Genomic DNA, 144,179 nt, shown 5'->3' on the forward strand with positions numbered 1-144,179 from the left:
TGCACTGTAAGCCACACAGTTGCCACATGATATTTAATTGAGGGCAAAATTAGTACCCTTATGTTGTGGTCTTAGGCCACAGAGGTGCATGGAGTGGGGTGTCAGAGGTGTGAAACCTGCTTCTTCATTGCAGAGTTGTGGGGGAGTAGGATCTCCAAAACTGGCTGGTGGGTGATATGAACTGCTGGCAATCCTTGGAGACAGAGAGAATGTGGAAATTTGAAAGGAAGGTGAAGAAGGGATAGTGTCTCATCTTCCAAAGGAGGCTCACGAGAGACAGCTTTAACAGAGGAATTACTGTGAGCTGCAAATTCAGCATTTCATCTTTAAGAAGATTTAATCAATGAATTGTCTGGGGCAACTGGACAGAGACAAACTCTGTGAGACGAGGATTAATGGGATGTCTGGAGTGGCATGGGAAGGGACTAGACATACATCATGAAAAAGAGGAGTCTGTGCAGTTTGGTCAGTGTATGTTTGACAGACATGCTCAAAATTGACTCCTAATACCCACCAGAAGTAGGGAGCAAAACATTCAGTTTCTAATTATGGTTTTATATCAGGACTAGAGAAAAATAATAAAATATTAAGAGAATTAGTGCACAGATGGAGTCAAATCTCCCTCCTTTGCTTCATTCCTAATCTTCTCATTGATGAAATCAGCGACCCAGAACTTCAGAGAGTGTAAAACTGTGGAGCAGCTAGAAGTTAACAGAGTGGTCTCAGATTTTGCAGTCTGGCACCTAAACTTGTAAAGTCTATTTTTAGTTTTCTTTCCTAGCCATTAGTAAATAGTACTGGAAGAAAATTTCCTTCTGTGCCATTAGTTGCTGTTAATGGCTTTGCTGGCCATCAGCCAAGAAGCAATGCTGCAGATGCCTGTATAAAATATGTTCCAAAATATAAAGTTGTACATTTTGGTTTTTTTCATAGTTATTTCTTACTTGTGGACAAAAAAGTTTTCCTGAAAGAAGAACATTATTTATGTTTTAAATAGTAATAACTACAGCAATATCTTATTACAAGTAATTTAATCAATGTCTATAGGCCTTCAGGCCTCACCATAAAGAAAACTGAAATGGTTTAGGGCATGAATTTAAATCCACTGTGTGTGGATATTCTTAAACTCTTTAACCTCAGCCACATCCAGGAATATTGTGCTGATAATTTACAAAGGTAAGTTAATTCAAGACCTCTTTTTTTTTTTAGGCTGGTACAGTGTTATTTACTCAGGAATTTAAATTCCACACTTATTTAAGGTGAACTGGCACAGGAAACTCAAACGCAGTAGGTGAAGAATGTTATTCAAAATCCAGAGAGGAAATAGGAGCTCAGAAAATTAAGACTATTTCCTTGGGCAGGAGGATAGAGCAGGACAGGTGAGTTTCAGGAAGGAACAATAATGAATAGCCTTTACCTTTCACAGTAGAGAAAATAGGAGATACACTATGTTGTGGTTTAACCCCAGCTTCCAACTCAGACCCATGCAGACACTCATTCACTCCCCTGCAGTGGGATGGGGGAGAGAACTGGAAGAAAACCCTGTGGGTTGAGATAAAACCACTTTAATAAGTAAAGCAAAAGTCACACACACATGCAAAACAAAACAAGAAATTAATTCACCACTTCCTATGGACCGGCAGGGGTTCAGACATCTCCAGGAAAACCAGGCTCCCATACCCATAACAGGGACTTGTGAAGGCAAACACCATCACTCTGAGTGTGCCCCGGCTTCCTTCCTATTTCCCCAACTTCTACTGCTGAGCATGACACCATATAGTGAGGGATATCTCTTTGGTCAGTTGGTCAGCTGTCCTGTCTTGTGCACCCCCCGGCCTGTTCACTGGTGGGGTGGGGTGGGGTGAGGGGCAGAACAGGTCTTGACTCTGTGTAAGCACTGCTCAATAATAACAAAAACATCCTGTTATAAACACTGTTTCCTGCACAAATCCAAAATACAGCCCCATATGAGCTACTATGAAGAAAATTAACTCTATCCCAGCCTAAACCAGCTCATACCTGAACTTGCTAATCAATGAGAAAAATTAGACAATAGTAAGAACAGTCATAATGAGAAAATATTTTAGTAGTAAAAGAAATAATGGTGAAACAGAATATTGCAGAAAAAGGGAGGGATTTATCGAGGTCAGTAATATGCTGTGAGCAGCTGGCAATACTTTCATATTTATTGCACGATGTAATTAACTCTTAGATCTCATTCCTCTTGTTGTAGCTATTGCTTTTCAACTAATATCCCTAGTGAGTAAGAATGTGTAGCAAAAGGACAACCTCTTCCTGAGAGAGCTCAGCAAGAAGGATGCAGCAGCAAGGGGAGTGCCAGCAATCAGTACATGATAGCAGCTTGTGCAGGGAGCATCTTTGCTGTGACCTCCAGAAATACCAATTAACAGGGTGCACTGGAAGAAAGCATTACTATGATCCCTCTTCAAGGGGCAATGGTGGGTGCCCACCCGTGTGCAGTCAGGGCTGCTGCCAGCTGTAAAGCACCCATGGGAAAAGAATGCTGGATACAGGATAATGCCAGCAAGCAGGATAGGGAAGGACACTGTGAAAGGCCCAAAAGCAGTTTCTGAGTCTCACTAGGGGAAGACATTGGTGAAGGATGCAGAACCAGGGACTGGGGGAGGTAACTCCCCTTGTAGCATGGCTCAAAACCCCAGTGAATGGAGCAGGCATGTGTCTATCAAAGCCAGAGGGAAGAAGCTGCAACAGATGGAAAAGAGCAAATGTCCCGGCAGGGGTTCCAGGTGGACTATTCAGTGCTCTGTGTGTGTGCCAAGGAAATACACTGGCTTAAACTACAAAAGTTCAGGTGTGTTCAGAGCAGCAAAGGAAGGCTGTATGAGATTCAGAAAAGTAGGTCAGCATTTCAGGCTGGAAAGGCTGATAGATATCATTTTTAATGTGAGAAGAATAGAATCCATATTTACAAGAGAGGTAGTCAGAGAAAGAGGACCAATGATATCTGCATGGGAAATCACCAAATTGCTGTGGATGAAAAACACAATATATAAGTAACAAAAGATAAAAAAAATTGTGAAATTTTCCTTATTTTCTTTCTGTTGTGTTAGTTTTGAGAACTGACACTTTCAAGCTTTTTTCCCTGCAGCCATTAGATCCTGAAAACTCATTTAATTGTCATATATGAGTGGAAACTACTATTTAAAAGCCTGTGGGAGACTGGAAAATAGCAACAAATATTTTCAAGCTTCCTTTTTTCATACATACTCTTTTAAAATTTTTCAATTTACATATATGTAAAATACAAACACTGAGAGTGGAAAGGGAGATTACTTTATCTTTATATTTTGTTTGCTTTTTAGGTAGGACAATTACACTTATTGTTTTGCCAAACTCACTATACTTGAGAACCTTAAAATTAGAGGTGTTAGGTTATATGAGTAATATCCTGAACCAGTGAAAAGGCCTGGAAGTCTATTGAGCTAAGTTGCTTAGTTAATTTCATTTTGAGAACCTGTCTCAGTGTTAATCATAAGTGAACCTCTTTTTTCCTTTCCTTCTTTGGTTTCACAGGTATTAAATTTCAAAAATTAATATTAATTCTTGTTTATTTCTAGTCCACCCATCCTCATGGAAAATTTTGAGTACCTTTCAATCATAAGAAAAGAGACATAGACTGAAGAAAAGAATGCCAACTTCTGATTTTCAGAATTTTCTTTGGCAGGGCAGATTGATGCCACACCAACAGCGAACAGCTGGTCAGGAGTAGACATCCAAACTGAACATCATACCTTACTTATTTTTCTACTGTCCTTGTGGGAGAAAGTTAGAAAAAAACAAGTATCTGTCAAGAATAGCCACAGTGAGCTGTGGGCACAGGTATTAATCATCTGCAACTTGCCTTTTACATGTGCAAACACCAGTCAGATCATTAGATATCTCCTCAGCTTTCTCACCAGTAAACTATTCTGCTAAATACAAAATTATCATAAAAGGTGCTTGAAGTTAAACTGCTGTCACCTGTGCCAGGTGTTAATTTAGACTCATTATTTGGTACTAAGCCTAGCTCCTTTTGCTCCTTGCTCTAATGTATCATCAGCAGTGTTAAGGGGTGAAAATAATGAGTTATGCACAAATGTCAAAATAAAAGGGATCTTACTTTTTTAGGATATCTTGGAATAAACCCTATAACCCTTTAGATAGCTATAATCATGACTTTACCTATGGGTAAATTTCCCATCACAGAAGGTTGGACAGGGTGAGAAAACAACATAAAAATGAAAGTCAACTACCCAAATATATTCAGCTTCATACGACATGATGATGAATATTGATAATATTTGCTGTGGTGCACAGTGTCTTCCAGGTGCTGTGTGAAGGCAAAGCACAGACAATTCAGTGTCAGGGCATCCTGAGATTTATGCCAGTGCTAAAATCCTATGTGTAAAGTGGAGAAACTTGCACAAAAAAAATGAGCAGTGTGTACACATAACACAGGAACAGTGCCAGGAACAAGAGACACTGCTTCCTTGACCCCGAGTCTACCTTTACTTCCCTTTGGCTTTCAGGTGACTGAAAACTATGGACAGGAACAAAAGAACAGGCTGAAACCTTTCATTCATCTTGCACCACAAAAAAAGGAAACAATTCACACAGAAATTGTTTGTGCGCTGCTTCAAACCAGGCATCAGGACTTGCTGCTTACAAACACCCAGTGTCCTAAGATATGACATAAGATTTTACCATACTTAAGATACATGTAAAAAATATATGTAATGTGAAAAAAAACCTTTTTTTTTCACTCATTTTTTCCCTTGTACATTCACTGTTGTTTATATATGTTCTGCATGTTTTACATAGTTCCAAAAACTGGTGATATTGTAGGAAGTGAATATACTGTGGCAAACACATTTTTCTTTTGGAAAATGGAACAGAAACTCTTGGAAGCTGCTCCTCTTCCATTTAGGTCTGATGGGGATGGGAAGCTGCAGATGTGTAGCACAGGTGTTAGAACTAGGAGAAGTCTCTTAGGGCTGAAGACACTCAAGGCTAAGTCATACACAGATGCCACAAGCCATCTGAGTTGATAGGCTGGCAGAGGAACCACAGGAGCTCTTTGCTCCCTGGATCAGCAGCCAGAGGTTAAAGAGGCCCTTTGGGCCACCTTTAGGGCAGCTGGACAGAACCCCTGAGGCTGAAATTGGTGGGGATCTGCTCGAGGCAGCCAATGGCACTAAGGGCATAAATCGATTGAACATGTGGATGGCTACCTTGCAGTGACCTGATAAAGAGTTCAGCCTCTGCTGACTCCAGGGGCTGCTCAGACACCTTCTCCATGCGTAGACACCTTAGTGGTGAACATATGCAGCTTATTGTGCCTGGAGTAGTATTCCACTGACCTCATCCTTTTGGCACTTATGAAAGAAAAGCTAGCTTTTGTCATGACTGCTTTATCTTTGAGACAAATCTTCTTTTCCTCCTCTGCAAGCTAAGCTATTTCTACATGTACACATTAAGCACATATACACATATATAAGCATCTCTCTATCTATCTATCTATCTGTCTTTAACAGTGTCTCACTGTGTACAACTCCCACATTCTCCTCATTTCTAAAAGACTCTCTAAGTGTATTTGGCTCTGTCAGCTGTAATGGCTTTAGCAATACAAAATTACAAGGCTCACATTACTGCTGCCTCAGATGGACCCTTTGGCTTGAATTCCACTTAATGATAAATATTCCAAAATTGTTCCTCATCATTTTCATAAATATGCAAACATAGATTCAAACGAAAGTGATGACTGCTGTCAAAAGTCTCAACAATTTGAAGGAGCCTTTTCAGGAGCTTTTTCCTTGTTTTTCCATTGTGTAAAAATGCCTGATACTGATTTACCAAGAACTGCAGAGCAGATAGAACAGCTGGTGCCAAGATCAGATTTACATGTCTTGTTCCTAGGTAACGTAAAGAAAGGCAGATGTAGTGATCAAGCTCAAAACTTCATATAAACAAGTTTGCATGAATTAGGTTAAGTTCCCAAGCTCAAATGAGCTCACTTTAATATTATTGTTGTTATTATTGTTATTGGTGGGGTTTTGTTTCAGCTTGTCTTGGTTTGTTGGGTTTTTTTACCCAGCCTTCCATTATGTGCAAATTTTCCTGTACTATTTTTTCTGTTTCTAATGGATAAACTTCTGCTAGATGACAGCATTAATTCTGCTTTATCTGCTGGAAGAGGAATGCTTTCACCGAAGAGGAAAGGAGCTACAGTGACCTCTGTTGATGGAATTAAGCAATGTATTTAAAGAGCCAATAAGGAAAGGCGACGCATTCAAATCCTCTGCTGTAAACCAATAGAACCAAAAGTAAGCTGTGCTAAGAAGAAATAAGTTTCGGGCTGAATATGAAAAAGAATGACACCCACACTTAACACTCATTGAAGTCAGAACCCTTATCAGAGTAGTTGCCTTTTAAAAACTATCTTTAGGAAATTTTTTCTTTTTTTTCTTTTTTTTTTTTTTTGGTGTAGGATTAAAAACCATTAGCATAAAGAAGACAGAGGACATAACACAGAAGGGAGATGTGGGTTTTTTGAAGTTCTATACTCCATTCCAAAAGTTTATATCACCAAAAGAAAATATCATGCCTCTATGTATTACATGATCTGAATTTAGTGACCAGCTCCCAGTGCCAGACTGACACACGATATTCTTGAAGTTTTGAGGCAAAGAAGCTTTCCAGTTGGCAGGCTGCCTGTGGAGAAAGAAGTATCTAGGAACTGTCATGCCTTTATGACCAAGAATTTGGAACGTGTCTTTATGGGCTAGCTCTGATACAGGAAAATAATTAAACACGTAAATACCCACAAGGATCTGGACCTTAATGCTTAACTTGAAGGTTGGAAGCAGTCTCATAAAAGGCAAGCATTTAAGGGTTGATCCCATATGAATAAAGTTATTGAAATCAATAAGAAATCTTCCATTAAGAGCTAAATATCTTGTGGAAATGACAGTAGTATGTCTTTATTTTTTTCAGACTTGGGCCTTTGCTAAGGACTACTCAGTATTAAACAAAGGCATAAATGAAGGACAGGGCTTTGTGCTCTTAAAGTTATTTTATGTTTCCAAACTGCCCAGTAAACAATTGGTGTCCCCACTGTTTGTCTTTTCCAGGAACCACAGTGATACAAATTGGTATTGTTTTCCTTTAGTGTCAGGTGTTATGGTAGGTCTGACCACGATAACCATGATAGAATTTTCAGGTATTTCAGTTTGATAATGCCTCCACCAAAGCCTGAGAAGATTTATTTTTAGTATACTTTACAGAGCCACTGCTGTCCCTAAAACATCCTTCTCACAAGAGACAAATGGGTATTGCTAATGACATCTTATTAGTATCTACTATGGTATTCTCATTCAGGGTTTGTACAGAATGATTTCTGCAAGTGTAAGGAGGGAAAAATACCAAGTTCATTCTGGTTTTAATAAAAAATACTAAAAAATGTACATAAAGAGATATTTTGATAGAGATAAATGTAAACCCCAAAATAATAGATCAGTGCACTATGATATCATTAACTAGATATTAATAGTGTACTTGTTGTGTCAGTCTAAGAACATCAAGATACACAAAGAGTAAAGAATTAAAACCAGTCTGAGTCTGCATATGTTATAGATGCCATAGGTATTATGGTGTCTTTATACAAATTTCACAGTAAAGCCAGATATTTATAGCTGCCTCTTTGAGAACTGCCAGGTTCTAGATATAGATGCTGCCAGGCAGGAAGGAAGTATTGATGTATCTTCTGTATATAATTAATTATCCTGGTGAAGATCTTCATTGACTGCTGGGAAATTATGTCTGGATATTCTCTCTGCATGAGTCTGACAAATTTTTGTGCACAGTGGTCAGGATATGAGGTATAGCTGGGTGGTAGCTTAGATCAAAGATTTCTTTTCCTCAATACATTATCATCCTACACAGACCTCTACATGTTAAAGGACATCAAATACCCACTCACCATGCTAAATATAAACCAAAAGAAGACTGTTCCCAGAAGAGTTTACATATTAAGTAAATTAATTATATGTTAGAATAGCACATAGAACCATTCTATATAAAGAATAATTTTTTTCTGCTAATTGTTATCCTACCGTGTGGTAAGAAATATTTTAAGTTGCTTGACATAATTATAAAAGGAACCTTTGTAATTTTTTACATAGCTACAACTTTTGCAACGAGGCTGAAATCACCTATGCTCTGACATCTGAGCTAAAAATGAGCTCCAATTCCACATGTATTATCTCTGTGACCTCAGGTAGCATTTTAGGAAGCAGGTTGTGACTTGAAAGGAATCAAAATATCTTATTGCTGCTTTCTACTGTGCATTCTTATTACCCAGCATTCACAATTTATAATTTAGTTCTTTTCCAGTTTAATCTTATAGTGCATTTATGAACGAGTTCCTGAGTTGTTATTTATGTACCAGTCTTTAGAGGTCATCTCTTTTGGCTTATCTTATAGAAGAGAAAGGAAAAAGTCAGCAGTCATCTTTTTTTATGTCTGCAAAAGTATCTTTTTCATACAATTATAACTGTTTGACAGGAATTTGCTCAAAGTTAATGAATATCTTTGGATAGAGATTAAAAACAGAAAATTACATCTTCAGAGATGTACTTTTCTTTAAATTACTAGTATGTGAAAACTGTTTTGGAACTTTAATTGCTGCTACAGGCTTACTACAAAATAAACTTTGCAATAAACCCTGGCTGATCCTTATCTATAACCAAAAAATCTCCACACTGGCAATAGTATAATGTAGGGTGAAATCATATTTGGATTTGGAATTTTTTGCAACTGAGTTCAACAAAGCAGGATTTTCTCTTCAAATAGACCCAAACTTCTCCTCTCTGTATGTGGAGATTATCTGGATCCTGCAGTAATTGCTGGTTTGGTCAACTGCTTGATTTTCTACACTGAGGAGACTTACATATTTTCTGGTTTTGGCCTTACACAGAAGCATTTGGGTATCATTTCTCAGGGTAAACTGCACAGTTCAAACCCAGAATTTGAGTGACCTCCTGAGTTGGAAGCCAACTTCTCAGCTCAGTGCCAGCTCTGAATCATAACAATTATGCTTGTTTCTGAAAACTGCATTTGAACCTGCCGTTCTTTTGACCCATGTGATTTTGGAAATTTGTATCTATCTATTCATCCTATTTTAGCATGATACAGGTGAGAGAATCCTGAGTCTCAATCCCAGGAGAGAGGGCTTCATCAAATGCTCCCAGGGAGGAAACCACTAGAAAGTTGGTAGGTAAAATCTCTGCTCATCACAGAATCACAGAATGGTTCAGAAGGGACCTCCGGAGGTCATCTACTCCAAACCCTCATCCATGACTCCTGTCCAGTGAGTAATCAATTAAAAAATACCTGGAGAATGCACACACCTACAAGTTTCTCAGCAAGGGTCAGAATTCATATTCCATCCCAGCACTGTAAGAACAAAATTCAGGAAAAGAGATAAAAGCAGTGAGCCATGGAGGAGGAGGCACCTTTCCTAGGCTGGCCTGTGATATTTTAATAGTAGCTGTGGGAAAATGTAGGATTTGAATCCACCACATTTGGCTTCAGATGTGTGCCCAGCTTATTAAGGCGGGGCGTCTTTTGTGCTCAGCTCTAAGAGGCAGAATCTACAGGCAGTGATTGATGGACCTTTTCAAAGTGCCTGCTGCTTTCCAGGAGCCCTAAATAGATCCCAGCGTGCCATTGCTACAGGACAGATGAGGCACCCTAAAAATAAAATTATGACTACATTTTACTGGGGAGTTGAAGGAGGTTTGAGAGATTTTGGTCTTTTTTAGAGCAGCATCTGAACACATTTTATGTGATGCTAGGGCTGATCTTGTGAGCAGTTGTTAAAATCATGCTGATACTTTTTACAGTTGTTCTGTACCAAGATACTTGCATGAACCCTAAAAAAGCAATTTCCAGAATCAGAGCAGCTGTATCATCATCTGTATCATGAGCCCCATGCCCATGTTCATTTAAGAAGCTCATCTATTTTGTCTTACAAATGCATCTTCTCACATGTGTGTGGTACTGATCTAGTCTGGGAATCCTAGGACTGCTAGGACTGGACTGCATGTAGGATCAAAAATTTGTTGGCTCTTCACTACTGGACTTCTTACAGCTTCGAGTTTCAAGGTATTTGACTTCTGCAATAGAAAACACAGGTCAGACAGATTCCTCTTTCCTCTCTAAGGTTTTTTTTTTGTTAAACAACTGCTCTGGTTTATTTCAAACATGGAGGGATGGTGTTTGCTACAATTACAGGACTGGCACCAACATGCTGGTCAAGCTGAGATGAGAACCAAACTGCTTATGTGACAAATTCACTTCACCACAAGACAAGCAGAGGTTAATTGCACAGGACAGACATACAGCCTCTGCTCCTCTCCTCAGAAGTGGAGTTTCCCAAGGCACCTGCAAATGGAGAAGGGGATTTACTTATTTTATACACCAAGAGGTGACAATTTCTAACAAATTATGTTAGAAATTTTGCTAATTCTTTATTTTGGTAGTGTGTTCCTTCCTCAGAAAGTATAGACGGAGTGCCATGCAGGAGGAGTTAAAAAAAATGCTGGTAGTTAATGACTGTGAATATAACTGCTCCACCTTTTTTTTCCATGATGCAATGTTCCAAGAGAGACTGTTGCATAAGAAAGCAATCAGAGGCAGGTTAAATTACAAGGAAATGGATACAATCTTCTCAATAAAGTAATGCTATCTACCATGGCTTCTACGAGTAGGTTTGTTTGTTGTAGGCATTGGAACACACTTTACCATTCATCTGCACTTTTCAGCTTTGGTACTTAGGATGGTTTTCTTCAGGGTGTAGTTTTTCATTTGTTGGGTTTGTTTGTTTGTTTTCCCTAGGGTTTTTTTGTTTGTTTGTTTGTTGGTTTTTTGTCCTGTGCAGCCTTTTCCCTGATCAAAATTATGCTCACATTTTGATGCCCATATATAATTGCAGGATCAAATCCTACTGCTTTTTCTTGACTTTTAAATGCTTGCAATTAAGTTGAGAAGTCTAACATTTAAGTATCTATGCCCAGCTGAAATGGTTTATAAATGAGCAGATTGTATATGCATACATGAAGAAAGGGAAAAGTAATTTAGAATGTAGGACTGTTTATTAGAGCTAATTAAATGGAAGATATAAAAAAATCAATAAAATTATACTCATATATATATATGTGCATATATGTGTGCATGTGTGTTTGTGTGTAAATTAATTGATATAGATATTAAATATATCTATAAAAGGAAGAGGCTGTCTGCTAGTCATTGAAGAAGCAATAAATTTGCTCTCTACTAAACTATTAGCATTTCAGTATAATCAAAACCAGATAGATGAAGAGGGTATAGGAGCCAAAGTGATACTGTGATTACCAAAGCATTGTCAGTACTAAAAAAGCTCATCAGATCTTTTCAGTGGTATGTTACACAAATCTTGCATTTAAAAAGTTTATCAAACGCTGAGAAAATTAACTGAAGTAATTTCACTGAGGCAGAGAAAATCTGACATCTTCCTCATTATGCCAGTGTGTCCAGTTTGTTTCTATAGCAGTGAGCAACCATTAGCTTGTTAACAAAAGCTTCCACTCTTTTCAAAGCTTTCCAAGGAAGTGTCCACATTTTCCGTTCCTGAAAGCTCCTGTATGCATCTTCCCAGTTTAAAATGTCATATAAATTCTTTGAGAAGTTTTATAATATCAGCAATTTTTGTTATTACTGTTCATTTTTTCTTTTGAAAAACTGTGATAATGAGAATGTTGTACCTTTTTCTTGATACTCTTTTGGAACGTTAAATGAGGCATAGGGTTCAATAGTATCTTTTTTGAAATCATGAGAAAGCTCTTCCTAGGAAAAAAAAATAAGGATTTTGATGCCTGGCTTCTGCCTGCTCTAAGGACTGCAGCTTTGCTCTCTTAACCCCATACACTGATGCTATTCCACTTTGGAAGTGCTAAAATCCAGGCCGTAGGCTGGAGAGGTTTCCTTGTGCAGCTGAATGTCATACTCTTTATTTCTGGAGCGCAGAGGCAGAATTTAATAGCTGTAGTCCTTTTAAATCTAAATTTATGGTGTCTTCAAATCAGAGGCATTCTTCCAACTCTCACAGCCTTGCTGACTGTATTCTACCAAATACACTTCCTCTTTAAGAAGCAAAGGGAAGGGTGGACTTTCCCATTATATGTCTTCTTGAATGAATGAATGATCTTCTTTAAGTTCTTACCTGATTGTTTTGTGCTAACTTTCCCAAGGACAGGATTATGTGAAGAGGTGAAGAAGATTTATTTTTACACATGAATCATAGGAACAATGAGCTGGATTATTTATTGGAAACAAGCCACACATAACATTCTGTGTAAAATTTAAAGCCAAACTCCACCAAGTCAAGTGGAAAACCTATTTTCACACCAGCTATCTATTGGTTGTAGAGCCAAACAGCTGAGGTAAGCACTTAAAGATTCTGCAAGGGTTTTTTAACATTCTGCAGTGAAAATATAGTCACATAAGTGATCCAAGCAATGGCTAATTGACTTCAGTGGTTAGGCTGGATAAAGAGAAATAAGTAATGGAAAACTGAGTAGAGACAAACAAAACACAAGCCAGTGGAAAGAATAATTAATCAACTCTTGAAACACATCTTTCTGAATCCTAACAGAAAATTATACGTAGTCTATAAAAATTACCACCTATTCTGGTTTAATTGTTTTTCTAGATAACATACGCTCACAATTTAAGTCTGACATACACAGTATTAGTGTACAGACACTTAATTCTCTGTCTGACCACTGCATCAATTCACAAACTACCTTTCAGTGCAATTCAAATTGCAAAACACCTTCTTTGTATTGGGGCTACTTCTGCTTCAGCTGCCAGGAACACTTCCCTGCCTTCAGTGAGATACATATAGCATGTATCCCACTCTCTCAAGAGAGAGTCAGCTTCGAGGATTGTAGAGAATCTAAGGTAGTGTTTATGCATTTGCTAAAGGATGGTTCCTCGGAGCTAGTGATGACCTGAGGAAGCACTGGGTGCATTTATTTGTATTTTGCAGGTGGGTTTTTGGGATAAAGAGGAGAAACAAGAGGGTGTCAGAAACAAGGTACAGATGAGAAAGGGGCCATGGGATGAACAGCTCCCTATATCATGTATTAATGCTGTTCCAGCTACTGTTATAAACTGACCTTCACCGCTGCTACGTGATGGCATTCTGTAAGGCAACCCAGTAGACATTTCTAGACTCTTGCTTAAGATCTGAGTCCTCTTAGAAAAGCTCTTATCAAGGGCCGAATTGTGACCTGCTATACCTGTTCAAACCAGGTCATGTCGGTGAAAGGGGAAGCAGAGTTTAGGCTGTGCTTGACTGAGAATAGGGTGGTAGTTGATTTCCTTCAAGACAGAGCACAGTCTGGGCACATTTTTTGCTTGCTTCAGAACTGCTTGAGAAACATTGTAACATTTATTTTTTAAATGAAACTTCTTCAGGGAAAAAATCCACAACCCCCCCGGCATTTTTGAAAGCAACACTTCTTCCACACACTTGTGCCACTAATCGAGTGGCAAAGAGTGAGTCGGAAATGTAGCTTAGCAGGATTGGGTCAGTCTTTACCTTGCCCTTTGCAAACAGAGGTTACATCTCTATGCTCCAAAGGTTGTCAGAGTTGTAAATATGGGCTACAGCACTAAAGGAATCACTTCAGTCTCCAATTTCAACACTTAAACTCATGGGAAAGGGTTAAGAAATATGTTTATCATGTCTACCATAATCTATCAAACTCTGCTTTCAAAGGAAAATTCTCATTTTTGTTGATGGTATTGCAAGGCTAAAACTGGAGGCATTCTTTTAGTCATTAACTTTTTTTGCCCCCGAAGTTAAACATTTAAATTAGTATTTCTGTATTCATGGCAGTGACAGGTGCTAAGCTTGAGAACAGTGGCTACTTTTGACAGCCAGAATGGGGACACAGCCTCAGAAATCATTCAATGACTAAGTGTCCTGGTGCAGAGTGAGCTAAAGAGGGGATTTACTGTTTAAACATTAAACATGTTGCTTAGCTATTAAACAATTAGATTGTTCTAAGCCTTAAGCAAAGGAGACCAGTCTGTCATCTCGAATTCTAGGTTTCCAGTAAATGTGCCCAACAATGTAATTTTTCAGTGATACCCAGATCACCTGAAACACAAGTAATAAAAGGAAAAACAGTACAACCACTCTGTGGGCACTTCCTCTTGATTTTGCATGTCTTATAAACAGAAGGACACTTTACTTTGAAGTAAAAGCAGAAATTAACTTCATGGGTTATTAGTCTTCCTGGGTTATATATGTCCCCCTGGCTCCAGAAACATCACTTAGTCCACATAAACAGTAGTTTATGGCAGGTCCCTTTTTCTGTTCTTGGGAATGATATTGAATTCTGATGCCCTGTGGTGCTGCTAAAACCTCTCTGTTATTTGCTGTGAGGCACAAAATGCTCTCTCAGAGCTTCCTGTCTGAATCTGCTAGAGATGCTTACTCATGGTGAGCAGAGTGCAGTGTACACACCTGCTGGCTGGGGAAAGCCTTAGGAAAAGTCTTTCAGAGAGTGTTCACATGGGTGCAATTACTCTGATACCCAGATTAGCCCTGGCTTTCAGGAGGTGGTTGCCTGTAATCCACAGAGGCAGCAACACATTGCTCCCCCAGGGCTTCACGCTGGAATAACTGTCACTGGTGCTGTGACTGATGCTGAGTATGGCCCAAGGAAACCCCAGAAAAGCAGAGTTCATCACTCTCAATTCAGCACTTCATTTACAGGGCTGCTTTTGAAGATTTAAAAAACTGGTATGCTCCTTCCCTCATGTTCTGTGTCTATAGCCAGGCAACCTGCTGCTTCTACCACTCCTGGAATCCTGGAATATTAAAAGACTGCCGGTACCTATCCTCTTTCTCAACTCTTTCCAATGTAAAAAAAACAAGTTGTGCAGACACAACAGCTAACATAGTAAGGGCCTTAAAATGGCTAACCAAAGTTCAGACCTGCACAGCTAAATTGCTGCCATTAAAGTGCCCATATAAGCAAGGTATCATGCTTCTGGTGGACCCGGTTTACAGGGACGGTTGCTAAGCAGTCCTGGAAAGGGCTGTAGAAAAACACATCCTCAATGGACTATTGATTTCAGATAATAAATCACTTGATAGCTGAGATATTCATTCACTAATTAATGGATTTAGAGACAGAGTTATTCAGCCAAGGCCCTGATGACACAGTACTTATAAAAAGAGTCTAACCCCTAATGGAACAGACTTTGAAAAATGATTGTTAACATCATATAGGTGAGTGACCAGCCCCCCTCCCAGAAAACCACTCTCAGTCAAGCATGTTTGTATTTTATAATTCTTAAATCTTCATTAAGGCTACTTCTAAATAAGTAAAAAAAACCTCTATGTCCCCTCTTTGGTGTCTGTTTTCACTTAACTCTTGGAACATCATGGCTGCATGTACTACAAGGCACAATAACCTTGTGTTATTGTGATTCCTATACAGCTGCAGATGTCAAGATGAACCATCTCTTTGCCTGATATAGCCCAGAAACTCCCTTCCTTTTTCTAATGGAAAACCAGATTTTTAAACAAATTTATTCTAGTAACGCACTAATATATTTCAGCAAAGTGGTCTGCCTTTAAGTCTCCTGTGCTTTAGGGGAAAACACTTTTGGGGAAAACTGGAAAAAGTCTTCAGTTGTTTTGGAGAACTTATTAGGAACAATGGTGAAACTTATGCTTTTCTACTGAACCAGGAACACAGATTTTACAATATTTCTATATGGGCTGTGTCAGGAAACATTTAAGATGCATGAGACAGTGAGCTTCTCTGCACAGGGCTAATTTCCATTAAAATAAAACATCAGCAATAGAATATAACTTTTTTTTTTGCTTAAAATGTCTGTCAAACTAGAACAGCAATGAAAATGATGGACAAATATTTATTAATATATTTATGGTTTTCCCCCCAACCATTTTGGTTTTTGATTATATTTTCTAGAGAACACCTATAAAATTTCTTGTAGGAGATCCAGTTACTGAAATAGTCACAGTGACATTTTCCAGAAATGCTTTCTTGACGACAAAGACAGGTCAGAAAATCAAGTATGAAATTACGACTCGATGATTTTTAGGGAATCCCTAAAATATGGAGCTAAATTTATGATACAGTGAAAATTCTCATCTTTTTCAAATTACCTCTTTTTTCCTTTTGACTGTGAAAGCAAAGTTTTGTTAATAGCAATAGATTTATCTTTCCTACTATAAAGATAAAGCTGGATTAATAATCACAGACAGTGTACACCCACGTAACTCAAAGCCATGCTTACAATAAGAAAGTCCCAGTGCCTACTCCAACAAAAGTAAAACTGAACTGTCCAAACACCTGTATGAGCCACTCAAGCTACTGCAAACTTGTGTGGTGTGTCTGCAAATGCCTCCCTTTCCCAAACAACACTCTGTGGGTACCCTGGGCAGTCCCTTGCTCTGGTAGTAATTTCCAGTAGTAATCAATAAATGGATTAAAAGGTAAACAAACTGAGCCATGTGAATTAGCATCTTGATGTATGAAATAACATGCACTTTGTCACGTGAAGTGCTGTTAGCACTGTATCTGGTAAAACAGACAATGCCTGGGAGCAGAATTAAAGAGATGAAAGTACACCGGGCGCAGATGGCACGGCGCTGCGTGGGCAGTGAGGCAGCGGTGGGGGCACTGCGGGAAGGTCCTCTATGGATCAGCTGGAATCAGGCAAGTGCGGCGTACGTGCTTTCTGTTTGTGCTATCACTGAAATGGTGCGGAGCGACCCGACAGAAAATTGTTCTGAAGTGGAAGCAGATGCATTGAGCTGTCAGGCGCAGAGCCATGACGAGACACCACGGCGCCAGGAACACACCTTCACGTCTCCTCTATAGCTCTCCCTGACCCCCTGCCTTCCCTTCTTGGGCAGCATTGAAGCTCAGGGATATTTTTCTCTGTATGGTGAGGTCCCCAGTCATGGTTTCAGGAGAAGCTGCTTCTTGCACAGATACCCACAGGGCTGGACACAGTGTGAGGGGTACTGGAGGGGGGTGAAGCTGCTGCTGCTGTCTCATACAACCTATCTGGGTGAAGCTGAGATAACAGGAATATCATACCCAATTCTGCTGTCTCAGGCAAAGCTCTGCCTGGATGCAAAGTCCTTCCAGCCTGGTGAAACTCTCAGCATCTGTGGGACCATGGCTGGTGGCAATGAAAAGTGGCATGTGTCAAAATAGTGACAGAATCTTCACAATCACTTCAGTACCTTATACCATGCTGAGCTTCACTGTATCTATTTCAGCTAGATCCAAAGACAAATAGGACCCAGTCCCCTGCTGCATCATTCTATCCTGTAAAGGCAATTCCTATTCAAATGGTGGATATTCTTATCTATACAATCCATCCATAAAATACATTATTTTGGTGTAGTAATAGACTATCAACTCTAATAATTAATTTCAATTCCCATTTTCTCTTTTATCCCAGTGTTTTGGGATCTGTGTCAATGCGCTATTTCCCTTTTTATTACTGGCATGTAAGTCTCCAGCCTCAGGATTAATGACATCTTTCCCTCATTTTTTTTTATTCCCATTTACCAGCTTCTCATTTGCTTAATACAAAAAGAAAGTTAGCCTATTAACCAGACCCACAACAGTGTCAGAGCTAGAAGGATTTCTGTTGTGTGTGCCCTTTTATTTTTGGAGTGGAGGAAAATAAGAGGTCAAATATTGGCAAATATCTGGATGGTGCCCCAAGGAAGGGTTCGTTTTCCCGTGTGTGGGCGAAACTTTGTGACTAAAAGCACATGACCTGGGTGCTAAAGCATCGTTCTGTCTCTGCCAGGACGCAGCAGCCGTGTTCTGTCATCCCTCACTGCCTGTAATGAACAGGGCAGCAATGAGGAACGTTTTCCATGAGAATGGATCTTCTTCCACTTTTGTATGACTCAGTCTTTTCCCATTTAAAGTCCTCCTTCCCCTCTTATGGCAAAGGGAAATTCCTCAGCCAGTTCACAAATTTCTACATATTGGTCTTGCAGCTGGTGGACCTGCAGGGCTATTGCACAGTGGCTCATTTCCCTGCTCTACAGTGCATTTTGGCTGTGTTATTGAATGGGGGTATGACTTCCAGCATAGACCAGAATTATGAGGTGATATGAGAGAAAAGGGTCGATGGGATAGCTTGCTCTTGCCAATGCTTCTCACTGACACTACTGAAGATGAGTCTCAGTTCAGTGCAGCATCCTGCAGGTAGATAACTAGAAGGGATCCTAGAGAGCATGTATTGACGTTTTCATAACTGCATTTTTCAGAAAGGTTTTCTTCATCTGCAGAAAAGGTCATAAAATGAGACATGCAAGTACCATTACAGATCTTATAATTTTAGACGGAATTAAATTTATTATTTATAATAAATAAAGGTATCTCCTTCACCTGAGGGTTAGACTTTTCTTATGGATGGTCTGACTGGGACAAGGAGATTCAAAAATTAAAGACCATTTTCTTTTCGTATTCCTTTTCCATATAAAGCAAATGTCCTCAGTATCGGCAATATTTCTGTTTCCCCTATTTCAGAGAATGTAATAAAACAAATAAGATATGACGATACTGCATTGTGCTAGAGAGTTAGATGGTGAATATACTGGTTTGATATTAAAACATGTATTCCTGACTGAATTGTAGATAAATAATGAACATTTCTTTATAAATATTATGTCTTAAAATTTGTCATTGAAACCACAGGCTTAGTGCCCTTTATTCAGATTCTGAAGGTAAATGACAACTACAGGTATTCAGCTAATTGATTCTGAACTTTAACACCCTACAGAAACAGCAGCCACTGATAAACTTGTGAAAAAGTAACTTCTACTTCCTGCTTTAGTTTTATTGGAAGTCAAGAAAGACATGCTTTGCTATAGAGGCATGCACAATGGTGTGCTCTAAAGATTTTATGAGTTTGAGCTTTGGAATACTGTCTTACTCATATGTGGTGAAGTCATGAGTAAATCATGGGTGAGATTCCATTCTTTTAGGAAATACAGAAACGTGGTCCTCAGCAGTATCTGACGGAATCAGCTCCCAGTGCCTTCAGAAACAGGATTTTGCAAATCACATGGTCAGTATTTGCAACACACACTCGCATGTACAGAAATATACTATCAGTCATATATGAGAATACATGAATGAGCAATCATATATGCTTATACAGTGTGCACTTTTAACTGCCTGAAATAATAGAATGTATATCTCTTAATTAACAGAAATGGGATTGTTCCTATCACCTGCTTGAGAGGTGGAAACATATAGACAATATACTATATATTATATTATGTATTAAATATATAATATACTATATAACTACATATAGAATATAAAATGTCTATATTCTAGAACATGGATATACATATATATGAATCTACATACATATATGTATACAGTGCGTGGTCTTTTAACTCTCCAAATTAAGAGAGTTTTAATTAGTGTGAACAGAATGCTGTCTTTCATATACGTGGTAGAAACACCTTTTCTGTATTTGGTAATGGCAAAATACATATGTTCATACACACATATTCATATGTAAAAAATACTTTATTACTATATACATATACATATAAGCATTCATATGCGCATATATATATATATTTACATGTCTGTGTATAGATGTACATACATACATATAAAGTCCATAAATTGCTTTTAGATATACGTATGTAGAGACTGTATATGTATCTACAGGCGTATCCATATAGAGCGTGTTGACACTTTAGTTTATATAAATATATATGTATGTATTTGTATGACTGCATAGGTATCTCTCTTAGAGTAATCTGCAGTTAAAGGAACACTCCCCGGCGCTGCCTACACCTGTGCAGCCCCGTTCATCCTCGCAGGTGCTGAGGGGCAGGAGCTGGTCCCGGGGTGCCCGAGCTCCCGCTCACACCGCAGCACCTGGCGGCGGCCGGGACCTGGACGCAGGACCAGGGTCCCTTCCGGGCGCTGCCGCGGAGGCTGCCGGCGGCCGGCCGGAGCCGGGGGCGGCGGGGGCGGCGGGGGCGGTGGCCGGGAGGCTGCGGCGGGGCTACCCCGCGGCTTGGCCCCGCGGGGGCGGCCCCGGGGGCGGCCCGGGGGGGAGCGGAGCGCTGCGGGCGGCCGGCGGCGCCGGGCCGGGACTCGCCCAGTCACCGGGGAGGAGGCGGGGCCGGCGGGGCCGCGGCGGCGGCAGGTGCCCGCGGCGGCGGGGATGGTGGCGGCGGCCGGCGCGGGGCTGTAGGGCGGCGGAGCGGGGACGCCATGGGCAGCCGCCGCGGTCCCCCGCGCCCCGCCGCGCCTCTGCTGCCGGTGCCCGCGCTGCTGCCGGTGCTGCCGGTGCTGGCGGCGCTGGCGGCCGGCGCGGCGGAGGCGCGGGCCACCTCGGAAGGGCAGCTGCCCGGCGCCGCGGCGATGGGCACCGGCACCCCTCCGAGCCCCAGCGGCACCGCTTTCGAGGAGACGCGGCTTCACGTCTTCACCCTGGACTACCCCCACGTGCAAATCCCGTTCGAGATCACCCTCTGGATCCTGCTGGCCTCCCTCGCCAAGATCGGTGAGCGGGGCCGTGCGGCGACCCTCCCTCCCTGCCCGTACCTGGCCGGCCGCCGCTGCCGGGGCCGCCGCGCACAGCCGGGCTGGGGCGGTCCGCGCCCGCCGCGGGGGGCGCGGGGCGGGCGGACGGGGGCTGATGCTCCTCCGCGGAGCGGGATGTCCGGGCGGGATTTGGCTGGCAGGAGTCGGGGTTCTCTCAGTTAGGAAAGGTGCGGAGAAGAAAATAGACGGGTCAGCCCCGGACTACGAGGACTGTAAAACCCGGAGTTCACCCGATGCATGACTGACTTTTTCTTGATCTCTCTGCTGTCATTTGAGCACGGTCTTCTTTTTCTTAAAATAACGCCGGGTATAATGACAGTCTCAAAACAGAACAACGGATCGATGAAAAGAAAATATTTATGAGGGTAGAGTATGCCTCCTTCTTACTCTGATTTTCCACCATTCACTTATGTCCCGAGAAAGATATAAAAGACAGCACTCTTACGAGTAAGGAAGGCCACCTCTTCCCTCATGTGGAAAACATTTGCATTGCATAGTTTCAATGAGTTTCGTGCAGCTTATACATCATGTTTTTAGTTAACTTCTACGTCCCAAACAGAGAAAGGTGTACATCATAATAGTCTAAAAAATGTCAGGTAATAGTGTGCTAGACAGCTATTTAAATTCCAGTAAATCTCTATGAGTTATGAACTTTATGTCTTCTTACCTAGAGGACAATATAAGGAATAAAGCTCTGGGACCAAATAAGTAAGTTTACCCACACTACAGTTGTTCCATTCAGAACTCTGACTTTGCAGCACAGATTACCTTAAAAAATACCATCATGCTCGTTCTGACAAAATATTTTTATCAAAGTTAAAAATTTTAACCTCTGCTTGTGAAATTTACATAGACTGTGTCACAATTTCGTCAGTGATCATGTAATTAGGATTCTGAAAACCCAAAAATTTGTACTCACCTCCTGCCATGGCTAACATTGTGGTTGGCGGCCTGATCCTTGACCCAAGTAACTTGGTCTGCCATCATTATTTCCTGCAGAAGTACTGTGTGTTGCAGCCATTAAGCAGGCATGTATCCTGATGCATATATCTTAATGCATTAAAGGTGCATGCTTAGTCTTAAGTATGCACTTAGGTGTTTGCAGAATCAGAACAGAGTTCAAATATGATACACTCAAATATAATATGAACTGTAATAACCAGAAAACAGGGAGTCTGGTAGAGAACTTAGCCCGGTGAGTACTGAAAATTGCTCTGGCTTCTGAGTTTAGATAAAGCAAAAACTCTTGAATAAGCTAAAACTATTGAAAAAGTTTCTGTTTTATTAAAGGTTTTTATTAAAAGGTAAGCCATTTGAAACATGTAAATACACGTACAGACACAATAATACATAATTTCTGTAAGATTATACATTCTATCATGATATTTTGCCAGTGCATAGGCATCTAAAGAGTTAAAACAAAAAAAATGTTGCCTAACTACTTTAATTTTCCAGTGTGACTCTAGTAAAGTAAGCAAGCAAACAGCACAGCTGAAGAAAAATGCATATAATTTTAAAAACCTTTCAGTTACACCAAATGAAAGCAAGTGTGGCTAATCTAGGACATGCTGTTGTCAGTGCGTTTGCGCGGAGCAATGAGGGCCAGATCCAGGAGCGGCCCTAGGTGTGGCAGTTCTCAGCTTCACCACACCTATCTGCAGGCGCCCTGACTCCGGGACTGGAATTAGGAACATCCAGTTCTTGCTCCTGGAGCTCTGTCTGTGCTTCCTTATCCAGTGAGTGCATCAGGTAAACCTTCCCAGGTCAGGCTCCCATTGCTCCAAAGTCACATTCCATGTCAAATTTTCACTGGTTTGTGCCGTCTTTTTTATTGAGGGTAGCGCAGATAGGCAGTTTTGAACTGCCTAGATACCTAAACGCTGCTCTGCCATGTCCTACTGTTTACTACACGTGTCTCAATTCAAAAGGATGAATATGGGTTTCCCAGCCCATGTCACTGCCTGTAGCCCCAAGAGCGGCCCTCTGAGAGAGGAGCCTCTCTGATGCATTCCTCTCCTCATCATTTCCTGCTGGGCAGCACAGGCATCTTGCCCCTGACATGCCAGGCAGCGTGAAATCCACCTCGAGACTCCTGCACTGCCCAGGAAACTTCGGTGCTTAATCTGGCATCACAAATTCCTTTCTGGGGCTAGGCACTGAATGCTTACGCTTGGCACTGCCGAGTATCAAACCTTCATGAACAGATCCCTAAGGTCTTTTCAGCTGTGAGGAGCTCAGAAGATAGGGTCCTGTGTAATAACAGCTCTCTCACTGTGTGAAAGATCCCAGAGAAAACTCAACTGCAGCACCCAGTTATGAATCTTTTAGCAAATATCTTTTCACAGAAGTGCAGTTTCACCAGAGCTGAAATGTTCCAGTATTTGCTAATTTTTATAGGGAATTTACCTGAAAGGTTTGTCTGATCCTGCCTGTGATCATGTCACTGTAGGCTTGGTTTAGAGGGAGCAAGAAAGCGTAAAAAAGGAAAACCTGAGGCTGTCAAGCAGAACTTGAACATTTTGACAAGATACATTTTCACGAAGACATTAAGAACGTGGTGCTTTTTATTCCAGTATAGGACACGAGCACAATTTAAAATCTAATAAACTGCCTTGAATGGAATTATTTTATAACTACCTCTACTTATTTCTTCTTTTGTGTGTTGATACCAGAGGTGTGTTACTCACGTGCTGATGGACTCCATGAGTATATTAGATGGGACCATTGCACCTGAATATGCTGGAGTCTCTTAAGTAGTAAGACTAGTATACTTAATGCCCAGTTTTACTTAATTTTTATGCTACTAAACCTACAGAATGTTGTGTAACTGATCCAGATTCCCATTACTTTTATGTTTAATCACAAATGCATGAGAGGTGTTTCTTCTGACAATTGAGCTGATACCCTTCCAACCCTGCTCTCCTGAAAGAAGGTTTAAGCTGTTCAGAGGTACTCATTTAGTGGCATTTCCAGCATCAGAAAGCACTGGAATTCACCCCCCCAAAAAAGGAAACTGGGATTCTAAGGACTTTTAACTTGAAACATACCAAACTTGCACTTTAGGCAAGTGTCCTACTGCCATTTTTGCCATGATACATGGAGGATGTTTACTCAATAAGCATCTTCCATGCTGTTGAAGCTGAGTCACTGCATAATCTGAAGCCCAAGAATAGGGTCAGAGGAGAAGAAAGCAGCTGTAGTCCTGCATTCAGCGTGAAAGTCTGAGTATTTCTGTACTGCAGGGGATCCGCTCCCGCGGCGCTCCTGACCCTGTGGCTGTGAATCCAGCAGAGAAGGGAAGATGTCCCTCATCCTGCAGGGCATCTGCTACGACTTGATGTGCACTGGATTCTAAATCCTAGCTCTCTGTCTTCAAATCAGGAACCATAGCCTGTCCCTAATCACCCTTGGATACTTTTCACGTAGGCAGGAAGTCTTCCAAGAATTTTGATGCTGTTTACATGAATCAAAAGCATGTTTAGCTTAGTGGGAGTCTTTCCATTACCTTTAAGAATGAGGTGGAATCCCAAATCTCTGACAGGCTATGAACTTTCCAGAGTGATTTGTAAAGAAGAAAAGAAAAGATTTTAATTTTTTTACTCACAGTAGACATTTCATTGCATTACAAGCGGTTGGGACTATTTTTATTTTCATCAAAAGCTGCATTTACAAAATTTCCCTCCTCTTGAATTTTTATTGAGGAAATGATTTAAAATTTACTTTTGAAGGGTTTAAAAAAACTTTTGGCAAAACCTACTTACTGAGGGGAAACTTCCTGACCATTGAATAGGAATTCTATTTCTGTCACTGCAGAAACTAAGATAAATCATAAAATGTCTATATGGAAGAGGCTGAAAGGTGAAGAGTCAAGTCTTCCACTGCAAATTCTTGATTTTTCCAGGATCTTTACCTGTTCTGCCAAAATAGGACATTGGTGATTCTGGTTTTGAAGAATGGCAATGAATTTGGCAGTCCTTCTAATGAGTCACATAGGCTGTGTTTCTAATTATTGAAAGCAGTCTGTGTTCATTCAAAAAGGAAAAAAAAATGCAACTTGAGCTGCTTGCTTTTAAAAATAGTTTTAATAGTTACAGAATATATAAGTAAAAAGTCTGTAGATTAAAACAGCTTTCCTCTTGCTCCTTAACAATTTGTTTTTCCTAATTATAAGTTCAGGCTTTCTTTTAACTGGAAAAAAAATCTATGGTGAAAGGAGAATTAACAAAATAGGTGTTACAAGATACATAACCCCAAAACTGGGAAACTGGATGTAAACTATATGAAGACTGCAGTAGTTTAACTGTTTCGACTACAGGTGGGATTTTTACTGAAATAGTTTTACTGAAATAGACGCCCGTTATTACCACACCCAGTGTTTCCGTGCAGCTCTCATTTAAAATAATTTAAATGCTTTTTAGTCAGGCAGGGATTGTGGGATCTCGTGGGTGTGGATCAATTTCTATATAATTATGTGGGCCAAATATAGATAAGGAGGAGTCTGGAAAAGATTGGCATCGCTGGGACCTGGAATGTGACCTTGGTGCATAAGGTTGATCATTCCATTAGATTGGCCAGAGTAAGCTCCTTCAAAACTTTTCCCATTCATTACCAGAATTATCCTTACAACAGCCAACTTCTATAAGTAACTAGAATCTTTAAATCAAAACTGCATGGCTTTGAGAGTTTTAGAAGGCTAAGTAACATTCAACCTCTAAGTCTGCATTTGTAACCTTTTAAAATTCATTTCTTCAGTACTTTGCACAGATTTTTATGAGAGAATCCTGACTCTACCACAATTCATATGATACAGAAGAATGAATATAATAATACAGGCTACAACTTACTGTCACTTTATGGAAAACGTTGATTCTTGTGAAATTAATTTGGCAGCTTCACTAAAAATAATAATTGTATCTGTAAATGCTTCTTCCTTGTTGTAGGGGAAGTGATCATGGGTGACTAGGTGCAGGTCACATGTACTAGTTCCCCTCACTAGCTTTGAGACTCTAAAAGTAAAAATGAAATTAATGTACTCTTTAAACTCTTTTGTGAAGCTGTCCAGAGAGGAAGAAGTGGTTAGTATGATTTTTTTTTCTCTATCTAAATGTAATTTGCCCTAGAGAAGCATTTGGATTGTGTTTCTGGAGGATTCTACATTTAAATAATTACCCCACAGTTTCACAGAGAACCCTTGCACACAGTTGCTCCATCCAGCCTAGCTCTTAAGTGGAATGTCTACCTATTAATTTGTCTCTCCACCAAATCAACTGAATTAACTGTGCTAGCCAACATATTTGCCTTGACCCATTATGGATGTCCAGTTCAGTCTTTGCAACGAAAATGAAATTGCTCTGCAATCACTGTTTGTTTAGTATAGAAATGAAGACAACAGAATCCAGAATAATCTTACGGATTCGGTACAAGTAATCATTTCCCTTTCTTGTGTTTGAATTTCCTTTGAAGGCTTTCATCTCTATCACAAGTTGCCCTCAATAGTACCTGAAAGCTGTCTCCTTATTCTGGTTGGATTGCTTCTTGGTGGGATTATTTTTGGAGCAGAGGAGAAGTCCCCACCTGTAATGAACAGTGACGTGTTTTTCTTGTATCTGTTACCACCCATTGTACTCGACGCTGGATATTTTATGCCAACTCGTCTGTTCTTTGAGAACTTTGGTACCATATTCTGGTATGCTGTGGTGGGTACACTCTGGAATGCCATCGGCATTGGAATTTCCCTTTATGGAATTTGCCAGATCAGTGCATTTGGTTTGACTGATATCACTTTGCTGCAGAATTTGCTCTTTGGCAGCCTCATTTCAGCTGTGGATCCCGTGGCGGTGTTAGCCGTCTTTGAAAATATCCATGTCAATGAGCAGCTTTATATCCTGGTGTTTGGAGAGTCTTTGCTGAATGATGCTATAACTGTGGTAAGTTACTTGATAAATGATTAATTGATAAAAATGATGAATGATTGTTTGCATGCCACTCCATTGTATCTCTTTGTATCTGCTTATTACAGTTTGCTAATAGATAGAAGTCAAGGAGTGCTAATGTGACTATCTAATTCTTTAGATTTAGAAACCACAGTGGTCTTACTACGTGAGAGTAATGGTAGCATATTTACTGTAGGGATTTTACTACCTGATCACTCCAGTTTCTGTATCTTTGTAATTCTGTTACTTCTGTAATTTGAAACTCTCTGTTTTCCTCACCTGCAGAAATGTTGGGCAGGAAAGGGAACGGGCCAGTGTGGGTGTCACAGTGTGTTAATGGGGAGGATGGCAAATCACGGAGATAGCACAGGACCTGGCTGAGGTTAACGTTTTGCATATGCCCATCCACTTGGAACTGCCCTGAAACCACCAATACATATATCCCAGGCTACAGATAAGACAGCCACCTGGAGGCAGTAATTTCTAATCATTAACTAGCTGAACTAGGGTTGTGGTGCTGACCTGAGGACAGCAATCTGCAAATTCCATTATCCCCTGCAGTGTCCCTCATTTGTACCTGATGACACTGTGTCTAGGGCATTACTCCCATTTATCCATGCCTTGAAATCCTGACCATGCCAACCATGTCCTAGCATGCTTTCTGTTTTGTGAGGCATAGAGGCCCTGTTTTTCATATGCTGGAAGGATCAGAAAGATTGGTGAATTGGGTCTGCACTTTCCTGTCTCTGTCCCTGGCTTCTCCTTCCTGTCCCATTCTATGCACAATTGTCCTTCTGTTTTCCCCTTTTCTTGGACTTCGCCTCACCAGTTTTTCCCTTTTCTTGGACTTTTCCTCACCTCCTTAACACATGTATATGTCATCATTTATTCTGAGCCTTGGTATTGATAAAATCTTGTGTGTCTGTGGGAATACTATATTATTTTTTCACTTACACTGCACGCTTTACCTGAATCTGTTGCTATCCAGTCAGCTGAATTGCATCTCCTCTTATGGGCTTGCCTTAAAGCCTAGCTTTTCTCATTAGCTTATAGTTGGAACTGCCTGCCAATGCTAAAATGACACTTAAGCCAGTCCTGTAAATAAATAGGTGTACATACTGAGTTTCAAAAGGCTTAGCAGTTCAGCCATAGCAGGGTCTGTCTCTAGTCACTCTTAATGGCCACTTGTGCGATGTCTCTTCATACAAGATTTTTTTCTGGGGGGAAAGGCTCTAGTTATTTAAAACTTGTTGTTTGGTGGATTTTTTCCAAACAAAATCACTTTTTTCAATCACAAAGTCAGCCACTGGAGCAGCAATTAGTACTGCATGATTTGCTAGGAAAACCCTTCATCCTGATATTCATATTCATATTCATATGTGCTATTTCCCAAAGGCAAATTTCTCTAAACCACCATTTTTATAGGGGCTGGCATGGCAATTTAATGTGTAGCTTTCCTGTAGGCATCATTATTGCCTTCTCTGGAGGTTTCCTTATGGCCTACCTCCCCAGATGCCCTAACAGAGGGAAGATAACCTGAGGAGTCTGTAGGGACAGTCCAGTAATGCACTGGCCTTACATATATTTATGAAGGAGAGAAAGGAATGTAAAGTACCTTTGGTCTTACTTCCTATCGCTTGAAGGTAGCACTTGGACAGAGATCAAGTTGTTTCCACATGCACAGAATTGGTCTGCTAATGGTTCCTTGTTATGTTTTCGCACACCTGCAATCATGTGATTATACCTAAAATGTGACCCGGGCCGTCACACAGATTCCTGGGGCTGCCCTTAGAGGACCTTGCCTTCCCTTCCCATAGCAGGTGCTGCTGGAGCAGCCCTTGATGGGCTCTCAGCCATGTGCTCTGAGGAGGTGATGTTATGTACTCTCCCTTCCTCTGCCCCTGTTTCACAGGGGGAGCTGATAAAACCCACGACCAGCAGAGCTCAGAACCTTTCAGCTTTCATCTGCTGGAGCCCTTGAGTCCTACCTGCCCTGGCAGGACCTGAAGTGGGATGTGGGGATGAAGTAGGATGGGAGTTGAATGTATGTTGGCCTTCCATGGAAGCCGCCTAACTCCTGTGGCCACTGCAGTATCAAAAACCTGGGGTTATGCAGATAGGCAGTGCAAAACAGGGTGGCTTTACTGAAGGTGCTTTTATTAGAATAGCAGTGTCACCTATGCTTTCCTTTTCAGGGAAGATGCTACTACACCTTCATCTTGTATAGAAAGAAAGGTGTGTTTTCTCAAGAATATCAGTTCTGCTGCATTTTTCAGATGGTCTTTCATACCTAATAGTTTTTGCAATATGTCTGTGCATTTGAATGTTCCATTTTCCCCACTGGTGGGATTTTGGAGCTTGAATTTGGCAGAGGACAATGTTTGACAATTGGATTCTTGATCAGAGTTGGTACTTTACCAAAAAACTGTCAGACATAACTAGCAAGGTGATATTAAATGGTAAGATCACAGCTCAGTGTCAGCAGTTCAAACTCCAATTCTGGGCTTAAAATCAGAAAGAAGGAGCCAGCATCATTATAATAATATTATTCCCATGTTAGAAAACATTACAGAAATACTCTGTATTCTGCCTCTGCTGACAACATTATTTTAGAGTGCTTTAAAGTAATTTTAGAATTAAAAACTTAATAACTGAGAACTGAGGAAAATAAGCAATTAGTGTTTCAGAGATACTCTGAGACAAGATTAAAAAGTGATCAGTGACTAATATTGCTTGGTGTGACCTTCAGTGAGTTCAGCTGAAGGCTATTGAGTTAATGGAAATCTTGAACGTCAAAAAATTCCCTTATTCTCATACCAAATGCATTAAAAATGTCACCGGAGTTGGTGTTTAATGCACTTGGAAGTTTAGAGAAAGCTCAGTAAAACTGAACTGCTGTAGAATGAATGGGAAACGAATCTGATTTTGATCTCATGTGCAACAGTGTAAATAAACAACTATGAGAATGAGGTTAAAATCATGTTCATTGCATTCCATAGTCATAGCTGCTGCTTCTACCATGGCTGAGGTGCAAAGGAGAAAATTGCTTTTCTTCTTTCAAATAACTTATGGCGTTAGACTTGTTATTTATGAAGATGTCTCCATGTGGAGCAACAGGCTCCATTCTATTTGCAGGGGGAATACTTTGCTGTGAAGATAAGGTGACGTTATGGAAAGCCTTGGATAGATAAAATTCTCTGCTTCTTTACAAGAACCTTGCAGTTCTCTTACTTTAGAGGCTAGCCTTGTATATATTTATATAGTTATTTTTTAAAATGTAAAAAATGCTATTTAAAACTCAAATTAAAGAAAATAGTCAGCTTCTGTAATATGTACCAAGAGAGTATTCTGCCAGGTCAAATTCTGCAGGTGTCTTAGAGAAAAACACAACTCTGGGATCGTCCCAAGTTTCAACAAGTGACTCAGGGAAACTCCTTGCACACAAGTCAACAGTATTCTTTGGTCTGTGATTCAAGGAGTCCTGGGAGTCTGTGGAACAAGAGGATCTTGTAAAGTGACCAGCAAAGGCACTCCTACTGTCAGTAGGTTTAATTCTGGTATACTTCTCTCCATGCAAATCCATAAGGTCCACAAATCAAAACAGGTGGAAAAACTGTGGAGCCTATGACATTGTTTTCTTGTCCTGCACAGTACACAGTAACATGGAATGGGTCAAAAAGGCTGGGAGTCTGCCTCAGAGCAACAGGGGGTTTGTCCAGATGAAAAAGGAGACTTCTCCCAAGTGGACTCATCCTGAGAGATCACTGTTATCAAATAAATAGAATCATAATCCTGCTATTGTATTTGCTGCTTTGTAATGAAAATTACTGGTAACTATTCTAGGTTTCATTTAACCTTCTATTTTCATGCTTGCTCTGGAATATATTTTTTCTTTCCTGTTTCAGTTCTTTCACTTAGCCCAAACGACCCATAATAAGCCATGTCTTTGCATTAAACTCTTAGTTCTGTAAGACTTATCCAGTTTTGACTAAGAAGTGCTGAACAGCTTATGTTCTGTCCTGTGAGAGAGAACTAAGACTACAAACATGAGAAATCCTTCCACAGCCACTACTCAAACACCTACTTTGTTAGCACAATGAAAGTACTGATAAAACATTGTTCTCTCAAATAGCATTCCTGATAGAGAAACCTGTTTGGTTTACTGAGAAGTCCAGAAAGAAAGCAGAGGTTTAACTCCTGCAAGCTGTCTAAGATGACTGGTCTTCACTGGCTTAGCCTGTGAACCCACTGTGGTGGGAATAGGTGCCTGTGACCAAAGTTAGCTCTGTACAAGGGGACGGTGTAGCCATCCTGGTACTGCAGGGCTGGGAGCATACATGCAGCACCAGGGAAGGGTTGAACCTCCCAGGTGAGTCTGCAGATGGGGCAACCCTGTAAGGTTTCTTTATGAGTAACTGATTCCACTGTTTTCTGTTTTGGAGAAACTAAAATACCGGATACTAGAGAAATGTGGACTTTAGGTTGTACTGTTTCCTGTATAAAACAAAAAGGGTCTCTGGCTAAGAAAACGTGATAATCCCATTGACCTAGTTTGTTTTGGAGGATGGTTATAAACACTTTGAAAATTAAACTGGGCAAACACCTGGAAACAGTTTTTTTAATGGCAATGAAATCCAAATCTCTAGAAACATTGGATTCCTAGTGGTTGATAATTTTGAGCAAGAGAGATGGCTTCATAAATACCATGTTTCTTTTACTCCTTGAGGTGCTTACTGTCTGTTCCCAGCCCCCCCCTACACCCTCTCCTATCCCACCAGTTTAGATGAATCTGTGGTCTAGTTCAGTACTCTACCTCTCAGTGTCATGTAGCTCAAACAGATTTGAAAATAACCTGATTTTTCACTGGTTATGAAACTGGTGGGTTTTTTTTCTCCTTCTGTTTTATTTCTTTTAATCTGGGGAAAATCTGAAATGGACATTTGTGGAGAAATTAGAAGCTCTGTAAATAAATGAAGAATTAAAGAAGAATTAGATAGATTTATGCTCCTGGCCCCCAGAGTGGCACAGGTTAAGAAATCTGTCCCATTTGCAAAAATGGGAGTAGTTATATTTATCTGTCTTTGTCTATCTCCCCAGTATATATGGATGACAAATAATATGCCAGAGATAAATAACAGCATATCTAAAAAGTGAATTCAAGGTAGATAGAGAAATTCAAGTTCAGCTTTTAAGCAGAGGAACATAATGGCATGAAGGGAAATTGAGAATAGTTCAAAAAGATAATGTGCTTTCTTTTTCCTCATAGGTCCTGTACAATTTGTTCAAGTCTTTCTGCCAGATGCGCACAATTAAGGTTATTGACATATTCGCTGGGATTGCTAACTTCTTTATAGTGGGGATCGGTGGAGTATTGATTGGAATCCTTTTGGGATTTGTAGCAGCCTTTACCACCCGTTTCACCCATAAAATCCGAGTGATTGAGCCACTCTTTGTCTTCCTGTACAGTTACTTGTCATACATAACAGCTGAAATGTTTCATCTCTCGGGCATCATGGCGTAAGTACCCCAAACTTCAGTAATCATAGCATCCAAGTAAGAATGCCAAAGGAAATTGGAGAGAGGATCAGATTTTGCAAACCTTGCCATGTGGCATTGTTCCACAGTGCATGGCAGAGTTACTGGCTTGAGGATTTCCGGCCTCTTCCCTCCCGCTTCCACCCCATTCTCTCAGCTTGCCACCACACCAGCTGTGTCACTAAAACTGCTCATGGCATCACATCATAAGCCATATCCTTGAAATGTTCCAAGTTAAAAATATTCACTTGTATTTTCAGTGGGCTTATTTTTAACCCAGGTCACTTTGGTGACCTGTGTCCTCATGTGACCTTTCAACTAGTCATAATGGCATGGGTGAGGGGTGGCCCATGGTGCTGTAGGGGCAGTGGTGGCAGGGAGGGTGTGGGAGTGGTAGCAGGGAACTTCATGAGCTGGCTTCACTTTTGATGCCGATATATTGTGAACCTATCTTTAAAAGTTAGTCATGTGAGCAGCCAGTAAGTACCATTCAATGAAGACAATGTATATATCATTAAGGCAAACTCCTGCTGGATTACAGGCACAATAAAGATTGGGTGAATGTAAAATTTTCAGTCCTATGGTGATATAATCCGATAGTTTAGTATCTTGATACGTGTGCCTGTGTGTTACAATGTTCTTTGTATGCATCATTATGTATAAAATAATATTTTTCTTCCCACTTCCAACAGATAGAAATATTTTCACTTCTGTTTTTCCACTCTTGGTCTTCAGTAAAAAAAGAGCACAGCCTCTCTCTTCATTCTGTTTATACTGTAACAACTTCAACATTAGAAAGAGTCTTTATGACATTTGATATGCTTAAATGTTTTGCTCTGGTTCCAAGTAATATTTTTAAAGCCAACTTTCTTTAATGAATTTGTATTGTTCTAGTGGCAAATATGAGTCATTCAGGCATTAGGAGCAGAGCTTTTTCTGCAAGCTCAGATGTTACTGCTGAGTATCACTAATACTTGATAATACCTCACCTGATTATTATCTTTTAGGCAAGTGAAGATAGGTTTAATATCATAGTCATGCCAGTATAAGGTTTTCAGGAGCTGGGAGGCGATTTACAAGGAAACTTACAGGTGATGATTATACTTATACTGATTTCAGTAGTATAAAAATAGGAATATGCCATGAAACAACAGGGGTTGGAACTTTAATGTAAGTAAAGAGCTAAAGATTGCCTGGGTTTCTTCCTCTGATATGAGCCTAAATAAAGCACCATATGCATCCACTTTGACCGAGTTCATAAATGTGCCATCTCTTTTCATAGCTTCTATTCATAGCATTTGTGTGGTTTCCAGTTTCCTCCACCTCTTAAGCCAAATGTCCTTGACATCCTATGATCAAATACTTAAAGGGTTTCTGAACCAAAAACGTGTGGCTAAACTGTACATGGAAAGAGTTGTGGCAGTGTTTATGAAAATACTGATTTGGACCTGCTGCATCCAGGACACAAAGGAAAGGGCATGGTGGGTCTGCTGGAGGGTCAGTGGACCCCCCACGTGCCAGTGCCTGCCACCAGCAGACCAGTGCTTCCCACAGCACTAACAGCCTATTCATTTTCATTTGTGCAGTGGCCCCTGAGTGGGTGCAGAACAGAAGAGGAAACACAAAGTATTTTTGCCCTCAAACAGCACGATAGAAAATGAGTTATCTTTAAAATGTTCTGTCCATTTTTGACTCTAAGCATACTTTGTAATTGCTGACAGAATTGTGTACAGCAGTAACATCCCGGCTGAGCCAGAAGGGCTCTCTGCTGCCATGTAGGGTCTCAGCTGCTGTAAGCCATAAAGCCTGTCCCATCCCAGCAGTGCTGCTGAGAACCTTGGAGCTCCTGCAATCTCTGCATCCCCTTGGAGTAAATCTACCCTGTTCTTTTCACATTTCATGGGCCTTTGAACTACAGAGAGTAATTTGCTCTGTGTCACAGTGCAAAAACACACACCAGTGTTGAGTTCCCTGTCGTTTTCTGCAGCGACTGACTCATGTAAGGATTGCTTGGGTCTGACTTAAAAGTCAGCCCTCCTTTGAGAAGGTAGTTGGAGCAAATGACCTTGGAATGTCCTTTACAAACAAGATTATTTATTACTTGCTTCTCTGGCCATTTACAGTTCAGCCTATGAGGAATAATTGCCTGGTCTCCCCTTTTTCACCCATATCCACGAGTCTGTTAAATTACTGATTCGCAGGTTTATAAAGATACTCAGTGAGACCTTGTGGTTACATGCTGTACCATACTTTAGGGGAAGGACATGAACAGGAACGTACAGTGTTACCAAATAAATAAGATACTTACATGGATTGCCTCATTCCTGGGCAAGTAGGAATTCACTAGCAGAGGAATAGAAGGGAATGAAAAGCACTTGTCCCTCTTCTGATAAGTCTGTGTACTCATTCTAAGGACAAACGATTCTTGAAATGTCTGTATATAACCCCTGCACTAGGTTACTTGGCTGAAATACTGAAGGGACTGAACCATGTCCCTGCAAGCAGCAGTGAGAAAATCTTCAGAAGGAGAGGAAAGAGTTTCTACTGTAACTAGAGCTGGGTGTGAATGAGGATCTCAGGTGTAAAACATACAGATGTGAATCTGAGCTTTATTCGCTTGCTTCCATTTCTAATTATAGTGCTGCATTTTCTGCTTACTAATTTCTCATAAAGGCTGTGAAGCAGCAGAACTTTTAATATAGGTTTGGTTTTTTTTTTTGCAACAATAAATTAGCAGGCAGAAAGGAGCAAACATTGAAACTACTGTAAGTTTAGTAGGTCAAGGAAACTTGAGGATTGAATCCAGTGGCCTAGTTTATTGCAGTCCTAACAGAAACTGTACTGTTTATACAGTGAGACTTTTATTCTTCAGAAGTACAGAATGTTGCAGGTTAATTGCAATGAAGTGCTTTTCCCTTCCCCTTCTTGACCAAGGCAACTACTCAGGTCACAGAACTGGAAGCCAGAATTAATGTATGTGGATGAGAAATGTAAAATAAAACACATCTAAGCTTTGGCTTTGATTATTGTGACAGTAAAAATTTGGTTTTTGAAGAACTTATTATAATAATGTACATAAAATCTTGCATAAAGACATTGGTTTTATATTAAATTCTAACACTATGTCCCCATACAATTTTCAAATGAAAGAGACTTCAACTTCTTTTTCTAATGTAAAAAAATACTCTAAAGAAATATCTGATTCAAAGTGAGCAGTGATTAGCTGTGGAATATTACTTACCTGAAGAGTAACAATTAATGTACTGCTATATTTGTTATAGCATTGAACAACTCCTCAGTTGCTTGACACTAATTGAATGAATGCAAAATGTGCCTGAAAATAAGAGTGTTGTCCCTTTAAGTTCTAGTGGTTAAGCAAGGTAGGTGTTTTAAGTTACAGCTTGCAGGGATTCTGATGAATATGGTGACAGATTCTTATCAGACATCTATTTACAGTGTCTCCATTACCTCAGGTTCCAAAAACAAACCATGTCCAGAGAATGCTTCCCCACTGCCCATGCTGCAGGGCTTTCCTACATTACTATAATCATGAAAACGTTTTATTTTAGGAAGGTAATAAATAGTACTGCGTGTTTTGTTGTACCTTTGATGCAGACCTGACAGTCCTAATGCTTCAGGGCACTAAGCTGCTGCTTTGGGACTCTGAAATGGCTGTGGCCCTAGAAATGGCTGTTTTGCAGCCCACCCACTGCCTTCTTGCTCTTTTGCATTTTCTGCCCCTGCAGTTGCCAGGTCCACTGAGTGTGCCATCGGCTGGAGCAGCCAGGCTGCATCAGACTTGTTACACTTGTGCAGATAAGCAGTGTACACACAGGGGAGCTGTCATGACCCATAGCATAGCCTGAGATGTTTGTAGGTGTGTCAGTGCAGCCTATGGCTTGTGAAGAACTGGTTTGCCACTGAGTATGAGACTTTTGGAGGGTCAAAGTGTTAAGTAGATTTGAGAAGATTTGCATATGTACTTTTGTGGTTGATCATCAGAACTATGTGCAAACTGAGGAACCTGGGAGTATTGACAGCTTCTGGGCTTGAGTGCATGTCCTGCTTCTTGTCAGGACAAAATCCGTGCATGGCCCAGGTCCTCTCCCGCTTTCTTCCTCAGGCACATAAATTTGTGGGATTTGTTGTAAGTCCCCAGTCTGGGCAACTGAAGATTGCAACAAAGAGGACAGCTGGGAAAAACATCAGTTTGTCAGTATTGGCAAAATTTCAGGACTTTGTTGTCCCAACTACATGCTCAAACTGGAAAAGTTACCTTAACTACTTAGAGTATCAGGGAGAAAGCTTGCGTGCTTATGAAATCGACATTGTATCTTCCGCAGTGGACCCTGTGTAACCAGGATGAGCTCTGCTTCCCCGGCAGTGTGCTACCTGTGGACCACAGTGGATCTTTCTGTTTAGGACCTTGGTGAAATCAGCTGGCAATGAGGAGAGGGCTGACAATTTTATCAGTCCTAAATATAGATGGGGGTCTGGGACAGTCTCAGTGAGGCTTTCTTCCTTCTTAGACTTGAGTTTGCTTAGTGTTGGAGCTAGTCTTTGCATGGCAATGGACATTTTATTTTGTGCTGACTAGATCCGCTTCTCTATCACCAAGTATAGGTGGACAAAAATGCAGAGTGAAGGCCAGGTCAGGTGCATTATTCTGCCTGTATTTGTAAGCCACTATCTGCCCCATCAGACTGCATCTGTCCCCATATCACATCCTCTTCCTTGGGTTTTATTCACTCTGATGTACATTCAGGGCCTCTTCTGCTTGGGAGAGGTCAGCAGAGTACACTGTGTTTGCTCCCAGTGTCCACATGTCCTCCCAGGCTTGTCCCTCAGAAGTATTGTTGCTCAGGCACTTTGGGGATGTAGATGTGGCTCCATGTAAGAGAAGGAAACTTCTGGACAAAACTAGCTTTAATTAATCAGGAGAAATGTGTTCAGAGTCTGGCAGTGACTACAACCTGAGCTGCTGCTATGGGCTCCCTCTTGCAAAATGCTAAGGAAATTCACTGTATGAAGGTCCTTTTGAAGTTACTGCTGCTTCTGGGATTCCTGCTGTTCTGCCATTAAAACAAACAAAAAAAATCCTTATTTTGAAGAAAGAGCCCAGGCATGTGTGTTCATAAATGTCAATGAGGTTTTTCTGAGCTCTGCCCCAGTCTGCCTGTCCATTTCCATTCACATTCAGGGGTGTTTGATTCAGAGTGGTTCAGAGATGGGGCTCTTGGCTTAGAAACAGGACATGCTCAACGGAAGAATTTCTGCAGTGAGGTCTTCACAAAACTTGGGAGATTTCAAGAGAAATTTTCAGGGATGCTAGCAAACCTGCCCTCCTCCCCCATGAGAGAGAGAAGTGTAGAGATTTCAGCATGAAGAAATATCCCCTATGTTAGCAAATAATTATAAACTGAAAACCTGGTGTAACTGGAATACATAAGCGTGGACAAGTTGGCTGTATTCAGAGAGACAGTGTAAATACATCTCTGTTTCTCTGTTTAGATTTAGTGTGCATAGTTTGACTGAGAACCCATACATAGATATGTATAATGTTCTTAAGTGGGAATCAAAGCAGATGTTGTTGCCCTAGACAGTAGAATGACAGCTGTTTCACAATGTACCTTGCCTTAGTTGTCCACCCTGATAATTACTAGTCAACTCAGACTGTGCTTCCCTATACTGAGACACCACCTTGAGGTTATCCTCCAGCCAGCTCTGCTAATTACCCTTGAACTGGTAAATGTGTAGCTGAGTGGTCCTCAGCCATCCCTGTACCATGGGCAGCCGTATTCAGCAAATGATGTACAACCAGTAATGTCATTCTTTGCTTTTCCTGAGGATTAACAAACTCTGTTTGCTAACACAGAAAATGGACTTACAGATGTATTTACAGTAAGCCCTTTCTTTCCTCTCATGTATCAGCTGAGATGCCCATTTCATTCATTTGTAGATGCTTTAAAAGTGCAGCAGCACCTGTGTGATTTCTGGTGGTGTTTTTCTCTTATTCAGCCCTGTGTGCAGGCAGAGCAGGCCTAAACTGGTGAAGGATGACAAATTGTCTGTAGCCTTGCTGCTTACTTTGCTTGGAAGAGGAGCTGACTACTGTCACTGCCACTGAGGCGGGACAACTCCTGGTATGGAAGGAGGGAAGTCCTGGCCTGCCCCAGGATGTGCAGTTTCCACCCTTTCTAATGTGCCTCAGCAGCAAAAGATGCAGCAAATCCTGTTTGCCAAGGCTGTCCCTATCTCTCCTCATTTCTGCCTCTTTCAAAACAGAGTTGAAATGACCCCTGCACAGATATGTGCATTTAGTATGTGAAAAAACCCTCCATACACTGATGTCTTCTCAGAAAACTTCCCATTGCAGAAAAAAAATCGTGCCCAAAATTGTAGGTTCACCAAGCCTGTAAATTTGAGATTGGTTATTGAATAAGTTACGCTTTGCATTTTAAAGAGAGCTATGGAAAATGAATAATATTATGTATATATGAGAGAGGTTAAAAAAAACATAAAGCCAATGAAATATGGGATAATGTTTGCCTTTTAGGATTACAGCTTGTGCCATGACCATGAATAAATACGTGGAGGAAAATGTTTCTCAGAAATCCTACACAACAATAAAATATTTCATGAAGATGCTGAGCAGTGTTAGTGAGACTTTGATCTTCATCTTCATGGGTGTGTCTACAGTTGGGAAGAACCATGAGTGGAACTGGGCCTTTGTTAGCTTCACCCTCCTCTTCTGTTTAATCTGGAGGGCACTGGGTAAGCAAGTCTCAGACTATGGGTCGGTATTCTTTGCAAGTGAAATGTTTTACCTCTTGTCAAGTAGAAAATGCCAAAACTTAGACAGAGACCCATCAGTTTGTAGAGTGGTTTTTGTATTAGTAACATGCAAGGTGAACTTCCACCTTTCCCCAAAATGGAACCTAAAAATCAGTTTTGTCCTGATCCTGCCCATCTAAAGGGAGAGGCAGTCTGCTTGTTAATCACAATACATGTATTTAAGTAAACATTTATTTACAAATAAGCAAATTTTGGTGGAAAGAACTAGCAGTCATACAACAATTAAAAAGTTTGTGGGGTTTTTTGTGGTGCTATTTTGTGGGGTTTTGTGGTTTTGTTTTTGTTTGATTTTTTTCTTTGTTTTTGGTTTTGTTTTGTTTTGAATTTATGTTTACTAGCTTTGGGATTTCCCCAGTCATTGACATAAATAGTATCAAACCAGGAAATGCTGTAATTGAAGTGTTCAGGTATATATTGCAAAGACAAACCTCCTGTAAGAAACTGTTCAATCCCTCCTGAATTTGCAGAACTAGCTCTTTTTCTTTTATCTAGAGAACTAAGTGTAGGGTAGGCTGGTAGGTCTTAAACCTGCTCCTCTGCCCAGCTTCATTTGAAATGATTCAGTCCCTCAGTGTACAAAGGTGGGTCATGCTCTAATCTGCAATCCTACATTCAGCTCCCAATTCTCTTTACAGAGCAGAAATTTGGACTATACTTCTACTGCACCTGCAACCCCAGAATTAATATTTTATGCTGAAAAGCAGCCAAACAGCCCGGTTGCCACCCAGCTCTTGCCTGCCCCATGCTTGGTCCCTTCACCTGCCTGCACTGGTGTCTTCTCCCCCATCCCCAGTCCTGCATCCTTCCTGTCTGTGTTAGTAAAATTGAGTGAATAGGAGTTTTCAGGATTCTAAGCACAGATTGATGGAAGGGACAAGCCAGTTTTTAAAATCACCTCAAATCCTATTAAAAAGCAATTAGGAGTCTTGGTCTATACTGACAGAGAATTATTGCTGTTCTAGAGGTGCAGTCTAGTAGATAGCTGTCTCGTGGAGATCTATTAGCTGCTTCAGGTCCTAAATCCAGCTGACCTGAGGTGTTTAGCTCACTAAATATGTTTAAGATGATGTCCCTAAGGCTGTTTTATTTAGTATTATGGTATTTTCAGGCTGCTAAGTAATGTTTCATTTCTTCAGTAATATATATTGAAGAAGCAAATAAAAGTTAAGGAGCAAATAGAAGTGTTTCTAAACAAATATTAGCATCATGGGCTACTTCTGTGTAATTTAAGTTCCCTTTTTCCCCCCTCCTCTTTATATTTCTGTTTTTTTCCCTCAGGTGTTTTTGTTCTGACTCAGATCATTAATGTATTCCGGACAATACCTCTCACTTTTAAGGACCAATTTATTATCGCCTACGGAGGTCTTCGAGGAGCAATTTGTTTTTCGCTTGTATTTCTGCTTCCTCCTGCTGTGTTTCCCAGGAAGAAATTGTTCATCACTGCTGTTATCGTGGTGATATTCTTTACTGTTTTCATTCAGGTAGTACCTTTCTTCTCCTGGACTTCTTCTTTCTCAGACAGGTTGTAAATAAGCCATGGGTAGAAAAAAAAATGTGCTAACTTACTGTAAGGAACATACTTGAAGGTACTCACCATAGTCATAGTAGAAAAAATGCTATGCATACCACAGGCAGGTAGCAAAAGTATGCCAGATATTAAGTACTTATGCTAACATATAAGTAGTATTAAGTATTTAAGACTAGTGAGGTTGGAGTAGAGATAAAAGATAATCTGGGTACAGCTCCAGCACTAATTCTTTTTTTAGAATATTTAAATGTGTGTGGGTACTCAGGAGTTCAGTGTTGGAAACAATGCACAGTGAGTAGGGAAAGACACTAAGGGCCCAGACAGGTGAATTAGAGTCTGGGTGTTAGGAAGTGATGCTGCAAACCAGCTGGACATCCCTGAAAAAGCACCAAGTGTGTGAAAGGACATGAAGAACTTGTCTTTGGTGACCACCTGGCCATGGAAGCCTGGTCAAGGGCGACCAAGAGACTGAAACCTGCAAAATGTAGAGGAGGCCAAGCCTGTCAAATAAACATATCAGACTAATCATTATCCAGAGCAGTGAGAGACATGTGAGTGGCTACTAATGAAATTTCAGATCTGTGGGAAAAAATGTAGAATTTTGTTACTCTGCATTTTACATGGAAAAAGGTGCTGTGGGAAGAAAGTATCTGTGCTCCTGCTTGGGAAAAGGGGCAAGGTGGAGGTCAGTGAGTTGATTTATGAAAACTGATTTTGAAGGACAGAATAATTTAAAATATGGAGATAAATGGAATGTGCTATGAGATGCAGCATGATTTATCAAAGAAAAACCTGGTATCATTCTTTCATAAGGCAATTTATTTTCTAGAGTAAACTCATTTAACTGGACTATTGTAAAATCTTTGGGGAGGGGGCTACAGAGGAGATTGTTGATGTAACTACTCATTAAACTGAGGTTTAGATTTACATTAGGATGACTGTAAAATGAATGAGGAAGGAGCTGACGGTTTCTCCTTTAAATGGAAATAGAAGCAGATTGTCCTTTGGGTCAGAAAGGATCTCTGGGGGTCTCTAGTCCAACCCTGGGCTCAAAGCAAGGCCACCTTTAAGTTAGATGATGTTAATCAGGGCCATTTCAAGCTGAGTTCAGAGTATCTTGATGGATGGAGATAACCCAGCCTCTCTGGGCACCTTCTTGAGTGTTCAGCCACCCTGGCCTGATAATAGCCTAACGAGATATTATTAAAGGAATTCCTCAAGGATAAGTTAATACTCTTGTTAATTGACGATGGCACATAAAGGTAGGAGGTTTTGTTGCTGATGTTTCTTGATGACAGATTTTGAAAAGTGTTCTCAGTGTAACAGTGAGATAGAGTATCCTGTAGAAAGAACTGAGGGCCAATATGAAAGGAGCAGAATGATATTGAACAGTAATATGTGGAAATGTGTTCTAGCTAGGACTTTCTTACTAGGAATTTCTCTTGTGAAATGGGAACCTTGCATTTGGAAAAAAATAGAAAGGGAAAAAGATACAGGTGTACTAGTTGGTAATGGGGTAGATTTTAAGTCAACAATGTAGTGGGGACAGAAGAAAGGCAAATCTGATCTTAGGGCATACTGAGACAGGTATTTCCATTAGGGCATAGTGGCACGTTCTGGAGTGATCACGGGACTGGTGAGCCTGTCATGTGAAAGGAGACCAGGATGCCTTGGCCTTAGCAAGATGAAGGAGAAGAGGGACTATAATTACTGTTTATATGAGGGAGTGAACACTGTTTAAACTAAAAGGACAAATGTTGGCACAAGAACAAAGTGGTACACAGTGACCATGATGCAATTAAGAAGCAGCTTTCTAATTGTCAGAACAATAAGGTTCAAGATGAGTGTTCCATTATGAGCAATGGGGCAAAGAAACCTAACTACTTTTAAGATAAAGCTTGATTCATTTACGAAAAGAAATGTGACCACGTTGTCTGGGATAATAGGGACTGATCTCAACACCACAGGAGGTTCATTCCTCTCCCCTATGCCTGTGTGTCTATACAAGTAAACGAATTATCTTAATTCTTCCACAAATAATTGTTCAAAACCATTATATCATTCAGGGATAGCCAAAATGTTTTGTTCTTTCTCCGAGAATGGTCAGGCAAGGACACATACTTACAAAAAACCTTAGTGTCATGATCTTAAATATCAATAATAGTACTGTTTACATATCTTTGAATACCTATTTTGGAAGTAATCACTTAAAAAGAGGACTTTACATGTTCACTTTGAAATTATAGGGAGTCAGTTTATTAGTTCATGTTTTTCTAGCACATAACAAAACTGAAAAAAAAAAGTTTATAATTACTATGGATGGGATAGGTGATGTATTCCTGATAGGTTCAGTTAGGTTGACCATCTTGGATCCCTCAGTTCTAGGGTGCCCCTTTCTTCCTTCTGTTGCATTAGTGGAGTCTGAGCTGACAAGGGCTTCATAGCTAAGTGCAAAACCTACTAATCAAAAGAGTGAATTAATTTTTATAATTAGTGTGTTCTTTTTGTCTTCACAGGGAATAACAATTCGCCCACTAGTGGAGTTTCTTGATGTCAAAAGGTCAAATAAAAAGCAGCCTGCTGTCAGTGAAGAAATTTATAACAGGGTATGTTGCAGCCTCAGTATTGTAGGTGAAACTCTTGCAGAGATGAAATTCCTAGTCATGTTCGGAAAGACAACTATTCGTCATACAGTACTATGGAGGGGTTGTACTAGATTTCTTTTTGATAGCTGTTACAAGCACAATAATTGTAAAGCTTATATTTAACTTTTGGCAATTACCAGAATTATTGTTACATATCATTATTTTGGAATCTCTCACTTTCTTAATTGTTCAGATCTTGAAGTAAATTAACTTTCTGTAGTCTATTTCACACATGAGATACATGTTATTTTATAATTTGGCTACATCAGGAAAACTTTGGCTTTATTTAATTACATTATACTGCATTTGAGTTAATCTAATTAAACAAATGCAAACTTCCCTTTAACACACTGTTAAACTTACCTAAGTCTTACATCATCAACCTTTTTATGGATGTATGTTTGGTACACGTGTGTCTCCAATTGCTGCGGATTATTAGCCATGCATCTTCTTGAATGTATTTCTCCTTTCAGCATACCTGAGGCAAGTGGCTTGAAATTTCAAAAGTGAGGAATAGTAAGGCCCACATTCAGGACAGAAGCCAATCTAGGCATCTAAAAGTCTGTCCTTTTAGAGCTTATCCTTTGGACATATCTACTAGGGATTTTCTGTGAGACTGAGAGACCCCTACTGTAGTTCCTGAATTAAAAGCAAAAGTGTTGCCTCTGTGATCAAGTGAGACCTTAGCTGAACCTATTCAGTTTTTCATAATTCATAATAGAATCATAATAATTCATAATAGGAATAGTGTGTTTCTAATATTAGGTGAACAGGGTGCTTTAAAATGAGGCTAGACCACAAATTCCTAAAATAGGAGCTCAGGACCTAATGCTGGCTCTCAGTTCTGTCTCTGCATCCTGAGGGCTAGTGCTGATGGAGGGAGCTTCTGTCCACTGAGATTCTCTTCTCCACAAAGTCATACTTGCCTCACTGTCAGGCCTGGGGAAGTTCCAGGCATATCACTGAGTGGTTAGGGAATTTCAAATAAGTGAAATTACGGGAAAAAAACTTACTTTCAGGCAGGAGCTGAGCAAGATTGACATTGAGGAAATTAGCAACTAACTTCTGTCCTTTTGGGGCTGTGAACTAAGGAAGATCCAGGGGGAAAGAAACAGATTCTGTTTTTGAGCTTGGTTTGGACTGCATTTTGTAAGACTGGAGCATTGTTCTGAGCTGTGACTAAATGTTTCTGTTTTAAAGTAAGTTGGAAACTAAAAAGGTCTAAAGACAAGCCAAGTGATGTCTATAAGTTTATGTAATGAACCAATGTTTTCCTTTAGTTCTTTGACCACGTGAAGACTGGAATTGAAGATGTGTGTGGACACTGGGGTCACAACTTTTGGAGAGATAAGTAAGAGTGGCGTTTGAAACTCTTTGTTTTACAGGAGAAGTTGAAATGGCTCAGCAGCAACAAAAAAAGGCTGTTGGGCATCATATTTCATTTTCAGCATTTATTCTTGAAAGTGGATGGTTGTTTTTAGAACATGTGGGTTTCAAAGGGAAAGTAGCAAAACAATGTCTTTTACTAAACCACAGGCAAGTAGAACAGAATAGCCAGCTGTGAAGAAAGGCAGCCTTCTGATCCCAGGGTGAAGTATGGTACCTTCTGAGGGTGCATGTTTCTGACTGTTGCAGAGCATTTCCTGTATGTCTGCTGAGCCTTTCATCCTTCCCAGCTGTCTTCCTGCAAACTGTATTTCTTAGGGGAGTTAAGTGACAGGTTAGTTTCCTATTTGATGGCAAACATACAAAAGCTTTTGGATTTCCTCTAGAAAGATCAATGCAGCAGCTGGCATGAGGTACATGCGACATCCTAATGGCAGGCAGCTCCACAGTTCTTGACGCTTTTATGTAAGACAGTATCAGTTAAGAAGATTACCTGAATAATTCATATTTTTACTTTATCTGCTGAATCATCATCTTCATTAGGTTGGATCTAATTCCTTTTACACCCAAGTTCTTTAGACCCAAAGCATGGGCACTGCTCAACAGCCTCTAGTTGCTGCTCCAAGAAGAATTTAAGTGTTTTATATAAAGAGAGAATAGCACCAGCAGGAATGGCTGAGGAGAGCTCTCTCCAAATGACTTTGGGGCAACACAGTGAAGACACTTTCCCGACATGGGTACAACTTTTGTGACATGGGTACAACTTTTCTTTAGTCAGCCTGGTTCTCCTCCAGTCTGTGTGAGATCTTTAAAGAAAAGGTTACAGAGCAAAGGAGAGTCCCAACTCTTCATGAACTTTACACCCAAATTCAAGAATAATTTCAGAATGTCTGTAGGGCAAAATATTTTCTGACAAACAAAATCAACACCAGCTGTAATCAATATTTTTTCAATAAACATCCAAGAGGGTGCAGTTGCTTTAGAGAAAGGAAGAACTTCTAAAGTTTTAAAAAAGCAGGCTAGAATTTCAAAGAAAAAGCAGTTGATACAAATTTTGGCCTTTTATTTGTTATTACAGTAAATATTTAATGTTCTCTTTGTCTTGATGAAAACAGAGAATTAAAAATAATATTTTCTAATAACACAGAATACCTGAAAGTTTAAAGTTGCTTCTAGGGAGACTGTCCATTAACATATGAACCAAAACACAGGTTAAGACTATCTATCTGAAGTGAAGTTGACATTGACCCTTTCTTAGGTTACTCAGCATTAGGTTGTTAACATGAACAGACACATTCCCAGAGAGTAAAGTCCTTTAAAATTTCATTAACTACAATATATTGGCTTTCCTTAACTATGCACAGTAAAAATTAACTGGTTGGGCTGGTTTGCCTCATGTACAGGTTTAAAAAGTTCGACAATAAATACCTGCGAAGACTTCTAATCCGTGAGAACCAGCCCAAATCCAGCATTGTTTCTTTATACAAGAAGCTAGAAATCAAGCATGCCATTGAGATGGCAGAGAGTGGAATGATAAGCAAGGTCCCATCATCAGTGTCTCTCAGGTAAGCAAGCGATGCCAGCATGGCCAAGCATCTCAGCTGGGTCTCATAATTTATTTCACAGCCCGGGCTGTAGGCAGGATAGTCACTTTGACTTGGGATACTTTGTGTCCTAATGTCACCAGAACAGTAAGAGGATGTGAAACAAGAGCCTTTCGCCTGTAGCTTCACATGAAGTGCTGTGTTCTTCCCGGGTATGTAGTTTTATTGGGACAGCTGCTCACTGGAACACTGATCTGCTGTGTAGAGTGGAGGTGGACTTGAACATGTGCCTGCCTGCCTGCTGAGAATAGCTACAAGGGAAGCCCGAGGGGCATTTTGAAAAGTACCTAAATAAAATTTACAAATTATTGTAATTTATGTCACATTTTGGAGATTGAGTTTTGTGTCTTATCACTGAATCAAATGAAATCAAGATTTCATTTCTACATGTTACATTTTCATATATTAGTTGATTGTTTTGAAATGTTGTTTCCAGCTCTAACAAAGGAAATAATTCCAGTGTCATTCCTGACCATAAAAATAAAAACATTCTTGTCTCTCTCCATCCCTCTCTCTTTCTTCCCTATTTTCCTTTTTTTTTTCATTCTGTCACAGTGACTATCATGAAGGAAAGATAAAGCCACTTTCTCCCACTGAAATGGAAAACATGCGAGAAATACTGACAAAGAATCTCTACCAAATACGACATCGAGTAAGGATGAACTTTTGCCTATTTAAATATCCTACTGCTCTTTGAATATACTGATTATCTTCCTAACACATCTTTGAGCTAGTACATCTGCTCTATCATATAATAAAAATAATGATCTTATTTACTTCTGTTGCCTTGAATCCATATTCTGTCATATATACAGTAGCATATTCACAATCCTTTGTATAAATATTTACTTGATCTTATACTATTGGTAAGGCTTAATATTTTTGTCTTATTACCTCCAATACACCTACAGTATTAGAGCAGGATCATAGGTGCCAATTCAAGCCAACATTGTCTCCTTGTATCAGTATATTGGTCACTTCATGATATGGGGTTAGATTTCCTATTTGCCTCCAGTTGTAAAATTGTTTGTATTTAGAGTAGAGATGGTGAGCTGGAAAAATAGTGAAATAAAAGCAAAAGGACATTTCACATTTATCCTCCTGTGGCTAAGTAGTTTGAATGCCCGAGCCCTTGGAAAACATTCAAAAACTGAGCAAGCTTCAGCTTGCTGGAGGTAAAAATGACTTCCCTCTAGGGGACTCATCACTTTCAAATATGTGTCCTCTACTGACATACTGACCAAGCTACTACAGTGGGGGGGTAAACACGGTATTAAGCCAGCTTCTTCATTTTTCTCTTTCATTATAAATATCAGCAGGTTAAAAAAAATGAAACAAAACCAACAAAAGAAACAAGTGGTTGTGAAGGACATGAATAAAACATTCTCAGTATAATTATTCTGCTTGTTCTTAATCATCTGCAATACAGTCTTGTTCACAAGGATTTATGATGCTTATTAAAGCAAAAAGCCTGTTTTTCCCTGTTCATATAGTCTGACACATTTGACATCATGCTTTCCAGGCTGTGATCACTGCTTTTATATTTCAGACAATGTCCTACAACCGACATAGCCTGGCTGCAGATGCAAACGAAAAGCAGGCCAAAGAAATTCTGATCCGTCGCCGGCACAGCCTTAGGGAAAGCCTGAGAAAAACAAACAGCCTGTCAAGGGAAAGACCGGTACTTGCATTTTGTGGTGTTTTTTGGTTTCTTTTTTTTGTCTGTGTGTTTTTTTAATTTTAATTTTTATTGAAAGCAGCTCTTTGTAGCTAATTTTCATGCAGAAAAAACAATCTTCTGACATGCGGGAAAAAATCCTGAACTTGGAAGACTACTGCACATATAATGCCACACACCTTGAGTTGCACACATGAGCCCCTTAATTTGTGTTGACACCTTCAGCAAAGCTTCAGTCTTGTAGAATGTGATATGGGAGTGGGATCTGCTGCCATAATTTTACCTCAGAGAAGCTGGACAGGCTCTGTACACAATGTGGGGATGATCGGTATTCTCTATCAGTATTTTGATGAAGGTTGATGTTTTGATGATGGTTGAGATTAAAAATGACTTTGAGATAGAAAAGCTACTTACAATATGGGAGAGGAGTGTCGACCACATCAGTTAGAGCAGCTCTTCACCTGAAAAATGTTGTATGCTCTTTAGTACTCATAAAATGTAGTCAGGCCTTCAGATTTTGACACTGGTTGGGAAAACTTCTGTTTACAAGGATTGCTGTGGCATGATAATATTTGGGTCTCTGAGGCAATCCTGCAGTTGTAAACTTCCAACCATATTGGAATGGAACACACTAATTAAGCAGGGAAACTGATCCTCTGAATCATATCAGGTATCAAGGAAATTAGCCATCCTATAAATATCTGCTTTCATGTTGCAGGAATACTTAGTGACTGTTGTCTTCATTGATACAGTTGTCCTTCAGCAGCTGAGGCTGGAATAATATCTCTAAAAGGGCGGTATCTTATAGGTGATCATTACGAAAACTACTGTGGTGTTAATTATCACAATAAGACTGTTCCTGAATGATTTTTTCTTCTCTCAAACACAGTTACATATGTTGTCTTTTTCATACAATTGAATTATTTACTGTGTGGGATAGTGAGGAGACTCAGCAGGACTTTTGGGACAGGGAGAAAAAGGATGTCTAATAACTTTTTAAAACACACAGACTATAGTTTTAAGAATAATTATCCTTGGATAAATCCTCCACAGAGGGAAGAGGAGAAAGAGGAAAAGAATAAAACTCCAAAGAGAGAAAATCTCTAAGAGAAAAAAAATTTCCTTTCAGGTTCCCTTTCGTTCTGCCACAAGGAATGGTATGAGCAGAGGAGAGCTGGTAGACTGTAAAAATTTTAAAAATCTTTGTAGCAAATGTAAGAAAGGATGTCCTTGAGAAACTTTTGAGTTCAAAAAAAGCAACTTGTCCTGGAAAGTACCTCTCATGTTCCAGGAAGTATGAAGTGTGGTCTGCACCCAGAGCCTTTAAAGCTAAGTCTGGGGAAAACAAGGATCTTATGCCCTGAACTGGTAAATGATCATGCTGGTGCCTAACTTCCTCATCAATTTCAGTGTGACTGGTCAACTGCATAAAGTCATTTATATGTATAAAGCACTTGCAGGATCAGAATACAGATTAGTTCTTGAGCCCAAGATTCAGTCTTAACCAAACTTTTGCAGCTGACTGATAAAAAGTTTCAAACCAATTTTAAACATGGAGCTACATGAAGTGCCATGCTTGCAGCATTTGCCTGCCTTGGGGAAACCTGTGCAGGCAAGGTTGAGGTTCGAGACCATACATTTATTAACTCTGATCTCAGAGGGCATATCACTAAGCTTTCATTTGATTAAACTGCTTGAGATTATTCAGTCTTTATCTTAGTTAGCACAGACTTCAGCCAGCAATCAGCACTGAGTATGCAGTAAAACATCACATATTAGCTAATCCCAAACTACTCTCCAGCCCTTTGGCTGCATAAACCTGTTCAAGCCTCAGTTGTATATCTGAACATACATTATGCAGGTACTCTACTCTGCAGTGACTTAAAGTGTTCTGTTTCCTTTGCATGCAGGCTGCAGCAAATACAAAAAGATTCCTTTCACTTCCTAAGAACACTAAACTCCCAGAGAAACTACGAGTGCGAAATAAAACATCTTCCAGAGGTAATGAAATTTTTCTGCTTTTCTGTTACTGTGCTGCAATCATTTTGCTTACATAAAAGGAAAGTTTTTCCAGGGATGATGTAGAGAAATCAGCATGTTAGAGCATTTAAAGCAGTGGGTCCTAAAGCAGAAATTTGAGTGTAGAGATATGCCCTGGACAGCAGGGTTTTGTGGGGCTTTCTTACTTCCTATTCCACACTGGCATAGTCCTCCCAGCACATCTTCTCATCTCCTCCTGCAAGCAGCAGCCTGCAACTCTTTTGCACCAGGAACACTGCCATGGCTCATTCTCCTCATCTTTATTCCATAATGTCCAGATATTCCTCTTGGATTATGAGCCTATTTGGTTCTTTTTTCTCTGGAATCAGGGTAGAGGACACTGCTCTGAGAACCAAAGCAGAGAGGGCAATGAGGACATTTGGTCTAGTTTATTGTTGTCATGAAGAACTCAAAAATGCTGTGGTTTACAACCAAATTGTTATTTTTTTCCCCTGCCTAAACTCACAAATGTTTTGTATTGGAGTTCTGGAATTCTAACCAAAAGAAAATTTTAAAAATCTGTAGGAGCACAACTATTTGATGTGAAAACTTTGCCCAATTCTATATATTACTTCTGATTGTTACTGGTTTCATTACCATGCTTATACCATACTCGGGAGCATTTTCTTTCATGACAAGCTGTCATCAAGATCTCTTACTGGGAGAAGATATATCTGCAAAGTTGTTAAAATTTCCTGATCTCCATCCCAATTAGTTTTCCACTATTCCAAGTTAATTTAACAATAGACTGTGTTTTTGTCTGTTACTAATTATATCTTTGCTCTCCTGAGTGCAGGATGCCTTTTATTCTGTAGTTAGTCTGCAGAGGTCACCTACTGTCACCTAGAATTAAAGAGAAAATGTGCCTCCAGATTATTCAATTGTCAAAAAATATATTATTTGACATATTTAGAAGGGAAAAAGCCTGAAAACACAGTCTGATGAAGACCTTCCTTGAAATATAATTATCTGGGTGAATGGACAATTACATGGTGATATATTTTGTTGACCCCTTCCTCACCTTTTTAAAAGAAATAACACGAAGGCTACTAATCTAAGTTGTTCTTATGACAGTTGCACAATACACAGTTGTTTACTTTGATATATTTAAAACATCATATCTGATTAAAGTCAAAGAACAAATCTGAGGCATTCATAAACTCCTGTTGAAATTATTATCAAATGACTCAAGCGTGCAAGTTTTGATGAAGTTGTTAGTTCATTTTAAAGAAGTCTGCTGGGGAAAAATATATGGGACATGTGCACATCCAGGCAATCTCCATCTTGGTTTACCTGGCAGTGATCATTTAGGAGCATTCCCTAAACAATGATGCCAGCTTTCCCTAGAGCATATTCTATCTACTGTGCTGTGAGTGGGAGGAAGAGTCTGCAGCACTTGCCACCTATAAGATTTGCTCTGTTGATTCTGTTTCATGTTTTACATTCAGGCTTATTAAGGATGGGATATTTCCACCCATCTGTACACTGACCTTGAGAGATCCTTTGCCTGGTAGAGTATTGATGCTCCTTTTCCAAAGTTAGGTTTCTAGAGCCCCTGTACATGTTGTGCTCTGGAAATGCCTTTCAGTTTAGAATTCATGAGATGTGAGGGCAAGAAATCTAATTTTGGTATCCTGCTTGGATATAAAATGGGACTAGACCCCAAGCTCAAAGAGAGACAGATTTTTCTGTCCAGAGAACGGGAAATTTCAGAGAACTGGGGAAATGTCACCTCAATCAAGGGGGCACTTGGCAATCAAGGAGCAGCTGAGTGAGGCCTTCATAAAAATCATACTTTTGAGGGGAGGGATATTTTAAAGTCAAATCTATCCTCTATTTTGGCAGAGTTAGGGGGCTGTTACTGGGTCTAATCAGAAAGTACTGAATATAGAAAACATGGGGAAACTTTACTGTGCGGCTGCAAGGGCTCGGTGTGCTGTTACTCAAATATTCCTGAAACAGTTATCTTCTGCACCTAAAATTATAATTTTGTTTTCAATTAACAGTGGGTGACAGCAGTGACTCAGAGTTGGATGCTGCTACCACAGTGCTCAATCTAAGACCTAGAGCAGGGAAAATCTTGAGAGACCAGAGACTGAGACAACAGAGGCCACTCCCTGAGTTTAGGGTGGAGTGGAAGAATGAAGTTGACGGGAGCCAGGACGGACGAGGAGAGCAGCAGGACCCAAGCACCTTGCCTCAGCCGTCCATTGGGTTCAGGCAGCCACTGCTGACAAGACCAAGATTTGGCACTCTGAGCAGGGAAGATTTGACTGCAGACCATGGGTCAGCAAGACCTATGCCACCACCACGGTTAGTTAGGCAGGCATCACAAGGGGAAAGGCAGAGAACTAAGCCTGATAACCAGCCATACTGAACATAGCCAAAGAAGAACTATTGATAATAAACCATGGACATACTGAATTGGGATTCTAAACTATCTGATCAGACTATGGGATCCATTAAAATTAAGCCTCACTCTGGGTCTAACCACTTCCATTTGAGTTAAGTCAACTCCATTAACTAAGTGAAAGGAATACTGGATCAATTGCAAAGTTAAAGACAAAATATATATATATATATCTCTTTTATAAATAACTTATTTCAATACTTTAATTTAATTACATTATTTTCACTGTTAAGATAGTATGGAAATGTGCCTTATCAAACATCAACTCTTGAGGAACCAAGTAATGAAGGGTCAATACACAGTTTTCCATTGAAATCATTGTTGAAAGTCCAGTGATGAATGGATTCTTAAAAAATGCCCCCAAACTTGTGTGTCATTTCAGATTTTATTTATAATCAATAATACCTATTTTAACCAGAGCTTTAATATGAATTACACTGAAAACTGCACAATGCACCTATCATATAGACTTCTAAGAAGAATAAATATATTCCTGAAGCCTAGCTTGCTCAAAGACCTCTGACACAGAAAAAGAGGAAGAAGAGAAGAAACAAGCTGTAGGGGCAGAATTGCAAATACAGCTTATAAAAAGGACTTGAAACAGACACAAGACCTGAATAGCTTGAATTTTTACTTTCTGAATTTTTGGCAATATGTTACCTTTGAAAGGTACTAAGGATCACCAAAGAAAAACTGAATTGCTTTGGCTTTCACTTATGTCAGCAAGAACGGAGAGCACTTAGCAGGACACCAGAAGGCCTAAGAAGAGAAAACTTCAAGTGGATAAATAATGTTCTGAATCAAAATTGCTTTTTTGCACCTTAGTTACTTGCAAACACGGCAGTAGAATAGTTGCAGAACACTGCGCGTAGACAAAGCGAGCAGTCTCCTGTTTGAGTCAGGGACCACTGAGACTCAAGAAAGCTCATTCACTCAAGCTTGTGACCCTGGTTAATTTGTTTTACTTTTTGTTTCCTCATCTGTAAAAGGGGAAAGATAATCTTTTCTTTGTCTGAGCTATGCACTCCAAGGAACAAAAATGTTCCATCTAATTTGTTTTTACAGAAAAGTAGCACAGTGGGGCCCTGGAATCAGTTGAAGTCACTGTGCACCTTAGTAACATGGACTTCTTGATGCTAGCGTCAATGGCTGCCATTTGAGGGCTTATGGGAAGGGAGGGTGCATTGAAATAAATGATACTTAACTGTAGCTCTCAGGAATTTGCACTTTCTGTCCCACTTAATCTAAGTACTGAGCTTGCTTTAGCACAAATACACATTTCAGTACAATGCAGAAATAATTTTCATTCTACTTGTTACAAGATTGATAACTTTCATTGAAGAATGTACACTGTGAAATCATAACTTTTCTCTTTCATTAGCACATTTCTAAATCTGTGGGCAATAAGATTAATTTTTTTTTTTAATTTAAGCTTGTTTTGAAAGAACTATTAAAAATCAGAGTTTCCTTTTAAGATCACAAGGTAGATTTCTTTCAAATGTTCATGGGTGGGGGGTTGATAAATGGGAATGTAAGACTTTCCTTCTTCCAACAGCATCTCCAAAACATTTATTTCATGTATGTATTTGAGATATCAAACCTTCCTAAACTCTTTCCTTAGCACAGGTCCTTTGATCTTTTTCCTCTGTTCCAGCTATGGAAGTTTCTGCTGTGTGGCAAATGCAAAGTCTAAGCTGCAGAGGAATGGCTTTGTGAACCCTATAAACCTCAGTCAAATGTTCATGGTTATTCTCAAAAAATGATTTTTGTGGAAATCAACACTTCGCTGTCCTTTAATGATCATCTCCTGTTTGGAAATAAAATTGGGTTCAATTTTAAAAACAAATTTAAATTTGTCTTTCAACAGGAAAGTATTTTCATCGGTAAGATTGTCAGGGAATGCCCTGTCACTGCATTATTTTTGACTAAGAAAAAAGCCTCGAGTTTTGATTTCAGTTTTGAGGCAACATCCTTCTTACAGATCAGACTGCTTAGATTAGCTGTTTTATATTAGGCCCATCTGAAATATGACCAAATAAATAAATGTGAAATGTTGCACATCAACATTTAGTTTACTCTCTGTGGAATTTTCTTGTTCATGTGCTGGTAATGACCAAGCACTTGGCTTCTATCTGGGGAGAGCTGCCTTTCATTTTTTTTCAAACAGTTGTTATTTTTTATGGTACAATTTTAAATAATGAATGCAGGTTTCAGGAACCTTACTGCTGTGCTGGTTGCCCATTAATGCAGGGCATGCTCACATTATTTGTGCTTAAAGTGGTGCCCCATAGTACAAGCATATCAAATTGAAGGTCGTTTTTATGAAATATGGTCTTAAGCTCTTGGTGCTCCAAAACATGATAGCATGTTGTTACCTTTCCAAAGAACTTTGAAATCCACAGAATACAAGCATCAAGGCACATCTCCAGCATGGTCACACTGTGAAGCAGAATCACAAATCTCCTGGGACTTTGTGTCCTTGAGAGTCCTCTCTGCCTTCCTCACTTCTGCTCTTCCCACCCTTTTCAGGCTCTTTTCCACTATTGCTGAATCAGCTGCTTGTCATGTCTGGGAACTGATTTCCTGGATACTCTCCTTTTCAGTAGCAATGACAGCAGCAGGTGAAATGGGCACCGTCCTAGGTAGCCGTTCCCATTCAACTCTTACTCTGGTTTGGGTCAGAGTTTTGCCTTTTTCTTCTTCTTTTTTTTTTTTTTTTTTTTTCTTTCCTGCAAAGTAAAACAAGTTAGCAGTTTTTTGAGCCTTCAGAGGAGATACATCCTTCATGTTTTATCAGATTGCTGGAGAATGAAATGCCCAATAAATCTGTCCTCGAGCACCACCTGATGGGGAAAGTCATGTATTGACTGAAGGCAATGTTGCTCGCTTTTTCGAGTAAACCAGATCTTCAGCAGTGACTGGGAAACTTGCCAAAGCCACATACAAATATTTTGTTTCCAGATAGACTCCCCAGCACACTCTGTAGTATAGATATTTTAATGAATTTTTGATGAAGAAAGTCCAGTTTTAGGGATAGCAGGAAAATTCAGTTCCACTCTGAATTAGGGTTTTCTGAGGATTTCCCCTTCAGCTCCTGAGAGGCCTATGAATTGAAAGTAAATAGGATAAGAAAGTAAGTATTGCAAGGCCTAGAGGAGATAGACACACAGTTACCTTTTTTAGGCAGATACTTGAAAAAAACCCCAAGAATAATTTGCCAAAAGAGGCAAAATTTTAAGGGCTGTCCTACTTGGTACTAAAGTAGAATGCAAATTCCACTAAAACCAGTTCAACAAAAGAAAACCATGCTGCATAACAATTAAAAACTTTAGAATATCCTTCTGCACTAAAGCCACATAGAAATCACACGGAAAAACAAATTTAATTTTTTTGCCAAAATAACATGCCTGCTGTTATGAAGAGTATCTTGGGCTCTCTGGGAGAAAACACATGGCACCCTGCACCAACTTTTTCAAGAGCTGCCAAGTCCACCAATTCCAGACATCAGCTGACACTCCAAGAAATACTTTAGCTGGTCACCATTTCCAAAATTGTCCTAGTTCTGGCAACATCCCCCATCCCCTGAAGGAGAGATGAAGGATTTTGAAATTGGATGTTGGGATGCTTTTTGTACCACAAGAGCTCTGATCCTATAAAAATATCCTTGTAAGTGTGCATAAACATAGCACCCTAGTTGTCACAGTTTTTGTTTCAAAAAGTAATTTTTTGCCACAAAAAGGAAAAGAAATTTTAAATACTTCAGCTCACTTAATTTTTCTTCTCTGAGACCTCCTATTTATTAGATATTTGGCAGAATGGAAGACTGGTTCCTATTGTGTAGCACATCTCAAAAAAGAGTTCCTTGGTGCTGAGATTTAAAATAATTAAAAATTTGAATTAATTTCTCTTTGTAAATTAACACAGAAGTTTGTCAGGACTTCCCTTTAAAATAAACTGTATACTCTTTCATTTCTAAAAGCAGTCTGACCTCCACTCACTATCATTTGATTCTCAAAGTTCAGACTCCAATACACACTTACAAGATTCATGATCAGCTCTTTGTGAATGAGTCTTCAATATTATAGCAATAACAGCACAGGCAAGTTTTGGGTTTTCAGATGCCAAAGTGCCAAGCTATAAAGGATCATTTACCCGGTGTCCTGTAGCACCCATAACCAAATGGGGACTGGCAGCACCCACAGAGGTTCCCGGCAGCAGGAATGAAATGGCACTACAGAGAGGCTGAAGCAACAAGCAAGCCAGATCATAAACAGCACTTGTCCTGTTTTGTTGCTGCATTATCTGCTCAATAGTCAACTTGTTCTCAGAAGATGAGAATGGTACTGACCTCTGTGATGATTTACGCAGTGAGTGAATTCAGAACAAATTAAAATGGACAAGAAATGGAAGTCTGCAGAACTGGTGTATTGGGTTTGGATGGCAAGGTTTTGGTAATGGGGGATATAGAGGTGGCTTCTCTGAGAAGCTGCCAGAAGCTTTCCCTTTGCCTGACAGAGCCAATGCCAGCTGGCTCCAAGATGGACCCACTGCTGTCCAAGGGCAAGATAATCAGTGGCTAATAATATATAAAAGAAGGAAAAAAGAAGTTATGGCATAGAAGCAGTTGTGGCCAGAGAAGAGAGGAGTGAGAGAAACAACCCTGCAGACACCAAGGTCAGTGCAGAAGGAGGGGAGGAGGTGCTCCAGGCCTTGGAACAGATTCCCCTGTAGCCTGTGCTGAAGACAATGGTGAAGCAGCTTTCCCCTGTAGAACATGGAGGACCACAGGGGTACAGAGATCCACCTGCAGCCTCTGAAGGACCCCATGTCACAGCAGGTGGATGCCTGAAGGAGGCTGTGACCCCATGGGAAGCTCACATGAGAGCAGGCTCCTGGTAGGACCTGTAGACCTATGGAGAGAGGAGCCCACAGTGGAGCAGGTTTGGTGGCAGGACCTGTGACCCTGCAGGGGACCCACACTAGAGCAGTCTGTTCCTGAAGGACTGCACCCTGTGGAAAAGGGACCCACGCTGGGGTGGTTAGTGAAGAACCATAGCCTGCGTGAAGGACTCACATTGCAGAAATCCATGGAGGACTGTCTCCTGTGGGAGGGACTCCACGCTGCACCAAGGGAAGGACTTTTCTCTAAGCAGCAGCAGAAACAACGTGTGATGAACTGACAATCTCACTCCCCGTCTCCCAGTGCTGCAGCAGGGGAGGAGGTCGAGGCCGGGAAGGAGGGAGGGGTGGCAGGAAGGTGTTTTTAAGATTTATTTTACTTCTCATTATCCTGCTCTGATTTTAATTGGTAATAAATTCAATTATCTCCCCAAGTTGAGTCTGTTTTTCTCATGACAGTAGTCAGCAAGTGATCTCTCCCTGTCCTTATCTCAACTCATGAGCCTTTTGTTATATTTTCTCACTGCTGTCCAGTTCCAGAGGGGAATGGCTTTGGTGGGTACCTGGTGTCTAGCCATGGTCAACTCCCCACAGTTGGTATGTTTATAAAGGATCTCTTCAAAACTACACAGCCTGCCCCAACAGGAAAAAAGATCTTACATTTGTTCATCATTTTAAAAGCAACAAAATCAGTACATATCATATGATACCAGCTCTTCTGCAGAAATAAATTACTATTTTGTGTACACAGCCTCTTCAACAAGAGCTGATCAAAATGGTCAAAAAAGTCACTATTACCAAAGGGAAAATTTTGAAGGGCAAAGAGCAAAAAAACCCAACAAACCAAACCAAAACCCAACCCTTCCTATAGGCCCAAGAAACCAACCCAAAATAAAGTAACAGCAAGCAAGAGAAAAATCTTAATTTGCGGTGGTTTGCTGGCAGAGACTGTTTTCCTTTAGTCCATAATCAGATCTAGTTTGTTACAGTCTTCTACAGATACTACAACTGGATTCAAGAAAGTGCTGAGTAATTCAGTAGTTTGCCCACTAGACTGTAGCCAAAATTAGCTGCAACTGCTCCTCCCTCAAATTAAAAAGCGGAATGACATCTCTGTATCTGCAGGAATATCATTGAATCTTCACTCTCTGAACTTGAATGGTTATGGCAACTAAGAGGCAACACAAGAGGTGCAAATGCGGCCTCCAGGAACTAGGGATAGTAGCTTTAAGGAATTCATCTCAAAATTTCTGAGTCCTCCATTTTATTTTTTCCTTTTTCATTCACTGCCAAGACACTTCTTGGTTGAATCCTTGGTTCCTGTGCCCTTTGTAGAGAGATTCAAATGATTTTAACCATAGCTTGAGGAAAAAAAAAAGTATCTGCACTTCATATTGACTTGAACACTTCTATTTTGTGCTGTAGCTTCAGCAGAGGAAGATGGGAAAAAAAACCACAGTGACAAAATGATACATGTGGAATGTCACTTCATTTTATTTCTAGTCCTTAAAAAAAAAAAAGTGCAATTTTTCTGTACCTGTACAGAAAAGAAATGTTTCTGTGGCACTTCAGAAATCATTTTGGTCTACAAGTAAAAAACTTCTGTAAAATGTGTTGCAACATGTCCCCAAGACCACATGCTTCCACAGATTTCTCAACTGGGAGGTTTCTACAACCAATAGGATATGTACTAGGATAGATGCTTACAGAAGTCAGATTAAATCAGTGCAGCAATTTAGAAGGGTAAATGCTATGTAACGTCATATAATCAATGGGTATTGGAAAACATACTAAATCATTTTTATATATTAATTTGCTTTCAACCTTTTTCCTTAACCCCTTGCTAGAGATGCAAAACAAAAGCCCCTTACTAACAGAAGGGTGGTTTTAGGTAAAGAAAAAAAAAAAAGATGGAAAGAAAGAAAATAGGAAATTTAGAGCAATAATGTTTTGGGCATCTACCAAGAAAGGCAAGATGAGATAAGGGACTTGAAAATGCCTCAAGCTCCTAGGGAGAAGTGAAACACAGATTATTGTAATAAAGAATTCTGAGGATATGTACTGAAATCACAGTAGTAATAATACACTGATTATGCCAAAAAATAAATTCAGAATTCTATATATTAATTCCTATGGTGCTGCCACTGGAATCACTAAGGTTTCAACAAATATTTGAATGCTAGTAGGCAGTGGAAAAAGTAAAGAAGAAAATGAAAATGAAAAATGCAGAACACCATCCATGACTCATCTGAAGCAGTAAGAGTGTTTGCACTGACGTGTTCAAGGAGATAACTAAGTTGCACAAACCACCCCCAACCAAACACTTATACATAGTTGACTTTGTACTTTCATCAAGTAATGTAACGAAGCTGATATGGAACATTATCAGCGCAAAATACATTTTTTCCATGTTTCATATGAAATACAAACAGTGGTGACTGGCAAGTAATGAGCTTGAACAGTAAATAGCACAGGAGTGCCACAACTCTGTACAGCTCTGAGAGTAACCTCTCTACAGTTAAGCCATGCACACAAATGAAGACTAAAATACCAACAGCACCATTTTTCTCCTGTCACTGAAATGTCACTTATGCCTGAGATGAGACAGGATGCATTAATCCAGATCCATGAACTACGGCTAGTTGCTCCAGCACACCTTTACAGTCATTTGAGAGAATTAAAAAGGAGATTTAGTCTTAAAATGAAGGTAGAAAAATGGCACAGGAAATATAAACAAATAATTTATGACAAAGTTGCTCAGTAGAAGTTATTACTAAACAGAAGCCACCAGTTCAAATTTCAATAAAACTTAAATTCAGCCTCAGTTTCAGTATGAATGGCCTTGTATTACTCTAAAATTAGGTCTTCTAGTACATGAAGTTAGCATATACCCAATTCTGTTACTTGGGAAAGACCAGGAATCAGCAGAGGTTGCCTGATTACCCCAAAGTGCCTAATCTTGGTCTGCAGAAAGCTTTGTGGACAAAATATGCTACACAAAAATCACATAAGCAAACACCCTGTTATATAGGCTACTGTCACAACAGACAAAGGGAAACAGACCACAGCATAAGAAATTAAGGCCAAACATATTGCAAAATCTCCTGATTAAATAACAAAAATTCACCTTTGATTCACCTTTTTTTAACAATCTTTCAATCTAAACACTGTTTCAAAAATGAGTCACAAGCAGGATTTGTGCGTTTACTGACATTCTTTTTTTCCCTTCCAAAACGGTTAAAAATCCATTTAAAAAAATCACAACCACTACAATATAGCAACATCTGCCCCTCTTAGAAATGTCCCAGTGGTACCAGTTAGAATAATGTTTGTCTAGAGTTAACATCCCTGCAGCAGAAATATGCGTATGTACTTGCTTCCATGTGAACACAATGTGTTCCCTTTAAAAATCATGCAATTACTGTACAAGCCTGGCAGGTGAAGATACATCTGTGCAATCCAGTATTGGGACTACTGATTTTTTAACTTCACACTTCCATGACTACAGTATTTTTGTTTGTTTGCATTCATTATCACAATAGCAACTAATGCTAGTCCCACGGCTAGACTCGGAGGGCCACAAGGACTGAACTCCTGAGCAATTCCAGAAAGAAGTGGGGCAATAATTCGTCCCACCGATGTCACAGACTGTCCAACACCTAGGAGTGTACCACTGGCCTCGTTCCCACCAACAGTCAGTTCCAGATCAATGATACAGGTACGGCCTATAGTAGTGGAGAAGGCCAAGAACGTGGAGGACAAAATGACCATCCATATGCTCAGCGCTGATGCATACAGGAGAATCAGCACACAGGTGAAAGTGCTGGAGTGCAACAGAAGTCTGTAAGTGTTGTGCCCATAGAGTTTTGTTATTGGTCCGAGCAGACAACCAGCCAGGACTCCAAGCACACTGCTATAGCTCATTAGGTACCCAGCAAACAAGGGTTTCACCCCAAATCTCTCCTCCAAGGCCAGAGTAAAATTACTATAGTACAGCAGAATAGCAACAGACATCAGGAACCGCACTAAAAATATATCCCACAAATTAGAGCACGCAATTCCTTTGATCTTCTTCAGCACTGTTGCAACTTGGATCCATGGAGACTGGAAAAAACTACTGTTTGTCACAGCTCTACTAGTTGCTGATTTCAAGTGCAGGTCATGATTTGATTTTGCTGAGAAACTGTTTGTTCCTTTGTCTTGGTAATGCTCCCTACTGCCAGTGTTTTCTTCACTCCAGGGTAACATCCAGACAAGACCTACACAGATCAAGAAATTAGTTGATTTCATTCAATTGCATCAACTTTACATGGAAGATCTCAGTTTGACTGTAACAATATAAAAAATATTCAACAATACTTGTCCTTTAAAAATTTGCAAATATTAAGTCTAGTGTTATTCACAGTATCAGTTCAATTTTAAATGCAGTGAAAGCAAGAAAGGAAAGCACTAAGATGCCATTCACACCATATAAACAAATCTAATAATAAAAGCCAAAATTCTGATTTCTAGTCTTCATCTTTGGGTACATCAAAAATTCCCATTTGTGTCTGAATGTAAACGGGATATAGGCAAAACAAAGGAGAAGCACCTGGAGGATAACTGTTTTGAAATTCCCACCCTTCCATACAAGTTCAAATTCAAAGAGTAGTATTGGCACACAATATGCCATAGATGATAAACACACTATGAAAGCAAGGTATTACAGATGGCATAAAGACACAAAAGTGAGGAATGAAGGGACCCAAGATGCAAAACATGGCATACAACTTACCACCATTCAGAAGGAAGATAGAGGCACAGATGAAGGACGTTTGGTAAAAGCCACCTTCGAACTCTGCAAGGTAGCCACCAACAACAGGTCCCAGAATGAAGCCCACGCTGGAGGCTGCATTGAAGCGCCCCATTACTAAAGGGCGATCTCTCTCCAACACCAGGTCAGACAGCAGGGCTTTAGAGATGGAAAGTGTGTGTTTGAAAATACCTGCAACAAAATATAAATCAATTCATAAACATGTATTTCTCAGTAAAAAAAAAAAAAAAAAAAAAAAAAAGACAGAAGGTATCTCAAAAAACAATGGTCCAAGTCTGTATGATTCATATTTTAAAAATTCCATTAATCACAAATTTTTCAGTGCTAGAGTAAGCAGCTTTGTGAGGTTTAGCTGTCTGGTGGGTAAAGCTTCAACATTTCAAATTATATGCAGGAAAAAATAATGAGAATTCCTGATTTGTAGAGACTTTTCCAATACTAAGGTTCAGTTGGTACTGTTGGGTGATTATGCTTATACAGCCATCCACCTACCATGATTTCTCCCGCAGTAATTCTCAAGCTGAGACTACAGGGAATTTAAACTGCAAAATGCCAAGTGTTTACTCACCTACAGGGACTCTAGAAATGGCGAACAAGAACACTGTGGTGGATGCTCCAAGAAGGAAGTAACCCAGTGCACTGAGAAGAATACAAGCAAGCAGGGAATACCGTTTTCCTACTATATCACTCCAGCAGCCCTTTCACAAAGTAGGAAAGAAAGATTAGCTTTTTGTAGCACTAAGTTATGTGCAGTGATCAATCAGTACTTCTAAATTAAATTGAGAAAAGAGATCAAAGGACTGCCAATGAAAGCCTAATAAGCTTATTACACAGCATTCCTAAGTGCTCAAAATCTTCAAGTCACAAGCAGAGTTCTGGCCTGCTGGCAGGGTACCTGCCAAAACTACGATTCCATTTAGTGTTACCATATAGAGCTTTTATTTTTTAAAAAAATCTCCCTTTTAAAAAGACAGTCCTGCAGTAAGTATCACAAAATATTACCAGTAAGAGCCTTCTGAAAATCTTACCATAACCAACCACAAATATTTGTTTGCATCACTGGCTGCTACGTATTAGACACTTGTTGGAACATCCTAACAGCAATGATCTTGGCTATGAGGAGTTTGTCATCTGAGCGTAGACACGTAAGAAGCAGCTATGCAGACGGCAAACAGAAAACTTGCATTTATCATGCTTATAAATCAGCTGGATTCCTAAGAGGAAATAGTTTTTAAGAAAGTAGACAATGGTCTTGCAATTCAAACAAAATGCCACAAAATTATAGCAGGAAATTATCCCAGGTGGCCTGCATAACAAAGCCTGAAACAGTTTTTTTATGAGACGTTCTCATAATCTGTCCTCTTCAAAACTAGAAAACTAGTACCAGGGTAATATTAGGATATAAAAAAATGAATAACTAATAGAAAAAAAACCCCAAAGAAATAGCAAAGATGCATGATTAATTTCAGACCATACAGTGAATTATAAGTCATTGCTCATTAAGCAGGGAAGGCAAACTAGATCACAGGCTATGAAGAGCTGACTCATGAGACTGCTTTTTGGACAGGCTACTGCATAGAAGGAAACTGCTTTACTAGCACCAACACGAGAGACTATAACCCTGTGTAACTGCAACCTGCTCAGTAATGTGTCTGAGCCAAAATCTGTATTCTAGTTTTTGTCTAGAAACTGTGTTCTGTTTGGGTCTGGAAAACCTGGCAATTCCTTATAAACGAAGCCGACATTTTTCATGCAAACTGACAATTGGTCCCTCCAACCAAAATGTTTATATGAACAGTTTATGCATTTTCAAAATGTCAAGAAATGCTATTATTAACCCCACCCTTTTTCCTCCTACAATCCATTGAAATACCAATATGCTCTGGAATGCAGTGTTAGAACTCACCACAAATGTGCTGGAAAATAGCTGCATTACACCATAGAGAGATCCTAAAACAAACAAAATACCAATGTTAAAAATTAAGCTTTTTTTCAAAAATGAAAATTGCACAAAATTTTAAATGATGAAAAAATGTGGAATTCTGGGAATAGTTAACTAGAAAAATGGGAAAAGGGAGCAAGGCAAACCAAGGGTGGACTTTAGCATTTAATCAAGGAAATAATTTCAGGGAATGACAAAATAAAAAAGAAAAAAGTGCTGAAAAGTCAAAAAACAATGTAAGTTAAAATGATGTTGCTTTGTATGGTGTATTAAACAAAACAGATCTTGGCATTTGTAATTGCTTTCTCAGAATCAGGAGAGAATTTCACTACTGAAAGGGACTTCCCACTTGGTGCTTCAGTCTACTGCAAGGCACCACAGAAGCCCTGAAGAAAACACAGACCCTACTTTCTCATTTTGGAGGCTAGGACTTTAGCAGCACTTAGTGACAGAAGAGAAGGAACAAAGAGAAGCAGAGACAAACATCTGCCAGACTCTTTCATTTATAAGAATACACCTCAAACCCCAGTTTTTTCTCAAGTTAAAAATCAAAGCAGACTGTTGAAATGAAAACATATTTCTGATTAATTGCTGCTTGAAATAATACTGTCAACTCAGTGTAGAGGCAGAATTATTTCATACAACATGTTAAATAAAAAAGCAAAATAATAAAACTGAATAACAGCTCCCATAAAGTCAACCACATAAAGAATATACTGTATCACTCGACACCATAAACAATGCCATAAAAGGCACTTTAAAGCCACAGAATTTACCTTATCACTAAATACTTTAAGAAAAAATTTCAAATGTTCAGAATTTATTTGTAAACACTCCTGAAAGTGAATAAATATTTTGCCAAGATGGCTGTAAGGATTTTAATCAAACTGGGAGCAATCACGGGCATTGGAAAGCTTTGGAGAACCAGCTGCAGAAGTACCATTTGCAAAGTGTAAATAGCAGTAAAACTACAAGCAACACCTCTGGCTCCCTAAATTGCTAAGTTGTGAATTCTTGGATGCTGGAAAAGGAGCCGTACAAATGCTACTGCAAGACTTCCTTGTTCTTTCCAAGTGTGCTCTTTCCAAAGCACATGCTTTTGGCTACTGTCAGTGCATGAGTTTGGACAGGTCTCTAGATCTAACAGAGTACAGCTGCCCTTACAGTTTTACTTGGAAATTGTCTTCACTTTTTATTATGCTATTAGCAAGGAAGCATTATGCTACAATGTCCAATTTGCAGTAAGGCATAATCCAGGCCATTTTGTAAATCAAGTACTGCAACTTACCTATGATTCCAGCAACTGTATGACTTGCTCCTAGAGATTTGATATGAAGATTCATTAAAGGAACAACCATGCTCACCCCAAATAAGTCCTGAAAAAAAGTCAAGAAAAGTTTTAGTAACTTTCACAAAGATAATAGCAACCTGGCTTAATAACAGCTAACATTAAAAAAAAAAAAAAAAAAAGTAAATTATCTCCATATCAACACAAGGTCAAAAGAAAATTTTTCATATTACAAAACATATAAACCGAAATATAAAGGACTGCCTCACAGAGGAGTTACACCTATGAAAACATCAATCCTCTCCCCCCACTGCAGATACAATCCTTCTGAAGGTATATATTTAAACATTAAATAGTCCTTTAATACACATTAAACTTTACCTGTTTAACAAGAAAAGTACTTCATAACCAGAGTTTTAAATTCAAAGTGGTCTAATTTCGATCACCTAAAAATACTTGCTATTTGTGCAAAGAATGTGTATTTTGAAAAGCAGTATTTTAATCCTACTACAATGGGGAATAAGCTACAGTAGATTTAAACCTACTTACATACTGCCTTTGTGTATAGCTTAAGAAATGTAGTGAAAAGACATTTCATGAAAAAGAAAAAAAGAAAGAAAGGCAAAGCATAATTGAAAAACATTTTCTAAGAGGAGGGTAAAGGACACTGCCCATCCTGAGCAGTACAAGGATCTCCTATACTCATTCCTTTTGCTTTATTACCTTTTGTTAAGCTCACCACATTGACCCAGTAGTTCTTTCAGTACTACTACAACCTGGCACAGCATTCAGAGTCCCTTGGAGAAGATCTATTGGAGCAAGATCACCTTTCATCACTGACTGCTTGAACTGAACTTAGACTACCTCAAAGCCTGATTAACTGTTAACAGTGTATATCACTAAGTGAATTCTTACAGTCTGTCATCAATTATTTTTTGAGGGTTGAAATTGAGGCTTACAAGGTTAGAATCATTAAATACATTAGCATGAACAAACAGAGCACACCACTTACAAACATCTTCCATAACAATCTCAGGTGTCATCTGCAAACCTGAAGAGAGGTTCAGTGACCTTGTCCAGGTTGTCAACAGAGACATTAAAAAGTACAAGACTCAGACTATACCCTGGCAGTACTGGACTGTCACAGGCATGCAGGTAGAGCAAGACCCGTTAAACACTATCCTCTGAGGGGTAGTTACTTCTAATTTCACATCTAACTCCTCATGTGGAATGACAGATACGCCGTATTTATTTGTCTGGCTACAGGAAGTTTGCATCACCACACCCTCTAAAAGGACACTCGGTTGGTTTTCTTGTGTGCCCCAGCTCAGTATCAACAAGCTATTACAGGGCTGGAGAACCACAGCATTTAAAAGCCAGTTAAAAGAAGCAAAGCTTGTTCTAATGCACCTTTCACTGGGGTATTTGCTCCAGGACACAAACCAACTGGGTTGTTTATATTGCTCAATCTAAAAGTAGGTGAGACAGTATCTTGACATTTCACAGTGCAAACTTGTACTCATTTTGTATTCATTTTCCAAGCCATCGCTTTTAATTTCAAATTAATTGACACTTTCCTGAGGCTCGGGAATTGCTGCAGAATATGAACCTTCTTTAAAGTCTGTGTTCTTTCAATAACGGACTTTTTTTTTTTTTTCTTCTAGAAAGAACATATTTTTAGTTTTTTTTGTCTTTTTTTTTTTTTGGTAGGTTTACAGGAACAACGGGTATTTCAAGGAAACGGGGAACAGCTCTCTTATAAGCACAAGGCAAGACTCAGCTTTTAGGGTGCTGCGCTATTCCATGACATTCACAGGCTAAAAATCCGGCCTGTGTGTCAAACTGCGGGGCTGTTTGTACGGGTAAAACAGCACAGCCGCTACCCACCACCAGCACTACGAACACTGGCATCCCCAGGAGCAGCTGCAGCGATGCACCCCGGAACCCAGCAGCCTTGGACTGGAAAGGAGAAGATTGCCGCTCCCGGGCGCGGCCGCCCGCCGCAGGCCCCGCGGGGCGGGCCCCATGGCCGCCGCCGCCCGCTTACCAGGAATCCCACCGCGTAGAGGCACCGCACGAAGCGGGCGGACGCGGCCGGGCTCCCCGCGGCCCTCCGGCCTCCGCTATCCTCATCCTCCTCCTCCTCCATGCGAGCGGCGGCGCCGGGCCTGCGCAGTGCCCGCGGCGCGGCGGAAACGTGGAGGCGGCGGGGCCGGCGGCGGGGCAGAGCCGCGGGGGTTGTTTCGTTCGGCACGGTATCCCTCGTGTGTCCTCTTTTTCGGGCGAAGACGAGGAAGAGTAAGGGTCCCTGGCAGCCTCGGGACCCCTGCCTCCACCCTCCCACAGACACCTCTGTAGGACTTTGCCCTTCGGCCCCTTGCGTGTTTGTACGGGGAGAATTTTGCAACCCCTCCCCTCGGGGCCTGAGGGTGGACGGCAGGAAGAGCCAGGTGGAGCCGAGAGGCTTTGGAAACAGATATGCCATAGGAGCATGGGAATGGATCCCCGGCACCGCTCTCTCGGTTGCTGTAGAAAGATGGGTTTTGGGCCCGTGCACCTCCGATCCTGCCTATCCATGTGGAAAGCGGCCGTGTCCCAGCGCTGCCGTTCCTCGGCCATCTCTCGGGCTCAGCCCGGTGCCTGCGCCAAGTGTTTCTGGCAGCAGTGCTTTCTTATTCACTGCTGTGCTGTGTTTTTGTTAAAAGTCAGGGATAGCTGGAATTGTTGATGACTACAATGTTGAAATGCTTTTGCATCCAAAGCAAAGAGAGATTGATAAATCTCTCAGATGCACTGGTGGAAACGACTGTGCTATGCAAAATGTGACCATCTAACTTTATGTTGGAGTCAGAGGTGCTCTTTTATATAGTTGCTTGTCCAGGTATCAGTGAAAGTGCTGCAATTTTAAATACTTTTAAAAATGCACAAGTAAACAGGAGATGCTTTAACTTGTTTTTATTTATCAGTAAGAAGAAACTTTTGAAAATGTTGATGACACATGCTTTATAAAGCTAGCACCAGTTACAAAGTTTGAGAATGATCATTCAATAACTGACAATAGCATAACTTCGGTTCTATTTGCATGTTTTCAGAAGAAATAAATATCACACGGTTGAGGATCTTTTACAGATTTAGGTCACAAAAAAAAAAAAGGAGAGGGGAATGTGGTTTTCCTTACGGTTATTAAAATCTAAATTTAAAAAAACCCAAACCACCAAAACAAGACATATTTCTAGATATGCAGCTTATTTATAAGATACCAAGGCAAAACTTAACTTAGTATATGCATAGGGACAAAGATGTTGTCAGAGTCCAGACAAGAATAACTCAGTTGTTTAATATCCCACTGGCTGTTACGTTTTAGTGTTGGGTTAACCAATATATCCTATTAATTTATCTCTTTGAGGCCACTTTGAATAACAAATTCTCTCAGTGAGGTTTTTAAAATTCTGGATACAACACTAATGGAGATCAGTTGCATACAATTCCTCTGAAATCGACAAAATGGTGACAAGATACTGAAATATTAGAGCATCCTGGGAATTGCTGCTACATTGTCTTCTCAATACTACACTAATTTTACCCTTGGTCATTTTAACTGATAGAAGAAATAGAAAATGCCTGAAAATTTATCAGAAGAAACTATTAAAGAAGTGGATGATTAAAAGATGTTGCGAGGGTTTAGGTACTTTTCCTGGGGTCTAAGGGATATTGACTTCTGTGGAAACACTGAGCCCAACTGAAATTTTTAAGGTTTTGTGTGTTAGTCTCTGCCATAAGTCTCTGAAACCAGTTAGCTATTTTGCATTCTTCTTAGGTTCTGAGGATGAGAATGATCAAATGTGATGGGGACAAAATATTGCAGGCAGGAATATTGAATTCCCTGCCAATGAAAACCCTTAGTTTTGTATGTTATTTCAAGCTGTCTCTATGCAGAATGATTGTAAAGCAGAGAATAACCAAACTTTATGACATCAATGCAAACTGTTCATGGAAAAAACCAAGCGTTTAGAGAACATATAGGTGTCTCTTCCTTTAACTGATCTCTTACTGCTTTTGTCCTGGTGAACTTGATCATATTGCTAAAGAATTGTGCACATTACATGCTTACATAATTTACATAATATATAAGAAAAAGGTATTAATATATAGTAAATGTGACAAATATCTCTGTTGCCTTTGAACTGAGGGCAGATGATTTCAGCCGCCTCAAGGTTCCCATTCATGTTGTGTCATTGTAATTACAAAATTTAAGATAAAGGCTCCCAAATAAAGAAATCTTAATATAAATGTTCTCAAATAAAGTGATTTTATGGCTGATAAGGGAATTGACTAGCAATTAAAGGAATGAAATACAATGAAGGCCATTTATCAGAGTCTTATGGGAAATAGAGCTAGTCTAATATCTTTGGGGGCAGAATTACATAGTTGGTTGATTAAAATGATATTATCCATATAGTACACTTACATTACTTTAAGGTGTTTGACTCGTTACAGGATGATTCTTAAAAATGGGAATGCAATAGATACTCAGAAAGGCAAGCTGCAGCCTGTGTATCCAGAATTATATGGATGATCCTGTTATTTCTATCTTTTTTATCCATGACCTGGTAGTAGCAATTGAATGAACGTTATTGATTTCATGGATAAGACTAGAACCAGGAAGAATATGCAGACTACTGTCACTACACAATCAGAGTACTCTGTTTCCATTATATGTAAGTAATGCAAGTGTGAAGTGTATCATGCTAGAAACAAAGCAAGAGGAGGAGCACCTCTCTGTTGTGACAGTGATTATGAGATGAACTTGGTAGGCATAGTACTCAGCCAGCAACCATAAGTTTTTATTGCTATTTTGTGGCCCCCTGGAAAAGCACCCGTCTTTTGATAAGAAATAGAGGACCCAGAAGTGAAAAAGCAGGAAGACTTTATTACATCTGTATCAGTTTCTCAGTTTGTATACTAATGCAACATTGTGTCTAGGTCTGCTGTCCTAACTGAAGATCAATTTTGAATAAACAGGGTTTAAAAAAAAAAAAAGAGAGACATTTTAATGGCAGAAGGAACATTTCATACAGTGTTGGGCTGCTGGAGATCAGATTATCCACAGCCTTGATGGGGTATTCTTGCCTTAGATTATAAATGGGAGGAGAACTAGTCTGTGCGAGAATGTCTGAGATTCAGTTTGGTAGTGAGGGGAAGGGATGAGGAATCTTCAGCCTTTTAGTGAAAACATCTACTGTAAATGTTTGGTGTCACCTGCTAAGTGAGGGCTTGATGCAGTCTGCAGCTGCCCTTCCTCAGCCAGCTCTGAGGCTGTGTGTGCTCCAAGCCCTGACATAGTGAAGTACTGATGGAAGTCATCTGAAATCCAATAAATTTTTTTTCATAAAAGATCCTTACATTTCTTCAGTAGGGGAGAAAATTTTAAACCTCATAAATTCTTAAATAAAATTTTTAAATTACTTCTGTGAAAAAGATCTAAGACAACTACACTGATTTATTCCAGTAAATGTAATATATTATTGAATTCCTGCATTACAAATAGGTAAGGTCAAGACCCCCAAATGTGCAATTTGTCTTCCAATTTAGTGAATCTAACAATGACTTATTTCATTCTGGTTTACTGCTTCAGATCATTAGGGTAACTTCAACAGTCGTTTCAACTTTTCATATACAAATTGAGCCAAGTAGAAAAAGTTACAATCCAGTGGTCCAGAACTTTTTAGGAGGTACTTGTAAATGAATTTGAGTTTGGAATCTGCTGTTAATCTTAAAGACATTTAAAGTGTAATCTGTCTGAAAAGATCTGCAGATTTAAGGAATGTGGAAAGAAACCTTTTAATTGATTCCACCCTCAAAGCTGTAAATTAATCAGGTGGGTATGTCAGAGAGACTTAGAAAGCATTTATAAAACAGCTTGTTAAAGGAAGGAATTATTTCAGGCATTGGGCCTACTTCTTCCCTTCTGGAGTTTTTCATGGCAGTGTAACTAAGGCCACATATCTTTCTGTGTTTCTCTCAATTAATGTTTAACAGATAAAATAAATACATGGGGAATGGTTTAGATATTATTGGAGCAGAAGGTAGCTGGGGTGACTCCTGTTAACTTCAGTCTCTTTTCTATCATGTTACAGTACCCTTACATCACACACATCTCCCCCTTACACATCCCTCACCCAGTCTATGATTTTATTTATTTAATTATTCATTTCAAGGTCAGTGGCTCTGTAGAAGCTGGAGAGGTACAGAAAGAACTAAAGGCTAGTTCCTCAAGCTTCCTGAATAAATCCAAAAATATTTATCTTAAAAAGTGTCTATGCAGTAAATGGAAGGTGTTACAGCGTCAGAGCGAGATTCATAATAGCATCCTCCTGTGGAAGGACCCATGTAGGGCAGCAATAAAAATGGTGAAGAAGAAGCCAGCTTTTAATTTCTGACTATGTATGCATAACTGCTTTCATAGGAAACTGTCTGGAATACCTCCTAGAATTAGGCAACTCATTCATTTCTGATTACACGTGTGATGTGTCATGACTTTGAAGTATTGTAGGAAAAATTAATGGCATTGGCCTGGCTTTCCTATAATAGTATAAAAAATTTAGAGCACTCACAATGGTGATGTGATAAGGGAACTCACATACTTTCTTGTATGTACTTTCTTGTACCTCTCATGATTCTAGTTATCTTCCCCAACATGCAAGGACATGGATTCATCACACCTTGAATCAGTGTAATGACACAATTAAAAAAGAAATTGTGCTTTGCCATATTTTTATCTGTTTTATCTAAAGTAGATTTAATGCAAGATATAATATAGAATGGGATATATGAAACAGAGTGATCCACTCAGTCATACTGAAGTTTTGTCTTCCTTTCTGTGGCTGAATAAATTTATGATGCTTTTTAGAGTGTCAAAGTCCTGAGCACAGAGAGGGTGTAAGGCAGTGTCCAAACGGGTTGTACACCCTACAGCTTTGTTTGTCAGGGTGACTGCAAGTCTATTGTGTGTTCCTGCGGGTGTCTAACAGTGGTTCCTGGGTACATGGAGATGTGTAGAAGTAATGCCTCATAAAGAAGATTTTTCTTGTTGGTTTATTAGAATTCCTGTTGAAGCTTTTGATGACGTAAAGGCTGCTTATGTCCCTTTTGTTCTTACCATCATTATCTGTGTGATCTCAGTATAGCTTATGCCGAATGAATGACTCAGTGATAGCTGTGTTCAGAATGGCTTTATTTCCTCCATTTGTAGAGGACTTCAGCACATTTCTACAACCTCCAGTCAGGTTTTACCTGACCCAGCCATATACCCTCACTGCAAGGAAGGTGGATGGTATCCTGGTCTGCATTAGGCAAAGCATTGCCAGCAAGTTGAGGGAGGTGTTCCTTCCTCTCTACTGAGCACCGGTAAGGCCATACTTGGAGTGCTGTGTCAGTTCTGGGCTTCGCACTACAAGAGACATGTGAACGCTCTGGAGGGAGTCAAATGATGGACAAATAAGGTGATGGAGGGACTGGAGCATGTCTCCTATGAGGAAAAGCTGAGAAAACTGGGACTGCTCTGCCTGGAGAAGAGAAGGCTCAGGAAGGGTTTTATATAAATATCTGAAAGGAAAGTAGAAAGAGGATGGAACCAGGCTCTTTTCAGTTATGCCCATTGACAGGACCAGAGACGGTGGGCACAAACTGAAACACAGGAGGGTTGCTTTGAACATCAGGAAACACTTTTTACTGTGAAGTGTGTCAAACACTGGCACGTGTCGCACAAGGAGGTTCTGGAGTACCCAGCCTTGGAGATATTCAAAAGCAACCTGGACATGGTCCTGGGCAATTAGTCCCGGGTAGTCCTGCCTGAGCAGGGAAGCTGGACAAGATGACCTCTAGAGGTTCCTTCCAAGCTCAATCATTCTGTGATTGTGTGACTTGTACTGTAGTATTAAGAAAATTTACTGTAGTATTAAGAAAAAAGTGGTCATATCTCAAACTAGTTATTCCAGACTCTCTCTTAGTCAGTGAAAAAACTAAACCAACCAACCAACCAAAGTAATTGTACTTTTAGGGCACAATTCTTTGCACATTGAGGTGGTCATCCAAAAATGGGTCAGATGGACTATGCCATAAAAGTGATGTATGACTGTAGAGGAAACCTGAAGTGACCAGCTTAGTTGCAGAGCTCCAGCCAGACATTTAATGGACAAGATGTGTGCAGGTATGCTGTGTAAAGTGTGTGGCTGTATGTCTGCCTAGTACTCTTCTGACAAGTGATCATGTAGGCACAATAGGTACCATCCTGCCCAGCTGGGGAAGATGGACAGGATAAGGATTGGAATCAGTGGGTGAGATACTCCCAATACTGTTCAGAACAGTAAATGAGCACTGAGGTCTCAGAGGGACTCAGCTCTGCGGCAGTTGCTGAAATTGTTTCTTGGTATACAGTGAGACTTGCAGCCAGTTCTAAAAGTCTGTTTTTAGATCATGAACATATCTGCCAGCACAGATAAGGAGCTGCCTGCCAATTCCAAACATACGCACCCGACACTTACTCGGGTAATCACACACAAACATAAACAAGCAAATAAACAACCTCCCCTTCCCATAAATATCATTTTTCCCTTTCAGATGGAAAAGGAAAAAAGAAACAGCCTGCTATTGTTTTTTAATTTTTTTTTTCTATTTTTAAATACAAGGAGGGGCTCAGATACTATATTGAAACTGGAGCTATTATATACATAAATAAAATATGCAGATTCAGGACTTAGTTTAGCCCTATCTATCTGGTGAAAGAGCAGAAATAAAACCACAAAACTTTTGCCAGCTTTGTTAAATGAGATTGGAATCCATCCATTATGTGGGGCCTTCAACCTTCACACTACAAGTCAACAAAATCAATGAATGTTGGGCTTAATTGGCCAAATTGATTGAATATTAAAACTGATTTAATTACTTCATTGTGTAGGGATAAATTTGGCAAAGTCATTTTGGTTTAAATTGACAGTATTTCTGCAGAAATTAGGAGTTTTGAAAGGAGTTGGGGAATGACTTTGTTTAAGATTCAGAATAATGATTGTTTTGGCTTAATAAGCCTGGCCTTGTTTTCTCTGCCTTGAAACTTTCTTCTATTGAGGTACCTTCAGAATTTAATTTAATTAAAGAAAAAGTGCCCTGAGACTTTCTTTGAGTATTCAAGTGGTGGATAACATGAATTTTTAAGCTGACATAACAAGTCCTTACGTGGCTTCTGATTCATTCTTGACATAGACGGGCGTAATGCTGGCAATGTTAGAGTATTTGGAAGATAACACTGCCAAAGAATGTGCCATAAATATAAAAGAGAATAATTAAATTAGATCCTCTCAGGATGAACACGCTAAACTGAGACCCGAGTGCATGTACAGTATATTAAAAATAAATACTTGCACTGCACAGGCATTAATTCAGCTGTCATTTGAATTCAGTGAAACTTTTCATGCAAAGTGATTTCAGTGAAGCTACTCACAACAGTAAATTGCTCTCATGCAGAAATGGGCTCACAGAGTCACTGACATATTTCTGTCTTGAAGCCAGGTAGGTGCAATGTGACTGGAGCTAGCCATTTGGTATTTTCTGGTTGGTTGTTTTATTAATTGTAGTTCAGTGGCTAAGACAGGGGTGTGGAGTTCTCTTTTTTCTTCTGATTTAATGTTGGAAAAGTTCACTGTTGTGAAGTTATGACCTCTCATTATTTAGGATGAGCTAAGTGATAAACAGTGCATCAGAATTAATATTTTAATGGATATTGTGAAAAACTTTATATCATGGGTTTTGTTTATGTTGTGACTATCTATATCTTTGATTTTCTCTGAATGAAATTCTTGAACTTTGAGCTGATGCTTTCTAAGGCCACCCATACACCAGCAAAATGGTTGGGAAGTCCAATTCACTGTGTGGGATTCAGTTGCAGATTAAGACTTTTGCTTTCAGACATCTCCATGTGAAACATGGATCTTTCCTGCCCAGAGTTGATTGAGGTCTGGCTAAAACACTCAGCGGTGCGTCCAGGATGGCCTGACGAAGTAATGGAGCCTGGATTCAGCCATCTTAACAGAGGTAGCGTGGATCACTTTCAGGTGGTGTGGACCTGGCCTGTAGCTGTCACTCAAGAAAGGTGTAGGCCTCCTCTAAATCCCTTGTTATACCTGCTTGCCAAATGTAGATGTCTTAGACATCCTGGAGCACCTGATTGCAGGAGATGGCAGTAAGGCAACCGTACACCTCTTTTCAGACATGTTTCAGTCACCATCATGCAGGGTCCTAGTGTCATCCAAGGTGAGAGGGGGTATGTAAGACCCCGTGTGGGGCTAGCAGATATTTTAAAACAGAGAGGGAAATAATGCCCTTCTGGAGTGGCAGCTGACAGCCAGCAGGATACTCTGGCTACAGCTAGGTGTCTGCCCGAGTGACTGAGCTGAGCCCTCTGAGACTAATCTAGGTTGTGATGAACTGCTCTCTGGCTCCATTGAGCCAGATCACTATTGATTGTGATGGAAAGACATATAGCTTATATGAAATTGTCTAAATTTGGGCATGTCAGTGCTGAACTGAATCCTACTTTTTTTTTTTTTTTAAGACACATTAGAATAGCATTGAACAGAACAGAATAGAATATTTCAGTTGGAGGGGACCTACAACAATTATCTAATCCACCTACCTGACTACTTCAGGGCTGATCAAAAGTTAAAGAATTATTCCAAACCTGAAGTAATAATTTTTACAGCACATTCTATGTGTTCTTCTTTTTCCTGTTTTTTTTTGTTTTGTTTTGTTTTTGTTTTTGTGGGTTTTTTTGTTTTCTTTAATAATGAACCATAAAACATCACTTTCCAAAATTAGGTTTTCTAGAACCTCTTTCTGCTGTATCAAAATGAACTGCATCAGTGGTGTCAGGAAAAGCAAATATGACAGAAAGTCTGTTTGAATATTCATTTGCTGCTCTGCATACACTGAAACTCTGAAGTGCAAAAAGGCCACAAAATATTAGATGTGCTTGTGTATGAAATTAGTATAGTATCAGGTTTGAAAAAAATACGATTCGTAACAAATGTGAATATGATTTTGGGCAGATAGTGTAGTGTTATAAAACCACTGAGGGCACATCACCAGTTCATCTGTGTAGAAATGGAGGTGGTAGAAACAGTGTTTTCCTTGCTCTCCTCAAGCATGCTGATGCACTGTCCGAACCAATACTGGAAGTAGGAGTCCCTCTGGAGTCTTAAGTCTATTGCAATAAAATGTTGTGACAAGTGTTTTCTGGAGTAAACTGGCTTCATTCGTTTGAGCCCAGCACTTCCCAGTACATGTTATCTATGAAAATTTTCTACTCTGGTGATAAATAATTCCAATGAAATTTTATTGGGTAAGGACTGTAGGATCTGTTGCACATTATAAACTCTATAAATTGCTATAGAAGCATGCCCTGTAAGCCATGAGAGATGACTGGGAAGGCCTGCTTGGCATGAAATGAAGTTATTGAAAAAACCTTTTTCTTGTACAGTGAGGACTTGTAAGTTAAATGTTTTACCTCATAACTTTCCAAAATGGCCAAAGCATGTGTTTGGGAAAGTGTCTTCTTGTTTTAAAAAGATGGAAGTTTTTTTATCAGTTGCTTGAAAGAATTTTTAACTACATAAATTTTTGATATATGCAAAAAAGATGCATCTGAATAAATAAAGCATTTAAGTGTTTTTGTGTTTAGTGTTTGTACAGTTATTACCTTAAATGTAGGATGTAAATTTTTAAAGATAACTATTTTTTTTAATATGGGATTTTTCAGAGGCATCTCTTCAGTTTGGCTACCATATTATAAAATTCTATAAAAAATCCTCAGCCTTCATTTTATAACGTGACTTATAGTAACTTCCAAAGTGTTGCAGATGTTTCCTTTCCTGCTAGCATCTAAGGAAACGTTGACCACCAGGCCTGAACTTTGGAAGTCACTGCTACTACTGTGTGCTCTGTAACACCACTCATGTCGATGGACAGAGCCATTGCAACTCCATCTCCATCTCCAGTGATGCTGATGCACCAGCTGCAGTAATATTTCAAGTCAATCCCTGATTAGTTAGGGGAAGGTCAGCTATTTCTGACTGGCCTCGCCCAGACAGCGAAACAGAGCAAAGCTCTGCCATCAGTGTCCTAAAATAGAAGGCCCTTTTCATCTGTCAGGCTTGAGTCAGCCACATGGAACACACACAAATTTGGAGACACAAATCGACTCACAGGGCATTGGGAAGAAGGGCACAGGCAGAAAGTCAAGTGAAGAGAAACTTCTTCAGATATGAGCTGTAGTCTCCAAACAGTTTTTTAGTTATTTGCACAATATTTTTTTTTTATTTTACTGCTAACCTTTTAATTAATTAAGGTTTTGATTTTTTTTAAAATAACTTCGATAATGAAACTTAGTGTGGGGATATTTTTTGGAGGCTTCTTTGCAGCTCTGGGGGTTTTGCTTTTTTTGGTGGCATTTGGAACTGATTATTGGCTTCTTGCTACAGAAATAGGAACTTGTTCAGAAGCACCTGGAGATGCTGGGGTTAGTATGGACTTTTTATTTATAATGAGAATTATATATGTAGAATTCTTGGATGTGTTTATTTTCTAAGAATTTACTTCTGTATAAACTTTTGAATATACTCATTTTGACCTTCTGGAGGCTTACAAGCCTGCCTCAAAACCTCTTATAATAATTTGTAATCAGCTCTATGATGAATTTTTATTTTGTGATACTGCTTTTGCAATATTATATTCTTTCAAAAGAAGAATGACCGTTTATATAGGCTATCGCTGACCTAAATTCAGACAGGTTGTGTGTCATGATGGTGGTGTTTTTTACATCAACACCTAATTGAACTTAATCCTTTCAGCTGTCCAAAAATTGTATAATAATGACTTTCTTTTTTTTATTTTTTCTCCCTCTGTAGGGAGAGAAGGCCACTTTCCATCATGAAGGTTTCTTCTGGAGGTGCTGGTTTAGTGGAAGTGTAGGAGATAATAATGCCAGCATGTGGAAGTTTTGGTATAGTAAGTAAATTTTTCCTTTTAAATTATCTGCAGTCATTTTTTCGCAAAACTGTTGCGGTTTGGTGTGTTTTTTATTTTTACTCATATCTTACAAATAATTAGATTTCATATAGCTTCTTTGGGGATCAGGTTCTTCAGCTACCCTAAAATAAATTCTTGATGTACACTTTTGTAATCTGTACTATAGGAAACACCAGGACAAAATGATACAAGTTTAGCTATCAGATTACACTGCGATTGTGATGGATGCCCTGTTAACCTGAGTACATTCTTAGTTACATGGTCTTTTGCCACTTGCTGTTAAACAGATGGCTTATTTCTGTTAAGTAGAGAAAAAGGAGCTTGGTGGTTAGCCTGGTCCATGAATTTTTCTTGGATAGTTTCTCCATTTACTTCTTAACCCACTACAAGTGGGTTAAGATGGGAATGGGCAGCTCCACTGTGAAAATGGTGTAGGATACACCATCTCCGGAAGAGTTCCTCTATTACATTCACAGATGACCTGTTGCTTTTTTTCACTACATCCAGGGTTTTAAGGCAGATAGAATTCCAAGATCAGATAGTGTTTTACAACCAAAATCTCCCATTAAGAAGTCAAGCAATACTTCTTCTCCAGTCTTTGACACTCCCTCTGAGGTCGGGAGCTCCCTCACCTTTTTGCAAGATTTCCATAATCCTTGCGAAAAGCAGGTGCTGTCATACAAATTTGACTTCAATAGCCCATATTTTGCTAAATATATTGCTTAGTGTTAGGTGAAAAATGTAATATTCACTGTAGTTAATTTCCACTTGTTATTTATCTGGAAAATTCTGTGGTCAGGAATCTGAAATTTAAATGGGGTTTAAGTTATAGTCAGCTTTTATCTTTCACCAGGAAGAAGTTGATATTTTTAGAAGTATTTAATATAAAGGGTGAAATTACCCTTTTCTTGAGGATATTAATTCGATAGACTAAGCTCATATTTATGGACATTGCAGACTTTCTGAAGATGCTTGATATTTTTGTTCCTTCACAAAAAGAAAAAGTAATTGCCTGGATTTTGTTTGTTTGATTGCTTTTTTTAGACATGAAATAATGAGAAGAACATAATTAATCCTCAAATGAGAAAGGTACATATGCATCCTAAAGCATACATATGCATCACATATAAATTGCAGTGTGCCTTCACCATGGCTCATTTACTGTCCCAGAGTAAAAATCTGTATTGTTTTTTAAGTAATATTCTTGTTTGGATAACAAGACTCGTATCTCTTACTAAATCAAATTCACTGTAAGCTGTTGCCTAGGAAAGAACTTGAAATCTTGACCTATGAAGCTCAGTTTGCCCATTTGAAGAACAGACACACAATATTGTAAAGGTGGTAAAATATTAATCTTTTGCTTTCTTTCATTCTTAGCCAACCAGTCACCTTCTAAGAATTGTACACATGCTTACCTGTCCCCATTTCCTCTTCTCCGTGATGAGCACAACTCAACTTCCTATGACTCTGCAATCAGTAAGTATTGTTTGCTGCAAATGAGTACAATGCCTATAGTTTCAAGAAAACAATTTGGATGCTTCAAAATAAAACAGCCTTATCGCTCCACACAGTTTAATTAACAGAGTTTTGGTATTTCATACTTCTCATAATTTTACAACATGCATATTTAAGCCACTGTTTAACAAAGCACTTAAATGAATGCTTAGCTTTAAGCATGATGGCAGAATGGAGGTATTTTCTGGAAAAAAAAAAAAAAAAAAAAAAAAAAAAAAAAAAAAAAAAAAAAGAAGACGTTTCCTTTTTAGTGCTTTTTTTCCCCAATATAGTAAGTATCTTCCTTGGGCTGAATGCATTAAACAAGTACTCTTGTCATGTATTTAAATAAATCTGTTATTGATTTTGGTTGGGGTTTTTTTGTTTATTTGTTTTGTTTTTTGGGTGTTTTTTTTGGTTAAATAAATAACCACATATGGAAATGTATTGAATTTTTACTTTATGAGGAAGGAGGAGCAGAGCCTTGATGCTGTCTAAGTTTATTTAACTGACTCAGATATATTTCACTGAGAAATCTTGTACTGTAACAGAGAGACATATGAGTATATATTTATATATATGTGGAAGATATACATTAATAAAAACCTTTGTGTTTGAATAGTGCCTAGAAAGCTCTGTTTTTGCAACATTTAGAAACTACTTAAAAATATCAGGTACACTTATTCAGATTAAGATCTTTACGCAAACATATTTGAAGTAAATAACTTCTGATACCTATTTCATATGACTTTTTGAACAACCTGTGATGTGTGGATGCTACATGTCTCTGAGCTTGCTAAGGTATTTAAGTGATCCTTTCCTGTCCTGAAGCTGTAATTTTGCTTTTGCTAACCTTGAAGTGTCTTTAGAATCCAATTTTTATGTGGCAGACATGAAAAAGAAAATAAACTAGAATTATAATGGTTCTGTTAATCTTTAGAAATTATGAACTGTTTGTCCAGGATGAATTCAGACCTCACCATTCAGAGATCTAATCTGTAACTTCATAGCACATCTAGAACAGTTTATCTTTCCATTTGAAAGTGACAGAGTCATCAGCTCCTAATAGCCTAGACAGAAATTGTATTCCACCGTTCACTCATACATTCACAAAGGTTCTTCAAATTATATTGCATGATTACACAGAAGTGGACAAACAAAGAAAAAGTAAAGGAGAAGGAATATCATCAAAAGTTTAATTAATTTTAGTTAATATTTGCCAAAAGAACCACTGCTCAAATATATTTTTCCTATCTATATTTCATATTAGGAGATTAAAAGTAGGCAGAACTGTACTATAGATGCTGGTCCAGGTAGAGTATATTCAGAGCCATTCCTGCTATATAAATAGATACAGTTGGATTGCTTTCAAGCTCATTAAAACTGAAGAGGGTTTGAGGTTTTTTTTGCCTACATTTCATTTGCAACATCCAAGCTGAGTTATTTACTAGAACAGGTATGATTGTTCAAGAGTCTTTCACAACTTTTTATGAAGAAGGTTATGTCATCAGCTCTTCTGTGAGTTCAAAACTTGTTTCTCCTTTAGTCTAGTTTGACAATCCTGCCCATGATATCTGGCAAACAAGATTTTAAAACCTTGCTGCAACTGCAGTCACTAAGTTAAGAAATACTAGAAGGTTATCCTCTTCTTCTTGACTCCCAGTGCAGGAAATGGTTTTCTATAAAGCCAGTGGCAAAAGGCTTCAGTTTGGTTTCATGAATAACATGATTTCATCTATGATTTGTATATCTGGCTGTCTGCATCTAATACTTTGCATCAGCTAAACATAGAATAAAAGGGCACTACCAAAAAATGGAGGTTATTGTCCCATTTTTTGGTTCTGCTATTGTTTCTTGATAAAATATTAACATTTTCATGGCTCATAACTTTCTTGACATACTCTCTTTTGGGGATGATAAAAAGCCCAAATCTTCTCCCCAGGTTTATAATTTTTAGTGAGTCAATCTATTTTAAGTTCTATTTTAAGTAGGGGTGTATAACAAGAAATTTTCTCTTTCATAGAAAAATAAACAGCTGAATAAAGGGCTTTAAACTTCATTAGAAAAATCAAACATGTATGCAACACATTTTCTAAAAATCTCTACCTTTCCATTCAGATGGCTATTAGTTTCTGAGCAAGTAAAGGCATGTGCCTTTTTTACAGACTATTTGGCTTAAGAGACTTTTGGACCTTATCAGAGGAATTTGAATTTAGCTGCAGCCCCTTGTGCAGTCCCTTGTGTGGAGACACAAGTGTGGTTTGGTTTTGGAGTGTGGTGTCACCATCCAGCTAGAAGAGCTCAGGCAAAGATAAGTTGCCTGAGGAACATGAAATCTCTGATGCTTTTTGAGTGCAGTGTCTGGACCAAGTTCTCTGTTGACATAACTGCTTCGGCTTTAGGAGGAGTTTGGCTCAGCGCTTTTCTGGGCCAGATTTCAAAACAGGCTCACCTATCCTTTCTTAGTTTATTTACATCTTTTTGTATGTTGAGTTTGTGTTAAAGCACTGAGGACAGGGAAGTCTAGTGTTAGAATATGCCTTACAAAGCTTTAGAGCAAAGGCTCAGTTCATTCTGAGGTACAAACCTAAACTATGAGCTCTTGGTGTCAAGGACTATAGCCTTAGATGGAAATGTAAGGACACAAAAGCCTGCAGGGGTGCTTATACTGGAGATTTCAATGTATACTTTAATGTATCAGATATCTTTTAAACATTACTGTTAGATGCATGATCAGCTTCAAAGGGTTAGACAGCACTGCTTTGAAATTGCAGTTTGCTATACCTTTTAATCATGGTTATAATGTTTTTGTGCATTTATTGGTTTTGTTAAATATCTTGGCAGAGTGGGGAGGACTTCCCCTAGCTGTACTGTAAGGTATGGTTTCAAAAGCTGTATGAACCATCCTTCACAGTTAATGTGCTGAAGTTCATAGGCCATGTCATTTACCTTAGCCTGAAACAGGCTCTAAATGAACTCAGGGGAAGCCTGAGTCTAGTGACTTTCTGTGATGGTACAGAGGTTTAGAGTGACAACTATTATAATGTACAGCTCTTAAGTCGACTTAGCACCTCATTGTGTTGCTAGCAGATACATTTTTATGATGATTCACATACATAAGTGCAACAAACTACAACCTAGGAATAAAAAATAAATTAGACAATGCAATAGAAGTACCACAGCAGCAACCTACATATTCTAAAATAAACATACCTTTGCATAATCATAACCAGATTAGTTGCCCCATCAGGCTATCCTGAAAACTTAATATTATAGTTCTTTAATATTAATTAATTGCTAGCTAGATTAATGCACAGTATTATGTCATTAGACTACTTAACACTGATGTTCAAGGGCTATCACACCGTTCTACAGTTCTTTTACTATAGGACAATATTAGGCCTCTTTTTGGAAAATGTACAAAGTTCTTACTCATGGAAATAGTCCCATTGGCCATAGTGAGATTATTCCTAAGAAAAAGAAGTGAAAAATCTAACACTTAGTCACTAATTAATTATTTTTACTTTTGAGGGGATTTTTTTCAACTTAATTTGGAAATAAACAAAAATTCCCTAAGTGTTCCCAAGAGCTTTTGAAGCTGAAGTGGAAGCATTTTAATGGGGCAGCACAGGCACATTAGTTTAATACTCTGATTTGTAGCTGCTAGTGTTGTTTTTCCTGAATCTTAGTATCTTATTTTGTCCAATGCTGGGCACATTGCCAGCATTTGAAATAACGCCTAATGGATTATACACAATGTTTATAGGACTGAAGCAAAAGTATGATTCAGCAACTGTTAAATCCAAAATGGTGAGATGACATTTATTGGCAGGTTTGTTAATGGGTTGAAATTAACCTAAAGTAATCTGGAAAATATCAGCAATGAAATCTGAAAATAGAATTTGTACAAGTGAAATGTTAGCAGCAGTCTATTTCTAGGGGAAAAAAATGCTCTTATATAATACAGTCATATAATTGCCCATGAGAGATTTTAATACAGTGCATTTATAAGGGAGAACTCTGTAGCCCCCAAGCAGCAACAAAGTAAGAAACATCTTAAATAGCAGTGTATCCATCCTGTGAATAATGTATTTGTTTTACTGTTAAAGCTATTAAAAAAAAATATTACTAAGGGATAGTAAAGGGTGCTGAATGAAGCTGAGAAAAGTCTTGCAAGGTTTACTGTGTTGCCAGGTGTATCTCCTGTGCTGCTGCTGAGATAGGTGATTTCATTTACAGTTGTTTATCTGCAGAGAAGATACTCCTGATTGAGAGCAGATCAGGCACTTCACCTTTCAATGTATTGGCACTGTGTGTGGCAATACTCTTCTCGAAAGCATTTCAATATCCCTTACATTAAATAGAGAGGTAAAAAAAGACATACTCTAAAATACAATCTGCAGTCAGATGACAGGAAATGTTCCCTTTTGGATGTGAGCTTGTCCGTGATAGTTCAAGGCAACTTTTCCAAGTCATTTTGCCTTGGAAATGTTTATGTGGCATTGTACTCACACATTTCAAAAGGTTTTTCATCCTTATAGTGCTTAATAATTCATATTGATATTAAATTCAAGATTAAGTGGCTGGGGTTTTTAGGGTAGACCACAGTGCTTGTATGGACTGATGGCTGTGTTTTGAAAACACTTTAACTCAGCAAGGGCAATAAAATACTTGGTATGCTTTCATGAGGCTGATGTTAACATCTCCAACAGTGGAAGGGTGTTGCTTTGAGTCATTAACCTGGCTGTCCCTGACTAACTATTATGGAGCTCCAGAGGCGTGCATGACTGCTGCACAAGTGTGTGTTGTAGGTGACACAGCTCTGTAACTTTTCAAACATGTTATTGCTTGTCTTTTATATCATGCATCAGTAAAATCTTAAAATATGAATCTTTAACTTCAGTTTGTAATCAATGATGTGATCTACTAGATAATAGGCTTTTCTGATACTAGGAAACAAGGCTTTTGGTAATTTTCACCCATTTCTCCAAAATTTGGTCCTTTGCACAAACCCAGATACTTCTAGTTTTCAAATAATGCAAAAGTCCCTGGAGGGACCTAAATTAGGATCTTTAGAGAGAAAAGCAAGTAACAAGGGAAAACTACAGGTCATGCAATTTTGGAGGAATATAATGTTCTCATACAGGCTCAGTGGTGCAGTTGTGTACTCCTGTTTTCTGCTCAGTCCTTTTTTATTTTTAGGTCTGCCTGTCATTTCCAAGGCAAATGCTGTACTCAACAGAGGGACAACTTACCAAGACAACTTACAAAACCTTCTGTTTAGCACACTTGCAACACAGAGCAGTGGTATCTAAGATTTTAAACACTGCAGATATGTTTACTTTGCACTCTGCAATTATGACAGAGGGGTGAGGGGTCAGTAGCTCTGACCGAGGAAGCTGTGACCGGTCCGGGGAGATGGTCCCGAAAGAGATCGTCTTCCTGAGGTCCGGTGTCTTCCCTCAGCTGCTGGCTAGGAGGGCCCATGCAGAAGCTGTCAGCTCTTTAGTGATTGTCAGCTCATGATTCCAGCTCAGCTCTGCAGGGCAGCCTCCAGGCCAGACCAGGGAGAGAGATGAAAGGCTCGTGTAGCTGTTCCGCACGAGGCAGCTTTATTGGTCCGTACTCTGGCGAAGGGGAGCCAGGGACAAGCATCTCTCTGCCCTCGCAGGGGCAGGGGGTTAGCTTTATAGGGATACAGAGGGTGGGTGTCAGAGGGCAAAGGCCAATGGGTTACAAAAGATCTGCATAGGGTCTCCCAGAGGATTCTGGGTCTGTCTTCTTCTCACCTTAACTGAAGAGTAGCTGCCTTCCCAGGGGTCCTGCTGGGAGATGGCTCAATCGCCTTATCTCAGCAGATGTCCCTCCAGGGCAGTGGCTGGGCATACCCTACATAGTGGTTGTACTTTATTTCTTTTGTTGTAGGAAATATTTGGAATGATGCCTGTATTTGAGGTGGGTAACTCTAACATATCTGTGAAGTACTTGGAAGAGACAAGGGTACTCCTTGTCATCTGGGCCCGAACTTGGGATATCCTATGAACTACCTCAGTGAGACTTGAAATTGTGCAAACATCTATTAACACTCTTTGTAGATACACTTTGTATGGGTACACCAAACCATTATTTCTTGAAACAGACTTTGGATCACAGTATCAGCCCTTTTCATCAGATATAAGAAGAGTAATTTTAAGCAGCATCTTCTGTTGAATTTTACCTATCATTGTTCATCTCAACATCAGAGCAGCAAGGTCTTTGACTTCAAGAGTCAGGAGACTTAATTTCAACCAGCTCTTTTGTGTCCATCTGTAGGTGACAGCTAAGCTAAATGACAGCAGTAGGCCTGAGTTGTAATTTTGAATGATTAGCCCTGTAGGAATTGATCTTGCCCATGTAGGCAGAGAAGAAGGGAAATGTGGTCTAAGCAAAAACGGTCAGAGTATAAAATAAGTGAAAACTTCTTTGCAGGAAAATGATGGCTTTTTAATTCCCTTACAAAAGTCTAAGTGCTCACTGGGTGTTTCCTCACACCTGGGCCACAAATGATCTGAATGACTTTCTGCCTTGCAGATTAGAGGGGTAGTATTTTGCTTGCAAAGTCAAAGATTTGTGAGCAGACTTTGTACCTGTCAATTACACTCTATTTTTTAATTGGTGTTTAATGACAGAATTAGCTTAATAAACAAGTATTAGGATAATCAGACTTTATCCATGATTCTCTAGAGTAAATAACTATTTCTAGAGAAATAGAATGGAACGTTCTTTCAGGTGATAGCTAGGTGAAATCCGTATTTCATATATAATACATAAAATAGTTACAGGGTTGGAGCAGAGGAACACCTTTTCTCTTGTATAGTTGCAGAGAGGTTTAAACAAATTTTCATCAGTTGCATTTGTACTCCTTTTGTGCTCTGTTTCTAAGAATATTTGAGCATCAATTCAAAATTTTCTCATGAAATTTCACTAAAAGCAGACTTCAAAGCTTCCTGTATGAAGAGCAGATAATGAAAATGGATGTTGGTTTTGTAATGCTGGAGAATCTTGTGTCCTCATCCATTCAGAAAATAGAAACACTGCTGCATTACTTAGGTGACTGACCATAATAATAAAAAGAGAGCTTTTTCAAGGTCCATTTTGGCCAATGTGTCCTATTATGTAGTATGACTTTGAAGTACCTTGGGCCACCCACGTAAAAGAGTTGGGTGGTTATAGATTGATTTAGTGGTATTAGGCTTTAAATGAGGAAGTAATGTCCCATGGACTTGGAGACTGCAATGAAGCTTATCAAAGTAGCCCCTTGAGTAAAATAATATGAAATTGCTTCAGAAACCCAAGACTGAAGGACTTGAGAGATTTACCTTTCTAGGTCTCCATTCACTGTCCATTTGCATTAAGTGAATCATTTAACTATGTGTTTAACTTTAAACAGGTGCCTAAAATCCCATAAGAGGTATACTATTTAAAGCAAAACACACATTTAACTGCTTTGCTGAGCCATAGCCTTATTTCTTACCTACTATTCCAATAATTTTTTGTTTATGTGGAGTGGAGACTTGGATATGAACCAAACCCCAATTTTAACCCTTCTGCCGGGTACTTTCAGACACATTCATCCTTTTAATGCCCAAATCTGCTGATCAGTGTGGTGGAAAATTATGTCTCTGAATGTTTGCCTGGATTAAAAAGGATGTTATTTAAAAAGAGTGGTGAATATAATGTGATGAGTGTGATCTAGCTAATACATTTACAATGCTAGTGATGTATACTTTAACTTGAGTTAAGCTGGTCAAGTTAAAAACCATAGACTTTTGGAATACATCAGTGGGAAACACAAGCTGCTAATGCCCTAGTGCGCCTTCAGATTTCAGATGAGAGCAAACCTGAATCATTGTGAATAGCTGTCTCTAACAAGCTGTATGAATTTGAATCTTTCAGGATATGAACTAGTATAATAGTTGCTTGGTTGTGTTTTTCCGTAACAGTAAGTAGGTGCTGTCAGATGATAAGTGGCAGTTTCTTTTGTGATACACTTTTCCTGACTTGCCAGCTGGCTTATATGCTTTCCCTCAGTTGGGTGGAAATGTTTTTCACTGACTGAATTGTCAGTGCTTCAAGATTTTCAGATCTGACGATGGAGATCTTTACAACTCATAATTTTACTAATGGGTTGTGTTAATGTACCAATTTTTAAATTCATGGGAGAAATTTATGTCACTCTTGTAGCATTTGTAAAATGATGACTTTGTTAAATGGATGTGCAATTAACCAGCTAAAAACTAATTGTTAGAAAGACTCTTTTGGCCAGAGTATGTCACAAAACTCTCAGCTCATTTATCACCAGCTGCATCCATTAATTCAGCACTGCTTGGCACTGTCTAACAGGGGCTTCTGAAACATCACATTTTAAATTTAATAAAATACAAAGAGCTTTAGAGCAGAAATAGGCTGGTTTAAAACTTAGCTGTTTTTCAGAAATATGGTTTACATTTTTTTAGTTTCTCCCTGCTCCTAGCTTAAGTTTCTTTCTGCTGAATATGGGTGTATATAAGGAATATTATCCTGCTGTAAATTGTAAAGAACTTACAAATTGTTATTGGTGATATAGTCTGGGCACTAAGGATTCAAGATACTGCAGCTCTCTGCTTCTCCTACACACTTTTGGTAAAATAATTGCATCCTGTCAGTCCAATCATTTATGCCAAAGAATCACTGCTATAGCTTTGCCATACCATTTTCTAAGGAGTGTCAATTTGGTCAAGATGCTATCTTACAAGGTACTGCTAAATATTCAGCAGATGCATTTCATTCACAAGAACTTAGACTCTGTTTTCCATGATCATCAGGTAAGGACTGGTAATCAAACCCAATTTTATCCACATGATATATAAAGTATATGCAAAATAGAATTAACGTTTCATTTGTTAATAAGGCAAGGGATAAAAGAAGGGGAAAGGAAAAATCTTTGTTAGCCAACTTGGATAAGTTCTAAAAAACATTGTATATTTTTCCTTTTTCTTCCTTCTTCCTTTTCTCCAGTTTATCGAGGTTTCTGGACAGTTCTGATGCTCCTGGGAGTGCTCACTGTTGTGGCCGCTAGTTTCCTCATCATCTGTGCAGCTCCTTTTGCCAGTCACATTCTATACAAAGCAGGAGGAGGCTTTTTCATCATTGCTGGTGGGTATACTGTTTGCTCAGTCAATTAAAGAGTAGAAAAGATGTGTTATTTCTTCCATTCTCCTTAACCAAAAATTGTAGCAATCATGGTTAAAAGAAATAGAAAGCATGTGCTTCTATCCTTTGGCTTGTGGAGTGCCTGCACTTGGAGACAATTCTTTCCACAATTATTTAGTCATGAAGCTATTATAAAAGCTATTTTGGGGTTAAGGTTAAAAATACCCCACGTCCAGGACAAATCATGGAATTACACTGCAATTTCAATCTACTTTTTTTTTAACAGGAGGAAGAATGCATATTTAAAGATCTTGCCTTATAGGATTCTCAAGGGCTTTAGCTAAGGAGAGGGTTTTGTCCATTATCAGTAATGCAAAGGATGATTACAGTGGACTCTGAAGAAGTTGGGAGACAGAACACATTTGCATGACCAATACAGGAAAATGCTTTGGATGTGATAGGACTAAACAGAATAGTTGTCACATATGAGTAAGTAGGAGCTCTAAACCTCTGTGAATGAAAGATAACAAGTAACTGAATTCCCTCCTTCCTCATAACCCACACATACCAAGGAGGATGCACCCCCCCCCCAGGATTCAGCTGATATGGACAGCTCACTGGCACGCTGTTTGCTTAACCTTGAAAAATCTGTGAAGATGTTACACTGGTGTGTAAGATATAGTTATATAGGATGTAAATGATAGTATATGCTCCATCACTGTTCTCCTTAGTTTAAAGTCTGGTGAGAGACAGCCCTGTGAGAGCATATTGTGTTACAGGGTAGAGCTACCCGTGTCAGGACCAAAAGGCCTGGGCCCTCTTTTTGCTTCTCATACTGACCCCCTGACCTTGCTTACCTACTGCACCTCTCAGCTCTTCATTCACAGCTAGTGATCATTATTCTCTTCCAAAGGACTCAGTGAAGTATGGGAAGTATTTTATAATATTTTAGCTGAAGGAAATCCTGCATACTTACATTTTATCCCTTGAGAATTACTCCTTCACACATAAAAGACATTCAAAAAATATTCATAGTCTGATGGAGTCTTAGATATTTCAATGCTCTTTGTCACTAATTTGCAGGGCAAGAGCCCATGTGAGTCTTGCTCTTTTTCTGCATTTGTAATGCATGAAAAACCTCAGCTGTCACTAGAAAGTAGCAGAAGATGTTTGAGAGGAAAAGGGCACTTGAAAGATGCCAGGAACTGATGGGCAGAGGTGCAAAACAACGCTTGTGTTCTGCACTCTGGGTCAGTTCGTCTGCCCTCATTTAGGTACGGGAAAGTTAGATCCCAAAGTCTGTACTAGCCTCCCCTGGCTTCCCTAGGAGGCCTGCAAGAGGCTATAACATTCGCTGGCAGCAAAAAAAGTAGGTATGTAAGAAGTTCCCCCAGCTGGGGATTCACTTCACACTGAAAGAGGGGCCTAATTGGATCAGATGTGTGTGCTATGGAGGAACCCTACACCTCTCTTTCCTTTACTAAGAGAATCTAAAAAGATTATTTCTTTAGGTATGTGAAGTTAAGTGAGCTTTATTATCCCAGTGTGTGACCTCGGGTCTGTGTCTTTGCCCCTTTTACCCTTTGTCGCTATAGAGCAAATGTTCTTCAAGGGAAATCCTGATTTTTTACTCCCTCTGTATGTAGTATCTTTCAACTTCAGGACTGTTCTCAATCAGGGCTTCAGAGAAGAGCTATGTTATTTTTACTATTACCATTAGTGTTGTTGAAAAGCAAAGATCTTTAGCAAAATACTGCTATAATTTGTCAAAAAGTAGTGGTGCCAGAAGAAAATAGGAGCCATTCAACTTGCTCAAGACAGAGCAAGATAAGATAGACTTGATGCAGAAGAGATGATCTACTGTGTCCCTGCTGCCCTGACCCCTTACTCTGCCCATCTCCATCAGGACTAGAGATCCTGTTCATTTACTACCTGCCAAATCAAAACAGGACATGGAAGGGGAGAGTGATGAGAAGTGGTGCATATTTACCACTTCTCAAACATGTGATCAGGATGCAGCCAGGGTGTACATCTTCTTAAACACGGACCTAATGGGAAAATTAAAAGATGTAATGTGGCTTAGGTTAATGTGACTTAGATCTGGTGGAGTTCTTCTAAGACAGAAACTGGTAGCTTGTTTTGAAGAAAAAAAAGAATTATATACATTATTTTAAAAGAGCCTGGATGCTGTCTTATTGCAAAATTAAAGTATGTGTTATACTGTAGAGAATAGTCTTCTGAGAAGAAAGTTAGACAAGATGGTTCTGTGGAAGTTGGGAAGAAGATAAGGAAATCAGTTGTTTTCCTACTTACATGTCTTAAAGTTAGATGAAATAACTTTTATATCTGTTACTGGACAGAAGTATCTTTATACTTCTGCAACCTTAACTGAAAAATTAGCAGCGGAGAAAAGTTCTGCCTCAATTGAAGAGTATGGCTTGTAGCATGGTCTGCTGTGACATCTTAGGGTTCAGGAAGTAGCTGAAGATATTTTTGGTAATGAGATTCATGCCAGCTGTTCAGCCATCTGAAAGCTGTCTTGTATGAACCAACTGCTTAAATTTCTATTGTCAACAGTAAGAACACTCAGATGGACACCTCACCTGTGTGATAAGGTAGATAGGCTTGCCTTTTGGAGAGACCCATTCAAGAAGCCTAAATGGAGATCCCGAGTGACACAAAAAAATTTAGGTTGTAAAGGACCCCTTGTGGCAATCAAGTCTGACGTCCCATTTAGAGCAGGGTTGTCTTCAAAAGTAGATCAGGCAGCTCAGAGCCTTATCCAATAAAGTTTTTAAAATCTCCAATAATTGATGTTCCACAGCATCTTTGGTTGCTTGTCTCAGTTTGACCAACTTCATTGTGAGAAATGTTTTCTTTTTTCCTTGTTTTCACCTGAAATTGCCCTTGATGCAGTTTGTGACAATTACATCTCATCCTTGCAAGTCTGTAGGTCACTGAAAAGTCTATCCCCATCTTTTCTATAGCTCCATTTAGAAAAATGAAGACTGGATTCTTTTCCAGACTAAAATTGCCCAGCTCACTCAGCCTCTACTTGTTCTCCGTTCTCCTAACCATTTTGGTGGTCATCATCTCAGTTTATCAGTATCTCTATTTCACCAGGGGACCCCAAACTGACATAGCTTACCACATATGATAACACAAGTGTTGAACAAAGGGCGATAATAGTATTTTCAAATCTGATGGTGGTGCTCTTGCTAATGCAGCTCTTTATGATATTAGTTTTTGTTTCTGCCAGGTCTGCTTGAATTCTTGTACACTTAAAGGGGCCATTCTTGTCCTTTAAGAAAATTGCCTATGAGGAACACCAAGTTCTTCTAGGCCTCTTCATCCTTTAAGGCAGCCTTTGCTCTTCAAGGCAGGCTCTCTTAGGATCTTGCCTATCAGTTCTCTGCACAGTTTGGAATGTGTTCTCCTAAGTTCTGGGTCTTACTCACTTTCTGTATTCCTCCTAGGATATTAACCTTTGCCATTCCATGGCCATTATAACTACAAGTAACGCCACCTATCATTTTCCTGACCCATTTTTCCTTAATTTGGAGTAGAAAAACTTTGTAACCTTATTAACCACCTGAGGCCACAGGTGAAACTACAGCTGCAATACCTGTGGGGAAAAGTGAGTATCAGTTCAATGATACCACAGTAAGTGACTTGAGTGCTGCCTTTGCAGCCTCACCTCCCTGTCTGCTACCTCAGAGGATGGTCCAAGAGCAGCTGCAGTATTGCAAACTGTAAGACACCTTATAGTGTCTTCAAAGGTCACAGGAATAGAAGGGAAAGCTGCCATAAAATGATCTCTTAGAGTAGCCTTCAATAAAGTCCATAATTACCTTGTGCCTCTTTCTGCTTTGGTGGTGGTGAAAACTGTCCTCTTGTACTGATGCCAATAAGCAATATTCCAGGATGTGCGCAGAACATTACGGAATCACACCCTGGTGAAGAAGCAAGATTAGAAGGATGACTCCTGCTTCCTGCCAGAAGAGAGAAAAAACTTTAATTTGAGATCCTAGATGAGGAGAAAAATCTCTTTTCAGAGACATGTACCTACTTCCATAATTCTTACATGGGAAACTCTGCATGTACTTCAGCAGACAATGTCAACTGTTATTTTTAAATAAAGGTCGCAAGAGGCCAAGGTAGGTGGTAGAATCTGAAATAAGGACAAGAACAGAAAAATGCATTTAATAAAAAAATATACACATAAAAGTTTTCCACAAGTGAGATAAAGAGTTCTAAACTTCCAGGCAAAAGTAAAAAGCTCACATCATTCTTTCCAGCACCTGTTGTCTTCGTGTCTGCATAGTAAAAGATTCATGCCATAAACAGCCATTCACCATTGACAAGTGAAAGGCATTTCTACGTGGGAAGAATCAGTACTAAAGGCCAGCAAACTGCTTCTTGAATTCACAGACATTTCTAAAGGTTCTGTATTCTTTCTCCTCTACAATATGCAGAAGTATTTGTTTGAAAGAAATTCAAAAGAATGAATGTGAAAGACAGAAAAGAGTGACCTCAGAGAAGTCCATGTCTTATCACACTGCACAGAACTGTGTTTCAAGCATGTGTGTTTATAAGAAAAAAAAGCAAAATGAAAAAAAAAAGAAAGAAAAAGGAGTAGAAGGGAAGTATTTATTTGTCTTAATCTCTCTCAGACATATTTCATGTTCTAGGAATAATTTCCCCCATCATTCCTGATTCATGCAACTGCTGTTCTATTTTTTTGTTCATTAAAAGGCAAAGGCAAAAGGATGCTTGCACTCTATGAAAAAGGTCTAAATGCCAAAAACATAGAAATGTAGCAGAGCACACACTGTTCCTAAAAATATTTGCTTCAAGAAATTGCCGAGATTTTTTCAATCTCAGTAATTTTCTCATGGAGTTTGGCTTTGAGAGTTCATGACATTCACAATAGATAGTGCAAGACTTCAGGAGCAGGTATTTCTCAGGATAAATATATATTCAGTAAACTCCTGTCTAAGTGCATAACGCCTGTGAAATCATAACTCTGTGAAAACTAGACAAAAAGAGTGCTAATGAATGAAATACTGATGGAGGCAACAGGACATGGTCAGTTTTTGCTTAGCCTGATTCTATAGTTCAAGATATTTATTGAACATGCTAATACTCCTTTTAATTAGTCTCCATTAGCAGGTGATGAGAACTCTTAAATACTCCTTTAGTGCCTTAATTAACTAAGACGGTTTACATACTCTTCCTTTGTTTTTCTTCCCTTTTAAGGAAGAACATTTATCTCTGCTTGACATACATTTCTTCTGCAAATTTCCATACCCAACAATTTGCCACTCACAGGTGTAACAGCTTGCTGTGAAATCACACCCGATGGATGATAGATTCCCTGAAGCTGTTTTACCACTGGCTGCACTGGCTTGCTATTTGCACCTACATGGTGTTGATTCTAGTTTAACCACCTAGGTGTTGCTTCAGAGTGCCCGAAAAGCAGGGGGTGCCCATTTCTCAATTAAGGCACCTTTGATGCTGTTTTGTTTTAATGACAGATGTTTCTAACTGCCCTACATAAATTTGCTTCTACCCAGAATGCCAGAGGGCATTCCAGATGTGCAAGGCCTGGTTAAACTTACCTGCTGCTATAATAATGGAATATGCATCACTACTTTTTGTAATTATTATTGTTTTGGGCCAAGTTTTCCGCAAAGCAGAGAATGAGTAGAAGACTATTGTCAAAATGCATAGGCACGGCCAGCTGAAGAGGTAAATTCCAATTCCTTATGGATTTTGCCAGACTATTAATGTATCTTTCCAAATCTTATGGCTATAATTTTTTTTTGTTCAATTTTTGAAACCTTGAAAAAAATCCCTATATCTAATGACTCAATTTATGAATTTGTCCCTGAATCTTTCTACTTTTTAAATCGAAATTACTAGCTCTGTTTGGTTCTAATTTTCCTGTGTTGCCTACATTATCTGTTATCATTAGATGTTTTGTTCTAGGAATCTTCTGCTTAATTTGAATTATATTTGAAGAGTCTTCAATTTAATTTCTCATTCTTCATGTCTGGCCCTAAGGCAATCCTTTCCTCTGATTGTTTCAGTGGTTTTATGTTTAATACAGGCACAGTACTAAATTCCATCAAAATTGAGTTTTACTTAGGTAAAATACTTTCAAAATTGAATTTATGTCTCTTAGAGTTGTGTTGGGTTTTTTCAAACTTTGTTAGGAATTTGAACCCTAGCAAAAAATGTAATCCTGGAAGTGTATTTCAAAGACACAAAATGTGTCTGCCTCCTTCTTTATTTAGTTTTTCTACTTTTATTTCAGCCTCCTAGAAACTGCAGATCCTTTGGGAATTTCAGTCATGTTTTGATCATGCCGCAGGTTAACTACTTCAGCCCTTTCTTTGTTGGTCTTCAAAATATAGTGTTTATAAGGATTGAACCATGAGTTCTCACCTATCAGATGTTCAGGATGTATGTAAAGATATTATATTTTGTCCATAAAGCAATAACAGGAAGATCATCAAATCACCAGGTTAAGCTGCTGCATCAAACCTGCCTGGTTTTGTCTGCCTCAGGTGAGGGGGTGAGGACAACAGCTGCTGGGGAAAGGAGGTTGTGAGGCAGCATCTCTGGTTGGGGATGGGGAAAGGTAACCATCAAAGGTTACCAGGACATGTGGATATGGAAGCAAATGGCTGGCCACGGGTGCTTACAAAGTGCATTTGCGGGTTTTACCACAAATGTCACATTTGTTCAAGGTTGCATTGCAAGTATTTAGCAGGATGGAGAAGAGACCACAAATACCTTTGACTTACAGTGTGCAGCCTCAAGTTTGGCAGTGAAGTGTTCCCAGGACTATGCACTGACTTATGTTTTAATGAGGCATCTAAACATCCTGGGATGAAAACACGATGGGGTGGTGTCCCTCAAATATTTTAATGTTGGAATAGATGGTCCTGCTGCTGCAACGCTGCTGTGACAGCTGGAGCTCAGGGAGCAAATGGGTACAGGCTGGAGCATGCAAAAAATTTAGACTCGTGCCCTCGGTTCTCCAGCAAATCTTCTGGAGCATCTGTGCTGCAGGCTTGCATTTCTCAAGTGTCCACATTCCTCTAAAGTGAAATGAAATATTAGGAATGCAACTGATACTTTGGAAAGCACTTTCTTCTTATATGTCCTTCTGGTGTATAGTAACAAGGAGATTAACAAACTTTGTAAGGACATGTGCTCTTGTTACTATAATGTATAAACAATTCAAAGGCCTTTCAGAGGAGAGGTTGGGAAAAGGCTGTGAATTATGTGGTGGATTAATTTCAGGAAACTGTTGTATGCAATTTGAGATTATTACTAATAGCCTGTTTCATAGTTATTATTTAATGATTGTTGGGCTTTGTTCCTATACCAAGAGCTTCTTTTCTAAATGTGGATGATTTTGAATTAAATATATTTGAATTTTGCTGCAAAATATTTGGGTAGAATACTCTAAAGTTGTCTGTTCTAAACACAGCCCTTTTCATAAGAATAAAGAAGCAAATGCAGAGAGGTGAAGAGGATAGAAACATTTCCTACTCCTTTCTATATCTCATCCAAAAGACTGATAAAAACAATGCCAGAATATGGGAAGCAAAAGTAGATTTTTTTTCCCCCAGATTGTCCCAGTCCATCCCACCACCTTCCCCCACCTTGACCCCTGAATTCAAGCCAGTAAATATCTGCATGAATTTTGTCCTTAAAGTCTGCCTACCAAAACCAGATATCTCCTTTGTCATGGGAGTATGCCTTTCAGGGCAAATCAGGAGCAAGATGGACATAGTTCTAGTTAGTGGAAGCCAAAGCCAAAAATTATCCAGTGGTGGCTGACTGTGCCATGCAGACAGGACCTCAAGCATTGACAGATTTTTAGGTAATACAGTAAATGCACCCAGCATCTGTCTCTCACTCTGTTGTTAAAACCTGGTGTTTCTTTTCCAGGTGTCTTGTTTTCGCTGGTAGTCGTGATGTATGTCATCTGGGTCCAGGCCATGGCTGATCTGGAAGACTACACAAATATGAAAAAAATGGATTGTCCAGACTTTGCTGTTTATGTACGTTATGGCTGGTCTTTTATGTTGGCTCCTATAGGAGTATTTTTTGCTTTATTAGCAGGAATGCTGTTCTTGTTAGTAGGGCGTGCCATTTATTTACACTCAGACTAGTCAGGCACCGCTGAAGGGAATACAGCAATACTTGTGAAACTTCGTGACAAGTGTAAACTGGAACACAATTTTGTACATTATTACCATTATGGCAATCCTAAGTGTGCAGGCAGACTTCTGGAAGTTCTCCTATTACTTGTTTAAGGGTAACGGACACAAAACTCAATAGAGGATGAAACCACCTTTAGTCCCAACTAGTTGTTTTTAATTCTTTAGAAAGTACACTTGTGGTTCTTCACACTGTACTATTAGCAGCATTTTTGTAGGTTAACAAACAGAAGAAAACAAAAATTTTCTGCAAGTAAAAGGCCCACATGAAGTGGCTTAAATCAACATTTTATACATTTATCTTTTAGCATTTACACTGTATTTCTGTTTGTAGAGAATGGCACAAGGTAGAGGAGAAGGCAAACATTCAGACACAGTAATTCAATCTACCTTCTCTCCTGCTTTCCACTACTTGCCTTAGCTTTAATGGCAGCAAACATGTCTGCACTTTATAAAAATAGAGTGCAGTTGTTCATGCAGCATCCATAGGAAGAGGATAAGAGAGAAGACAATTTCCATGAATGTGTAAAAGCTTAACTGTTCTATTACCCATTTCTCTTTTCTGTATGCATTTGAAAGCTGTGTACTTCTGTATTCTGAAACCCATGTGTGTTGCATGATTCTGTAAGCCAAAATGCCGTAGTACAATCACTATCTGAAGTTATGCCAAAATTGTATTTTGAATTATAGCATTATTATTTTAATTAAGTTTTAACCCTTTTATTTTTCAGTGGAACAATTGGCTCCTCTAACAAATATTTTCATGGTTGTGTAAAATTAATTTTTTATTAAAAAAGGTTTATTATCAAGACAGTATCTAGGACATAAAAATGTGTGTCTTATGCAGCCTTCATTTTCCCACATATTAAAAGTCTGCATTATAAACCAAATCCAACTTGCCTACTAGGCTTGCTAGGGAAAGCAATGAGCCTAGCTAAGACAGCAGGGGAGATGGATTTGGTTCTGCGTTGTAGGAGTGGTTGGTTCTGTGTGTGTGTGCGTGCAAATCTGTGTGGAAGATGGGGTAAGGATGAGACTGTAGGCATGGTATGGAAAAGGTGGGGTTGAGTTTTAACAGTGGGGAAACTTTTTCTGGCATTGGGCCCAAATAGAAATTAAATCCATCTGAGAGTGTGCTGGTTTTCACTTTGTAACTCAATGCAGAATAGTTTGGGGCTGATGGGGAAAAGTAAAGGCTGCATGTCGGTTTGTTCTTGTTCATAATGCTTAATTCCACAGCTGTTATGAATACTGAAAGCATTGCTAAAAGGCAGGAAAGGAATGCCCACATAGAAGATGTGGTGGGCCAGATTGGATGTTACTTCCATTTTGGGAGCTTTCTTTATTGGAAGCTTTCCAACATTTCCTGCTACTTATTTATTTTTCCCTCATCAAGATTAGTGTTATACATTATAGAACAGGAAGACAACAAGAGTGGGAGGTAGGGAAGCTGGGACTCTGAGGTTTAGAATAATTACCAATTCACAAAAATATTTTTATTGGCAAATAACACAGTGTTTTTAATTACTGTGTCAGAGAGTATGATGGGTGAATTTTAACCAAATATTCATAAGCGTATATATGAACGCCACATAAATGATTGCCATCCGGAGAACATTAGGGTTACACCATAATGCCTTTGGTTAGTCAGGAAATGCTGAAATTAACCCTGCTCGTTGTGCATATGGTATTATATTCCTGCCCTTAATTACACAATCACATACTGTTTCTCAAATAATACACCCTGTTGGTATTTGCCCTCTTTACAGTCTAGGACACTCACTGGTAATTGTGAAGGTAAACTCAATAATCAAGAGTTATTGACTAGGTACCCCTCCCAAACCCTGTCTGCTTCTCTGCAGGGGAGAGTCCTTCTCCATGAGAGCTTAGAGGGGGCAATATGCTTGAGCCACTTTCTTGCAGCTTTTGGAAGCTGGAGGAATTGAGAGGTGCCTCAGAGCTGGACCTCTTCCAGCAAACCCAACCATGTGTGCAGCAGCAACTAAAAAACTCTGCAAGGAATGAGCCAAAAGCTCCTGTGGTGCCCTTAATTCAGCCCATGTGCATCTTCAGAAGGCTCTCCATTATGCAGCTAAATTAGTTACACTTTTGTGTGCAAGACGTCCTCTCTTGGAGGCAGCCCTTTGGGTCAGACTGTGGATGTAATGGCTGTTGAAGATCCAAGGTGTTTCTGAGGATTCCCTTAGCAATGTCTGGAAGCCTTTCCAACACCAGTAGAAATTGCTTGAGTCCTCATTAGTTCTTCACTCAAACTCATACTTGGCAGCAGTCTGTAGCTCTATCAATTTGCTTTTAGTGGATTCTATCTTAATGGAAGAACTGAAAATCAGGTTCCTTCTAAAATGGTGGGGTTTGTTTGCTCTCTCCAAAAAATGTATGTAGGTAAGCACGTGATACATAATAAGTAGTTGCTGCAGAGCAAGGAATGGTGTTGAGGGTGGTGGGGAGGCATTTCTGGATGGTTATTGCCTAAAAGCACAGTTTAACTCTTGTTCTTCTGATTTCATTAAAGAGCTATGTGCAGGAAAATGGGTTTGTAAGAACTTGGGGAAGACAGGCCAGATAAGGTGACTTGCTCTGTGGCATTCTTCCAGATATGCTTTTGTCTAGAAAATCCTTGGCAGGGATGCAGGGATTTTCATGAGAGCTGAGTAAAATATTGTAAAGGGGATTAAAAACTCTAATCAAAATATTCTGTGAAATTGGTCAAAGAACTGTGTTCCCCACAAATCCGTAGGAGTTTGGTTGTTTTTTTTTTTCCATAATAATTTCCTTGCTGGCTTAATAGCCTGTGATCATATGGGAAGAAAAGAGATTTATTTTTTTAAGACGTGGGTTTGGAAGAGTGATGGCAAAAGGAAGAAGAGTAAATAAGAAGCATTTTCTGATTACTTTCAACCTGTAACTCATCCATTTGTCCAGTGCAAATATGGCAAGGACTGTGACTGCCCACAAAGGGGGCAGTGTGAAAGTGAGGAGAAGGAGGTGAGAAAGGAGGGAGAAAAAGATGGGTGAGTGTCCCTCTGTGATGCTGTCTGCCAGCCCTCTGTGCAGCTGGTTTTGATCCCTGGGGGATGCACCGATGCAATGTGGCAAAGGCAGCTGCGGACAAGACCAGTCAGAAAAGGATTTTCCCCAGTTCATCCTTTTTACTCATTTGGGTGGCTGCTGTGAGTTTTGCTGGAGCTGACTTTCTTTAAATTTGTGGCTGTTTATTGGCATTTACATTAATGAGATAAAGCAGTGTTCTCCTTTGAGGAAATGCAAAAAAAAGTCTGCTTTATTTCTCCGCAGGGTGCCTACCTGCTGCAGCCGAGACTGTACTCTGTAGTGAGCTAGTAAACTGCTAGTAGGACAATTGTAAGTAGTATCTATTGCTGTCTCCATTCTTGCAAAATCCTGGCTGTGGAGTACGTTGTGCTTATTATCTCTTACGGAGTCATGTTGAACATCTTAAATGAGCTATTTACCTTCTGATGCAGCAGCTGGCTCTCCCCTGGCTCTCCTATTTGTCCTTTTGGCAGTGTGATTCCCAGGCAATGAAGACTAGATAAAGTATGTTCACATGAAATTCTGCTGTGTTAACTTACAGAAAGTCTGAACTGATGCAGCTGAAGTCGGTGGAGACACTGAAATTAAAAACAGAAGTCAGTCATCTATAATCAAAAGTGACAGAAGGGATGAAGAATCACAAGTATTTACAGCACCACTTTTCCCTGTGTGTCTCTCATTCACAGTTTAAGACCAATACTGGTCTGTCTTTCCAGTCCTTATGTGCCTTATCTACCCAGGAGATGTGATAACAGTAGTGGTCAGAAGAGCCATTTGACTCGAAGGTAAGAAAGAATGGAGGGCTGGCAGCAACTCCTATATTGGACATCTCCACACTGCACCTGATTTTCCCCTATGTCCCAAAGAGCCCAGAAAGGCCTCATGGAGTGCTGCAAAGCTCCACATTTTGCTGTGAGGAGAAGGAGAGGGCTCGGAGTACGAATCACCACCCTATGTTACTTGCTGTAGATCTGTTCCTTATCTGTTCCTAAAATCTGGCAAGGATACATTTGGTACAAACTAGGCAAGTGGGGGGGATGGTAGCAGGGTGGAGGGGTAGGAGGTGGAGGGCAGCTCTGCGCAGGGAAGGTGCCTTTCCCACTGAGAGGCAGCCACTCTACTAGGTTAAAACAAGGGAACAGTCTTGGTGGTGTTACTTCACATTTGTCACACTGTTACTCCCCACCTTGTACCCGGGTACCTTAGGAGGTGTTATCTGAAATGACCCGGACATGGTTCAGGTTTTAAACCAATTAAGAGAAAGAGCTTAAATTAATGCATCTTTGAGTTGGAAACACATTTAAACCAGAGAGAAACCCAGAAGGATAATGAAAAACGTTTCCCCCTCCTCTTCTATACCACATCAGATTGACTAATCCTCTGTTATGTGGCTTTACTTTGAAACAGATCATTCTCGTTGCAACACGTTTAATGCTGCCAGCCACCACATGGTTATTTGGCAGCTATTTAAAGCTCAGATCATATTACTCTGTCGCAGTGCTAGGCACCCATGTTCCAACTGGTATACAACTGATCTAAAGAGAAATCAGCTTCAGGTTTTGTTCTCTGAAATTAAATGTGACGGCATGATCTCTATGATCCTTTCCCCCCCCCCCTTTTCTCTCTCTCTCTTTTTTTTTTTTTTTTTTTTTTTTTGTATGCATTATTACTTTTTGGAACAGCGTTTTGCTAGCACCACAGGGGAAATTCAGTTAGGTTGTCAGCCTGATATAGTGTATTATCAGACACGTTAGCTTTTCCTCCCTCTTACATTTGCTTAAGAGCTTATAAACCACAGAGAATAAAAAGTGCTAAATAGAATGAAATGACCTGTCAAGGGTAGATATAGTATTTGTGAATGACTTAAAAAAATTCCAGCAGCTTCAAGCACTCCAGTCTCACTGACTGTCTGCATTATCTTGAAATTTGGCCTCTTTCTTTTTTCTCCCAAGTAAAACTCTTCTATGCCCGTTGATCTTTGATGATTCTGTCTTGAAAAGGACTAATTTTGTCTTCCTATTTTCAGTCCAGGGTGAGATTTTGTAGCAGGAGAGGATATCTTTATGAGATTTGAAATAGATTTGAAACCTGCTCTTAATATCATAAGACTAATCTTGAATTTTACAAAACATTGAACAAAGTCAAGAACAGCTAGTCCCAAGAAGAATTAACCAATAAATACAATGTATTTAGCAGGGAATTCAGTTATTCTATTAATGCAGAATAGGAGAATTTTCCATGGAAAATAAAGGGACTGATCCCATGCCCAGGTCATTGTTAACTCTGATAGATGTGTTAAATTCAGGAGCTGGAGTGATCAGCTTGCATTTAACCTCTCCCAGGAACTATGGGATTGTGCTTTCAAAGAAGCTCCAGTAATTAGGAAACTGAAGTTTTTTATGTAATATTTCTTTTACTCCTATTTTTTTGTCCTGCCCATCTGTATGTCATCATCCTCCCCCCTTCCCTCCCCCCGCCGCAATTATGAAAAAAACTTTTCAGGGTTTAAATCTTTGCCCTGAACATTAAATAACAAGTTGTTAGTCAAAGCAATATGTACAGCATATTCCTGTATGTTCTGGGACTAGTGCTAAGTAGCTTGGTTCTTTGGCATGTACATCACATAATCCAGTACAAGAGCACCCTTTCAGCCTTCCCTGAGAAGCAGGCTTTAGGGAGGCAAGTGTTAAGCTTCCCTTGAAGCACCACATGTTTTGAGGCACTGGTGTGCTTCACTATGCACACAACAGTCCTGCATGTGCCTGTTGCTGAGATGAGCCTGAACAGCTTTGTGAGCTGCTCCAGGACCCACACCGGGTCCAGACGTGGCACAGCTCGGCATGCAGTCTCCAAGACATGTCTATGTAGCAGTGCATGTGGACAACTAGCTTGAAAAAGTTAGCTTAAGTACTGTGCTCTGCCAGCTGATGGTGGCTATGCCTGTGGGGCGCAAGACAAAGAGCAGGCCAAAGAGAGAGGAGGAACAATGACCTGGATTATGCTCTCTGCCTTCCCCACAGAAACAAGGCCTAGTGTACCAGTGCTGTGGTCCTATCACTGTAGCTCCAAATGCCTTTTATGTGTTTGAAGTTGCACCATACACCACTAATTTGTGGGTTTCCCCAGTGTTAGTTGTACCTGAGGAAATGAGACTGGTGGGATTCAGAACAGAATGTGGTATGTGTAGGTTTTAGCTCTTCAGCTGGATTGATACAGTACTATAGAAAAGCTGTGCAGAGCTTCCTATTTCCTTGCAAGATTTTTCTGGGTACTCTCTGTATCTACAGAGAATGCAATCCATGGGAGGCACTTGCTTCTAGTATCTATCAGAAAATAAAAGTTCCAGCCTGATAAAAAAAAAAGCTAACTCCTATCAGCTTAGTTTTTCTGGCTGTAATGAAAAGCTAGGGGTACTTCATTGTACAAATGAAGTAGAAATGAAGTAGAAATCTGTCACAAGGCAGTGACATACACACTCAAAGACAGGAGGGTGACAGTTGGTTCTATTACGTAAGACCCTCTTATAAGTCTAACCTGTGATTCAGGCAGTGAATATTTGGATAACCTTTCTGCAGTAAGAAGCATTACTTGTAATTCAGATGTATGGGAATATTAAGTAATTACATTCCAATTATGAATTGCTGTAAAAAATCATGTCTGACATTTTTTTCTCTGCAGAAAAGAACCCAAAGAAATTCTATGCATATTTCAATGGCAGTGAAATACTCTTCAGATTGCCCTTGTTAATCTGTGTCCGTATCTCCACTGCTCTAGTGAAATGAACACATCCATTGAAGAATCTGCATGAATCATCTATGGGCTCTTTAATTTAATCGAGAGCTTCTGCACTCAGAGTGGGAAGAAATTAATGAACTAGAGAGTCCAAAGCAGAAGCCCCAGTGAGAAGCTAAGGCCCTACATCTTGGTATCTGAAACTCCTTGATCAGCCATTTGCTTGGGGTATTTGGTCAGATCCTTTCCAGCACAAACAAACTGCCCATTTAGTTGTTGCCTGTATACCTACATGCAGTAGATGCAAGAATTGTCTGAAAACTGCTCAATAACAGGAAAAGATAGGGCTTTGAGAGAGTGATTTAACAAAAAGCACTTGGCCCACACGAGCTTTTCAGTGCACCTGGATCCTTCCAGTGAAGAATGCCAAAGGTGTGGCTTTTAAGTTTGGAAAGAACATTTGTACCGTATCAGTGCCTGAACTTCTCCAGCGTCAAGATAAATGGTTGGCAAAGCCAAACTCTCCTCTCATGAGACTGGGGCTCTTGCCAATTTCTTCCTCTGTGATAGGGAGAATCTGCATCGTGTTTGTTGAGATTTGTTTTTTATCTGAGAGCGAGTATGGGTGACATTCACGTCCCACCCTGTGCAACTTGCTGCAGACAGGACGGAAATCCCCTGGGCTGAGGCGCTTGCTCTCACTTGGCCGCAGATAACGGCGGGCTGGGGAAAGACGGCGGCCGGATTTTTGGCGAGGGGATGTGTGGGCCAGGGGCGTGCTGCTGCGTGCGCCACGGGGCCGGCTGGGCCGGGGCCAACCCGCGGGGCTCCCGGCAGAGCCGCGGACAGCGGGGCCGGGGCGCGGGAGCGGCGCGGGAGCGGTGCGGGAGCGGCGCGGGAGCGGTGCGGGAGCGGGGGCTGCAAGGCGTCCGGCGGCCACCGGGGGGCTTCATTTCCCCTCGAAAGGAGCTCTGCCGGGAGCCGCTTCCCGGGAAAGCGGCTTGTTAGCGCTAATGAGAGCCCGGCTGTTCTGCTCCCGCGGCTCAGCTTTTACTGTTAGCTCGGGGTTTAGCCATTTAAAGGTATCTCGGCCTCCCTGTTTATTTTGAGGGTCGCACGTCTGTCAACCTTCACCGAGTAGAGTCTAATACACTTAAGCGCGTTTTACCCTTCGTGGGAGCCTTAATAACAACCAAGGCCATTAGTGGGGCAGGACAGCCCCAAATGTTGGGCTAAATGCTCTTTCCAGCCTGCCAGGCTCCTGTGACTGCGGTGCTGCTCTACTTTTTGCGGTAAATGGGTGCTTCAATAATTTCTTGCTTAAATAATTATCCATGAGGGTAATACATATTAATAACTATAATACATTGGGGTTTTTTTAAACACTTATATTCATTCATAAGATCTCAAAGTGCTTTATAAATGAGGTCAGTGCAATTAACCCTATTGAACCACTGCTGCAAAGAAATTCCAGATGTGCCCATAACTGATGCTGTCACTGTGCACCAGCTGGACAAATGGTCCTGTTTCTAGCACCTTTAATCCAATCTGGAATCAAAACCAAAACAGCGGAAAGCCTCCGTATTAGATAAGGTTTTTGGTCACAGAAGCTGCCATTGCCTTGAAGGGAGGAAGGAAATAGCCTGGAAGAATTTGGAAACTGCCCCGCTGTGCTTAAAGTGGTTGGGGATCACTGAAGAACTGAAATGAGGAGAAGCAGCAGTTGGCAGAAACTGGAAGAGGTAGCAGTGAGGAGAGTGAAGTTTCTTAAGTAACATGTAGCTTAGAGAACTGTCACAGTTTTTGAGAGAGACTCCTGCCCTTCCTTGGAGAAAAACGTTCCCAGTGATCTGAAAGAGTGAGGGGGCTAAAGCCCTAAAAGGAGGCCTCCAAATTTAGAAAAGTCTCTCCTCACCATAATCCCTCCACTTCTATAACATTTTCTACGTATGACATTATACGAACTGCGTAACTGACAAATCCTTCATTTGCATTAGATTTAAGTGGCTTCCCTCCCATCACTCCTCATGGTTAAAAATACATTACAGAAATTACTATCCTGCCTAGGAAAATGTGTGATGACTCTGGTGTATGTCGTTTATTTCTAAAACATTTTGGCACTTCTCCTCCTGAGTTGTCTTTTCCCTTCAGCTTGAGAGGGAGAAAGGAAAGTGCAGGGTTAGGGCAAGATTTTTCCATTTCCCTGGTTATTGCATGCATGCATTGCAGTCCACACGCCAGGCATGACGGAATCTAAATGCTGGGCAGGAACAGTGAAATCCTCAGGAGGAAAGGAGAATAGAAAGCACAGAGAAGCCACAGTTTGGACTGCCATCACAATGACCATATCAAATCAGACCAAAGGTACTGGCCCAGGATCTTTTCTTCCTACACTACCCAATATTTACAGAAAAACTGTCAGCAAACAGCGAGTGACGCATGACCTTTCCTTTCATATGACCTTTCAGCTCCTGAAAGGGGGAAAAATTCAAACCGGCTTTCACCTCCTTGCTACATGGGCTAAATTTGGCTCTCTGCATGTAAACAGCCCTCTGATATTCTTCACTCCTTTCTCCTGCAGGCCTACAGCTGATGCTCCAGTGTCTTGTCTCAGGGGCTGCTCGTATGGGGTGTTTCTGAGCATTAATCATGCTGCAGACATCCGTTTTTGCTCTGATAAGAGCCTGGCTCAATCTGTAAGGAAAGGAGGGGAATCAATCTGCCTGATTGCCGTAGACCCTTCATTTTGCACTGCTCAGCCCCTTGCCAAGCAGAGCAGCAGGGGAGTCTCCACTCAGTTGCTCCCAGCAGGTGTCACTATGGAATGGGAAAATGCAATTCCAGGGCTGGGAAAGAAGTGTGGCTGCAGGCAGAGCATCCTCTGACACTGAGGTAGCACGCCACTGTGTCCCGGAAACTTTCATAATTAGCTCTGAAGCAGACGTGCTGCCACCCTCTGCTTTCCCTCCTTTTTCCCCCTGCATCGCAGCAACCATAATAGTGGGTCGGAGGAGATTTTGATTTTTTTAAAGCATTGCTTAGCAGTGAATGCAGAGACACCCATCTTCATGGATCACTACCCTGTGTAGTAACACAGCACAATAACATGTAAAGTTTCCAGAACTGTTGGTAATTACTGATAAGCCCAGTTCAGCTCTCAGTTACATACAAAGCTGGGTAAACAATGGGAGGAAAAAATTAATTAGAGCCCATGTTTGCTAAAGCTAGCTAGTGATTCCATCTGATCGCGTTCCTGCTCCTTTTATTCCCTTTGCACAAACATTTGGGTGGTCAGGTTTTTCTGGCACCTAGGTGTGCAGGGGGAGCTTTTGTCTGTGCAAATAAAATGTCTCTCAGGGCATGGACCCTTCTGGCAAGTGCTTGCCCATGCTCTGCCCTTGTGTTTGCAGCTGGGAAGGTGTTTGGAGGCCTGGGAAGGTAGAATTCAAATGGTCACCTCTCCCAAGCAATACTGGGAGTCTATACACTAGCAAAAGCAATGGGGGAAGAGAGATAAGAGGAAAAGAATGAATGGGAGACAGTGGGAGAAGGACACTGATATGGAGATATTTCACACGTGTCTTGACTCCAGAGTACCTTTGTACAGTATATCTTCTGTGACAGCAAATACAGACTATGTGAAGAGGCAGAGGGCAATTTGCCATCTCCCAGAAAGCTCCTCTTAGGCATGCTCTGAATGCACTGGTGACATGAACATTGGGCCTGGCTTGGATTGCCTCACTTGCTGGGAAAACTGAGGTGGACCCAGTTCTTAAGAGTTTTATCCTGGTGGGAAGCCTCAGTAAGTGCTATGCAGCAGCTTGAACACTGCATGGGCCCTTTGTCCCTCCCCGGCTCCTCATCAGGGACTCAGAGAACTTCTGTGCGTTCAGGGGCACTGAGGGTGTCAGAAGATGTTGCCAGAGCTCTAAAAACCATGTTGTCCTTTATGACTGGTCCTTTATGAACCCCCTTGCTGCTGTAGGTCTGAGTTACTAACATCAAACCAAGACCAGTTTTGAAAAGGTAATCAGAGCAGATGACCTCCAAATGTCCCTTCCAGCAGAAATAACTCCATGATTCTATTAATGTGGGGTCATATTTACTTATCCATGTCCTTGAACAGTGCCCTTATTTTTCCTGCATGCCATTTACCAGTTTTATGCAGTAGCAATGCCTATTCTTCTGCTCTGCCATTCTCTGGGATCAGGAATGTGATCAGGATGAATGTGACATCTCCTTGACTGATTATAAATATTGTATACATCTTTCCCTCTTCTGCATCCTCAGAGAAACTCAGGTAACTCTGCAGGTGAGGACCATGTTTGGTCAAGGGTAAACAGAGGAAGGACTTGAGTGTCCTCAGCATCACCTCCTTACATTTCTATTCCCTGAAGTGCTCCCTCAGAGTCAGTGCATCAGTGATTTCTTCAGATTCACCTCCAAGGCGTAGCAACCAGGTCAGGCAATTATGGGTATGGCTTGGTGTTTTGCTGTCAATGTACAGTTTGGTGAGACCTGGCATCTGCTTAGACTCATAATGTGTTTCTCCTCTTGTGAAGAAATGCTTGGCAGATGGATCCATAAAATCCTACACTTAGGTTCACCCCTTTTATTGCTGTTCATGCGTTGGTATGCAAAGCTGTGTTTTATGGGGTGTTGGGAAAGGCTCAGATCAAAGCTAATGCGATTTGCCCATGATACCTTCAGCAAGAAGAGGCATTCAAAAGATAGGAGATCAACTATGAAGAAATCAGACTTCACATATCTTTTCCTGTACTTTAAGTAGACTTGGGACACCACAAAGAAAACGTTTCTGGGCAGAGGCCTAACATCAGTCCCTCCTTTTCCCACTAGCTCATTGGACAAGAAACCCATCTAACTTAGCCTTCAGGGTCTCTCCTTGGCCTCCAATCACAAGTATCTGCCCTGGCAGTGTGCTTCTAAAACAAACTCAGAGTGTGTGAATGTAAATAAATTCTTCCCTCTCCCTATTTGAGCTACTTTCAGGAAAAAAATATCCCTATGTTCTAATTTTTGTTTATTCTGAATACAGTTGCTGGATGTAAGCCATTCTAATTAAACTGCAAACTTCTTTCGTAGAGAGATCAGATGTTGAAGAAATCTATGTCAAGCATTACATAAGTCTGTATCATTTGTACTCATGTTTTTAAATTCCACTGGCATAGAAGAGTAGCAAAAACCACCACCAAACTCCAAAACAAGGCCCCCAGGTCTGCTTTCTGTTGCACTTTGGTTGCCCCCAGGGTCTTTGTGGATTTTTTGAAACCGGGAGCAGAGCCTGGCACAGGGTGTCAGCTGGCAAATGTGGGTGGTACTTGGGTGTCAGATAAAGATTCATTTAGAAATTCAGCCGAGGAGAAGGAAGCCTCCTTCTGTACCCAGCACAGCCCCTGCAAATCAGGTGTCAAATTTGGTATCATGTAGCGGGCAAGTGCTTGGCAAGTTGTTGCTCATGCATAGGTTACAGAGGTGGTGCTACTTTAACACGCACAGTTGTACTGGGTGTCCGGCAGAAGACCCTGAGACACTCTGCTCGCTGTGGGCACAGCCTGGGCCACCAGCCAGCCGAGCTGCGTGCGCTTGCTCATACTCAATTAGCAAGTTCAGGCTGTGTATGCAATCCACACTGACTGCAGTGCCAAGGCACCAGTCGCCCTCAGCAGCTAATAATATAGAACTGCAAAGTACAGTTAATTAACTAGGTACAATTTATTCCATAGAATGTTCCCTACATACGAAATGGTGTGTGGCTTTCTGCTAGTGATGTAGCTTGTTCCTCCCAGAGTTGTCCCTTGTGGTCCTGGTGTCAGGTGCTGATTCCTTCTCTCTGCTCTGTGCAAGACTGTGGCCTGCACCTGGGGCTCAGGAGGCCATGACTAACACCAAAAATGTAAAGTCTTCTTTTGAACTAAACTCTTGGTTAGTCTTGGAATCTGGATTTTGGCTGGTTTTTCTTTGGCCATCTTTGACATCTTTTACCTTCCAAGCTAGGATCCCAAAGATCTAAACAGTAGCTCTCTGCTGCTGGAAAACAGGCTAGTGTCAGGATTTCTGTGAAAGCTTCCTGCTGATCGCTCACTCTAATCCCTACTAGTGTATTTTCAGTGCGCTGAAACACACAGCAGCCTAATGCAGAGATTCTTGGTTGGTTTCAGTCATTCACAGAGGCAGAGAGCTATGACTTATATGTCCAGAAGATATATGGGAAACACTTTAAAAATAGAAAGCATCTTGTTTTATAAGCTTCCAGTGAGTCCCCTTTCAGAGAGAAACATGTTTTTCAGACTGTGAATCAGGTTTGAAGGAAGATTTGTTTCAACTGCATTGTTAGTTTGGGGTGAAGAGAGATGCACTGGTGCTTTATAAGGACACTAAAAATCATTAAAGAAAAACAAAATCAAAACAACACAGGACTAATTTATGAATGATTGATAGTCATCTGGGGGCTAGTATATGAACAAACCTAGCTTTCTCCTCTGTCTCTGCTTGCTACAGTAAGTGTTTGGCAGCATCTGCCATTTGTCTGAGTCAAGGTGAAATATCCATTTGGTTTTGAGGAGGAATCAAACATTTTTACGCTGCATCTCATCTTAGTTAAAATGTTATTCTTAGGTTGCAAAGAAACCTTTACTGCCACACTGTAAATGAGGTTTAAGTCCACTGAAATAGACTCAGACTGGTTTAAGCAGAGACCAGAAAACACTACTACATTTTTCTTTTAAAAAGAAGGAAAATAAAAAATCAACTAGCAAACCAAACAACAAAAAATCTGGGAAAGGTATTGAAAAATAATGATATATGTGATTGATCTGGTAGTTATATCTACACCAAGAACCACTCATTCATTAATCTATTCTTGCTTTGACAGCATTGGTGAGCAGGTAGAAATGAAACTCTTCCAGATTTCTCAGTCACTGGCTGCTTCTCACCTGCTTTCCAGTTTGAAAACCAAACACTTAGCTCTTCCTCTGCTATGGACATTTGAAAAGTTTCTGTTGTGTTGCCTTCCTTGAGTTGGCTTCCAGTTCAAATGGCAGTGGACAGGCCACATAGGAAAAGTTAAATGGTTAATTTGTAAAACTGAATTATTAATTTCAGGAGAAAATAGAAGACCATGAATCCTGTGTACTGGGCATGTCCCTTGCAGTGACAAGGAAGGCATACAGATGCTAGCAAGAACTGATGGACATGTGAAGGACACAGCTCTGTACTGCTTATGTACCACTGGTATAGGAATAATTGCCCTACACACATACCTCAGATGTCAGGAAGGCAAAATGTCTGACTGCAATAGCCTATGGTTTGACTTAGAACAAAACACAACAAAGCTAGGCGGGAAAAGAGCAAGAATTAGGAGAGCGGTAATAAGATCACACAGTAAGTAACTGCCTACATGCACAATTAGACGGTTCCAAGCCATTTTAAAGAGGAGTTGTGTGAATAATTGATTTTTCAGTTCACTGGTCAAACTGAAGAAAAAAACCATTCATTTTGGATTGACTTGAAGCATAAAATTTTATTGGCTTTCTCGGAAAAATTTAAAAAAAAAGTTAGGGAAAATGATTTGGGGTTGAAGTCAATGATTCATTTATTTGGAGGAATTGAAATGCTTGTTAAATGCATTTTAAATTTAGAGAAGTTTAGAAATAACTTTTGAATACAAAAATTATTTTTTCAAAATATGTGAAAAATATTGTGAAAATATGAAAATAATTTCTCTTTTTGTGAAATAATGGTCCTTTTCAGTCAAAATTTTCAACCAAATCAAGCCAAATTCAGAAACAATTTTGACCTGACCTGTTTGCCTAGTACCTAACAACACTGCTTCCCTCTGTCCTTCCACCTTTCTTTCACAGGACAATGCATTTGTTGGAAGATAGGTTGCAAACAAATTCTGAGGGAAATGATGGCTTGATTTTCAAATGAGGATTTTTAACTCTTGTTGGACATGAACAACATAATTCTAAATCTATTCTTCTCTTATGAAGCTAAGATTACAGAGGAAATATTGAAGTGAAGAAAAAATTTAGTTTTTTATTTTTAGGTAGTACATAAATAATATAAATAAGGCTTAATAAATGAAGAAAGTTTTACTTAGCCAGTCTATAACATCCATTACTGGCAAAATTACCCATCACCAGTCCTGAGGAAAAAAAAGAATAAAATAGCCTGTGGTGTCAGAGTATTCAGATAAGTATCACGGGTTTTCCCTGTAGTTCCAAAGTCATTATTCCTGAAGCAAGCTGGTGGTTACCCGAGGTGCAGAGGGAGGTTTGGGGGTCCTGTATGGAGCTGAGGGTGGGCAAGATCATTGTCTGGTCACACTGACTGCCCAGGTGTCAGCTCCCAAGGCTGGATCTCTCTTTTTCACTCTCTAACAAAAAGCTGGCATGCCTACTGTGGGCTGTGCTTTCAAGCTTGCTCTTCTTGCTGAAACAGTTCAAAGATCAAAGAAGGAGCAGAGGCTGTTTCCCAGGAACCAAAAGACACCCATCACACAGACCCTGTGGGAGATGCCTGGCAAAGGATTGGTATTTAGTGATCATTTTGTTTGGAAGCCAGTTTCTCCCAGTCCCTTAATATTCATTATATTGAAAATATTTTCTCTTTTATAAACACCATCAACTCTTTATTGGTTCCCTCTCAAGTGTGCTTTATTTTTGCACATTATACTTTATATATACACTTACAAGTTCCTGAATGGATCACTTCTTCTTACATTACCTGAGTAACTTTGAGCAAGAAAAGTAAGGAAGTTGTCTAACATGACCACCCTTCCCACATCCACCTCTCAGAATCACCGATCTGCTGTATTTGGTGCCCAGGTCCTCTGTCTGGGTCAGGGGGGTGAGATCTTTGCTCACGGGGGACTGTATTGACCTCTCCTCATGTGGGCTCAGCAGAAGAGCACAGGCAGTTATTTATGGCTCTGAAGCCTAAGCAGCTCTTCGAAATGAAGACACCTTGATCTAGTTAGGTTATGGAAAATAATGGGCACTATACATGTGCTTTGATATATTTGCTTTCCTTTTGATTTGTCTGAAAGCCTCTCATTCTCTGTCTTTCTTCTCCCTACTGTCATTTTCCTTTTTTCTCTTCCCATTCCTATTCTGACTTAAAGAGTTTATGAAGGAGAACCAGGCCTCAGCACAGCCATTGATCTTAAGGGGATCAGGTTTCTGCCCATATCACTCTGTCCTTTGGGTGTTGCTGAAGCAATCAGACAAGCAATTTATTTTATATTAAAAGTTTATTAGGGACAACCAGTCTTGTTTTTTGTTATGTGTTTCTATATTTTTTTCTCCAGAAAAAAATGGAAAGAAGCAGTCACACCAAGATGCATTTATAAAACAATTAATAATGATAAAAATAACATCCTCACTATTATTAATGACCACACTGATATTCCTTTTAAGGCAATAGATCACCTTATCATGACTTCTGTGGCTCTCTGTGCAAAAGGAAAAAACCAACCAGCTTCTCATAGTGTATAAAGAAATTGAAACCTGTTTATTTACGACTGGATAAGAATGAGCTGCCTCATTAATGTGGTATAAAATGGGTATAATTCAGCATTCTGTACAATCCTCCATGACGTGTTGACAGGTGCTGTCATGCACTATCACTTTTAGGTTATTGCACTCTAATAGACTACAATTATAGCTCATTTAATATGATATGACAGTGGGGAAGCACGTGCAAGGTTACAAGCAGTTACACTTACCAAACAAGCTGGTGGCAATGTATACAGCTACAGGTAAATATCGCAGGGGGCAAATCCCCTTTCCACTGTCACAGAGGCCAAATGTCTGCGGCTGCAGGTCTTATGCATATAGTTCTTGCAACGAAACATTTGTGCCTCACATTTTCTCTTATTTTCCCCACAAATGCCAATATTACTGCTTTCAGTTGTGCCTCCTAATGTTGCTCCAACAGTCGAAACCACAGCAGGGGGTGGAGTAGACTTGAAGAAAAGCCGAAGCTGTAAGTAGCACAAGATTTATAACAGTTGGCAACCCAACATCTCCTCTCATACAAACAACTCAGTTTCCTTTTGGCGGCCTGCTGTGCCACTAACAAGGCAGGCTACAAAATTCACCCACTGGGTGATGGGGAAAAGGCAGCATGAAGCACACACCAGCATCATTTTCTTACGGTAGGAAAGCAGCAAAAAAGTTGGGCCCCACGCATTGATTTCATTCATTAGAGGGGAAAACTGCAGAACTGGATAGAAATGCCAGATAGAAATACTTTAAACTGCTTAAAAACAAAAGTCCCCTCAGGGGACTTAAAGATTTCTCAACAACATTTGCAACCCAAGCATTGCAGGGTTTTGCCAGGGCAAGTTTTGTGCTGTAGCCATGTAGGTGGTGTTATAAGCCAAAAAGACGCCAGCCAGACTGTGTTTTTGTCTAAGCCATGTACTGAAGTGAGTGATTTTGCTACTTTCTTGCCTAAAATGTGTTTCAGATATTGTTTTAAAAGCTGAGGTCGTAGCTATTCTTGTACACTGAGCAACTGTATGTTATATTCCTTCTGGGAGTGGCCACACACTTACATTGAAGGGTTTAAATATAAAAACTTAGGCACTGACTCTGTGCAATATTTTCAGAAAACCAGCTTCCTGGCCCGTGCAGCCGCGGTGCCTCGACAGCTGGGTCATGCCATATGGGTCAGGATGCTGCCTCTCCGTTTCACGCGCCCGCGGAGCCGGAGTAACACTCCTCAACCGGTTTGTAATGAAACATCTCCTTTGCATTACAAAGAATGTGCTTGTTCGCTGAGACTCTTTCCCCATCAGCAGCAATCATATGCTTGGCATACCTCCTGGAAGAGCACACACGCAGCCTCCTCTGCTCCTCTTCTGCAGCACGGAAGGCTCAGCCTGGTTGCTTTCCTCCCTTCCTTCCTGAACAGACCCACGTCTCCTTCAGAATTCATTTTTCCCTGCCATTCCTTACATATTTTCAAATCTCTAGCTCCCACCATGTTCCCTTTGAATCTGCTTTGGCTCCTGCCACAGGCTCAGTGAAAGAGAAGGGAGGTAACTCTCAGGTCAGGTCCGTGATGGGACTACTGCTTCTCTGGCAGTGGGAAATGATTCTCAGCCAGCCCTTTGTGCCTGGGAAAGTGGGCTTTTCTGACCATAGCTACTTTTCAGGGGAGATGTCTATGCACACTTCAGCTTGATCATCCCAACTGGTTGCTATGTCTCGTGGGCTTGCCCAAAGGATGCATACTGGAGCCATTGTCTCGTACAAACCCTGTTAAACTAACCGTGCCCTTTGGCTCTCCAGGAGATTGCAGTCCTAAAGAAAACATCGCAAATAAGTACCCCTACTAAGAATGGTGGCATGTTATTTTGCATCTTTTCATGCTATTTTCTGCCTCCAACCCAAGGGAAATATTGAATTAATTCAGTATACTCGGGTGCTGGAGAGAAAATACGAGAAGTGCTGATATAATCATGCAACACTTGCCATTTAATATTACTGCTAATTTGATGCAGATCTCTGAAAAACTGCTGTTACTCTTTGGAGAAGAACCTCTTCTGCAGATCAGTGACATAAATTCTATGGTTCTCTCTGACAATTTCCCATTTAGTGTCACTGTTGTTTTCAAATTCTCCTACAACAAAATGTAAATTGTGAATTTTAAGATAATATTAAGATAAACCAGGCTATATAAACTGCTTTTTTTTAGTATCTCTTTGACATTTGGAATTGGATTAAACCAAATAATATCTAAATATTTAGACTATATTCATTAGTAATGGACACTTTTAAAAGAAATTGATCTCATGTGACAGCCATCAGCCCTTTTGTTTGTGACCAGTCTCAAATCTGATAGCTGTTTTTCAGTTATGAAAGTACTAAAATATCAAAACTTGCTTTAGTATACCAGAAATGTCACATGGCTTAGGTCTACTAAGAAAGTGTGAGTGCTAACAGTGTCCTGACAAAGAAAACTCTGCAGGATAAAAGATACAAAGTAGCATTTACATGCACCAAACAATATTGCTACAAAAAGGAAAAAAAAAATCCCCAGACCAAAAGGAAAACAGACTGGGGCTGAAGGGGCACAAAGCAGAAACCTTCACTCCTAAATTTTCTATTTTTGTCTTGTTTGGCATGAGAAGTTGTGTCTATAAATTAAGGCACAGTTGGAGCCAAAGCTTCTGCCTCTGATCAGTGTTTGGTTGGCAGGAACCGTGTTATTGCTTTTGGCTGGGTTTTTTTTGTCCATACCTGAATAAAGATTTTTTCACTGAGTGGGAGAGTTAGGAAGAGGACTAAGGGTTAATGCCGCTTGAAATAAAAATCCAAGTGAATTTCTACAATTATCTTCTGAAGTCTCCTTCAGAAGGGTTGCCACAGGTGGCATGTGATCCTCCTGCCTTGGATGGTGCCCAGCACCTGTGGATGGGGCTGAGGGGTGAAAGGAGCAGTGCCAGGAAGAGCATTAGACATGGAGATTTTCTGCAAGCTGGTTGTCTAATAGCACCAGCAGCAGAGTACCTGTTACAAACTTTGGTGATTATATGACTTCTTTTAATGCTTCATTCTTGTAATAAGCACCCCTCCTCCCCCTTCTCATTGTTACTTTCCTAGTCCTGGGAAAGCAATATATTTAGTGCCCTTTGCTATGCACAGAATGTTCAATTGTGGTTGTGTGATTTTAGTCAAGTTTTCAGGAGTGAAACAATGTGTTTCACCCTGCTACTCTAGAATGATTTCTAACACATTTCATAAGTTTCATTATGAAATAAAATGTCAAGTAGAGAATTCAAAGTCCTTTTTTTAGCATCTGTCTTCGTGAACTGCTCACAGTGGATAATGCTATATCCTCTACCGGTATAATGAAGCATTATCAAAGGCAGGCATTCGCAAATCAACAGGGAGGTAGAGACCTGAAAGGCTTTTTGTTTTGTTTTTAGTTTTAATGAAGGATGATCAGCTTTTTGCAAGCACCTCTAGGTTTTAGGCTTTGTACTTGACTTGATAAAACCATGATGAAGTGGTGAGCAATATCTTTTCCCTCTTTGTTCTTAAGAGCTACGACCTGTACTTTTTGTATGAATCAAATATCTGGACCTATGTATGTGTGACAAAAAGGAAGTCTGGTACATTAGAGGAGATCTTTTTGACTACATGCAGAATTCTTCTATTTTGTCCTTACATAAGGAAGACTTTGGTGGTAACAAAGTAATAATTAGAGGCATTGCATTTTTCAAATTATGAGTTTAAGATTATTGAACACTTTTGAAATCAGATTCCTTGTGAAATCAACATTTTATTCCTTGCCATACTCACTGAAATACTGCGGGTCTTATTAGAATTTGTCCAGTTAGACAAATTTCTTTTTCTGTCTCTTAATTTTTTCCATTTACCTTTATTTCTTTCCCCTCTCACTTTTCTTTCTTGTTTTCTATCCTTCCTTCCTTCCTTCCTTCCTTCCTTCCTTCCTTCCTTCCTTCCTTCCTTCCTTCCTTCCTTCCTTCCTTCCTTCCTTCCTTCCTTCCTTCCTTCCTTCCTTCTGAATTCCTTCCCTCCTTCCTTCCTTCCTTCCCTCCTTCCTTCCTTCCTTCCTTCCTTCCCTCCTTCCTTCCTTCCTTCCTTCCTTCCTTCCTTCCTTCCTTCCTTCCTTCCTTCCTTCCTTCCTTCCTTCCTTCCTTCCTTCCTTCCTTCCTTCCTTCCTTCCTTCCTTCCTTCCTTCCTTCCTTCCTTCCTTCCTTCCTTCCTTCCTTCCTTCCTTCCTTCCTTCCTTCCTTCCTTCCTTCCTTCCTTCCTTCCTTCCTTCCTTCCTTCCTTCCTTCCTTCCTTCCTTCCTTCCTTCCTTCCTTCCTTCCTTCCTTCCTTCCTTCCTTCCTTCCTTCCTTCCTTCCTTCCTTCCTTCCTTCCTTCCTTCCTTCCTTCCTTCCTTCCTTCCTTCCTTCCTTCCTTCCTTCCTTCCTTCCTTCCTTCCTTCCTTCCTTCCTTCCTTCCTTCCTTCCTTCCTTCCTTCCTTCCTTCCTCCCTCCCTCCCTCCCTCCCTCCCTCCCTCCCTCCCTTCCTCCCTCCCTCCCTCCCTCCCTCCCTCCCTCCCTCCCTCCTTCCTTCCTTCCGAATTCCTTCCTTCCTTCCTTCCTTCCTTCCTTCCTTCCTTCCTTCCTTCCTTCCTTCCTTCCTTCCTTCCTTCCTTCCTTCCTTCCTTCCTTCCTTCCTTCCTTCCTTCCGAATTCCTTCCGAATTCCTTCCGAATTCCTTCCGAATTCCTTCCTTCCTTCCTTCTGAATTCCTTCCTTCCGAATTCCTTCCTTCCTTCCTTCCGAATTCCTTCCTTCCGAATTCCTTCCTTCCTTCCGAATTCCTTCCTTCTGAATTCCTTCCTTCCGAATTCCTTCCTTCCTTCCGAATTCCTTCCTTCCGAATTCCTTCCTTCTGAATTCCTTCCTTCCCTAATCCCTTTTCCCTTTCCCTTTTCCCTTCTTCTCCTTTCCCACCGCCTTCATCTCTCCTTCCTCTTCCCCTCTGTCTCTTTCTCTCCTCTTTGTCCCTCTCCCTTTCCTCTGTTTTCAAGATAAATCCCATCCTTGCAAATTCATAACTGACAGGACTGACAACTAGAATATTTACTGGAAAAACAAGAACACACAGCAAGACTTCATGATTCTATTTCTCATATATATTTTTTATAGGTTGCATTCTGCAGTATTTGGTGCATGTGTCAGTGGAGATGAAAAGATACTTTACGGGGAAACTGAAATCTATTTCCAATGTCATTTCTATAGCATAAAATGGAACACTATGAATGACAGTCACTCAGATTTCCATAAATGTGGTTCCTCTATAAGCAAAATTCTGAAGTGATTTTTATTTCTAATGTCACCCTTGGAAGCTGTGCAATGTCATTCTCATTTTTGTCAGAATAATTATATTTAATTCTGGGGTTTGGTCTATCAGAGGTCTACAAATTTATTTTGTAAGTTAACACTACTCATTTGTCAAAACCAGACAAGAAGAGATCATTTCCCTATTTCTCTTCTATACTGTATGGACATTCTTTAGTGGTTAAAATATTATCAGGAGGGAGGAAGAGAGAAAATGTCTTTTATTAGTCTTTTCCAGTGAGCACAAGAGTCTTTGTTTGCCTAATGTGGAAGGGCAGTTGAACCCTGTGTTGCATGAAGACCTGAATACCTGCCAGTCAAAAAGGAAGAGGTTACTCAGTGAGGGCTCTATAGTCTTGGAAGTTTGAAGTGTGTGTGTGTGGGAAGCTAGATTTGGAGATTTTTCTTTAGCAGCACATTATGTAGAGTTTCAAAATGAGATCAGTGAAGTCAAATCAACGTTCCAAGTCCATTTCAGGCTTTCTTATTATTTTTTTTCCTCTTTGGACATAAAACACTTCAAATAAAAGTTCTATTAATAAATCTCTAACCACAGATTAAATATTTCTGCTGACATTATTTGACTGATAATATCAATTTCAAAGTTCAAATTTTAATAAGGTATTACAAAGCATAGGAAGAAACAAGCTAATCAAGCCAAGTTTCATATTTCCCCTCTTTGTATAAAATGATAAGTGAATTTAAAGCTATGCTTTGTCTCTTTAATATCTGCTAAATATGGATGAATTACTGAATATATATTTATTCTTAGCCTCATTTGAAGGCAAATATTTACAAGGCTTTTCTGTTGTAATCTGATTTTAATATCTCAACTGAAAATGATTCATAACATGTGGCTTCAAATACCCTGTAGTTAAAGAGGCCAAAAATTAATTAGCTGATTCTAGCAAGGGTTTCTTGGAACTGACCTTGAAAGAAAAAAAAAGTGGTACTGTTTATCAGATCATTGTACATTGTTGTTGCTTGTGCACAGAATTTCAGGAGTAAATAACAGAGAGTGGCAATAACTTGTATCTGATCCTTGGTACTGATGTGCATGTGCATTCTTTGATTTTCTGTGGCTCCTGTAGTAGGGCTTCAATGGCCAAGTATGTTCTGTCCTTTTGGCATGGAAATTGTTCAGGCAGGCATGGGCATGTGAAGTGTGTTAGTGACTGTTATGCAAGCAATGGAAGCACCTCCCTTTAATCCCTTGTCCAGATTAAAATGCAGTCAGTGCGGAAATATTTGCAGGTCCTTTTTTTCTGCATCTTATAAATATACTCAGGAAGCCATCTGGGAACAGAAATACTCCCTAAATACCGCTGACCTGAAATGCAAGTGTCTTTGTGAAGTCAGTTTCTCTCCTTCCTTTGAAAGACAATCTTGCTGATGCTGACTGCTAAAAATAAGGACGAAAAATCTTTTCCAGCATCTGGAGTTTTCTATGCTTTAATCCGTTCATTTCCTTATGTATTGTTATATAGGTATTTCTGTGCACACTCTGATTTATGTACAAATATATATTTTACTCAGTAGGATTAGAGTCAAGTGGGCCTGATTCTCCACTTCCTTGCAACTTGCATCGTTAGCTGTAAGTGTAGGTACAACGCTTTTAAGAACTGTCATTTTGTAAGGAGCTTTAGGGAATTAGATTAACTCTTGCTTTGCCACTTTACAAATACTGTCCATCTATTGCGAGCTGAAAACAAATCTTTCCTCTGACTTATTTTTTTTGAACTGCTTTTCTAAAAACCTGAACAATGGGCTATCTTCTCTTCCACTGAAGAATCTGTTTCCAAAGGGTATTGTGTGGTCCAGGACTTCCATGGGACCTGAGCATTCTTGTAATTGTGTAGAGGTATGTGTGGGGGTATTAGATAGGTATTTACAACATCTAATTGCTAACCATAAAGGTGCAAATAAGGTGTTTAACAGCCCTTGCACAAACCACCTCAGATATATCCAATTCCTGTCATGAGTGATTTGCAGTGCCTTTGGGGAGGTCTCCAATTTTACAGGGTATGTTGACTCTCTTTGTGTTTTGTGGTCAGTGTTTGTTCTGGACAATGGTTCAGTCGGCTTTGCATTAAATCACAAATTTGATTTGCTTGTGTCCATTCTCCTCCCCTCCTGTGAAACTGGGCATCATGGTATGTGAGCTGTCTTTGGTTGCTACAGGAAGTTATCTCAAAGTTGTGTCAATGGCAAACACTGCAATAGTTAGCGCTCTCATATAATCCTGTATTAGAGCTTAAATATGTATAATCTGCGTATTTCTGATACTCCCATTTGCATATTAGGTTGGCAGTAATCATCCTTAGAAGAGTCAAACAGTAAAAAATATTTGACATCTTTTCTCCAGCAGCAATGAGCCTTGGTTTGTCATGAGAAAGATCTTCATGATCATTCTGAGTATGGCAGGAAACTGGTACCGGAGTACTGATTCAGCTACAATTTCTAAAGTGTGAACCAGCTTAGGAAGACTTTCAGGATTTCAGTTCTTCACAGAAAGGAAACCAGGACAGGGTTTGTGTATTTAACCAAAAACAGGATGTAGCTTTAGCTCCAGGGTTTGGGTTTTCTCAGCAACTCAGCATCTGCTTTGGTCTTGATAACGTTAATTCATTTCAAAAAAGCTCGTGGAATTTGCTCAGTTTCAAAGCATGAGAGTTATGTATGTAAATACACACTCTGTGGGATTTTATCTTTTCACGTGGCTGTGTACATGCACACACGTGTGTTATGCGTCTCTAAGAACCATGAAGCCCCATGTGCAGGTTGGCAAGAGGGAGTGCTGAGGGTGCAATGATTCTGATGAAGCAGAGGTGATGTGCACACTCCTGGCATCTGCCCCAGTGTGTCATTTGTCTTGGTTTGTTCATTAGTAGCCTTTCTTACAAAACATAAAAACTTAGGTGTACTTGCAGGACTTTGCCAGTTTGGTGTTGTCCAGTTTTGCACTATTATTCCCTGAATTAATGTATTTAACAGAAGTTCTTCTGGCAGTAATGGGAAAAAGTCAAAACCTTGCTGCTGCCCCTGATTTATTGGAGGGTTTGTATTTCAAGGAACATGAGGGATTTAACCCCACACTTGCAGTTTGGATTAAGTTACATCTAACTGGAGTAATTGCGTTTTTATCAATGAATGGGTTCACTTTAAATAGCTTTTCCTCTTTCCACAAGGCTAGTTTTTTCTTGGTATAGAGTTGGTAACTTTTCTTCTTCTCTGAAAACAGTTTCTGGAAATGAAGGATACATTTTTCCTGAGAGTGAAGTTGAGGCCCAGTTTTAGGCAAGCTCATATGCTCAGTTAAATGATGTACATTTACTGTTTAAAAGCTTCTTTATACAATGGCACATCTTGCATTTTATCAGTGTGATGTGGTCTAGCAGCCACAGGAAAGACAGATTACCATGAGCGACCAGCAACTGCTAAAAGGCAAAGTGATTTGGCAGAATGCTGCTTGTAATTGCTGATCCTGAGCTGAGCCAAGGAAATATGGATTTAAAAAAATACAAAATTATTTGTGCTTTTTTTTTTTTTTTTTTTTTTTTTGGTGAAAATGTCAGGCATTGCTACAGAAGTCTGGACTCCTGATTTTTCACTCTTGTTATTTGCTTTAACAAAATCAAAGAAGGACTGTTTTGAGTGAAATTTTCTGTGTACACAGTATCTGTGGTTTAGATATGGCCTCCTCATTATAGGAGCCACATCCTTCCCTTCTCATAATAGCTCTTTTGCTCTCAACTGTAACACCACTGTGTAATTTTTCCCTCTTCATTATCTTGTGTAGTGGACTTACAGAGATCCCTTCTTTACCATACAACTAGATGACCTAGGCTGGGCTTGCAATAAAATGCACATGCTCTGGGAATACCAGAGAGCTCATTGTGATCTCTGACCGATGATTTTCTGCTGAGTTTGCTGCTGCTGTATAATTCCTTTTTCCATAACACCCTCCTGGCTTCTACCATTACCACCATAATAAAAAACCCCAAACCAACTGAAAAACAGAAGAAGAAAGTGGTTCATTGCAATGCTTTGAAAATCAAGTTTAGAATCTAAGGTTGTAGCCACTGGATGGTTAAGATGTTTTGACAAAGATAGCTCCAGGAAGCTGGCAAAATACACTACTGAATTAGCAGATCAATCCAAAGACCTTGCACAAAGTCTGCTGGTCTATGGTTCCTTGAATGCTCTGAGTCGTCAGGTATTAGCCGGTTGTGCTACAAAGTTTACAGCATAACATGTACACTTCATGGCCTGTTATAGCCACAATCCATGTTTTAATGCTTTATGTCAGGCATCCCTGCTACCCTCTAACCATTCTTTAATAATAAGACAAAAGTGATATTTTAGGGTAACAGTTAATAAATAACGTGACTTATCCAATCACACCTTTCACTAAAATATTATTATCTTTTGACAGGTTCATTACTGTAGTGACATCAGGGACTGATGAAACATTGTCTAATTCTACCACTAGTACATTTTCTGTAGTTGTCTTTCTTTTAATTTAATTCTCTTACTCTGAAAGCATACTGTCCATTGCAATTATTGAATGAGCATTTAATCTAGCATAACTAAGGCATTTTAATATTTTCTTATGGAAAAACGATTAAATGGTCATAACATTGCTATGATGTGCACTCATCTACTCCTGACTTTGAGAATCAAAGTTTTCTCCTTTCTGATAACCAGACCTCAAGTAAGATTTTAGCTTTAGTGCAGCATGCTGGCTGCTTGAGCAAGAAGAGGACTGTTATTTTTTTCATAATGCTTCAGAGTCAGAAAAACAACTTGTGGTTATCAGCCACTTTTGGTAGGATTGTTTCTGGGGAAATTCTGCATATGTTGGTGCCCTTTGATAAGTACTATTTTTTAAAAATTACTATTTTTTAAATTGGAAGTAAAAGAATAGTACAAATGCAAAAAAATAATAGATTGAAGAAAGAAGAAAAAGAAGTATGCTAAAACCACTTCCTGCATACTCATGTGATCATGTGCCAAGAAAAAACATTACTTGCAGTCTAAGTGTCCTTTTTGTCTGACATTACATGTACAAATGTAATGGGAAGTGGATTTCAAGTATGCAAGCATACATACAGCAAATAGAATGCTTTTCTTCAATTTTTGTCTGTAAAATTTGTTTAGAAGCACAGTTCATCCCCATCAAAAAGGAGATTGAATAAGAAACCAAAATTAACCATCCCAGAACAAAACAGCAGTTCTCAACCTCTTTTCTTGCTGAGATATGGCCACTGTCTGTCTAAGACAGGAGTTTTTGTTGACATCATGGAAAGGGGCAGTAAGTTCATTGCTCTTTCAGAACATGCTACAATCTCTAAATTCCCCTGGAGAGAGTGTATCAGATATCCACAGAGTTCTGTTTTAAATCAATTCACAGACTTGAAAAGAGATTTTAATAATGGGTAAAAATGTGAAAAAGAAAGCTATATTTAACAGAGTGATTTACTGCTCACTCTAGTCTCCCAAAGATTATTTTTTCAGTGGCTCATTATTTGGCTCTTAAACAATTAAATCTGTGATATTAAGGAGGATATGTAGTACCTAACTTTCTACCCACATAATAAACAAAAATTTAGGAACTGAGTCACTGTCTTTGAGCAGAACCATAAGTAAAGTCATACTTCTAAATTCAAGAAGAAAGTGCTGGTATGTTTGTAACAGGCTTTAGCACGTACTAAAAGTATGACTTGACCACACTGACACTCAGATTGTCATCATTCAACAGTTTTTCATCCCAAGCAAGAATGAAACATCTTAGTCCACCCCTGCAGGAAAATACAGCTGTTTACAAAAACCATCCAATATTAATGTTTTGGTTTTTTCCATTTGCTATAAATTTTGGTTTGGAAGTGCAGTGAGCAAATGGTCAGTGTGAGTCAATTGATGTAGAAGGAGACCAGCTGTGCATTTAGTGATAGTCACCATTGCAGCTGACTCTGACACAAGAGCCTCACTAGAGATTATAATGCTCCAAAATCCAGCAGAAGTAGTAGCGGACAAATTGCATCAGCTCCTACCCTCCAGAAGTGTCTTTTAATTTCTTCCCTAAATTCTTAGATTATGGTTTTGGGGGACAAAAGTATTTTTTAAAAAAATGCCTCATGAGCATATTTACTGCCATGCTAGGCAGATAAAGGGGGTAAATTCCTGTTGCCATTGAAGGATTCATTTAATATTTCTCTTTCCTGACAGATCCTGACAAAAACTATGCTTTCTCTAAGAGCAGCGTCATCATGAAACTGGGTAAAATTTAGCTTTTTGGAGGTAAATTTTCATAGGCAACTTCTTTCATGCTGACAATGTAAAGTCTGAAAGACTCCTCTATTCCTACTAGCAATGAATGGAAAAGACTACTTCTGTTCAGTTTTGAACCTGATCAGTCATTAGGAGTTTGCAAGTTCAATTCAGACTTAAAGATTAGAGTGCCTGCATGCAACTGGGAAAAGATCAAAGCAAGGAAAGGAACAAACACCTAAGCCATGTCACAGAGGAGGGACACTTTGTAGGCTTGAACATTTATTATGGTATTAATTCACGCTTTTGATCTTTGAAAGAAAAGGGTGGGTGACCTTTAAAAACATCAGGGAAAACATGCATTAGCTTTGCATTAATTGATTTCTTAAAACCTAAAATGATTATGAAATAAGCAATAATTGCCCATATATTTGCTCCCACTAATACACGGAATGCATCTGCTTTTAGATCCATGTTGCATTTTTAAGCAGAATAAGATCTCTCTTTATGAGTTGTCTAAGGGCTTATCAGGATGGGAAGACGTTAAAAAAACAGAGCAGGCCCTCTCTGCCCGTTTAGCTCTGGCAAGGTGAGCATCCCAGGTGTCTTCTTTCTTAACATGGAATAACCATGCCTGGGAATAGAAAACCAGGAAGATTGTTCACAGTGTTGGGTCATGTAGCTGGAGAACACGCTTACTAGCCATGGCCACTGGAGAGCAGGAGTTCTTGCTGCATTCTGCCCCAAACCGTGGCAGAGAACCAGTATCTCTGCCTTGCAATGTGGTGGGCATAATTTCTGCATTTTTTTCCCATCCTCTTCAGTTAATCAGTGGTCTTGATCTTTGTTTTGTGTCTATGATCAAGGGAAAGATGAAGGATCATTTATATTTTCTTATAGTAATGAGAGAGGGACATTGGTGGTCACTCATCCATCTAGTTCTCCACTGTTTCTCCCTCCATTTAGGAAGTAAAAAAGGGGAGATGCTCTGACTGCTTCTATCATTCTCTGCAAAGCTAGTGAAGGATTTGGTGCATTAGAATTTTATTCCCAGATCATGAATCTGCTGTTGAAGCAAATCTGTCCCTGGCTTTTCTTACCAGTTTGGTTCAAATCAAGGCGTAGACTAAGGATCTGTGAAGCTGACACTTTTGGTTGAAGCTAAACCAAGAGACAAACAAGGTATTCAGTTAGTTGTATTGTATTTGGTAATGGGTTTGAAATCACAGGCCCATTTTAATGCTCTCTTATGACCATATATGGTTCATGACTCAAATCCAAAATAAGGGCAGCAATTTGCTTATGTCATACGTAGCTTAGTGACAAAGTATGGACTTCATATTTCTCTCTTAGCCACAGGTGAAGTCACAGTCCTTACCAAAGCTCATTTTCTTTTGTTTTATGCTTTGAAATTTTTTATTTATTTACTCATTTTATTTGCTTCTTTCTTTGTCCTGTTCCAAGCCTGATTTGAAACCTCTGATAGTATACAAAACATACCTCTGTATGCCTTCCCTCTCCCACTTTCACATTTCCCTAAGTAATTTACTGCACTAAGAAAAAGCTTATTGGCTTCACTTCTAGTCATAAAGCATGCATTATATTTATTTGACTTGGCTCAAAAAGGTTTGCAACTGAAATGACACTTATTTATTAAATATACTGATTCATTCAAACTTTTCAAAAACCTGGTAAATTATCAGTCTGTTCTGAACTTAGCTGTATTAAAAATATCACTGTTTCCAGAAGAAAATAACTGATTGCTTAGTGAGCTAGAGTAATTTACTGTAAACTTTTGTGAAAGTCTGAGACGTAAAGGAAATATTTTAACTGCTTTAATACAATTTTTTCCCTGATTCTCAATGTGGGAAAAATTTCAAAAAGCTGACATTTGTCCCAGCTTGAGGATGAAAAAAATAGAAATCTAGAAATATTTTGCTTAGCAGTAAAGCCATATGGTTAAGAGGAGCAAAACGCACATATGGCAACAAGATCATCTCCTGTAATTCAACCCATTAGTGCAAGAAATTTGTTCAGACAGGTATGGAGTTGGATTCTCATTTATGTTTCTGCCATCCCATTCTTGTCTGGCTGTAAAAAAAGGTCCTGAAACGCTAACGGCAAATATAGCATATGCTCCCAATAAAAGGTGTCAAAATCTTCTCGCTTCCTTACACCAAATTAGTGTGTGTGTGTAATGTACATGTATTTAGGCAAAAGCTGAGTCTCTTTTCTCTTTTTTATCTATTTAAAAAAAAATAATTTAATTTAATTTAATTTTGTTTTATTTTAGTTTATTCTATTATTGTTTTCCTTGATCTGAAATTAAACACCTTTAGAAAAGCCACAGGATGATTGTAATATTTTTACGTTGAAACAGAATGAAAATCAGTGCATTCTCTATTTGTGCATACTCCCATTTTCCTACAGGGAAATCCTTGTTTTGACAATTCCTTCTTGTACAAAGTGTTGATCCCACTGCCTGTGGAGACACTTCTTCATGATGAAGCATAAACACAGTCACAGATTAACATCTTTAACGTCAAAGGGGTTTTTGGTAAGGATGTTCATTGGTCAGTAAAATCAACAAAAATATGTATTTATTCTACATATATCTAAGTTCAGCTGCTGGCTTTGTGGACGTTTCAGTATCTTCATAATTTCCACATGTTTATCCCAATTTCCCGTAATACTGCTGACAATTTACCTTGACAAAGCTGAAAGACTTGCTAGTTCAGCTGTCAGGTTGCAAAATACTGTGCATAGGGAGGCTGTGTTACAGGAGGAATGGGAAAGAGTGTCCCTCTGGTCTGATAAGGGATTTCAGGTAAGTCCCTTCAACTCTTTGCTTCAGTTACTGTGATGCTAAAGCACTCTATTGTGTCTCTAAAGCACTTGCAAAGCTGGATAATGTTAATGGAGAACATTAATAAGTAGACCTGGTATAAAGTCATGGTCATTGCAGATGGCAACAGCAGCATTGTTTCCCAAAGGGAATCCTCAAACACAGTTGTACTGCTTACAGTGGGAAGTATTTATCTCCAAGGAAACGCTCATATTTTGCGGCTCCTACATGCTCCATCTCCAAGTTTCAGCAAATCTCTGCCTTCCAACCTCTGCACGGACGGGTGAAATTGAGCTTTTACTGTTAGAAATGTAATACTAGAATGTATTTATTGCAGAGAAGCCAAACAGGAGAAGATAAAGCACTTGACAAAATCAGATACAGAGAGTGCAAGCAGTACACAATGCTAGGAATGCCCCCAACAGTTATTATTATCATATAGAAAATATTAAAATTCATAAATTATGCTAAAATTAAACAGAAGTTATAGAGCTCTGATATTGTGAAAGAGAATGAAGTAGCAACTGAATAGTTGTTAGTTCTAGTGACTGTGAATTTTGTGTATTTATATTCAAAGCCTAACCCTTCTTGTGACCTTATATTCTCTATAATAAAGTTCCTGGCTACTGCAAAATTAAAGGCTGAGCTGAAAATAATAAGGCTTCCTAAGCCCTTTCTGAGAAAATTATCTCTCTAACAGAGTCATTTTGTTTAAAAAGTAGCTCTGAAAATCACAAAAAAAGTGTTTAAACACACTGCCAAATTGTTCCATAGATATATCTCATTTCCTTTTGTTTGTTATTTATTTTCATGTTCAACAGCTTACTAACATTCAGTCTTTGCCCTCAGGTTTGTTTGGGAACACAGATTAAGGAGACTGTCCCAGGAGTAGATTTTACTGTCAAAACCATCAGGATCTGCGTAAATCCATTGCATTCTTTTTAGGGGACAAATTAACAATACTATCTAAGTCATTTGATAATGCAATAGCTAGCAGGTATGCATAAGGAAAAAACCACGAGCAGTATCCGACATTATTCAGTGTCAGAAAAAGGTTGTTTAAACATAAGAAAATGTTACCAAAGTTTGTCTGATTTTTAATGCCTGAGTTCACAGGACAGCTGAGAGAGTAAGTGAAATTTTTCAGAGGATATGAAGATCATTCTGGGCAAGAGGCTAGGATGATAAACCACATATAATTTCTGAGGTTGTGGAAGATTTTAACTGGCAGAGATGACGTATATTATTTCTACCTTGCTTATGTATCTATCTATCTCCAGCTTTGTCCTAATGCAGCTTTTGAGTTGCTATGTGCCTTAAGATTTTAGAAGTCATTCTGCAAAAATGCTTGTGAAAAGACTCCCTGCTGAAATGGTCTTAAATATGCTCACCACATGAAACCAAACAGGCAAGAGAAAATGACCACAGGGATAGTCAATATTTAGCCTAATTTTGATTTTTCTGTAAACAAAACCTCTTCTGACTAAGAATGTCAAGAAATATTGCCATTGGTCCTATGGTAAATCACTGTGAAGGTATTTATATAACACAGGTCCCTGACTCCTGCTCTAGCCTCTGGACCATGCCAGTTCAATGTCGTTCTGCTTTCTCCTGTTGTTTTCAGAGAGCATCAACTGTTTTTTGGCTTACTTCCCAGACAATATTGTTCCAGAGCAGAGATTTTGACCCTCACTAGAGACAAAGACATTTGAAATAAAAATAAAAAAGAGGTAGTAAATAAAACACCGGAGATGCAGGAATGATAAGAAAATCATAGGCAGTTTGAATGATAGATCTTACCACTAGTGTGACCTCTAAACTTGTGTCAGACTTGTACACCTCCAAAATTTGGTTTTGCTTTTCATGGCCAGTGCTTATCCTTGGGATGTCTTGCCTTTGAATAACAAATATTCTGAAAGACAAAAATCTTTTCCAGATTCCCAGGATTGGTCACTTGGGTTAGTAGTAAGGGTCCCTATAGTAGCAGATTAGAGGTACTGTGAGGGATCTACCGAGTCTAGCCTAGCTAGACTTAACCAAAAATGTGCCTATTATTTTCAAGTGCCTGTCTTTGGAAAGACATTAAGCCAGGTCCTTAAGAAGCTCTTCAGTTCAAGCTGTAATGTGCTTGAATTTGCATGCTCAGAAGCCTGGGACAATCTGGGACCTAAGTGAAAGTTCAGTGCCTTCCCTCGACAATTTATGGTCTAAATCAAATGATTTTCAAAAGGATCAAATGTGTGCCATCCATATCAGGAAGCAACAGAGAGGAACCCAATCCAGTGAAAACCACTAAGAAGTCTTTCAGACAAGAAAAGTCAGTATAATTGATGTGAGGGATGGCCTTCAGGAACCCAGTCCAGTGAAAAACACTAAGAAGCCTTTCAAACAAGAAAAGTCAGTATAATTGGTGTGAGGGATGGCCTTCAAATGACTTTTAATGGAAACCCATAGCTGATCTAGTACTAGGAATAACAATGAGCCATTTTGTTTAACCTATGAAGGTACTGTATATATGTCTGTATTAACTGTCCATCAAATATTGCCTGCTGGCACTGCCAACATTTTGAAGCATGCACGTATGGATCAGATATTTTCTCTTTGCTTTTCTGACACTGATGTTAGTATTAGCAGTATGAAAGAGGGAGTTGGTGTAGAACAGTACAGTCTATGGGCAGCTCAAGCACACTCAGGCTCCTAACATGTGCAGTGATGTGGGAGGATTGGAGTCAGACCAGAATTTCTAAATTTCTGATTGCTGGATATCAGTGTGGCATGGAAAGGCACTCAGTGTCTTGGCTTTGTTTCTTCATTAGGGAATAGCATTTGATCTTAAAAGTAATATCAGCAGGAGACTGGATGCTCTGAAATTGGTCCCCTTTGTAGGGTAGACAAAGGCCTTTGATAAAAGAGAAAAGCTACATACTGGAGAACAGGCTGGCTGAGGAGTATGATAACCTGCACGGAATGGTGCCGTTGATTCTCCTCTTCACAAGCCATGCTGCCAGTCCTTCGTTTTCCACCTCTCCCTTTTTTGTTCATTCCAGTTGTCTAATCTCCCCTTCCTCGGTGTCTTGAGTCAGGCCCATCAGTTCCCTTGTGCAGCCTTTTGTGTTCACTGATCGGATGCTGTCATCTCCTCCACTCTCCCCATCTGCAACCCAGCCGTCCGAACCTGCCTCTCCACCCTCCCGCTCCATGAACCCCTTTCTACCCCTTACCCTGGGCTGTCGGCATAATGAGGGCTTGATTTCAATACTTCCCCTCATTTCTCTGTTCACTGCTCTGCAGGTTAATGCAGATTCCAAACTTCAACAAGCAGCTGTTAAACATGTCATTAACACTGCTTCGGCTGCAAATGAAACTCTGCTATTGGGATTATTCCGGGAGCTATAGTTTTGTGATGAGCTTTGTCAATCACAGCTGACCTGCTGTGTACAGAATGAAACTCAGATTATCTTCTTTCTTCCTCAGACTCTTGTCATTTTTTCACAAAGAATTACTATTCTACTCCCCGAAAGATTGATTACTTGCACAAATAAGAGAGTCTGAGACATTAATACAAAATTCACAGGCTTTTCTTTATCTCAAACCTGCAACTCCCTCTACATTTCCTCCTGGTAATTATATTAGAATTGTGTACACTAGGAATTGCCATCTGATTATTATGAAACTAGTTTTGTCATGACAAAAATGAGCTTAAGACTTGTTTTTTTGGAAAATGATCAGTACAGTGCACTGGATGAGAGAGAAGGAGATTAAATCCAACTTGCTTTCATCCATGAATGCTTTCATCTCTTTTTCAAACACAGGAAATGATTACCACTGCTATAAGCTGCAGTTCATATGAGTGAAAAAGGATAAGAAAATATTGAAAATTCTGTAACCAACAGTAGGACATAATATAGGTCCCTGGTACCCACTGAGAGACATGTACTTTATTTTTCTATTCTGGCAATGTCAAGGGTTTCACATTTAAAGAGTTTCCTTCTACTGAGGTGTCACTAAGTACTGGAGAATATGTTAATTAATTTGCCATTTCTCCAGGTTAGGATTTTCTTTTATTGTAAGACAGTAAAATAATTTTAAAAATTTCACTCAAATAGCCTGTCCTCATCAGTCACTTAATGAACCTTCCTCTTGTTTCTTCCAGTAATTCTAGAATTGTTGAATATCTCATAACTGAGCCCAAGCTGTCCTTTTTTTCATAGTTCTTGGAGAATATTTGAAATTAGGAAACATTTAATGTTGGCCTGCGAGCATGACTTTGGTTCTTTCATGTCCTATTTTAATACATATTTCTAAATATTGGTTTGATTTGGTTTTAATTTCAAAGTTGAGAAAATTGCTTGACCTCTTGCGCAGCATTTTTTCTTTTACTGAATCATCAATCCCAATGAATTCTGTCTCCCAAGATATAAAACTAAATATTTGGAATCAGATGCCCCTTTGGACCGGGATACATTTAAATTTGAGCTCACCTCCTCTAATACTGCAGTCCAGTAAACAAAACCATTTCAAGTTTCATTGCCTTTGTCCAGCAGATTTCTCTTTACAAGCCCTGTTGAGCTTCTGTTGAAAAATATCTCCTGGTATTATTTCCTTCAAATCTCTATTTAAAACATTTGAGTTTATTAAATGGCGTGTTCAAACCAGCAAGAAATTCAAACCCGCCCTGGCACCTAAGCCAGGGAGCTGCTAATGTGAGGACATGTTCAAAGTCAGATCATCACTTCATGAATCACGATCACACCCAGAAAAAGTGAAAAAAGACTGAGAGGAGAGAGAACATGTTTCAGGGAAAGAGGAAAGGAGCCAGCAAGAAAGCAGCAAGCACAAGGTCTGAATCAAAGGGAGAGACCAGGATGATGAAAAGCAAAGAGCTGGTGAAATCTGGGTACCTCTTCACTCTGGGAACTGGAACTTGAGCTGCTAATTTTCTTCTCTTTAACCCTTCTGTCTAGAAGAGAAAGAAAGGAGGAGGATGTGAAGTGTGGAGTGAGTGACAAAATGCTCACCAAACAAAACCCCACAATTATTAGTAATTGAATATTTCATATTTTGAGTCATTCAAGCTCTATGAGCCCCAAATAGCACTTTTAAGGATTCAATTTTTTTCTCCATTGACTTTAATTAATTTTGCCCCAGGCTGGCAATCCTGATGAACGTGGAAAAGATTTTTTATAAAGGAGTAAGCTTTCTACCAGTGCAGACTTTTTTCTTTCTGAAATCATCCAGCTGTTATTTAAACTCAAACTCTTATTATGTCATCAGGTACAATCTTAGAAATATAAAATACAGATATATTAAACTACTGCACCATAAATATTTTCCACTTGGTGACTGCGAAAATTACCATATTATTTCCTGATTTAGATATGCCTGGTGAAACCAAGTATTAGTGATAAGTGACTGTATGTATGGTAACTTCTGCATAGGGACTAGAATGAAATGCTTTAATGATAGGATTCACATACATATCTGCATTAATTCACCTGGTCTCACATTTTCTTCTCTGTCGTTTAACCAGTACTACAGCCTTAGCAGCAAAATATCCAAAATGACCATAGGGTAAGACCATTTGGAAGTAAGTTTTCCCCATTATCAGTGACATTCTTTGCTGGCATACAGTGAATTTATTGTGTCCTCCAACTGTTGGACTCACTGACTAAACTACTCTTGGTGGCAATGCACTCCTGTCACAGAAGCCATACAAATCCGTGCTGACTGCATTTATCCCCCTATCTGTCACTGAAATACAGCCAGTTTGGTAACTGTGATCTTTCCCCTGAGACGTTAGATATTCCGGTGTTAAAGCATGGCCTTAGAGCACATAGGGGTCTTACAGAAGCAGTGACACAGATATATTGATAAAGAACTTCATTTCAGCAAGTTGGATTTGCTGTCTGGATTCTCCCTCAATAATACTTGCTGTAACTGTTGACTTCAGTCTAGCTATACTGATTTATACTGGTGGTGAGCTAAGATTTAAAAAGCACTGTGATCTGGAGTGCTAAAAAAACTACAATTATGACAGAGTGAGACACCAAGGGGAAATAATTGCTGCAGTCCCACAAAGCTTGCTGCAGACACCAAGGGCAGGCTGTCGTGTGGTTGCTGAGAGTGCCAAGCCCAGTGCTTGCTAAGGAAATAGGTGGAATATCTTTTGGGGTCCTAGAAACCTCAGGCTCCCCATGAGATCAATAGTAGTGGTGTAGAGGTATATGTTAGAAATTGAGCCTTTGGATGATTGAGAAATTCCAGGGTCAGTGCAATATGCTGAGGGCTTCAAAGGTGGTATTGGTGACAGCTTATGCTTGTGACTGTCCTGTAATGAACAGGTAAGCCTCAGCCTCTTGCAGCACAGAAGGCTTGCTATGAAGAACTGCCTTCTCTCATAGCCTCCAAAATTATCCTTGTTTTACCAAGATTTTTGCTGAGATGGTTCAGAAAGCAGAAGGATATTCTAGGCTCCTCCTGAGATGCTTGAACATTACATTAGAGCTAATCTGAATAACTTTGCCCCTCTACTCTTTTCCACTTCAGTCCATCTGCTGCATATCTTCAGCTCTTTCCAGTTAAATGACATGGCATGTCAGCAATCACTTCCTCTGGAGATCAACATCAAACCAAAATCTCTTCATTTGTGACCATATGGAATATCTTTCTCGTGGACTTCTGAGACTGTGGATGTTTTCTATCCTTGTATTTACAGAACTGGACTTGATTTTCAATCTTTCAGTGACCCTTTTGGACAGATTTATGCCTGGCTATGCTGAGGCACTGACTCACAAGGCGGAAATGCATATTTTCACATAATCTAACAGGACTATCTGCAACAGTGCCCCTTACTAAGCGGATCCTGAATCATCGACTCCTCCAGAAATTGCCAAAGCTTTTGCTGCCAGAGCTTTGTTACAATGAGCCAGGCAACCAGTGGTAGGGCATTGGGATTCCAAAATGTGGGCTGCATAGGCTGGCTTAACAAAAACTGCTTTATGCACAACCTTATATGAGTGCTTCTCTTGCTGATATGGGAGTAAACACAGAATACAGGCTCGGGGGGGGTCTTCTGCTACAAATCCAACTTTGTGCTGATGCTGCATTAGTAGGATAGAGTATTAGTAGTAGTCAAAAGCAGAATCAACTTTGAGTGGGTGGCTTCGCAGCTTATCCATATAAACTCAATTTCATCTGTGTACCAGTGTGAGCTGATATCCATATCGTAGTTAATGCTAATTAATTTTCATAACAGGCAAAGTGGTCACACCAAGCCCAGCACTGGTCTGCCTTGCTTTGGAGTTTTCTGTGCAAGACTGTGGGTATTTTGTTCTGGAGTCCTTGAACATGAAATGCCAAAGGTGAATATGAAAGTTGTGCATGAAAATATCACCTACTATATCATTCTGAATGTTTTTAAAAAGACTTTATTTATGGAAATAGGGCTAGTTTCTTTCCTTTGGCCAAAATAGGATTTGGGTGGTCCCAAAGCCTCCCTATCCCTTTTTTTGAAGCATTCAGGAGCCTGAACATTCAATTTTTCATCTTTGCCCACCTCTAAACTTTTGAGATTAAGTGGCATAGTCAGCAGCAACACAACTTATCTCCTGTGTACTAGGGGGGAGACCAACATAGGAGTCTGAGTTTCTGTTGAGCAAGCAGAATTTAAATGGCCCTGCCCAGGCTGCAGACAAAAATAGATACAAATACATTCAGTGTGAGAAAAGATAGAGTTTTTTTTGCTGTTGCCCCGTGCTGGTTTTGGAATATTTGGAGTTACCCACACTTACAGATCTCATCATACCAAAATTATAAAATGCAAAATTATTTTACTATTTTCTATGTCAAAATACAACATATTAAAAACAAGTCACAGACAATTCTTTTCCTGTAAAGGTTAGGGATTCTCAATGTACATTCAGAACCATACACACAAGTGCAAATAAGTCAACTACCACAGCTATTTAATCAGGAGCGTTTGTTGATTTGAGCAGAGCCCCTATGCTGTGAAATGAAAAAAGAAAACCAAATTTTCTTGAGCAATCTTGCTGTTCCTGCTTCAGGTGCTAGGCCATTTCACTAAAGCAGCTCAGACGAGAATGTCATTAGTTCCTAAGCCCCAGGTGAATTTGCCACTGTTCCACATGATTAAGCCAGATAATTGTGTGTTGATAGCGAATGTGGTTGGTGAAATACAATTTCTAGGACCTTCCTAAACAAACACAATGTAGAAGTGAGTCAAAGTGCTGTCATTTCAGTCCTTTGTCACAGGCTTTGCACTTGCAGACATCTCTAGTGAGGACGGGCGAATAATTCTGGGGCATGTCACTATGCTCTTAAAGGTGACCTGGCTCCGAAAGTGGATCATACATCGTTTGGCATGCAGTTTAGGGGAGGAGGGGGAAAAAGTCCTGGCTAATGTACTCATCAGCAGCACAGACTTCTAACATTAGTCCCTTTTAAACTATGCATGTTGGAGATTGCTTCGTCTTCAAATAACTTTACAATTCCAGCCAGTACTTTCAGAAGTGATTAAAATGCCACACTAATGTGCAATTACATATCCTGAGAAGCTAGTTGCTAAAACTTTTTAAGAGCTATTTTAAAAGTGTTTCTCTATCAGGATGATACAGACACAGTAAACAAACTTTGGGACCATCTCCTGCCTCTGCTGACTTTCTCTGTGACCTTGAGTGGGTGACTAAAGATTTGACTTTTGACCCTGATCCAAGAAGAGGCAGAACCCTATGTGTAAATTATTCTTTTTAGATTATAGGTAGATATGCAAAGGCAGTGATAGCTTTAGCAGGCACAGTAATGCCCTTTTGCTCTGTCGGCAAATTGTTTCTGCCCTGGTGCTGTCCTGGCGCAAACATGCATGGTGAAACTCAGCTGGGGACTGACTTGGCTGAAACACGTGTCCCTTTGCCCCCAAAGAAAGATATTTTTTTCAGCATAATTAGTTCTCTGATACCATCTACCATATAGCTCACCAATGTTTGTGCAAGACGTAGAGGTTGGAAAAAAGATGCTTAGAACCTTGGAAGGGAGAAGGGAAGGCAAGAGGTTTAATGATATTTGCACTGCTGCCAAAAAGTGGTTGTGATTTTACTTGTAAAAAAAAGTGGCTCATACTCAAACTAGCATTGTGAGGATTAGATATTGTAGTAGCACTCTCTGATAGCCTTAAGCAAAAGTGACAGTAGAGGTGGAGAGCATTAGTGGGCTGATTCTACACACTTACTGCTGGTTGCAAGAAGTGCAAAGTGAGTTAACTCTTAATAAAGGAATCCATTTTTACAAAAGGGAACAAAACAGAAATAAAGGGACATAAGAGAAGCTGCTATTTTTGTTTTACCTACATACCTTGTGTATCTTGCGGTGCCAGGAAATTATGTCCTTTGATTTTTAAACCACCTTTTTTTTCTAGTTACTATGTTTATTTGAAGCTGGGAAAAGTGGGATTGTTTCTGAGTCGAAGTGATGCCTCCAAAACACACTGTAAGTGTGTGTTTGTCCTGAAGATGCATGTTATTAGTCCACCAGACTTTACATAGCAGCCTTTAAAACAAATATCAAGTTAAAACTTGTGTGCATGCATGGGTGAATGTGTGTATTTTTGTGTGTGCGTGTAGACTTGGGTCTTTATCTCACCTGGAAAGCCATGCTTGTCAACTGAAAGAAGGGAAGGGAAAAGACTGGAGGTGCACGAAAAGAAGGCAGCTCCTTGCTTTTCTGAATACTGTAGAAATATTTATCAGATTATTATTTTTAGCTCTCTCATTTCATTCAATAAGCAGGCATCTATTATGTACAATCAGAATCCTGTGGTATTACCTGGCAGTCCTGGTGCCAGATGAGGAAAGGAGTTTTGCCTTGTGATTTACGAAGTCATTAGATGTTGGTTGTTTATCTGTGCAAGCTAAACATTTCCACTGTGCATTCCTCATTCACGTGTCTGTCTTCGCCATCCCTTTCCCTACAAACTCACTTTCTTAAATCACACTTGTCATGTATCTCTCAAGACACTGAAGGAAGAGTCCCTTGAAAGACCATTTCAGCTTCATTTCATGACCTGGCTGAGGTGTCTGCATGGTATGACTACTGTTTTATTTCCTGAAAGTATTTTTCACCAAAAGCCAAAGCACTGACTCAGAAAGCCGTTCTCACCTGCCTTCTGGGTAGTCTATTAATATTCAAAGACAAGAGAAGAAGCCAGAACGTGTGTACTTTTAGCAAGCAGGTATGGTTTTATCTACAATAAGACAAACTGATCACATTGACAGTATGGCAAACTGCTTTAAAGCATGTACTTTCAATTAATTTTAATTAGACTGGAGTAAAAGGAAATTTTAATTTTGATGTAATTAGTGGAAACTTTTAAATTGTATTTTGTTTCCTGATTCAGGACAAATTAGATTTGGGGAAAAACATTATTGTATAAGTTTTGAGCAAAGGTGCTCAGAACTGCCACAGGGATTGATAAGCTCTATAAAGCCTAGGAAACTATATTATGCAGCAAACTGAGTATACATTTAATTAATTTTGGTGAAAAAAAGGGAAAATAAATTTTTAGTTTTACTCTGATCTAAATTTTGTGAACATTCCTCCTGGCGAGGAGAAAAAAAAAATCTTGCTAACACCAAGTCTTTTTAAAGACAACTTTTCACTTGGAAAGATTTTGGACTGTAAGTATAGTCATCAGTGTCAAAAGACAAATTAATTTCTGATTCTTCACAAATTGCTACTAATAATTCTCAAGGCAACAAGACAGCCATAGATCCAAATGGCCAGAGTAGAGTCCTTAAAGAAACTCCAAACAATATTTTAAAAAGAAAAGGGAGAAGGAAAAAATATTCATTGCCTACGCTCCTGTCAGAGCTGCCCTAACAGCATCACAATGTGCATTTTAGAAAAAGCAGAGGCAGATTTTAACAATTTCAAATAATTTCTGGAAAATAGCCTTGATCTCTCCTTAAACTGCTAAATCTTTTTAACGCTTCTCAAAAAAAAAAAAAAAAAAAGAAAAAAGGCTTCAAATGGTTTAATGGTTTTGAACAGCTTCGACGAATGTGAAACTTATCTCTCTGCTTATGATATTTCCAGAAATAGTGCTATTAAGTTGATTTGTACATGGACACAGATCATTAACAAATTGGACCCTCTGTGTTATAAAGGTTCTAGTCAGAGTTTAACTGTTACGGGGAAAACCATGGTCTAAACAGGCTTGTAGAATGTAAACCTTGAGTTTGATAAAATGAAGCACTGATCTCTCTTACCCTTAATATTCAATGTCATGCGCATTGCATGTCAGAAACTATGCTGGTCACTGACACAAACTTGCCTTTTGCTTATGCCTGAAGGCAGTTAACATCCGTGTGCTGAGCACTCTTCTGACACCTCCTGCAGCAGAGAGGATTTTTCCATCTATCACTGACAGTCTTTTCCGCTTATTGGAGGTGATCGTATTCCTTGAATTCACATGGGAACCAACCACAGGACCATCCTCAGCTATGATACACAAGCCCACAGATCTGGTCCCCAGACACAATTCAGTGCAGCCATCTACTCCTCTTACTTGCCTTTATTTTAGTGAGACAGTTTTAACTTTGGGCACTTGGAAACCTACTTTTCCCCTTCTGTGTCTCTTTCTGAATTCCCAGAAGACAGGCTATTTTTTATGCCCATCTGTATCTAGGGACCGGAGAATAACACAGTCCACAGCTGCCATGTCATTCTTTTTTATTTCTGTTTAATTAGTGTCTGCCTTTTACTTTTTCTGTTAAAGAAAAACAATCATTTGGCTTTCATAATATTTCAGCAGTGTTCCATACCAAAGGCTAATGTCACAGTTTCTTGAATACAAACTAAATGAGCTAAAGCCACAGATCTAGTCCGCTACCCTTTTGTCTAGCAGATTCAGACAGATGGTATCAACCAGTTGGAACACTCGTAGTTATAAGCCATTAAGATGATCAGTGGGTCAGAGCCTTAAAAAATAGGTAAGTATGTATTTGCTTATAAAATGAGTTTCTAACTACTGAACAGTATAATTTAGTAAAATGGAGGCAAACCAATTTCTGTTGAGAAACTCTTGGAATACCAATTTTGGACTCTGGTGATCAGAACTATTCTTGTTTTCAGTTAGCTTTATTGTAAGAGTGAGAGAATTAGTAGAGAATGTCTTCCTTTCATTTACAGTAGGATATTTCTCAGACGTCTGGATAACTGCAGTTCAATTTTTAAAAGCATGCTCCAAAACTTTCACAGATTTCAAGAGGTTTTGATAGCACCTTTGAATGCCTGTCCCCACTGCTGGTTTTCTTGGGTTTAAGTGAAAAGGAGAAAGAAGAGTCTTAAAGCAAAATAGCAATTTTGTTAAGCTGTACTTTCCTCTAGATTTATATTTTAATTCCAGTTGTCCAGGACAAAGACAATCTTTCCTCATCTGTCTGCAATGCACATGCAAACAATGAAGTCCTATGCTTGATGGGGTATCCAGCTTCTGTTATAAGGCAAATAATGAATCCTACTTGGTTTAGATTTCTAACACATCTTGACTTTCTTGTTGTTGCCTGTTAAACTGCAGGACCCTTGAGGCAAGGGCTGACTTTATGACAGATAGCATGATGTATGCTGTTGGAGATTAATTAGGAAAAGAAACCCAAAATGTAACAAACCCTTCCATAACAAGGAAACAATTCTAAGGAAAATTTTGCCATAGTTTAAAACGCTATATGATATCATCAGTATTAACAGCTTTATTATAGCCTTATATTAACAAGTTTTAGTACTGTATATTAGTAGCAGCTGGCTCTGCATTAATTATCTACTGTTTTAAATGTGACAGCAAAATGTATTTATAGTGGTCAGAAAACTTGTCATTATCTTAGCTAACTTTATCTCAGTCAAAAAACTCACAGTATTTTAATCTCTAAGGATAAAATGGCACCAGTCATCTGTATAACTACTCGGTGATGCACGTTATTTTACCCCAATGGAGTCCAGAGTATCTTTATGAATGACCACTGTACAGATACGTGTAATTCAGTATAATATTTAACAATCACATCAATGCCTTTAGAAGTCTGGAGTGTGTCTTGCTTGGGATTGGATCAACACAATCCAAAACCATTTGTCTTGTTCAACGAAGCTAAATATTTGCTATCAGCTCTATTTGATATTTTTCTGTGCTGCTCTGCAGTGTTGTTGTGCCTAACAGTCTGATGACCAAGATCCGTATGGAAGCATCTCTTCAGTGGATTACGCTTCACACGATGCAACTGGATGTCTTACTGGGGGTTTGTATGATGGGTGATGTGTAGCTTGTGGCACATTCAGAAAATCCATCCATAGCAAAAAATTAATAATGCAAGGCATCTAATCTCCAGCTTTTTTGAGGTATCAAGATCATGTCAGGGAGACATACATTGGTACTGAACAGAGCTAAAATGAAATGCTTTGGTTTCATTCAGAAAATGTTATACTCTATTGCAGTTTTGTTATAGTCAGCATTCCCTTTAGATCAGAAATACTAAAGTGGCATGTTTTGACATTTCTGAACTTTGTGATTTTCAGAAGTTTCAGTAGTCAACACTTAACTTTCTGTTCCAAATTGGGATAAAAGCAAATATGAAGACAGTGAAATTTTCAGTGGGACTGAAAACACATGTTCTTTCAGCCCTAGCTGTATCCTTGTTCCACATAAAAGAGTTTCAGATATTTGCCAGGGATACTGATTTTTTTACTAGTTTCACTTTATTTCCTGACAATATAAAACAGTGGGGATGCCAGATTTGTACAACTGTAATAGGTGACTTAGTTTATTAGCTGGCCTTCTCAGAAGTGGAAATTCAAGCATGAGAAAATTAAAATTCAGCATATGTTTGACTTTTTCTGGAGATGTTTAAACTTGAGCCTTTCTTCTTGCAATGATTTTGTCTCCTTTTCCTCAGGGAATTCAGTGTTTCTGTCTGTTGCATCCCTGTCCCTGCACGCTCCTTAAGCAGAAAAAAGGGAGTGGAAGATGACACTTCTGTTGGGAATATCTGCGCCATATGGGGATACACCAGCTGCAGGCCTCTTTTTTGACAACATCCTTGGGAAAGGTTCAGGCACAGGGATTCCTGCAGAGATTCAGGCCAATTGAAAATCACTTTCTGATAAACTTTTAGGATCTCAGTCATGCTAAGGTGAAGTGTATAATCTGGTGTCCAGTGTCTTCTACCAACATGGAAATGTGGATACTGGTAAAGAAAGGAGATAAACGTCTCTCCTGAGTCTTAAGTGAACAGCAAAGGAAATTAACCCATTGCAGCCTATCTGGTGTGTCCCATCCATGTACACAAAGAGGCAAGTTTGCAGTCAGGGTGTTGCTCTAGATGAGAGTGAACTTCTTCTCATGCCTGACTAAAAGGCTGGAAAGTTTATCTTGCTCCTGTAGAAAGAAAGGTGAGCCCAATACCTTGGATTCCAGTGAGATGTTGTCTATAACATCTGCCATATCCTGACACCAGGACACTGATGAAACTGCATTACATCTCCAACCCCCACCATTCCTAAGATTTCAAGATATACTCTGTTGTTCATCAGTGCAGAGTGTCAAAGTGCCAAGGCACATACAACAACGTGCAGTGATTCACAGTGTGCTGGGGCAACCTGTGTGATTTGCTCCCCTCATTTATCCCTGGAGCTTCACTACTTGGGAGCATTTCAGACTCCACTGCAGCAGGCAGGGAGAACTTGATCCCCTAGTGGGGATGCTCCCTTACCTGTTTTGGTCTTTGTCATCTCTCCATTATGACAGGTATACTTCCTATGTACTGGCAGCTCTCAAGCTGCAATAATTAGGGATGAGTGAAACAGTCCAAGGGATAAGCCAGATAAAGCAGGATACAGAGCCGCTCAGACGATGAGATGCCTTTACCTTTGAAAGGCTGGAAGACTACTTTCTGAAGAGAACAGGGGCTTCTTAAAACAGCCATAAGCTGTGTTGGCCCTGATATTGGTGCTTTCTGTATCAGTGGCCTTGTACTTCTGTGGTGAAGCTGAGGATGTTGGGGGAAAGCACTGCACTACAGACAACATGCACATATATGGGCGAGAATGCACTTTAGTCACCCAGTGCCTTTTGCATGTTTTCCTTTATTATTATTATTATTATTATTAAAATACATAGATATATTCAGGACCAACACTTACAGACCAACTCAGGGTGCTGTCAGCTTGGGGAGGGAGCTTCCCACACAAGCCATCACATGTGCACATCTCCTGGATCTGTATTCAGTGAAAAGTGCTGGTGGCCTGAACACCTTAATGCATCTTCTTGGTGGTGCTGTATTGAGCTGCTGTGGTCCTCCTAGCACACACCTCACATTTCCCACAAACCAGGTGCTAAATTTTTACAAGTGCCATGTCCTTGCTGCAGAAGCAGAAGCTGAACAGGCAAGTGTTGAAGTTGCAGAAATTCCCTTGCTATGACCCCTCCCACAGGACCTGAGCAGCTTGCTTTGCTCTTCAAATAGCTGGGAGGTTCACCACACAAGCCAGTGGCATGCAGCTGTTGCAGGCTGCCCGTTTTTATTTTGTTTTATTTTATATTATTTATATAGATTTTAAGTATCAAAGGGCTCTCCCCAGGTGTAAAACACGGGTACAGCCAAACCTCAGTTTTGTTTGGAAAGTAGTTTTTAATACCCATCTGGAGTGTGGGTGAAGGTGAAAGTTGTCAGGCTGTGAAAAATGGAATTGGTGTTGGCTGACCTGAAATAGGCCGTAAAGTTCTATTCCTCACAAAGGCAAGATATATTATTGCTGTAACGCCATTATTCCGCTCCATCACTTTTAAACCTTGTTCCCATTATCTGCAAGTTAAATATAACCCTATGTAAAAACAGGAAGGACAGCTCTAAGTTGTCCAGCTTAACAGCACACACTTAAAACATAATAGAGCACTTGTTACTGTATTTTATGGAACGGAAACTCCAAATGTAAAGATGTATTAAGGAAATATCTCAAAGTTATTAGGGAAGGATATTTACAATTACAGATTGCTTTATATTATGCTTTTATGAACATCTCAGGAAATGAAATAGCCCTCAGCTGTAGAG

The 144,179-nt window shown here is 39.7% G+C and overlaps 3 protein-coding genes across 4 annotated transcripts; 2 read left to right on the forward strand and 1 right to left on the reverse strand.

Moving 5' to 3' along the window:
- Nucleotides 1-20,387: 20,387 nt before the first annotated feature.
- On the forward strand, nt 20,388-55,062 carry SLC9A2 (solute carrier family 9 member A2; the record flags this gene model as incomplete). The annotated part of the gene is made up of 12 exons (XM_082278700.1): nt 20,388-20,679; nt 26,184-26,647; nt 31,920-32,170; nt 38,745-38,962; nt 40,322-40,524; nt 43,088-43,177; nt 44,497-44,567; nt 46,006-46,167; nt 46,762-46,858; nt 47,756-47,887; nt 49,795-49,885; nt 51,931-55,062. The coding sequence occupies 12 exons, from the start codon at nt 20,388-20,390 to the stop codon at nt 52,299-52,301; spliced, it is 2,442 nt and encodes an 813-aa protein (XP_082134826.1). The 3' UTR covers nt 52,302-55,062.
- Nucleotides 55,063-55,183: 121 nt separating this feature from the next.
- Nucleotides 55,184-67,422, reverse strand: MFSD9 (major facilitator superfamily domain containing 9). 2 transcript variants are annotated; one of them, XR_014226302.1, is made up of 7 exons: nt 67,324-67,416; nt 65,277-65,364; nt 63,953-63,996; nt 62,615-62,744; nt 62,008-62,217; nt 60,372-61,492; nt 55,184-55,437 (listed from the first exon to the last, which is right to left on the reverse strand). XR_014226302.1 is itself a non-coding variant. In XM_082278701.1 (6 exons), the coding sequence occupies exons 2-6, from the start codon at nt 65,344-65,346 to the stop codon at nt 60,705-60,707; spliced, it is 1,242 nt and encodes a 413-aa protein (XP_082134827.1). In that variant the 5' UTR covers nt 65,347-65,364; nt 67,324-67,422; the 3' UTR covers nt 58,839-60,704. The 2 variants fall into 2 exon arrangements, 1 of the variants encoding a protein (XP_082134827.1); XM_082278701.1 differs by lacking the exon at nt 55,184-55,437 and having other exon boundaries at nt 58,839-61,492; nt 67,324-67,422.
- A 10,077-nt stretch (nt 67,423-77,499) lies between these two features.
- Nucleotides 77,500-98,089, forward strand: TMEM182 (transmembrane protein 182). Its single transcript, XM_082278093.1, has 5 exons — nt 77,500-77,844; nt 78,233-78,332; nt 79,731-79,829; nt 88,884-89,021; nt 96,987-98,089. The coding sequence occupies exons 1-5, from the start codon at nt 77,704-77,706 to the stop codon at nt 97,208-97,210; spliced, it is 702 nt and encodes a 233-aa protein (XP_082134219.1). The 5' UTR covers nt 77,500-77,703; the 3' UTR covers nt 97,211-98,089.
- The last annotated feature ends 46,090 nt before the right edge of the window (nt 98,090-144,179 follow it).

The sequence above is a fragment of the Coloeus monedula genome, assembly GCF_965178545.1.
Source record: "Coloeus monedula genome assembly, chromosome: 3".
NCBI lineage: Eukaryota > Metazoa > Chordata > Aves > Passeriformes > Corvidae > Coloeus > Coloeus monedula.

Bases quoted from the DNA above. Each gene is read 5' to 3' on its own strand.
- MFSD9 (XM_082278701.1), bottom strand. From the start codon at position 65,346: ATGGTTGTTCCTTTAATGAATCTTCATATCAAATCTCTAGGAGCAAGT. The intron at 63,997-65,276 runs GTAAGTTGCAGT...TGTTTGTTTTAG, and splicing joins TACAGTTGCTGGAATCATAG to GATCTCTCTATGGTGTAATG. The intron at 62,745-63,952 runs GTGAGTTCTAAC...ACTTTGTGAAAG, and splicing joins TATTTTCCAGCACATTTGTG to GGCTGCTGGAGTGATATAGT.
- TMEM182 (XM_082278093.1), top strand. From the start codon at position 77,704: ATGAAACTTAGTGTGGGGATATTTTTTGGAGGCTTCTTTGCAGCTCTG. The intron at 78,333-79,730 runs GTAAGTAAATTT...TTTCATTCTTAG, and splicing joins CATGTGGAAGTTTTGGTATA to CCAACCAGTCACCTTCTAAG. The intron at 89,022-96,986 runs GTGGGTATACTG...TTTCTTTTCCAG, and splicing joins AGGCTTTTTCATCATTGCTG to GTGTCTTGTTTTCGCTGGTA.